The sequence below is a fragment of the Bufo bufo genome, chromosome 2 (genome assembly GCF_905171765.1).
Source record: "Bufo bufo chromosome 2, aBufBuf1.1, whole genome shotgun sequence".
Lineage (NCBI taxonomy): Eukaryota > Metazoa > Chordata > Amphibia > Anura > Bufonidae > Bufo > Bufo bufo.
In genome coordinates, this window is record NC_053390.1 from 543,412,734 (window position 1) to 543,556,912 (window position 144,179).

The following is a 144,179-nucleotide window of genomic DNA, read 5'->3' on the forward strand; positions in this document are numbered from 1 at the left end:
GGGGTTTGATATACCAGCTTCCACCAAATACTTTTTGAGGCCTACGATACACCAGATTCCACAAAATACTAATTAAGGGATTTAATATACCAGCTTCCAACAAATACTGATTGAGGCCTGCAATACACTTGCTTCCACAAAATATTAATTGAGGGGTGCAATATACCTGCTTCCACAAAATATTGATTGTGGCCTGCAATACACCTGCTTCCACAAAATACTGTTTAAGGGGTTTGATATACCTGTTTCCAACAAATATTTATTGAGGCCAGCAATATACCTGCTTCCACAAATACTGCTCCTCTCTAGGGACATGGTCATTTTGAAAATGACAGGCAGAGGAAGAGGCAGGCCGATCCGCAGGGGTGGTAGGGGTCGGGCAGGTACACCAGGCCGGAGCCTAAGTGGGAAGTTGGAGAAGGAGCGTGCAATTACTTAAAAGGACCCACCAGAGTTGGTTGAGTGGCTCACTCAGCCTTCTGTTTCTGCACCCTCCGCATCCTCTGTATCTGCACCCTCCTCTCTGCTGTGTGCACCCCCAAAGTCACCACCACCACCACCATAGCCCCTCTACTCTAATAGGAGGAATTATTTTCCCATCCATTCCCAGACCTTACATATGCACAGCCATTCTTGACATCGTATGAGGAAGAGGAGGAAGCAACGGCCGCCACCCAGCGGTCTGATGACAGTACCCAGATTAGCCCAAGGAGGGAGGTTGCCGCTGTTGCTGCCTACTCCGAGATCTCAAATGTCAGTGGTGGTGAAGGTGACGATGATGACATATCGATGGATGTCATGTGGGTGCCCACAAGAGAGGAAGAGGAGGGGAGTTCAGAGGGAGAGACAGAGCAGCAGAGAGGGAGGAGAAGGAGGAGTAGCAGGCAGAGCTCTCGGGCACAGGAGGCAAAAAGCAGACTGCAAATATATCTGGAGCGAGCCATTCACCATGCACGGTCATTTCTGGCGCTCCCAGGACGCCGGCACATGGCTCCGCACTGTGGGCTTTTTTTAACATGTCAGCTGCTGACAGAAGTGTTGCCATCTGCAGTCTGTGCTGTCGACGCATAAGTCGCGGTAAGCCCAACACTCACCTAGGGATGAGCGCCTAAAGAATGCACCTGGCCTCCTATCACCGAGCCCAGTGGGAGCAACACCGTCAGAACCCACAAAGCCACATTCCCTGCTCCATGTCCTGCCTCTTCTCCTTCTCCTCTCTCCTCCCATTTGTCCTCTACTCCACCTTCCACCATGCTGTCATCACGTTCATCTAGCAGAAGGCAGGCTTCCGTGGCCCAAATGCTTGAGCGCAAAAAGTTGATGACGCCGGATAACTCTCTTGCCAAATGGCTGACCGCTGGCTTGTCGGAACTGCTAGCACACCAACTACTGCCATATAAACTGGTAGCAAAATTGTGGCCATTGGCACACAGCAATGGAAAGTCTCCGGGAGGAAATATCTCTCCCAGAAGGGCATCCCAGAGGAATATGGCCATGTCCAGCGGCAAGTGAATATTTCTCTTGCACACAGTGTCGGTGCCAATATAAATCTGACCACAGACACGTGGTCTAGCAAACACAGGCAGGGAAGGTACATAACTTATACTGCCCACTGGGTGAACCTTCTGACAGCCATCAAGCATGTAACCAGTGGTTCCCATGTGGATTTGGTGTTACCGCCACAGATTGCATGCAGGCCTGCCTCTTCTTCTCCTCCTCCTACTCCATCCTCTGTCTCCTCCTCAGCTGATTCCTCCTTTTCCACTGCTACTGTCTCTTCCGCTGCGCCCCCAAGCTCCCCAGAACATATTCAACTTGCCAGGTGAGACGTTGCCATGCTGTTCTGCGACTGTTGTGCCTGGAAGCCAAGAGCCACACCACTCCTGCACTGTTTTCAGCTATGCGGTCACAGGCCGATCAGTGGCTAACACTGCTCAATTTGACAGTTGGTAAAGTGGTGTGCGACAGCTGTGTCAATCTGCTGAGCATGCTGAAACAGGTCAAAATGACACACATGCCATGCATGGCACACGTCCTGAACTTAGTAGTGCAGCGATTCGTTGCAAAATACCCCGGGGTCCAGGACGTCTTGCGGCAGGCCAGGAAAATCTCTGGCCATTTAAGAAGATCTTACACGGCCATGGCTTGCCTTGCTGACGTTCAGCGGCGATACCTGCTGCCCATCAGACGTCTGATTTGTGACAGTCCGACGTGCTGGAACTCCACTTTGCATATGCTTGATAGGCTGCTCCAGAAGCCACTTGCCGTTAATGACTACCTGTATGAACTCTGCAGCAGGACAGGTTCTGGGGAGCTTGGTTTCTTTTCACCGCACCAGTGGCTGCTCATACGATACGCATGCAGACTTCTGTGGCCATTTGATAAGATAACTATATCAGTGACATCGTACCTTACGCCTTCTCTCTGGAGCGTGCATTGCGTTGTGTCATTGATCAAGATGTCGAGGAGCAGGAGCTGGAAGATGAGGAAGTTGCAATGCTGAATGAATTCCCAGGGGGGCTACTCCATCTGAGACAAGTCAGCAGGAGTCTGAAGAGGAGTCAGAGGAGGATGGTGCCTGGGGGAGGAGGAGGAGCAAGAAGAGCAGGCTTTGAGGGGGACTTTTAACTTTTCGGGGATCCCTGGTGTTGTCCGTGGCTGGGGGGAGGAGACCAAGGACTACATACTCGTGGGTGATAAGCAGGAGCCAGGGCGCTCCACCGATTCCAATTTAGCGCAAATGGGGGCCTTTACGCTCCAGTGTTTAAAGAGGGACCCTAATATAAAAAGCATAAAGGGCAAGGACCAGTGCTAGGTGGCAACGTACTTAGACCCCCGTTACAAATACAAAATGGCGGACATGTTACCAGCATCACAGAGGGCTGGCAGAATGCAGCATTTCCAGGCCTTGCTGCGAGAGATGCTGCATTCTTCGTTGCGGGCGCTGGCAGAGGAATTTCCACCCACAGTGAAACAGGTGCGGGTATCAATCCTACCGCGCCTGCAAGAAAAGGGCGGTTTGAAGATGTGTTTGTCACTTCAGATATAAGATCATTCTTTTAGCCAACCCATCGACAGCCGCCCTCCATATCCAGCCTCAGGGAATGCCTAGACCAATAGGTGTCCGACTGCATTGGGCTAACAGCCAATGTGGACGCTCTGAGAATCAAGGAACCCCTGGACTACTGGGTGTGCAGGCTTGACCTGTGGCCAGAGATGGCACAATTTGCCTCGAAACTCTTGGCTTGCCCCTCGTCGAGTGTCCTGTCCGAAAGGACGTTCAGCGCAGCAGGGAGGATCGTGACTGATAAGCGCACTCGCCTTGCTCGTGACAGTGTGGACTAGCGCACATTTCTCACAAGTTCTTTTCTGTCCAGTGAATGCATAATTTTTGGGGCCTGTACTCCACTAGCCTACAGTAAAATTTTTATCCAGTGACCGCCTAATGTACCTCCAGCCACATTATCACAAGTTCTTTTCTGTGAGGTGAATGCCTAATTTTTGGGGCCTGTACTGGCCTACAGTAACATTTTTATCCAGTGACCGCCTAATGTACCTCGAGGCACATGATCACAAGTTATTTTCTGTCAGGTGAATGCCTAATATTTGGGGCCTGTACTCCCGTGGCCTAAAAAAAAAATATTCTAGGCTCCAGCAGGGCACATTTTTGAGAGTTTCCCTTTAAGACGCATAAAAATGGCCCCTGATTAAGGCCTCATGCACACAGCCGTTGTTTTGGTCCGCATCCGAGCCGCAGTTTTTGCGGCTCGGATGCAGACCCATTCACTTCAATGGGGCCGCAAAAGATGCGGACAGCACTCCGCTATTTGCGGACAAGAATAGGCAGTTATATGTAAAGGCTGTCCGTGCCATTCCGCAAATTGCGGAACACGCACGGACGCTATCCGCGATTTGCGGACCTCAATGATCTCCCTCTGGTATGTCACTGTCCAAATTGTGGGACTATTTGTGCACTTCTAGTAAGTATTTGGTGGCTGCAAATATGACCTGAAGGTTTTTCAGGTTCGCCTGCCATTAAAGTGAATGGCACCCGCCGCGAAAGCGCGGTTCGCGAACATTTGATCGCAAACGCGCATTCGCAAAATGTTCCGGCCGATGTTCGTCTATCACTAGTGGTCAATCACTGGCCTAATTTTATTATGTCTCTCATAACTGGGGTCACTTGGGGTGGGCATTCATTATTATGGCTGAAGTGTAGAAATCTTTGAATAGCTTCAAAACTAGTCCGGGGCATGGCAAAAAAGTGAAGAGGGGTGTGATAAAGAATATCTTTGTTCCAATATGAACGTATTGTTGTTTTTTTTATAATGCCCATGCTTACTCCCCAAAGCCTTTGCATTTCAGTCGTGTTAGTAGGGGTCCATTTGTGGGGCCTTGAAAGATAACTGTCTGGATGGGAGGCAATAAATTGCTCTGCATATATATTTGTTTTTTCCACCATCTAGTTAATTAGGTCATCAGTGAAGAATAATTTGAAAAAATGTATTTCACTAAAACCTGTGGTATCTACATTGATGCCTCGAGTGGCTGTAAATTCAGGCACCTGTGGCACATAGTTATCTACGGGGAACCATGAAGAGTCACTTGTACGTGGGTGCGACTGCGCACTGCCCCTAGGATGCGTACGAGGGGGTTTATCATTAGACAAATCATTTGAGGAAGATGACTCTAAAAATGTCACTTCATCTCCACTGTTGGAGTCAGTGTCCTCAAAAAGCACGGTATATGCCTCTTCGGCAGTGAAAAGCTGTTTAGTCATTTTAAACTAAAGTATATATTTTTGGGGTGTTTTTTTTTTTTTTTTTTTTTTTATTGAACAGCAAACTAAAATCCTGTATGTCCTTTAGGATAAAAACTCCCTGAGTCACTTGGCAGTAATTGACAGGTGTCACAGGTAGCACAGATGGCTGGCAATGAGCCTCAGGAGGCCGAAAATTATTTACAGGGGTCTAAGTATGGGGCACAGAGTAGTGCCAATATCCTTATTGGGGCAGAAAAGGGGTTAATTAATGTATTATTTAACAATTATAGGTGGCACAAAACCACATGGGGCATAGGAGACATTTTTTACAGAATGGTGCCACTCAAGCACAGGACACGAGTATGTACACACAGGAGGATGGCACACGTAGTGACAGGGTTCATTTAAAAAAAATGTAACTTGGGAGTGTGTGACAGGTGTCTTGATGGACGGACAGTCTAGAGTGACAGGTGTCTTATCAGACGGACTTTCTGGAATGACAGGTGTCTTAACGGACGGACAGGCTGGAGTGGCAGGTGTCTTAACAGATGGACAAGCTGGAGTGACAGGTGTCTCGATGGATGGACAGGCTGGAGGGACAAGTGTCTTTATGGACAGACAGGCTGAAGTGACAAGTGTCTTGACAGACGAACAGGCTGGAGTGACAGGTGTCTTGACGGAAAGGCTGGAGTGACAGGTGTCCTGACGGACAGACTGGAGTGACAGGTGTCTTAACAGATGGACAGGCTGAAATGACAGGTGTCTAGACGGATGGACAGGCTGGAGTGACCGGTTTCTTGACGGACGGACAGGCTGGAGTGACCGGTGTCTTGACGGACGGACAGGCTGGAGTGATAAGTGTCTTGATGGACGGACAGGCTTGATTGACAGGTGTCTTGACGGACAGGCTGGAGTGACAGGTGTCTTGATGGACGGACATGCTGGAGTGACAGGTGTCTTGACGGACAGGCTGGAGTGACAGGCACAGAAGAGTGGCAAATCGGCACTGAAGGGGTTAATTATGTGTGATACAGGGGATGAGGCACAGAACTGATGATGACAGGCTGACAGATAAGGCACAGAACTGATCAGTGTCACTGATTGGGATACAGAAGAGTAGTGTTTCGGCACTGAAGGGGTTAAAGGGCTTTAAACACTGATGTCTGAATTCTGACTATAGCTCCTTCTTTGATTGCTTCCCTGACAGGAATTGGGATGATCAGAGAAGGAGAGTACACACAGTACCTCCCTAAATAGCGCCAATGCGCTGTGATTGGTCCATCTGCGGTAATGGACCAATCACAGCGATCGCCAGCCGGGGAGCATTGCGATTCGCTCCCCGCCTGTGTGCCAGGAAAACTGAACTGTCAGCGCATCACTCTGCGCTCTGACAGTTTAACCGCATCACATACATGAACATGGGAATGCAGTAAAGCACCACATCCCCCCACGTAAATGTACGTGATAATGCCGGAAGGGGTTAAACAGGCTGTTTGTTACCATCCATTTACCCATAGCCTTATATGTTGCTGTCTGTCTGTTATTGCTAATGCTGTCTTCATGTTAGAGCTTGAAAAGTTGTGGATACAGTCCTTGGAGACTCTAAAGTGTCATATAAGACTTTTCAGAGCAATGGGACACTTTTGATTCTGATTGAATTTAGTCAGACCAAATCTAATCTGACAGCCGAATCGATTGTATCAGACCTAAAATTAATTTCAGAAAATTTGCTCATGTCTAAAAATAATATATCTATCTATATTATAAGTACTCAAGTAACTTTTGTAAAGGTCCACATACCTGGGTCTGCCGTTGGGTGACGTTCCGAGCCGGGAAAAAAAAAAGGAGGGACAACACCAGTTGTGTGGAGCACTGCAGCAATTTCTTTTTTTATACAATAAGCCACACCTCTAATTCCACCTAATCCCCATTCTTCTGACTAGATAATAAAAGTGCTCCATTAGTGTTTCCCCACACAGTAAGAATGTTCTCTAAGTGCCACCTTACAATAATAATGCCCCTTAGCGCCTCTCGAACAGTATAATATACCTTTAGTTCCACCCACAGAGTATGGTGCCTCCCTCACAGCAGGGTGATACCATGGTGCCCCCACACAGTAGTATGCTTGTTTAGTTCCACAACACAGTGTGATGGCTCCTTAGTGCCTCGCCACACAGTATAATGCACCTAAGGGCCCATCACAGTAGGATGATCTTTTAAAGGGGTTGTCCGGGATTGGGGACATTGTTGTATATGTACAATAGTCCCCTAAATATTACATTCATGCCTGTCCTACCTTTAACAGACATTTCTGATGCCCCTTTTGCAATTCACAAAATCTCAGCCGGAAGTGCCGTTCTTCTAAGAGTCAGTGACGTACCGGGTCCCTTTCTGCAGAGCGAAGCCTCTTCTTCTGCTTCGCAAGGAGCCCGGTGACGTCACCGTCAGCCAAAGTAATTATTCACAGTGCATGGATGGGCGGTACCTAGGCGGAAACAAACCGCGCTAAGCCACACCCCTCTGGTCCGGTGACGTCACCGGGCAGGACGCTTTATTATCAGTGAAGGAGGCAGAGTTTAGGTGCGTAACTAAGGGGGAGGAATATGTGCGGCAGGAGGCGGCATATGAATCAGGGGGGCGGATGCACGGAGGAGCAGACAGGCACCAGAAACCACGCGATGCTGCTCTGCGCTGGGACCCAGAAGCTAGTGCGGCAGGAAGTTACCGCACACATAAACATAGCTGTCAACAATCAGTGGGGGACTGTCGGAGCACTTCTGATGTCGAAAAATACATAAAAACATCTCGGGGGACCTTGAAAATGCTATTAATAGTGAGTAAACTGTTTTGTAAAAAATATTTTGATCCCGGACAACCCCTTTAAGTGCCCTCTATACAGAATCAGGCCCTCTTAAATGCCCTCTTAAATGCCCTCAGAACAAAAGTGATGTCCTCTGAGTGCTTCCTCACACAGTATGATGTCTGTCTAAAAGCTCCCCTCGCAGAGTGATGCCATCTTAAAGGGGTTCTCTAGGAATTAAGAAAAAAAAAATACAGAAAAAATACTTAAATATTGCTTTATTATAAATATTTTCCCAAATAAAGTTCATTAGTTTTAATGGTTGGTTTTGTCGAGGGAACAATCATCAGGAGCAATAAAATGGCCTCTGTCCTATTAGTACACACAAAACCTGTCCTAATCACACAGCAGGACAAGTTACTTCTGAACAAAGAGCTACCTCATCCTCCTTTCTGCTCTCTTTGTTAGGAATTATGATCCTGAATAGAGCTGATAGGATCTTCAGCTGAATCTCTTTAGTAATGGAGTCCATTAGTAAATATGAAGTACAGAGAGGAGGTTAAGGATGTGGTTGATGAGCAGCAGCGCTTGTATGCAGTCTCCATTACCACAGACCCACATTACCACATTCTGTCCTGTCCATCCTCTCTGTACTTCATGTCTCCTCATGAACTGCATTCCTATAGAGATTCAGCTAAAGTTATTATCAGCTGTATTCAGGATCATAAGCACTGACAATTAGATCAGAGAGGAAGAGGAGGCAACTGTTTACAAAAGTGGTGTGAAGTAACTTGTCCTTCTGTGTGATTACGACAGGTTTTGTGTATACTAATATGAGGGTGGCCATTTTATTTATCCTAATGATTGCTCCCTAGAAAAAACAAGCCATTATAACTAATGAAATGTATTTGGGAATATATTTATAATAACATAATATTTAAGTATTTATTTATTTTTATTCATAGAGAACCCCTTTAAGTTGCTTCTATCCAGTATGATATCCCCTTAAATGCCCCCAAACAGTAGGATGCTCCTTAAGTAGTCCCCCACACAGAGTAATGCCATTGGATGCCCCCCTATAAATTATACTCACGTAGATGGACTCCCACAAAATGATGTCCCCCTCATAGTTATGCCCTTTTTAGTGTCCCCCCTTATGAGCTATGCATCCTTAGATGGCCTGCACACAGCTATATTTCATTTATGCTTACTTAGAAAGCCCACACGCACTTATGCCCCCTAGATGGCCCTCTCACAGTTATACACCCTAGATAGCCCCCTCACAGTTATGCCTCCTTAGATGCTCCCCACAAAATGATGCCCCTTCATAGATTATGCCCCCTAGATGGACGCCCTCTCAGTGATGCCCCTCTCATAGATTTTTCTCCCTTAGATGGCCCCTTCATAGTTATGCCCCTTTAGTGGCTTCTTCACAGAATTATGTACTCTTAGATGGCCCCCCACACACAGTTATATTCCCTTTAGTGGCACCCTCACATTTCTGCCTCTTTAGATGCCCCCTCATAGTTATGCTTCCTTAGATGCCCTCCTCACAGTTATGCTTCCTTAGTTGTTTCCCTCACAGAGTTGTGCCTCCAGTTAGAATACTTACCTACCCCACATTCCCACATGTCTGCTCTACTCTGTGCTGTACTGTCTGTGCAGTAGGTGAGATGATGTCAATTCATCATGCCTGTTTGTGCTGAATTAGGGCAGCATGGGAATAGTGAAGCAGGGAGCTGATGGCTCCATGCTTCTGCATTGTATTAAACTGTATCTGCATCTTGAGGATGTAGATACAGTTGAGAAGCAAGACATGCAGAGGTCCAGACAGTTAGCAATCAAGGTTGGGATTTAAATCACGGTCCACCAGTTCAGTACTCCTTATCTGCATGATCACTTAAAATCTTATGTGAATCATTCTTTATATTTTTGAAATATATTGAATAATTCTTTCAATGGATTGAAAGGAATATTTTTTTATATCTGAACTTGAATTAGTTTTCCATTCATTTTATTGTAAAAATTACAAATAGAGCTTTTTCACTAATCTTGCTCTCTCCCTAAAATAGTGTGATCTTTATGCAAACTGAATTAAATAGTTTGTGACAACAAGTTTGCATAGTTGTTACATAGTTGAAATACTGTAAGCTCTCCTCGTGAATATAAGTGATGTAATGTTTTCTAAAATGTGACAAGTGCAGGCACATTCAACTTAGAATATCTGTTGACAATATTCTGTAAAATGTAATTATTTAGCACCATCTGGTGGTCCATTTTACCGTAATGCATAAATTAACAAAATTGGTCTTCTTATTTTACCCTTCTATGAAGAACTGATAAAATGAAATATAAGCAAGTAAATGCTAAACTGAATAAAATAAATTTGCTGTTTTATGGAGCAGAAATATCATTGGAACCTTGTGGAAAATGTGAGTGCATTTAATTATATCACTATACTGTATATACATATCAATAGCCATAATTTATTTTCTGAAAAAAAACATTATCACTCTTGTATAGAAACAGAATCCTCTGTCAGATATATTTACAGAAAACATTAATTTTAATATACCTTGATTTAGTTTTTGTATTGGATTTTGATACAGAGTATGGCAAGGACTGGGCTTGGTGGTTGTTGTTCACTTCACTTGTTTTCCATTAGAATTCTGATGCTTTGAGCATATCATTTTGTATTCTGAGAAACATTTATAGGTATTTTATTCATTTGTTGTCATCATTGCTTTTACTCAATGTGAAATGTGCAAGACAAACAATATAAATATATTTTTCATCTGTAAACATTTGCAGAAATGAATTTAAGCGACAAAGCGACACAACCGCATTTATTCATAGACCTGCCACAACTTAGTAATGACAATTATAGTATCAATTACAATGTAATAATATTTTGCCCACAAATACAGCAAAATGGTTTGTCCAAATTTTTAATTGCTTCAATATATTTTAAATGAAAAAATTAAGCTTTGCTCTTGTGTTTCTTCTACAGGTTCTATGCAAACCTATTAGTGATGAGCGAGCATGCTCGGCCGAATACCTGTTCGGCTCGAGCATCGCTATGCTCGGCACATGGCGGTACTTGGCCCAGTACCACATGTGCTGGAGCGCCATGCTCGAGTCTCCTCCCAGCACGTTTCACGGCTGCTAAGCAGCTAATAAACGTGCAGGTAAGTACTGTCATCACTCTAATGCCAGTAGCCATGTTTGCTGCTGGTATTACAGTGATTGGCTGGCCGGAACGCGTCATCGGGTGCTATATAGCACCCAATGACGCGGGTTCAGCTCATTGCAAGTCAGGGAGAGCTGTGCTTAGGAAGGGACAGATAGTGTAGGGAGATTGTGATCACAATATATTCCAGTGAATAACATTTCAAAGACCCAAAAGTCCTTTTAAGGACTATTGTGTGTGGTGGCAGCAATTTAATTGTGAAGTAGTACTCACATTATTTTTTTATACTTTGCGAAATAGCGATTATTTTGCTATAAAGAAGGTGTCTGCAGTGACTTGTGACATCTGTGCAATACCTTCTGTGTGTCAGGGGGAGAGATAGGAAGAATATTAGTGAAAACAAGAATTTTTTTTCCCATAATCCCCATTTTTGCTGTCAATGGTGTAATCCGTGAATTGTGTGATCTGCGCTTCAATACCTTGTGTGGTTGTCAGGCCTAGATATAGGGAAAATATTTAAAATACAGAAAACAATTTTTCCCCCATAATCTGTCCACATTTTTGCTGTCAACAGTGTAATCCGTGAATTGTGTTATTTGTGCTTCAATACCTTGTGTGGTTGTAAGGCCTAGATATAAGGAAAAAAAATAAAATACAGAAAACAATTTTTCTCCCATAATGTACCACAGATTCCAATGATCTGGGCCTAAAATAGTGTCCATATTCTGTGGTGTTCTGTGACATATACAGTACGCCATCCGAAAACTGTTTCTTGAGGGCAAATTCCAATAATCTGGGCCTAATCTAGTGTCCATATTCCGTGTGTTTCTGTGACATATACTGTCCTGCATCCGAAAACTGTTACTTTAGGGCAAATTCCAATAATCTGGGCCTAATATAGTGTCCATATTCCGTGTGTTTCTGTGACATATACTGTCCTGCATCCGAAAACTGTTACTTTAGGGCAAATTCCAATAATCTGGGCCTAATATAGTGTCCATATTCCGTGTGTTTCTGTGACATATACTGTCCTGCATCCGAAAACTGTTTCTTGAGGGCAAATTCCAATAATCTGGGCCTAATATAGTGTCCATATTCTGTGTTTCTGTGACATATACTGTCCTGCATCAGAAAACAGTGTCTTTAGCGGACTGAAAAACAATCTGCGCCACATCTAGTGACAAAACTATTAATATCAAGAAGGCGAGCACTAAGGGACGGGGAAGTGGGCGTGATGCTGATGGTGCACAAAGACCCCGTGGCCCTGGGGGCTATTAAACTGTGCCTGCTGCCAGTGCACCAGAAAAAATAATCCACCATATCTAGCTTCATGTCCAACTTAGCTGGGCGGCGCAGGACAACGCAGTCCAAGTCGGACCAGTGCGAACAGTTGGTCGGTTGGATTGCTGAAGATAATGCTTCCAGTCGGTTAAGCACCACCCTCTCTTCCACCAAGTCCAGTCTCTGTAGCCAAGAGTCTGGTCAACCGAATCCTCTCTCTGATCATCCTTCCTCCCACCATGGAGGGGCTTGCCAAACGAGTGATCCCACACTCGGATGTTCCGAGGAGCTCGTTTCAGCGCCACTACATTTGACACTCACGTACAGCACGCTTGAAGAGGGACCTGAGATATTGTGCCCTGATTCCCAACCTCTTGAGCCTTCACAGTCTCAAGAAGATGATGTGGTAAACGGCAATCATTCGTTCACAAAGTGGATGATGATGAGACACAGTTACCAATCACTGAGGTTGAGATTAGGTCAAGAGGAGGAGGTGGTTGACGATGAGGTCATTGACCCAACATGGGAAAGTGAAAAGCTGAGGGGGAGGGATCTGCAGCACTGCAACAGGCTGGAAGAGGCAGTGGGGTTGCAAAAGGGAGAAGTCGGCCCACACCAAACATGCCCGCAACCATTACACCGAGCACCCCCATGCTTAAATCTACCTTCACAAGGAGTAGGTGTTCCAAAATATGGCGCTTTTTTGAGGAAAGTGAAGTAGACAAAAGAGTGGTAGTTTGCAACCTGTGCCGTACCAAAATTAGCCAGGGCTTGAACACTAGCAACCTCACCACCACCAGCATGATCTGCCACATGGCATCCAAGCACCCTAACAAGTGGGCTGAATGCCTGGGTCCACAATCTGCAGGTCACACCACTGCCTCCTCTTCCCCTGTGTTAGGCACTGCTAACCAATCCCCTGTCGAAGGTGCAGGCCCAGATGCCCCTCCCCCTGCACCTGGACCTTCGCATGAACCATCAGCAACAACATCCACTTCCCTGTCCCAGCGCAGCATCCAAATGTCCATAACACAGTCATTTGAACACAAGCACAAATACCCAGCCACCCATCCACAGGCCATAGCACTAAATGCGCAACTTTCCAAATTACTAGCCCTTGAATTGTTGCCATTTAGGCTTCTGGGTACTGAGGCCTTCCACAACCTGATGTCGTCGGCCGTCCCTCGGTATGCAGTCCCCAGCCGCCACTATTTTTCACGGTGTGCAATGCCCTCCTTACACCAGCATGTGTCCCAGAACATCACCCGTGCCCTGACCAACGCAGTTACTGGGAAGGTCCACTTAACCACGGACACATGGACAAGTGCTGGTGGCCAGGGATGCTACATAGTACTGTACTGTATTTTAACTTTACAAAGTCTGATCAGACTTCTGCCTTTAGCAGAAGGCGCCCGGTTGCCATGGTAACCATCACTCGCTGCCAGAACAGAGCAGTGGGTGATGGGGAGGGAGGGGGGCCTCCTCCCTCTGTGATCCCGTCAAGAATCTGGGGCTGAAAAGACACAGCAGCCCCTGATGTGCTGACACTCTGCTTAATAACCGCTCGGCCATCCTGGAAATGAGAGGGGTCGTGTGGAATGAATGGCTGTTTTTTTAATAGCAGAATAGAACCACAGTATCTAAAGGGTGTATCTCACACGTACAGATGCAGGCTAGGCCTCAATTAAAGATTTTTGCCCAAAATGGGTGTTTTATTAATAGCAGAATATAACCACAGTATCTTAAGGGTGTATCTCACAATGACATATGCAGCAAAGGCTGCATAATTAAGTTTTTTGCCCAGAATGTGTGTTTTTCTAATAGCAGAATAGAACCACAGTATCTAAAGTTTGTATCTCACACGTACAGATGCAGACTAGGCCGCAAATAAAGATTTTCGCCAAAATGGGTGTTTTATTAATACCCGAATAGAACAACAGTATGGGAAGGGTGTATCTCACAATGACAGATGCAGCAAAGGCAGCAATATTGAGTTTTTTGCCCAAAAAGGGTGTTTTTTTTACTAACAGAATCTGACAGCAGTATATAACGCTTGAATGTTACATGTGCAGATGCAGCAAGGGCTGTAAAATTGTGTATTTTGCCTGAAAAGGGTGTTTTTTTAAACCTAGAAAATTATAGCTGTATTTCTAGCTTAAATTGCACACTAAGTAATGCGTCAGAGGCCCAAGATTAAGGTTATTGCCAAAAATGGGTGTTTTTCAAAGCTATACAATTATTGAAGCATTTCAAACTTGTTTTTAACAATCACAGATGCAGCAAGGGATGCAATATTAACTATTTTGCCCTAAAAGGTTTTTTTTTTTTACTAACAGAATATGACAGCTGTATATAACGCTTGAATTTCACAAGTGCAGATGCAGCAAGGGCTGTAAAATTGTGTATTTTGCGCCAAAAGGGTGTTTTTTAAAACCCAGAAAATTATAGCTGTATTTCTAGCTTAAATTGCACACTGAGTAAGGCCTAGTTCACACGAACGTTTTTTTTGCGACTGTATGGGCCGTTTTTTTTGTGTTGTGTATACGGTCCATATACGGAACCATTCATTTCAATGGTTCCGCAAAAAAAAATGAATGTGTTCCGTATGCATTCCGTTTCCGTATTTCCGTTTTTTCCGTTCCGTTGAAAGATAGAGCTTGTCCTATATTTGGCCGTAAATCACGGGTCGTGCCTCCATTCAAGTCAATGGGTCCGCAAAAAAAACGGAACACATACGGAAATGCATCCGTATGTCTTCCGTTTCCGTTCCGTTTTTTCTGAACCATCTATTGAAAATATTATGGCCAGCCCAATTTTTTCTATGTAATTACTGTATACTGTACATGGCATACGGAAAAACGGAACGGAAAAACGGAAAGGAAACGGAAACACAACGGAACTCAAAAACGGAACAACGAATCAGTAAAAAACAGACCGCAAAAAACAATAAAAGCCATACGGTCGTGTGAACTAGGCCTAATGCTGCAAAGGCACCAGATGTAGGATATTGCCAAAAAAGGGTGTGTTTTTTTTAAACCAGATTATTATTGCAGTATTTCAAGCTTGGATTTGAATGTCACAAAAGCACATATGCAGTGTTGGTGCACTGAGCTTGCATAAAATGGCCGCTGCGACCCACCTACCTAACTAACAGACGGATAAAAGTTAATTTTCTCTGTCACTGGGCTCAGGGCAGGGTAAAAAGATTGTGCACTGCACCCACACAACTAAATCTATGTAGATCGCTGAGTTCAATTGCAGTTCTGATTAAAGATTCTGTCCTATTCTCTCCCTCACAGTAGCAGCATCCTCTCCCTACACTAAGCACAGCAGAGTGACGTGCAGCGCTACGTGACTCCAGCTTATATAGAGGCTGGGTCACATGCTGCACTGGCCAATCACAACCATGCCATTAGTAGGCATGGCTGTGATGGCTTCTAAGGGCACACAGTTAAACGCTTGTTGATTGGCTGCTCTGCAGCCTTTCAAAAAGCACTAAGAAATCGCCAAACACCGAACCCGAACTTTTACAGAAATGTTCGGGTCTGGGGTCCAAAAATCCTAAAGTTCGGTACGAACCCAAACTTTACAGTTTGGGTTCGCTCAAGCCTACTTAAAACGAATGTCAAGAAGGTTGCTGTTTAATCTGTATATATATTAGGTGATATCTATGATTCTTATCTAACCTTTAATAAGAGCTCACTGCAGAAAAGTGATCTAAACCAAGAATTGGCGCCTGTTAGAAGTGGCATATTTGTGGTGTGAAAAAAACTTCTGAATTTTATGATATTCTTATAATATCAGTGGCTGACCACAGCGTGAGGGCTCTCTATGACCTCAGGCTGTGCGCGCTGGTTCACAGCACAGCCGGCAGCAGGATGAAGAGGATTGCGCTGTAGGAGTGGAGCTGCGGTGTCCGGAGCGGGGAAGGTAAGTGCTTTTTTATTTTATTGCACATGAGGCTGATGGGGCTAATATAGGGCTTCTAGTGGCTGATATAACATGACTTGGGGCTGGTGAAGGGCAAAGGGGCTGATATAACGCTTCTAGGGCCTGATGACAGGCAATGGGGGCTGATATAACGCTGCTGGGGGGCTGGTGAAAGGCAATGTCCTCCTCTAAAACCTAGGTGCGTCTTATGGGCCTGTGAGTATTATAGGGCGAAAAATATGGCAAATAAAACATCACTATAGATTTTTACATTAAAAAAATATGTTAAACATGAAAATGTGATTTACAAATTTTGTAATGACACATTCCCTGCAGTTTTCGCACTGGCTAATGCACATTACAATAAGACCTCAGGCACACAGCTGTATTCGTTTTGTGGTCCGCAAACCACGGATCCACAAAATGCGGATATAGGCTATGTGCATCATTCACTTTCTGCCGGCCCCATTCTTAAAATACCTATTCTTGTCCACAAAATGGACAAGAATTGGACATGTTCTATAATTTTCAGAATTTGTTTACAGTCCTATTAAAATAAATGGGTCTGATTGCGATCTGACATGGACTGAAAATATGGTTGTGAGCATGAAGCTTTATTCAAGACTTCCTGTTCTGTTCAGATCACTTTTCAGTTATTATCACATTATCATCTCAGGCAGGATTACCATGACAGGTATCATCAATATACAGATAGCACAAGATCCATCATTCACAATAGATGATGGTCACAGCTTTTCTATTCCAGAGTGACCTCTGTACAGATCACAGAGCATGCCATGAAAATCAGTCCTCTCCTGTCTTTTGTGTTTATGGCCCATGGTGGCTGCTATTAAGCATATCTCTATGGCAAAATCTCTAATTCCATTTTGCCATAAATAAGATTGCAAAAGTGAATTTTTGGCAAAATATCTAAGTGATAGGTTCTTTTACTTACCAGACTGCGCTATATACAGAGGATCTGCCTTTTATACAGGATCCTACCATCAGTGCACCGCACCTTTCATATTTTATATTTTTCGGGGTATTTTTAATGTTATTTTAATATTGTGTTGTCTTTATTATATGCTGTATAATTTCTGCTGCCCACACTCCATTGTTGAGCTGGCGGCCATTAAATGCTGTTGATGTGATCCATATAGTGAGTGCCAGTCACTTTTTTATCCGATTCTAATTTTTCTTAAGTGCACCAAACTTCACAGTTTATAAGGTCTAAATAGATATTATTGATTTTTGCACTAAGTATTCCTGTGACATCACACCCACTATGTTAGGTTACCCTGCAGAGTGGCCGAGCGCACGGCTTCATTGGTTGCTATTGCTAACTCGCTATGATGCCGTGCGCTTCTTGCCGCCACCACTGTACAGTAATACACTTGAATAGATCATACAAGTTTATCACAGTACAGCGGTGGTGGACTGGAAGTGCATAGCAACCAATGACGCCGTGCGCTTGTCCACTCTGCAGGACGGGTTTGTACGGTCCGTAGTTTTGAAAAAACACACCCGTGTGCATGCGGCCTTACTGTTACGGTTAGAAGATGGGATTGTATTACGACTGTATGTTGGTGGGGTCTGAGCTATCAGATATTGTCCAGCTAAGCAGAGATGTACCTGTCTAGTGAAGTGGCGGTACGGTATGGGGTGTACAGCTGGTTCGTCTCCCCAGGATGCACCCAGGTAACTGTAAATGAACCATCAAATACTGGCGGTGCATGCGGCCTAAATCTAATATTTCCACCTCAAAGCATTAAATACTTTTAGCAGTTTACTTGAGTAAATTATTTTCAATACTATTATTGATAAAAACGGGGATTATATGCTTGCATTTTTCTCTTCCAGCGGATGTTGGGTCGGGGCTACGACCGCACCCAGTCCCACGCCGAGAAACAGAGGATAGTGCGGGAGTTGGCCTATGAAATGTGGCGCCAAATGGGTCGCAAACACTGCCGTCTGGCCATTATAAAGAAATGGTCAGACATGAAGCGAAGAAAGCCCCGTTTCAAAAAAGGATCCGGGACGAAAAATGCCCAGGTACATACGTAAATAACTATTGTATGTTTTGCCAACACTCTGTAATGTATACAGTGCTAAGCAAAAGTATTCACCCCCCTTGACTTTGTTCTTTTTTTTGTTGACTCACCCCCTGGAATTAACATGGATTGTTTGAGGATTTCCATCATGAAATTTTAGAACATGCCCACAACTTAGGCTTTCTTTTATATTGGTTAATTGTAAAGCAAACAACTAATAGGACAAAATAACAGAAAAAGTCAATGTGCATAACTATTCACCCCCTAAAGTCAATACTTAGTAGAGCCACCTTTTGCGGCAATCCCAGCTCCAAGTCGCTTTAGATAAGTCTCTATGAGCTTGCCACATCTTACCACTGGGATTTTTGCCCATTCCTCCTTGCAATACTGATTCTGCTCCTTCCAATTTGATGGTTGAGCTTGTGAACAGTAATCTTTAAGTCTGACCACAGATTTTCTATTGGATTGAGATCTGGGCTTTGACTAGGCCACTCCAACACATTTACATGTTTCCCCTTAAACCACTCAAGTGTTGCTGTAGCAGTGTTTTTGGGGTCATTGTCCTGCTGGAAGGTGAACCTCCGTCTTACCCTCAAATCATGCACATAGTGGTACAGGTTTTGCTCAAGAAAATCCCTGTCCATCTTTCCCTCAGTAGAGATGTCCCAAACTATTCGCTGGCGAACAGTTCCCGGCGAACATAGCTTGTTCGCGTTCGCCGCGTTGGGCGAACATATGCGATGTTCGGTCCGCCCCCTATTCGTCATCATTGAGTAAACTTTGACCCTGTACATCACAGTCAGCAGACACATTCCAGCCAATCAGCAGCAGACCCTCCCTCCCAGACCCTCCCACCTCCTAGACAGCATCCATTTTAGATTCATTCGGAAGCTGCATTCTTAGTGAGAGGAGGGACAGTGTAGCTGCTGCTGATTTAATAGGGAAATCGATAGCTAGGCTAGTGTATTCAGTGTCCACTACAGTCCTGAAAGACTCATCTGATCTCTGCTGTAAGGACAGCACTCCAAAACACCCTTTTTAGGGCTAGAACATCAGTCTGCTTTTTTTTTGCTTTTTTTCCCCTGTGTAATCTAATTGCAGTTTCCTGCCAGCGTGTGTGTCAGGCTCACAGCGTATACTGTGCCCACTTGCCCAGTGCCACCACTCATATCTGGTGCCACAGTAGCTTGCATTTAAAAAAAATATATAACTTTTTTGACTGTAATATAATAGCAGTCAGTTGCCTGCACGCGTATGTGTGTTTCATGCCCTGCAAGTGCATAGTGTCACCAGCGCAACTCATATCTGGTGTCACAGTAGATTACATTAAAAAATTAAATAAAATTTTGACTGTGAATAAATAGCAGTCAGTTGCCTGCATGTGTATGTGTGTGTTTAAGGCCCTGCAAGTGCATAGTGTCACCAGCGCAACACATATCTGGTGTCACAGTAGCTTGCACGCATAGTACAACTAAACAAATAAAAAAATGACAGGCAGAGGCAGGCCACCCCGCAGGGGCTGTCGCGGTCGTGGTGCTGTGATTCCCTTTGCCCCTAGAATAATGCCCAGTGTTCAGAGGCGACGTACCCTGAACTCGAAAAGTTCTGAGGACATAGTTGACTGGCTAACACAGGACACCCAATCTTCTACAGCTTCCGCTCGGAACCTTGACGCACCATCCTCCTCCAGCTCAGCTTCGGGCACCTCTCAAGTTACCACTCGCCCGCCTGCCGCCACCACCAACACTAGCACCACAGCTGCTTCACTTGATCTGTCAGAGGAGTTATTTACACATCAGTTGGAAGAAATGAGTGATGCGCAACCATTATTGCCAGAGGATGTAGATAACAGGGATATGTCTCAGTCAGGCAGCATTACACACATGGACGTACGGTGTGATGATGATGATGTTGTACCCACTGCTGCTTCCATTGCTGAGTTGTCAGATACAAGTGAAGCGGTTGATGATGACAATGTGTCTGTGGATGTCACGTGGGTGCCCGCTCGAAGAGAAGAAGAACAGGGGGAAAGTTCAGATGCTGAGACAGAGAGGAGGAGGAGACGAGTTGGAAGCAAGGGGAGGTCGTCGCAAGGAGCTAGTGGCACAGTCAGACAGCATGCATCGGCACCCGGGGTCAGCCAGACAGCACGCCAATCGACGCATGCTGTTGCCACCACCAGAATGATGTCATTGCAGAGATCAGCAGTGTGGCATTTTTTGTGTGTGTCTGCCTCTGACAACAGCGATGCCATTTGCAACCTGTACCAAAAGAAACTGAGTCGTGGGAAGTCCAACACCCACCTAGGTACAACTGCTTTGCAAAGGAACATGATCTCAAATCACAAACGCATATGGGATCAACACATGAGTTCAAGCAGCACACAAACTCAAAGCCGCCATCCTCCTCCTGGTCCAGCATCTTCAGCCACGTCAACCACTGCTGTCCTCCTTGCCCCCTCTCAACCATCCGCCACTCCGTCTCTCGCCTTGAGCGGTTCCTGCTCATCTGCCCACAGTCAGGTGTCTGTCAAGGACATGTTTGAGCGTAAGAAGCCAATGTCAAAAAGTCAGCCCCTTGCCCGCCGTCTGACACCTGGCTTGTCGGAACTCTTAGCCCGCCAGCTTTTACCATACAAGCTGGTGGAGTCTGAGGCCTTCCAAAAATTTGTAGCTAATGGGACACCGCAGTGGAAGGTACCCGGCTGAAATTTCTTTGCACAAAAGGCAATCCCCAACCTGTACTCGATTGTGCAAAAGGAAGTCATGGCATGTCTGGCACACAGTTTTGGGGCAAGGGTCCATCTGACCACTGATACCTGGTCTACAAAGCACGGTCAGGGCAGGTATATCACCTACACTGCGCATTGGCTAAACCTGCTGACGGCTGCCAAGCATGGAATGCGTGGCTCTGCAGAGGAGTTGGTGACACCGCCACGACTTGCAGGCAGGCCTGCTGCCACCTCCTCTACTCCTCCTACTCCATCCTCTTCCATAACCTCCTCGGCTGAGTCCTCTTCTGCTGCTACGTCTTGCTCCACATCAATGGCACCCCCCCAGCTCCCCAGGGGCTATTCCACATCCAGGATACGACAGTGTCACGCCGTCTTGGGGTTGACTTGCCTGAAAGCAGAGAGTCACACAGGACCAGCACTCCTGTCCGCCCTGAACGCACAGGTGGATCAGTGGCTGACTCCGCACCAACTGGAGATCAGCAAAGTGGTGTGTGACAACGGAAGCAATTTGTTGGCGGCATTGAATTTGGGCAAGTTGACACATGTGCCGTGCATGGCACATGTGCTGAATCTGATCGTACAATGCTTTGTGCACAAGTTCCCAGGCTTACAGGACGTCCTCAAACAGGCCAGGAAGGTGTGTGGCCATTTCAGGCGTTGATTTACGACAGCCCGACACGTTGGAATTCAACACTCCTAATGTTCGACCGCCTGCTCCAACAAGAAAAAGCCGTCAACGAGTATTTGTATGACCGGGGTGCTAGGACAGCCTCTGCAGAGCTGGGAATTTTTTTGCCACGTTACTGGACGCTCATGCGCAATGCCTGTAGGCTCATGCGTCCTTTTGAGGAGGTGACAAAGCTAGTCAGTCGCACCGAAGGCACCATCAGCGACATCATCCCATTTGTTTTCTTCCTGGAGCGTGCCCTGCGAAGAGTGCTGGATCAGGCCGTAGATGAGCGTGAAGAGGAAGAGGAAGAGTTGTGGTCACCATCACCACCAGAAACAGCCTTATCAGCATCGCTTGCTGGACCTGCGGCAACGCTGGAAGAAGAGTGTGAGGAAGAGGAGTCAGAGAAGGAATGTGGCTTTGAGGAGGAGGAAGAAGACCAACCACAGCAGGCAGGGTGCTCGTTGTCACCTATCTGGTACCCGTGCTGTTGTACGTGGCTGGGGGGGGAAGAACAGACTTTCAGTGAGATCACTGAGGACGAGGAACGGGACATGAGTAGCTCGGCATCCAACCTTGTGCAAATGGGGTCTTTCATGCTGTCGTGCCTGTTGAGGGACCCTCGTATAAAAAGGCTGAAGGAGAACGACCTGTACTGGGTGGCCACGCTACTAGACCCCCGGTATAAGCAGAAAGTGCCTGAAATGTTACTGAATTACCGCAAGACGGAAAGGATGCAGCAGTTCCAAAATAAATTAAAAAGTATGCTTTACACAGCGTATAAGGGTGATGTCACAGCACAACGGGAATCTAACAGGGGAAGAGGTGAAAGTAATCCTCCTATCATGACCACGCCGGCAAGGACAGGACGCTTTACAGACGTGATGTTGATGGAGGACATGCAGAGATTTTTAAGTCCTACGCATCGCCACAACCCTTCGGGGTCCACCCTCAGAGAACGACTCGACCGACAGGTAGCAGAGTACCTCGCTTTAACTGCAGATATCAACACTCTGAGGAGCGATGAACCCCTTGACTACTGGGTGTGCAGGCTTGACCTGTGGCCTGAGCTATCCCAATTTGCGATAGAACTTCTGGCCTGCCCCGCTTCAAGTGTCCTGTCAGAAAGGACCTTCAGTGCAGCAGGAGGTATTGTCACTGAGAAGAGAAGTCGCCTAGGTCAAAAAAGTCTACAGGGAGTGCAGAATTATTAGGCAAATTAGTATTTTGACCACTTCATCCTCTTTATGCATGTTGTCTTACTCCAAGCTGTATAGGCTCGAAAGTCTACTACCAATTAAGCATATTAGGTGATGTGCATCTCTGTAATGAGAAGGGGTGTGGTCTAATGACATCAACACCCTATATTAGGTGTGCATAATTATTAGGCAACTTCCTTTGGCAAAATGGGTCAAAAGAAGGACTTGACAGGCTCAGAAAAGTCAAAAATAGTGAGATATCTTGCAGAGGGATGCAGCACTCTTAAAATTGCAAAGCTTCTGAAGCGTGATCATCGAACAATCAAGCGTTTCATTCAAAATAGTCAACAGGGTCGCAAGAAGCGTGTGGAAAAACTTGCGTGACTTATCTGCCACCAACTAGGGTTCAAGCCAAAATGTTTTAGTGCACTTTCTGCTGGGAAAACATCAATTTTTCTGGCCGCTGCTACAGCAGCGGCTGCAACAATACCAAATTTTTCAGGCATGTGTACATGCCTAATTTTTCTGGCCTCTGGTGCTGCACTGTGGCTGCAAAAACAAAACAAAAAAAAAGGCACATACATGTGTCAATTCCCCTTCGTGATCGTTACCTTGTTGTGGTGAAGGGGCTTGTGTATCACAATGAAGCGACCACCTCTATGAGTGTGTTGGTAATGGCAATGTTGGCACACCCCAGATGATAAGGTCGTTGCTTCATTGAGAACAGACCAAAATCGATCGGCTGGATAATTTTGCATAGAAAAAACCTTAATTTTCATCTAAGGTGATCATTAAAGCCTACTAGGCCAACAATGGGCCCACACTGCAGAATCATTGTTTTCTGGGTCCCTTAACTGTCACTGAACTACCTCAGTCAGCACAACCATAGACTTTGAAAAACCCCCATCGCCTGCAATCTCCCAAACGGGCGCACGAGCACAGTCATCACTACACCAAGATTGACACATAGAGGAATAAAATTTATGTCATGAGTGTGTCAACTATTGACAACTCTTTGCGGTTGTCTAAAATCTATTCCATACACGTCCCCTGATAGGGGACGTAACAGGGATTAAACTGATAGGAATAGTACTAATTAACACACCACTCATATCTGGTGGCACAGTACATTGCACGGCGCACGCGCAGTGCCCCAAATTGGAAGTAAGAGGACCGACCAAGCATCTTTTTCCATCTCCCAGTTCCTAAAATCTATTCCATACACCGGCCCCTGATAGGGGACAAAACAGAGCTTAAACTGTTAAAAACAGATTTTTTTTAATTTAAAAAAAAAGAAGAGGACAGCCTCTGCGGAGCTGGGTATTTTTTGGCCGCGTTAATGAACGCTCATGCACAATGGCTGTAGGCTCATGCGTCATTTTGCGGAGGTGACAAACCTGGTCAGTCAAACTCAAGGCAACATCATCGACCTCATCCCATATGCGTTTTTTTCTGGAGCGTGCCCTGCGAAGAGTGCTGGATCAGGCCGTAGATGAGCATGAAGAGGAAGAGTTGTGGTCACCATCAACACCAGAAGCAGCCTTGTCGTCGTCGATTGCTGGACCTGCGGCAACGCAGAGAGAGGAGTCTGAAGAAGAGGAGTCAGATGAGGAAGGTGGCTTTGAGGAGGTGGAAGACCAACCACAGCAGGCGTCCCAGGGGGCTTGTTGTCACCTTTCGGGGACCCTTGGTGTTGTACGTGGCTGGGTGGAGGAAGAGACCTTCAATGACGTCAGTGAGGACAAGGAACGGGACATGGCTAGCTTGGTATCCAACCTTGTGCAAATGGAGAGTTTGCGGTTGTGCAAATGGACTGTTTGCGGTGCGTTAAACGGGGAGTTTGGTCTGTCACTGTGAAGCGGGCGTAACCCTTACACTACCTGATCGATACAACATCATACCTGATGTTTTAAAGCACATTATTCCAAACAATTTAGGAATGTTAGGTGATTTATGCCCTTTATGGATTAAAACCCGACTCTGCGTAAACTACGTAATTTTCCATGGGAGTTTTGCCATGGATCCCCCTCCATGCCACAGTCCAGGTGTTAGTCCCCTTGAAACAACTTTTCCATCACTATTGTGGCCAGAAAGCGTCCCTGTGGGTTTTAAATTTCGCCTGCCTATTGAAGTCTATGGCGGTTCGCCCGGTTCCCCCGTTCGCGAAAATGTGCGAAAATTCGCGTTCGCGAACGGAAAATTTTATGTTCACAACATCTCTATCCCTCAGCTCTGACCAGTTTCCAAGTCCCGGCTTCTGAAAAACATCCACTCAGCATGATGCTGCCACCACCATGTTTCACTGTGGGGATGGTGTTCTTTGGGTGATGTGATGTGTTGGCTTTGTGCCAGACAAGTGATGGACTGAACCATCACTGTGTCTGCAGTAGAAGCCTGAGGCCTAGCCTCCTTCCTACGGGCTATGGACCCAGGACTATGGAGACCCCCACTCTGACCTATTTGGTTTAGAGGGAACTATAAACCATGAATTATTGGTTGAGTTTATAGGCCACATCTTTCGTATTCCCCATTAAAGTATCATGGTGTGAATCCATAAACGCAATAAGGGTTAACTTTGCTCTGAGACTCCAAATGAATGTGTTGGTTTATTTGTCCCTTTGTCCTATTGTGTTAGTGATGGGATTAAGAAGTAGCCGACTCTGGTGTAGAGAATTAGATCATCCTATGATACACTGAGGAGAAAATTCCATCCCATGGGTCTCCTCTCGCCCTATTGTTCCATCAAGACACTGTGGAGGGGATGTCTTTCTTCATACTGTTAATTTTTGATTGAGTTATGCGTCATAATGCTGGCAGCCACTGCAATTATATATAGATCCCTCCCTATTGGAATTTCTTTATATTAAATGTTCTTAAGATTTTGGAGTTGTTTATCTAAAATCTGAACATTCTGTGATCACAGAAGTTCCTATTCCCTCCATTCGGAGAAGGCGATCGGCGGAGGCCGTGGAGGTAGAGGCGGAAGAGGAGGAGGAGGCCGGACCCTCCCGGCCTATTGAACCACCCCCACCAGATGTGGGAGAAGTTTAGGAGGTGGAAAGTGCTGTACCCTCCAGCACCACCCCATCTCAGGACTCGGAGGAAGAGGAGGTGATCACCAGCTATTAAGATCACCAGTAATTTAACAAATAAATATTATTAAACTCAATAGAACTATAACTAATGTGGGGATTCGCTCTGGTAGGCAGGGTAAGCGGACGCAGTACAGAGGCAAAAACAAGGTTGTAAACCAAAGTTCAGTGTTTATTCTCACACAGAAAGGAAACAAGCCAAAAGTAAATGTTCATTTTTTGGTGCCTGTTCACACCACACAAAGTTCACAGTGTAAAAAGACTTCACCTGGTCAGCAGATGATTTCCACCCACAGTCCGCAGCAGGCTTTAGAGGCCTGTTTCCCCAGCCTATGGATCTCACAAATAAATGTCTCAGTGTCTCAAACCACAGACTCCTCAGCTCCTCAGCTCCTCAGCTCCTCTGCCATGGAGGATAATCCACACACAGCTGAGCTGCTGGCTGGGTTTTTAAACCCCAGCCCAAAACCTGGCCTGGACGTGGGGAACAGCCACCCACCCTGCTCTTTGGCTGCTCCCAATAAGAACCGGCCCGGATCGGCTTTTCAGCCACACTAAGAATAAACAGTGTCAGCAAGCACTAGCTGCGGCTGACACGTGATAAGGCTGGCCGCAGGTTAGCCTGGATTTGTGGGAGGGACCAGTACCTGTTTTAAGCGGTCCACTTCTCCCAGGCAGCACGTCGACATTCGGACATCGCTACTTCCGGGTGTGACGTCATCACTAAGCGTCCGCTAGTGTTGGAGCTCCTAGACGCCGGGTGGTGCTTTGCTTTCTGCTACAAGCTTTTCCAGCGTTGGTCTTTGTTCAGCAAGGTGGGGTAAGCGAAGCAGGGCAGGAGGTTGGGAGGGTAGGGGGTAGTCTGCGGCAGGATCGCTTCACTTGCGATCAGGCACGTGCGGTTTTCAGGCTTGACACCGGGGGCAGCATTGCTACACGCGCTATTGCCGGCTCTGCTCCGCTGCTCATTCAAACCATAATACACTGAGGCTGCATGTAACCAGGCCACAGCTGCCTAGGTCAGTGGCCGGGTCCCGGTGTCATTTCTGTGCATTTCCAGCAGCGATCCTGTCTGGGCACACATTGACCTCACGTACATATACCACCTACTTACCCCATACAGGTAGTCTGCACATATGACAGTGGCGTAATAATAAAATAAAAAAAATAAAAAACATGAAAATTTTTCCTTTAGGGGGCGTGGTTACAAATAAATAAAAAAAAAAAAAAAGGGGATTTCTAAAGGAAGGATTTTCATGTTGTCCTGGTGGTAATTTTTCCGCTAGCCTTTTGCATACACCACTAGCATAGATACATTCACCAACCACAATCACACTCTCGCACGACAGTCAGAGACACTTCGTTTCATCTCGTAGAATAGTGTCATACGTCATACGGTCTGTTTTCCACGACTCCTATTCTTACATACATTCACCTACCACGTCTGTAGGTTCAATAGCCCGCAGTATTCGTTTTTAATCAGTCTGCCACGCCACAGATTCAGTTAAACTCGGGCTCGCTTCATCCGTCAGTGGAAACGGCTATCATACTTCACGTGAGCCTCGTCGACCGCTCCTCATACGTTCATACTGTCGGGGGAGGGGGGTTGGCTGCTGTCAGTTGTCTGTCGGCTTACGGGCTGCAGGTCGTAGGGTTAACAGGTTGTGTTTTTTTTTTTTTTTTCCCCTCTTCTTTCTTTCCACGTTTTTTTTTTATTTTTTGTCGTTTGTTTTGTTTGGTGTTTTCTTTCTTTTGTTGTTTCTTTAGTCATCATGTCTCAGCCATCAGACATCGAGGAGTTCGTGTCTTTGCCCCCGTCTCCAAGAGGGTCCGAACACGGCAGCACTCCATCCATCAGGGCTTGGACTGTGCCTAAGTTAACGGCAGAGTTACTCAGGAGAGGGATTCCGTTCGCGGCTACTGCCAGAAAGGCGGAACTTTTCAAATTACTGTTTCCCGCTACACCACAGGCCGGCCCGGCTTCTTCTGGTGACAATACCACCATTTCCAATTCACTGGTGCAGATCCACGCGGTCTTAAACTCGCTCACTAGTTCCATTCAGGATTTGCAAGCCCGGATGGAAGTTATGGAACAGCATCGCATTCCCCCCCCAGCAGTTGGGCCGGCTGGCGGCGCGGCATCTTCGGCTGGGGTCACAGGTACCGTGCCGTCCCTACTTCCAGCACCTAACCTGTCGCAGGGCGGGAGAGCGCCTTCAGTGGCGCCGGTATATTTTGTTAGGCCCAGCATTAGAAAAGACATTTTAGAGTGCAAGGATGTCAATCTGGCATCCTTGTTGATTACATCCCACGATGTAACGGAGAATAAGTCCTTCGGTTGCAGCGAATTGTCGGTAGTACTCAATGCCAAAGACCCCAGGCTCAGCCGCAAGCTGACCCTGGCTGAATTCGTCCTGGCTTTCAGTCTTTTCAGAGACGTGTTGTGCTCTGCCAGCCCCAATAGGAGAGAGGAGCTGGACATTTACCTCTACAGGGTGGTAGACTTGGCTCATAAGTACGGGGGCACAGCATTTTATGACTACCATAGGTCCTTCTCGGCCAAAGCGGCAGCCATTTGGGCCCAGTTCCAGGTAGTCACGGACTGGAGCGACATTGACATGGAGCTATTTTGCAGGCACTTCGCCAGCCTGAAGTCCCCGGTGTGCGCAACATGTCAGTCTCCTGCTCATACTACCGCTTGGTGCCCTTTGGCCGACCTCACTGCTGCCCCCAGTACCTCCAGAGGTGGGATCACCCCGGGTCCTAGCCTGCACGCTACACAGTTTGATAAGCTGGGGAGACCCGTTCACTACTTGGGCAAAGCCCAGCTCTGTAATAATTTCAATTATGCGGTATGCAACTTCAGCCAGTGCAGGCTCCTGCATATTTGTGCTACATGCTTCAGGGCACATCCTGTCACGGTCTGCACCGTGAAGCCGGCATGACTGAGCCGGGTGAATGTCAAGGTCCTTGACCACCTGCTGCGGCTTCATCCCGTTCAGCCGTTCCGCACTTTTCTGGTGGAAGGTTTCCTACGGGGATTCCACACTGGGCTCATAGCCTTGCCTCAGCAGACACACGAATGCCCCAATCTACAGTCGGCTTCTAACCATGCTGATCTGGTGGATCTGCTGCTGGCAAGTGAGCTGGAGAAGGGCTTTATCATCGGCCCTTTCCAGTCTTCTCCTTTTGACACGTGGAGGGTGAGCCCAGTGGGGGTGGTGCAGGGTAAATACTCTAATAAATTCCGTTTGATTTATGACTTGTCTGCTCCACATTCTTCCCACGTTCCTAGTCTCAACTCTCTGATTCCGTCGGAAGAGTTTTCATTAAAGTATACTTCCGTGGATCAGGCTATCCAGGTCATTCTGCAGTCAGGCAGGGGAGCTTGGCTGTCCAAGGCAGATGTCTCTGATGCGTTCAAACTGCTGCCCATCAGCCCATCTCTTTGGCAGTGGCACGGCATCAGATGGAGAGATGCGTACTATTTCGCCACAAAGTTGACGTTTGGTTCCAAGAGCAGCCCCAGTCTGTTTGACAAGTTAGCGCAGGCTCTGGAATGGATTTTGTTGGAAATTCAGGGTTGCCAGAATGTCATTCACTACCTGGATGATTTTCTATTGATAGAGGAACCCTCACGGGCGCCTGCTGACTTGCAGGTTCTCTTGCAGGTGTTCGAGGAGTTGAACATTCCGGTGGCTGCCCACAAAACGGAAGGGCCTGCGCAGGTTGTCACATTCTTGGGGATCTCTCTGGATTCACGCGCCATGTCGGCCAGTTTACCATCAGACAAACTCGACAGAATCAAATCAGGTGTCCGTTCCTTGCTCAGGTCTCAGGTTTGCACCAAGAGAGAATTGCAGTCTCTGTTGGGCATGTTGAACTTTGCCATGAGGATCATTCCTCAGGGCAGATCGTTCATTTCTAGGTTGTTAGTCTTACTGCAACAGACCAGCGATTTGGACGCATCAGTGCATCTTGATACCAACGCCCGGGCAGATCTATTCATGTGGGACGGATTTCTTAGTGGGTGGAATGGCATTTCCATGTTTATTCTGAAGGCCACTTCTGATTCTCCACACGTATTTTCAGACGCAGCTGCCTCGATAGGTTTCGCGGCCATATTCGGCCCTCACTGGTTTGCCGGCTCATGGCCCTCGCATATACTACAGATGCCGGGGTTTTCTCAGACGTCGGCATTGTTCGAGATCTATCCTATTGTGGCAGCCGCTGTAGTCTGGGGGCGTAGGTGGTCGGGTCACACGGTGGTTTTCCACACTGACAACATGGCGACCGCAGAGATCATTAACAAGGGTAGGTCCAAATCGCTACTCATCATGTCTTTCATGCGTAGGTTGACCTGGATAGCTCTGGAACAGGGGTTTCATTTCCAGGCTCAGTTTCTGGACGGGGTCTGCAATGTGGCGGCTGATGCTTTGTCCCGTTTTGACTTTGCACGCTTTTTCTTACAGAACCCAGAAGCAGACGAGGTGGGCACCCCGGTACCGGACTGGCGGCGGCTGGTCTTGGACTAGACTCTCTGTTGGTGGTCGCCAGTTCTCTCATAACGAAGTCTTTGTCGACCAGTACTTTAAAGTCATACGGCCGAGCATGGGTAGTTTTCTTAGACTTCCAGTCAGTATACCCTAGGGGTGATGCTGGTCAGGTCAAGTACATGGTTGCTTTCATATCTTATTGTCACTCAGTACTAGCGTTATCCTACAACACCATCAGGCTATATTTGGCAGGGGTGCAACATTTTTTGGCACTTCAAGAGCCAGATAGACCCTCCATTTTTTCAGCTCACCCGATTAAGGCCATCCTCAGAGGCATCCAGAAAAGCCAGGTCACGGGCAAGCCGTGCCGTCAACCTATTACGGGGGTCACATTTCGCAGCCTGTCGGACGTTCTCTCGTTGGCACCGTTCGGGGCCCTGCCCAGCCTGGTGATCAAAGCGGCAATGTACTTGGCCTTTTATGGGTTTCTCAGACCAGGTGAGGTGACACAGGCCAGACGAGGGGCGGTGGCTCTCCGCAAGGGAGACTTAGTCAGGATCGGCAGTATCTTCCATTTGCAGTTGCCTCACAATAAAACCAGGCAGGTAGGTCTTGGCCATGTAGTCAAATTCTTCCAGACCACAAACGCCTGGTGTCCAGTGGCAGTCTTGGACAACCTCGCGCTGGCCCTCAATCTCCACGGCCCCACCGACCCGTTGCTACCATTCCCTGTTAATCCACTCACGACCAGCCAGTTCACCAAGCATATCCGTACCCTGTTGGTCAGTATTGGAGTGAATCCGGCGCAGTTCTCGGGGCATTCCTTCCGCATTGGTGCGGCATCCGCAGCGTCCAAACATGGAGTTCCTGCGCACATCATCAAGCACTTGGGGCGCTGGCGCTCAGGGTGCTTTGTCCGGTATATCCCGGAGCCTCTGGCAGAACTGGTCCAGGCATTTAGTTCGTTGGCAGAGTAGCACGGGGCCATCCTTCCCTCACTGGTGGGTTTTTGCCCCCTTTTCCAGGCATACCGACCTAGTGAGGCCAAGGCACACCTCAGGCCAGTTAGGTAGGGGGGGGGTGGTGGTTGGGCGTCCTCCATTCGCCAGGTCCTGACCACAAGTGATAAGGCTGGCCGCAGGTTAGCCTGGATTTGTGGGAGGGACCAGTACCTGTTTTAAGCGGTCCACTTCTCCCAGGCAGCACGTCGACATTCGGACATCCCCTGCCCACCCATGCCCATGTCTTCAGGCAGTCATCCAACTTTCACATCCAGGGTATGCCCCCTTTTCCAGGCATACCGACCTAGTGAGGCCAAGGCACACCTCAGGCCAGTTAGGTAGGGGGGGGGTGGTGGTTGGGCGTCCTCCATTCGCCAGGTCCTGACCACAAATTAAATAACCGGTTCTTATCTCACCGAGGCCAGGAACCTCGGTGACACGTACCTTCCGTCAATGACGGACCCTTGCGCCTTCCTACACTAACTAACTAACAAATAAAATAAAATTATACTGTACTGATATATCACTAACTAATAAACCATATAAAGATCATAAATATTACTAACTAATGTATTGAGATTTAAATCGTTAATGTGTATAAAGACTTAAAAAAAAAAAAAAAAAAAAAAAGGTAAACAATAGACAATCTGACATATTTTGTACCGCCGTGTACATATCGACCATCTCTATAAAAATATCCGATGATCTAACCCCTCCGGTGAACACTTTAAACATAAGAAAAGAAACAATTTAAAGAAAATATTATTTTATTCAACCTAACATCACTAAAAGTGCAATACCAAGCTATCAAAAAAGTCATATGCCCCCCAAAAGAGAAATAATCGGTCAGTTTATTCTGCAAAAAATGAGACCCTACCATTAGACAATATTCAAATAAAAATAATAATATGGCACTCAAATATGGAGACAGTAAAACATGAATTGTTTTTCGTTCAACAATGCTTTTATTGTCTAAAATAGAAATAACTAAAAAATAAGGAAAAGTATTCGGTCTGGCCGCATCTGCAATAACCAGCTGTCTAAAAATATCATACCAAATATCCCCTCAGGTGAACACCTTTTTAAACAAAAATTTAAAACTCTCCAAAAAGTCAATTTTTTGGACAACTTTTATCACAAAAAGGTGTAATAGCAAGCGATCATAAAGTCAGATGCACCACAAAATAAAGGTTTAAAGGTTTAATAAGAGTTGCAAATAATGTTCATATTTTTTTTTTCCAAACAGGAATGAAGACATTGAAGGCAAAATTAGCCAAAATGCAAAAGGAGCAGCGCAATGATATGCGGGCCGTTCATGAGCGCTTAATGGCCATGGAGAAGTGGCAACGCCAGGCCATGAAGGGGGTGCATGAGATGATCATGCTTTTGGAAAAGTTGCCATAATTAGGGCTCTTTCACACTTGCGTTCTTGTCTTCCGGCATAGAGTTCCGTCGTCGGGGCTCTATGCCGGAAGAATCCTGATCAGGATTATCCCCATGCATTCTGAATGGAGAGAAATCCGTTCAGGATGCATCAGGATGTCTTCAGTTCCAGAACGGAACGATTTTTGGCCAGAGAAAATACCGCAGCATGCTGCGCTTTTTGCTCCGGTCAAAAATCCTGAACACTTGCCGCAAGGCAGGATCCGGAATTAATGCCCATTGAAAGGCATTAATCCGGATCCGGCCTTAAGCTAAACGTCATTTCGGCGCATTACCAGATCCGACGTTTAGCTTTTTCTGAATGGTTACCATGGCTCCCAGGACGCTAAAGTCCTGTTTGCCATGGTAAAGTGTAGTGGGGAGCGGGGGAGCAGTATACTTACCGTCCGTGCGGCTCCCAGGGCGCTCCAGAGTGACGTCAGGGCGCTCCACGCGCATGGGTGACTGGATCACGTCATCCATGCGCATGGGGCGCTCTGACGTCATTCTGGAGCGCCCTGGGAGCCGCACGGACGGTAAGTATACTGCTCCCCCGCTCCCCACTACTACTATGACAGCCAGGACTTTAATAGCGTCCTGGGTGCCATAGTAACACTGAACGCATTTTGAAGACGTCTTCAAATGCTTTCAGTTCACTTGCGGTGTTACGGATCCGGCGGGCACTTCCGGCAAATGGAGTGCACGACGGATCCGGACAACGCAAGTGTGAAAGAGCCCTTATTATTATTTTTTCTAATAAGCTATATAAATCGTTTATACAATTATAACGTGTATTTTTTTTTTTTTATATTGCTCGGTTTTAGTGTAATAGATCAGCCTAAATCAGCCAGAACTGACACCAGTCGGTAAATAAACATTTGTATTCTGTGGCTGGTAGTACATTAGGCATTCACAGGATACTGAAGTAAGTGTCGGCCTTTACAGGCCCCAAAAATTAGCCAACAGGCGTTCACCTGACAGCAAATACATTTGTATTATGTGGCTGGTGGTACATTAGGCATTCACAGGCAGGGCCGGTGCAAGAATTTTTGCCAACACAAGCAAAACTACATTTTGGCGCCCCCCACCTCGCAGCTCACCTGGCCCTGGTTCCGTCTGCAGCAGCTTGCTGCTCCTCTGTGTGGTCCTGGTATCTTCTCTCTGCTTCAGACAATTGCTAGTTTGAGGACCGTATTTTTCGCCCTCTAAGAACCACCTAGGTTTTAGAGAAGGATAATAAGAAAAAAATATTTTCCATTACTCCTCAGGTCAGACCAGCAATAAGACCCCCAATGTTAATCAGACCTCAGATCAGACCCCCAATGCCTCAGATCAGACCCCCATGTCAGACATAAGACCCCCATGTCAGCCATTAGCCCCCCATGTCAGCCATCAGCCCCCCCATGTCAGCCATTAGCCTCCCATGTCACATTTCTCCCCCTTCATGTCAAATCACCCCCTATTTCACATCAGCCCTCCATGTCACATTTCCCCCCTCCATGTCACATTTCTCCCCCTCCTTTTTACATAATCCCTCCTGTCACATCACTCCCATGTCAGATTTCTCCCCCATGTCAGATTTCTCCCCCTCCATGTCGCAAATTGTCACATTTCACCCCCTCAATGTCACATTTTTCCCCCACCATGTAAAATCACCTATGTCACATCAGCCCTCCATGTCACATTTCTCCCCCTCCAAACCATGTCACATCACCCCCTTCGTGTCACATCATGATCACATCATTACCCCCTATTGTGTCACATTTTAGTCCCCCCCATGGCACATCATCCACCCCCTCCGGCCGGCCCTGGCCCCATCCCCATGTCACAGACTACAGACATTGTCCCACCTCCCATCATGTCATGGTCACCCCCCCCCCCCCCTCAATTTATGATTGTTGTTTGTGTAATAATTTTTTAAAAACAAATTAATGCCGTGCGCTCTGGCGCTAGTGCGCTCATCAGTGATCACCTACCCACCTGTCCTGCTGCTACAGCAATCTGTCTGTGCGCAAATCAGACTTACAGGCAGTCAGCTCCAGTCCCTGCTGCCGCTGCGACACTCGCCAGTCACATCCCCCTGGCCTGACCCCGTGACTGTGTAGCTGGGCCTGTGCCGCTCTGTGAGTGAGGGCCGGGGCCGCATGGTGCACGCAGGATAATGACGTAAGTGTCGGCCTTTACAGGCCCCAAAAATTAGCCGACAGGCGTTCTCCTGACAGCAAATACATTTGTATTCTGTGGCTGGTGGTACATTAGGCATTCACAGGATACTGAAGTAAGTGTCGCCCTTTACAGGCCCCAAAAATTAGTCGACAGGCGTTCACCTGACAGCAAATACATTTATATTCTGTGGCTGGTGGAACATTAGGCATTCACAGAATACTGAAGTAAGTGTCGGCCTTTACAGGCCCCAAGAATTGGGCATTCAACAGACATAAAAGGCCTTTTATGCCGCTGTATTTACCGAAGACAGGGACCCTAAATTGTTATGGGTGGTGGCGGATATGGGCTGTCATGAGGAATTTGAATCAAACATGGTCTACTGGTCGCATGTGTTGAATTCCTCAGAGATCCATGCCTCATTCATTTTTAGAAATGTGAGGTAGTCAACACTGTCGTGAGCTAGGCGAGTGCGCTTATCAGTCACGATCCCCCTGCTGCGCTAAACGTCCTTTCGGACAGGACACTGGACGAGGGGCAAGCCAACAGTTCCATTGAAAATTGTGCAAGCTCTGGCCAGAGGTCAAGCCTGCCCACCCAGTAGTCCAGGGGTTCATCACTTCTCAGGCGTCCAAATCGTCCGTTAACCCGATGTAGTCGGACACCTGTCGGTCTAGGCGTTCCCTGAGGCTGGATCCGGAGGACAGCTGTCGATGGGTCGGCTGAAAGAATGTTCTCATATCAGAAGTGACCAACACATCTTCAAACCGCCCTCTTCTTGCAGGCGCAGTTGGATTGGTAGCCGCAACTTTATGCAGCGTGTGAGTTTGCGGCGGGTGAACTCACACGCCGCGAATATGCTGCGTGTGAGTTCACCCTAAAGGTTTGGCCACACACTATGCACTCTGCGCAGCGGAATTTCAGGTTGAAAATCTGCACGATTTACAGTACTAACAAAATGGAGGAGATTTCAGAAATCTCATTTACATGCCCAGACAAAACGCACAGCATAAACTAACTTGTGCTGAAGGTTTTTAACCTTTAGGATGTGCCTTTATGCTGTACCGTAGGTGTCACCAATGATTTTCAACTTTTGAAATGCAAAGGTTAAAATATGCAGAAGGCCTGCTGTGATGCCAGCAGCTCTTCAAAAACTAGCCCATTTCGGGCAAGTTTGGTGAATGCAGTGTTCAATCAGCTCCACTGCAGATTTTCCCCTTCATAAAATCTGCAGCAGACCTGCTACGTGTAGCTGTACCCTAACAGTCAAGGTATCTATGCCTCTCATCCATGACTCCAACCTAACTCATAAACAAGTTTCTTTGAGTACCAAATAAGGTCCAATCAATTCACTTTCCATTCTGTGGCATACAAAAATCGAGTCTATCATCTACTATTGATCGCGCTGAGAGGCTTGAGACAGTAAATCTAATTTTAAGTTGTCTGATTCCTATGAATATATAATAACAAGACCTTACCTCTTGAATAAGGTTATCTTCAAATAGAAGCAAACACAGCTGACATCGAGGTGTTGTATGAAGAAAATAAATCATCTGGAGTTTTCTCTCACAATTTACACATACCACATTGACAGAATATTAATAAGCCAGCTTTTGTGCTTTTTACTCGAATTTGACGTATAAGAAACACATAGCTGCAATTACAATGAAATTATATCTTTGGTTTCCTTCCAGATTGTTTGACATATAAAAGTCAAAATTTTGAGTATTGTGAACTTAAGAAATTTAGAGATATAAAATTAGAATTTTGACGTTTTCTCTTTACCAGCAACAGATAAATTAATTTTCATGGGTACCACAGCTAATATGTGCTTCTTATAATACTGCTGTTTTCTTGGTATAATTGCAAACACTGCCCCCTTTATTGTTATGCCCCTCCATTACACATTCATATAAATTAACCTTTTCACTAACCAGGACACATTTGATACATTCTCTGAATGTATGAGGTAAAGTACAGCCTTACTACTAATACATGTATCTCAGGCTGTATCTGCATCTAGCCTGTATAGATACAGTCAGCATTAAGATCTGCAGTTATACTTGCAACTCTCAGTGCCAGCTTGTTTCTACAGGCTTAATCTCAGCAGCTAGATTCTGAACTTTCAAACAAGACATGGTTCATAACTCTAGCTTCTACACAGGCTGAGATAGAGCAAGTTACTGTAAAGTAAGCCCTCTCCACTTCAGCTGCTCTCACATCCAGAACTGAAGAAGAGAGGTCAGTGGAGGACATGCTGACAGAGGATGAGAGGTATAGTCATCCCTGTCTCGGGGTAATTAAACATGACCACAGATGGAAAGGGTAGCAGGCTCGGACTGGCCACAGGGTTACAGATGGATCCCCGGTGGGCCCCTGAGAAAGGTGGTCCCCTAGCCTCCAACCCCCTGCACAAATGGCACATAACACAGTACACTTACTGCACTACATACATATATTCAATGTACAGCACCTAAGGATGACTAGTACGCATGTCTCTGAGATAACCACTCAGGGATATGGTCTTCACAGTATATATTATCTATCCATAACTCACTATTATACAAAGAAAATAGAAGGGAATATAATAATTAAAAGGGGCATAACTAATCAGTACTTAAGTATGTAAAAGAGATTTACAACACATCTTAGAGATAGGCGCGGGTTCCAGAGGTGGGTAATGCACCTATCAGACATAGGAGGCATATCCTAGCGGTATGCCCCCAATGTATGAGATGGGCCAACCCTTTTTAAGAGGTTGTCTCACATTGGCAAATGACATTTATAATCTAAAGAAAGATAATACAAGGCACTTACTAATGTATTGTGATTGTCCATATTGCCTCCTTTCGTGGCTTGGTTCATTTTTCCATCGCATTATACACTGCCCTTATGCAGGAGTCCACCCTGGGAATACTACAGTACTTTTTTCTATAGTGTGCAAACATGGCAGGGTGGTCATAACCATGGAACTGAGCAGTGTATAATGTGATGAAAGAATTAATCTAGCCAACAAAGGAAGTAATATGGACATTTGTATTAACTTTGTCTACATGATAAGTGACATGCCTGAAGTGAGACAACTCCTCTAAGTTAGCATTAATCCATTGTAACCCAGGTTCTATATTTTTTAAGTTAAAAAGGCCCCAGTGCAGTGCACAATCCACAGGCAGAGAAAGGCACAGAGAAGATGACACTGACGACACAGGCGGTCCTTGCCTCCAATTAAGCGTTCCCACCATGCTGTGTTTCTGCCTCCACTTCCTCTCTGTCTCTTCTATCGCTCCTTCAAAGGTTACAGGCCCCATATGAGCCTGTGGTCAGCATTCCACCTTTAGAGCAATATACCCCTTAGGTGCTGCTATAGCAGAGGAGGGAACTTTCTCCTTAGCCCTATCATCTTGGTGTTAGAATGAAGCTAAAAGTAGCAGAGCCATGTGACTGCATGCCCATCTTGTTTAGAGATGTCCCAAACTATTCGCCGGCGAACAGTTCCCAGCAAACAAAAGCAAGGACAGCATCCATCTTAAATTCATTTGGAAGCTGCAGTGTTAGTGAGAGGAGGGACAGTGCTGCTGCTGCTGAATTAATAGGGAAAGCGTTAGCTAGGCCAGTGTTCTGTGTCCACTCCAGTCCTCAAAGACTCATCTAATCTGCTGTAAGGACAGTGTCCTGACAGCACCCCAAAAAGCCTTTTTAGGGCCAGTACATCAGTCTGCTTTTTTTTCTTTTTCTCTGTAATATAATTGCAGTTGCCTGCCAGTGTGTGTCAGGCCCACAGAGTGTACTGTGCCCACTGCCAGTGCCCACCACTCATATCTGGTGGCACAGTAGCTTGCAGATAAAAAAGGAATACAATTTTTTCTCTGTAATATAATTGCAGTTGCCTGCCAGTGTGTGTCAGGCCCACAGACTGTACTGTGCCCACTGCCCACCACTCATATCTGGTGGCACAGTAGCTTGCAGATAAAAAAGGAATACAATTTTTTCTCTGTAATATAATTGCAGTTGCCTGCCAGTGTGTGTGTCAGGCCCACAGACTGTACTGTGCCCACTGCCCACCACTCATATCTGGTGGCACAGTAGCTGGCAGATAAAAAAGGAATACAATTTTTTCTCTGTAATATAATTGCAGTTGCCTGCCAGTGTGTGTCAGGCCCACAGAGTGTACTGTGCCCACTGCCAGTGCCCACCACTCATATCTGGTGGCACAGTAGCTTGCAGATAAAAAAGGAATACAATTTTTTCTCTGTAATATAATTGCAGTTGTCTGCCAGTGTGTGTCAGGCCCACAGAGTGTACTGTTCCCACTGCCAGTGCCCACTACTCATATCTGGTGGCACAGTAGCTGGCAGATAAAAAAGGAATACCATTTTTTCTCTGTAATATAATTGCAGTTGCCTGTCAGTGTGTGTCAGGCCCAGAGACTGTACTGTGCCCACTGCCCACCACTCATATCTGGTGGCACAGTAGCTTGCAGGCAAAAAAGGAATACAATTTTTTCTCTGTAATATAATTGCAGTTGCCTGCCAGTGTGTGTCAGGCCCACAGAATGTACTGTTCCCACTGCCAGTGCCCACCACTCATATCTGGTGGCACAGTAGCTTGCAGATAAAAAAGGAATACAATTTTTTCTCTGTAATATAATTGCAGTTGCCTGCCAGTGTGTGTCAGGCCCACAGACTGTACTGTGCCCACTGCCCACCACTCATATCTGGTGGCACAGTAGCTTGCAGATAAAAAAAAGAATACAATGTTTTCTCTGTAATATAATTGCAGTTGCCTGCCAGTGTGTGTCAGGCCCACAATGTGTACTGTGTCCACTGCCAGTGCCCACCACTTATATCTGGTGGCACAGTAGCTTGCAGATAAAAAGAATAAACATTTTTCTCTTTAATATAATTGCAGTTGCCTGCCAGTGTGTGTCAGGCCCACAGACTGTACTGTGCCCACTGCCCACCACTCAGATCTGGTGGCACAGTAGCTTGCAGATAAAAAAGGAATACAATTTTTTCTCTGTAATATAATTGCAGTTGCCTGCCAGTGTGTGTCAGGCCCACAGAGTGTACTGTGCCCACTGCCAGTGCCCACCACTCATATCTGGTGGCACAGTAGCTTGCAGATAAAAAGAGAATACAATGTTTTCTCTGTAATATAATTGCAGTTGCCTGCCAGTGTGTGTCAGGCCCACAAACTGTACTGTGCCCACTGCCCACCACTCAGATCTGGTGGCACAGTAGCTTGCAGATAAAAAAGGAATACAATTTTTTCTCTGTAATATAATTGCAGTTGCCTGCAAGTGTGTGTCAGGCCCACAGAGTGTACTGTTCCCACTGCCAGTGCCCACCACTCATATCTGGTGGCACAGTAGCTTGCAGATAAAAAAGGAATACCATTTTTTCTCTGTAATATAATTGCAGTTGCCTGCCAGTGTGTGTCAGGCCCACAGACTGTACTGTGCCCACTGTCCACCACTCATATCTGGTGGCACAGTAGCTTGCAGATAAAAAAAGAATACAATGTTTTCTCTGTAATATAATTGCAGTTGCCTTCCAGTGTGTGTCAGGCCCACAATGTGTACTGTGTCCACTGCCTGTGCCCACCACTCATATCTGGTGGCACAGTAGCTTGCAGATAAAAAGGGAATACAATGTTTTCTCTGTAATATAATTGCAGTTGCCTGCCAGTGTGTGTCAGGCCCACAGAGTGTACTGTGCCCACTGCCAGTGCCCACCACTCATATCTGGTGGCACAGTAGCTGGCAGATAAAAAAGGAATACAATTTTTTCTCTGTAATATAATTGCAGTTGCCTGGCAGTGTGTGTCAGGCCCACAGACTGTACTGTGCCCACTGCCCACCACTCATATCTGGTGGCACAGTAGCTTGCAGATAATAAAGGAATACAATTTTTTCTCTGTAATATAATTGCAGTTGCCTGCCAGTGTGTGTCAGGCCCACAGACTGTACTGTGCCCACTGCCCACCACTCATATCTGGTGGCACAGTAGCTTGCAGATAAAAAAGGAATACAATTTTGTCTCTGTAATATAATTGCAGTTGCCTGCCAGTGTGTGTCAGGCCCACAGGGTGTAATGTGCCCACTGCCAGTGCCCACCACTCATATCTGGTGGCACAGTAGCTTGCAGATAAAAAAGGAATACAATTTTTTCTCTGTAATATAATTGCAGTTGCCTGCCAGTGTGTGTCAGGCCCACAGACTGTACTGTGCCCACTGCCCACCACTCATATCGGGTGGCACAGTACCTTGCACGCATAGTACCACTAATCTAAAAAAAAATGACAGGTAGAGGCAGGCCACCCGCAGGGGCCCTCGTGGTCGTGGTGCTGTGATTTCCTTTGGCCCTAGAATAATGCCCAGTGTTCAGAGGCCACGTACCCTGAACTCAAAAAGTTCTGAGGACATAGTTGACTGGCTAACCCAGGACACCCAATCTTCTACAGCTTCCGCTCAGAACCTTGACGCACCATCCTCCTTTAGCTCAGCTTCGGGCACCTCTCACGTTACCACTCGCCCGCCTTCCGCCACCACCAACACTAGCACAACAGCCGCTTCACTTGATCCGTCAGAGGATTTATTTACACATCAGTTGGAAGAAATGAGTGATGCGCAACCATTATTGCCAGAGGATGTAGATAACAGGGATATGTCTCAGTCAGGCAGCATTACACACATGGACATACGGTGTGATGATGATGATGTTGTACCCGCTGCTGCTTCCTTTGCTGAGTTGTCAGATACAAGTGAAGCGGTTGATGATGACGACGTGTCCGTGGATGTCACGTGGGTGCCCGCTCAAAGAGAAAAAGAACAGGGGGAAAGTTCAGATAGGGAGACAGAGAGGAGGAGGAGACGAGTTGGAAGCAGGGGGAGGTCGTCGCAAGGAGCTAGTGGCACAGTCAGACAGCATGTATCGGCACCCGGGGTCAGCCAGACAGCACGCCAATCAACGCATGCTGTTGCCACCACCAGAATGCCGTCATCGCAAAGCTCAGCAGTGTGGCATTTTTTTTGTGTGTCTGCCTCTGATAACAGCGATGCCATTTGCAACCTGTGCCAAAAGAAACTGAGTCGTGGGAAGTCCAACACCCACCTAGGTACAACTGCTTTGCGAAGGCACATGATCTCACATCGCAAACGCCTATGGGTTCTCACATCACAAACGCCTATACATGATGAGTACAAGCAGCACAGAAACTCAAAGCCACCATCCTCCTCTTGGTCCAGCATCTTCAGCCACGTTAACCACTGCTGTCCTCCTTGCCTCCTCTCAACCACCCGCCACTCCGCCTCTAACCTTCAGCAGTTCCTGCTCATCTGCCCACAGTCAGATGTCTGTCAAGGAAATGTTTGAGCGTAAGAAGCCAATGTCACAGAGTCACCACCTTGCCCGGCGTCTGACAGCTGGCTTTTAGCCCACCAGCTTTTACCGTACAAGCTGGTGGAGTCTGAGGCCTTCAAAAAATTTGTAGCTATTGGGACACCGCAGTGGAAGGTACCCGGCCGTAATTTTTTTTTTTTCACAAAAGGCAATCCCCAACCTTTACTCTATTGTGGAAAAGGAAGTCATGGCATGTCTGGCACACAGTGTTGGAGCAAGGGTCCATCTGACCACTGATACCTGGTCTGCAAAGCACGGTCAGGGCAGGTCTATCACGTACACTGCACATTGGGTAAACCTGCTGACGGCTGCCAAGCATGGAATGCGTGGCTCTGCAGAGGAGTTGGTGACACCGCCACGACTTGCAGGCAGGCCTGCTGCCACCTCCTCTACTCCTCCTACTCCCTCCTCTTCCATAACCTCCTCAGCTAAGTCCTCTTCTGCTGCTGCGTCTTGCTCCACATCAACTGCACCCCCCCCAGCTCCCCAGGGGCTATTCCACATTCCGGATACAACAGTGTCATGCCGTCTTGTGGTTGACTTGCCTGAAAGCAGAGAGTCACACCGGACCAGAACTCCTGTCCGCCCTGAATGCACAGGTGGATCAGTGGCTGACCCCGCACCAACTGGAGATCGGCAAAGTGGTGTGTGACAACCGAAGCAATTTGTTGGCGGCATTGATTTTGGGCAAGTTGACACATGTGCCGTGCATGGCACATGTGTTGAATCTGATCGTACAACGCTTTGTGCATAAGTACCCAGGCTTACAGGACGTCCTTAAGCAGGCCAGGAAGGTGTGTGGCCATTTCAGGCATTCCTATACGGCCATGGCGCACTTTTCCGATATTCGGCAGCGAAACAACATGCTAGTGAGGTGCTTGATTTGCGACAGCCCGACACGGAATTCAACACTCCAAATGTTCGACCGCCTGCTTCAATAAGAAAAAGCCATCAATGAGTATTTGTATGACTGGGGTGCTAGGACAGCCTCTGCGGAGCTGAGAATTTTTTTGCCACGTTACTGGACGCTCATGCGCAATGCCTGTAGGCTCATGCGTCCCTTTGAGGAGGTGACAAACCTAGTCAGTCGCACCGAAGGCACCATCAGCGACATCATACCATTTGTTTTCTTCCTGGAGCATGCCCTGCGAAGAGTGCTGGATCAGGCCGTAGATGAGCGTGAAGAGGAAGAGTTGTGGTCACCATCACCACCAGAAACAGCCTCATCAGCATCGCTGGACCTGCGGCAACGCTGAAAGAGGAGTCTGAGGAAGAGGAGTCAGAGAAGGAATGTGGCTTTGAGGAGGAGGAAGACCAACTACAGCAGGCATCCCAGGGTGCTCGCTGTAACCTATCTGTCACCTATCTGGTACCCGTGGTGTTGTACGTGGCTGGGGGGAAGAACAGACCTTCAATGAGATCAGTGAGGACGAGGAACGGGACATGAGTAGCTCGGCATCCAACCTTGTGCAAATGGGGTCTTTCATGCTGTCATGCCTGTTGAGGGACCCTCGTATAAAAAGGCTGAAGGAGAATGACCTGTACTGGGTGGCCACGCTACTAGACCCCCGGTATAAGCAGAAAGTGGCTGAAATGTTACCGAATTACCGAAATTAGGAAAGGATGCAGCAGTTCCAAAACAAGTTAAAAAGTATGCTTTACACAGCATATAAGGGTGATGTCACAGCACAACGGGAATCTAACAGGGGAAGAGCTGAAAGTAATCCTCCTTCTACCACGACCACTCCGGCAAGGACAGGATGCTTTACAGACGTGTTGTTGATGGAGGATATGCAGAGCTTTTTAAGTCCTACGCATGGCAGACTACCTCGCCTTAAAGAGGACCTTTCACTTGTAAAAACTATCTGAACTAAGTATGCTGCTATGTAGAGCGGCGCCCGGGGATCTCACTGCACTTACTATTTTCCCCGGGCGCCGCTCCGTTCTCCCGTTATGCCCTCCGGTACCTTTGCTCCTTAAGTTATAGTAGGCGGGTCTTCCCTTGTCCTGTGGGCGTCCTTCTCCTAGGCTGTAGCGCTGGCCAATCGCAGCACACAGCTCACAGCCTGGGAGAAAAAAAACTCCCAGGCTGTGAGCTGTGCGCTGCGATTGGCCAGCGCTGTAGCCTAGGAGAAGGAGACGCCCACAGGACAAGGGAAGACCCGCCTACTATAACTTAAGGAGCAAAGGTACCGGAGGGCATAACGGGAGAACGGAGCGGCGCCCGGGGATAATAGTAAGTGCAGTGAGATCCCCGGGCGCCGCTCTACATGGCAGCATACTTAGTTCACATAGTTTTTACAAGTGAAAGGTCCTCTTTAACTGCAGATATTGACACTCTGAGGAGCGATGAACCCCTTGACTACTGGGTGTGCAGGCTTGACCTGTGGCCTGAGCTATCCCAATTTGCGATAGAACTTCTGGCCTGCCCCGCTTCAAGTATCCTGTCAGAAATGACCTTCAGCGCAGCAGGAGGTATTGTCACTGAGAAGAGAAGTCGCCTAGGTCAAAAAAGTCTAGATTACCTCACCTTTATTAAGATGAATGAGGCATGGATCCCGAAGGGACTGACAGTGGGGGATGCATTTGACTAAAAAAGGCCTAATGAGATGCCTTGGGCTAAAAATGGTCCACACGCTGCTGTATTTAATCTCTGCATGCCGGATGACTTGCGTGACTTCTCCGCCACCAACTAGGGTTCAAGCCGCAATGTTTTAGTGCACTTTCTGCCTGGGAAACATCGGCAGCAACAATACCAAATTTTTCAGACATGCATACATGCCTAATTTTTCTGGCCTCTGGTGCTGCACTGTGGCTGCAAAAACAAAAAAAAAAAAAAGGCACATACATGTGTCATTTCCCCTTCGTGATCGTTACCTTGTTGTGGTGAAGGGGCTTGCGTATCACAATGAAGCGATCACCTCTATGAGTGTGTTGGCAATGGCTATGTTGGCACACCCCAGATGATAAGGTCGTTGCTTCATTGTGAACAGACCAAAAGCGATCGGCTAGATAATTTTGCATAGAAAAAACCTTAATTTTCTTTGTGATCATCTAAGGTGATCATTAAAGCCTACTAGGCCAACAATGGGCCCACACTGCAGAATCATTGTTTTCTGGGTCTTAACTTAACTGTCACTGAACTACCTCAGCACGACCATAGGCTTTGAAAAAACCCCATCGCCTGCAATCTCCCAAACGTGCGCACGAGCACAGTCATCACTACACCAAGATTGACGCATAGAGGAATAAAATTTATGTCATGAGTGTGTCAACTATTGACAACTCTTTGCGATTATCTAAAATCTATTCGATACACGTCCTCTGATAGGGGATGTAACAGGGATTAAACTGATAAGAATAGAACTACTTAACACACCACTCCTATCTGGTGGCACATTAGATTGCACGCGCAGTGCCCCAAATTTGAAGTAGGAGGACCGACCAAGCATCTTTTTCCATCTCCCGGTTCCTAAAATCTATTCCATTCACCGTCCCCTGATAGGCGACGTAACAGGGATTAAACTGAGAGGAATAGTACTACTTAACATACCACTCATATAGGGTAGCACAGTACATTGCACAGCGCACGCACAGTGCCCCAAATTGGAGGTAAGAGGACCGACCAAGCATCTTTTTCCATCTCCCGGTTCCTAAAATCTATTCCATACACCGGCTCCTGATAGGGGACAAAACAGAGATTAAACTGGTAAGAACCGATTTTTTTTTTATACAAAAAAAAGAGGACAGCCTCTGCGGAGCTGGGTATTTTTTGGCCGCGTTACTAAATGCTCATGCACAATGGTTGTAGGCTCATGCGTCCTTTTGCAGAGGTGACAAACCTGGTCAGTCAAACCCAAGGCAACATCATCGACCTCATCCCATATGCGTTTTTTCTGGAGCGTGCCCTGCGAAGAGTGCTGGATCATGCCGTAGATGAGCATGAAGAGTTGTGGTCACTATCACCACCAGAAGTAGCCTTGTCATCGTCGATTGCTGGACCTGCGGCAACGCAGAGAGAGGAGTCTGAAGAAGAGGAGTCAGAGGAGGAAGGTGGCTTTGAGGAGGTGGAAGACCAACCAGAGCAGGCGTCCCAGGGGGCTTGTTGTCACCTTTCGGGGACCCTTGGTGTTGTACGTGGCTGGGTGGAGGAAGAGACCTTCAATGATGTCAGTGAGGACAAGGAATGGGACATGGCTAGCTTGGTATCCAACCTTGTACAAATGGAGAGTTTGCGGTTGTGCAAATGGACTGTTTGCGGTTGTTTGCGGTGCGTTAAACGGGGAGTTTGGTCTGTCATAGTTTGGTCTGTCACTGTGAAGCGGGCGTAACCCTTACACTACCTGATCGATACAACATCATACCTGATGTTTTAAAGCACGTTATTCCAAACAATTTAGAAATGTTAGGTGATTTATGCCCTTTATGGATTAAAACCCGACTCTGCGTCAACTACGTAATTTTCCATGGGAGTTTTGCCATGGATCCCCCTCCGGCATGCCACAGTCCAGGTGTTAGTCCCCTTGAAACAATTTTTCCATCACTATTGTGGCCAGAAAGCTTCCCTGTGGGTTTTAAAATTTACCTGCCTATTGAAGTCTATGGCGGTTCGCCCATTCGCGAACATTTGCGGAAATTCGGAAAATTTTATGTTCGCGACATCTCTAATCTTGTTATCAGATTGTCAAAACCTGCTTTTGGACAAATAGCAGGGTTTAGAATAGAAGGAGCACAACTTGGCTTTTGAAATGCAGATTTTACTGGAATGGGTTTTATTGCAATGTCAAAGTTACAACACCCCTAAGGTACCAGTACAATGGAAACCCCAAGAAATAACCCAATTTTTTAAACCACACCCACCCAAGTAATTCAGCTCAGGGTGCAGTGACAGTTTTGATCACACAGGTATTTCATAGATTTTATTAATTTTGGATGATACAAATAACGGGGGTCATTTATGAATAGATATATGCCACTTTTTTGGCGTATATCTGGCACAGATTCTGTTGCACGCCCTGTTGTGGCAAAATCTGCGAATGCTTCACTGCTCATGCCAGGTCTAAAAATGGGGTTGTGGCATAGGCGGGGAAGGGGTAGGCGTAGAAAATGGTCTAAATATAAGACAGCAAGGAAGCTGTCTTACATTTAGAATCGGTGGTGGATATGCCGAAGTTACAGATGCAGCCGAGCTAAGCTTGATGGTTAATGCGTTAAGGAAAAAAATGGCACAAATAGGTTAACTACCTGTTTCAATGTATTTCAATAGCTTTTGTCACCAGATGGAGCACATTTATTAAGACCAGTGTTTTGTGGCAACATTTTTTCCAATAGTATGTTGTTTTAGCCCCTGTGACAACTGGAGGCTTACTTAGCTCTTTGGGATTGCCATCTTCTCAGTTGGTCTAGAGTTACACAGCGACAAAAAACACATTACTTTTCATGTAATGTATGTTTATCCGACAAGCTCTACTGTGATGCAACATTTGCAAAATATCTAGACATGCAAAATTTTGTGTCGCATTTTGCACCCAACATTGACTCGCACAACAAGCAACTGACCTGCGACATGCCTGCTACATGGCTGTGTTTTGACAGTCAAATCACAATTCTAAAATAGTTGCGCAACAGCAAGTTGCGGACAAGTCGCACATATTTTTTGTCATGCGACATGTCATGTAGCAGTTTTCAACTGTCTTGAATGTACACTAATACTTAAAGAGAACCTGTCACCTGGACTTCACCTATCTAAATAATCATTCCAAAATCTTTAGTACGTCTCCCCAATCACAAATATCTTAGTTACATTTAAATCTGCCGCCTGTATAACTATTAAATCATCTTTTATTTATTTCCCGCCACATATGTAAATGCGCCCAAAAGAGTCATATCTTACTACTAGCAGCCGCAAGGAGTCATATCTTTCTGGAGTCAAATTCCTCTACTCCGCCTCAGAAACGCCCACAGTTCAGAAATCTCGGGCATGCGCAGTAATTACAAACCTGAAAACGAGGCTGCGTTTGTTTTGGAACGCAACGCCATTTACGTTGAACCCAGCGTAACAGTTGATCGCAGTGAGGTAGGAACTCTCGCACCGGATGTACTATGGCTGAGGAACAGGATTGTTGGGAACTTTCTAGGACGTTGTGGCATGAGGGGGAGGATACAGAAAAGGAACGATATGATTGGTTACAGAAAAATTCAGGAGAGGGCATGCGCGAGACTTAGGAAGAAAAAACGAGAACTAATGCAGGTTATTTGCATAAGGGGGCGGGGAATAGGCGCTGACTTGGCTGTGAAAACGAAAGTATTATTATAATGAGGATAAAGTATTATTATAATGAGGATATTATAATGAGGATAATGAGGATAATGAGGACAGCGTTCAGGGGCGAAATATTGGGAACTAGGGGGGCTGTTACAATTATAGACTCATCAATTGAAAGAGTAAGAGAAGAAAAGTTTTAAGGTAACTTTACTTTTATATGTATAAACAGGGTGACAGGTTCCCTTTAAAGGGGTTGTCCAAGTTAAGAAAAAAATAATATAGCACTGTAAGGGTCCATTCACACATCCGTTTGTGTTTTGCGGATCCACAAAATACGGACAGCGGCAATGTGCATTCCGAATTTTGACAATTGCGGACAAGAATAGGACATGTTCTATATTTTTCAGGAACGGAATTGCAGACCCGGAAGTGAACGAAATTGCGGACGTGTGAATGGACCATAAATCTGATGGGCAGCAACAAAAAAAAAAAAAATATATATATATATATATATATACACTCACCTAAAGAATTATTAGGAACACCTGTTCTATTTCTCATTAATGCAATTATCTAGTAAACCAATCACATGGCAGTTGCTTCAATGCATTTAGGAGTGTGGTCCTGGTCAAGATAATCTCCTGAACTCCAAACTGAATGTCAGAATGGGAAAGAAAGGTGATTTAAGCAATTTTGAGCGTGGCATGGTTGTTGGTGCCAGACGGGCGGGTCTGAGTATTTCACAATCTGCTCAGTTACTGGGATATTCACGCACAACCATTTCTAGGGTTTACAAAGAATGGTGTGAAAAGGGAAAAACATCCAGTATGCGGCAGTCTGGTGGGCAAAAATGCCTTGTGGATGCTAGAGGTCAGGGGAGAATGGGCCGACTGATTCAAGCTGATAGAAGAGCAACGTTGACTGAAATAACCACTCGTTACAACCAAGGTATGCAGCAAAGCATTTGTGAAGCCACAACACGCACAACCTTGAGGCGGATGGGCTACAACAGCAGAAGACCCCACCGGGTACCACTCATCTCCACTACAAATAGGAAAAAGAGGCTACAATTTGCACGAGCTCACCAAAATTGGACTGTTGAAGACTGGAAATATGTTGCCTGGTCTGATGAGTCTCGATTTCTGCTGAGACATTCAAATGGTAGAGTCCGAATTTGGCGTAAACAGAATGAGAACATGTATCCATCCTCTGATGGCTACTTCCAGCAGGATAATGCACCATGTCACAAAGCTCGAATCATTTCAAATTGGTTTCTTGAACATGACAATGAGTTCACTTTACTAAAATGGCCCCCACAGTCACCAGATCTCAACCCAATAGAGCATCTTTGGGATGTGGTGGAACGGGAGCTTCGTGCCCTGGATGTGCATCCCTCAAATCTCCATCAACTGCAAGATGCTATCCTATCAATATGGGCCAACATTTCTAAAGAATGCTATCAGCTCAGAGGAATACAGTCTACGAAAAGAGATCCCTTCTGTCCTTTGGTTATGGTGGGCAGCTTAAAGTGTTTCCAGCACATGCAGAGAAGGCTGTAGCCAGATTAGCAGCATTACTTTCTTTGCCAAAATACACAATCCCTTTCTTTCTGCTAAACCTTTTTTTAGATTTTTTCCCTTCTGAGGGCTGGGACATAAGTTACATGCTAAGCAGCAAGCAGGCCACAGCTCTACAGCAAGCATGGGTGCCTTCTTAAACAGCTGATTGGCAGGGGTCCCAGTTGTTGGACCCCCACAGATCAGATACTAAAGACCTATCCTGAGGACAGTTTATCAGTATAAAAGTCTCAAAACAAAACATTTGACATGTAATGAATCTTATAATTGGCTTCTTAAAGGGGTTCTACAGTTTGTTTTAACTGATGATCTATCCTTTGGATAGATCATCAGCATCTGATCGGCGGGGGTCCGACACACGGGACCCCCACCTATCAGCTGTTTGAGAAGGCAGCGGTGCTCCAGCAGCGCCGTGGCATTCTAACTGTTTACTGCTGGCGCAGTGACATCACGACTAGTATCAACTGGCCTGGACCAAGTGAACAGAGCTTAGCCGCGCCCAGGCCAGTTGATAATAGTCGTGACGTCACTGGGCCTGCGGCAAACAGTGAGAAGACAGCTGCGCTGCTGGAGCACAGCTGCCTTCTCAAACAGCTGATCAGCGGGGGTCACGGGTGTCGGACCCCCACCGATCAGATGCTGATGATCTATCCAGAGGATAGATCATCAGTTAAAACAAACTGTAGAACCCCTTTAAAGGTTCCCTCAAATTCCAATCTGCCACCAGATTTGACATTATGCATGAAGAGATGGTAATGCGCAGTTGCTGATTAGTGTTGAGCGCAAATATCGGCACTTCGAGAATTTGCAAAGATCGTAGATTTTTTTTATCCTTAATATGCTATGTATCTTCCATATCTTTTTTTTATAGTCATTATTTTACCTAACATTAATACATTTTTAAAAACATTTTTGTTATTGTTTTTTAACCTATCATTAATAATTTATTTTTAGAGATGTTATATTATTAAACCATTACATATAATATACAATACACAACATACACTCACCTAAAGAATTATTAGGAACACCATACTAATAGGGTGTTGGACCCCCTTTTGCCTTCAGAACTGCCTTAATTCTACGTGGCATTGATTCCACAAGGTGCTGATAGCATTCTTTAGAAATGTTGGCCCATATTGATAGGATAGCATCTTGCAGTTGATGGAGATTTGAGGGATGCACATCCAGGGCACGAAGCTCCCGTTCCACCACATCCCAAAGATGCTCTATTGGGTTGAGATCTGGTGACTGTGGGGGCCATTTTAGTACAGTGAACTCATTGTCATGTTCAAGAAACCAATTTGAAATGATTCGAGCTTTGTGACATGGTGCATTATCCTGCTGGAAGTAGCCATCAGAGGATGGATACATGTTCTCATTCTGTTTACGCCAAATTCGGACTCTACCATTTGAATGTCTCAACAGAAATCCAGACTCATCAGACCAGGCAACATTTTTCCAGTCTTCAACAGTCCAATTTTGGTGAGCTCGTGCAAATTGTAGCCTCTTTTTCCTATTTGTAGTGGAGATGAGTGGTACCCGGTGGGGTCTTCTGCTGTTGTAGCCCATCCGCCTCAAGGTTGTGCGTGTTGTGGCTTCACAAATGCTTTGCTGCATACCTCGGTTGTAACGAGTGGTTATTTCAGTCAACGTTGCTCTTCTATCAGCTTGAATCAGTCGGCCCATTCTCCCCTGACCTCTAGCATCCACAAGGCATTTTTGTCCACAGGACTGCCGCATACTGGATGTTTTTCCCTTTTCACACTATTCTTTGTAAACCCTAGAAATGGTTGTGCGTGAAAATCCCAGTAACTGAGCAGATTGTGAAATACTCAGACCGGCCCGTCTGGCACCAACAACCATGCCACGATCAAAATTGCTTAAATCACCTTTCTTTCCCATTCTGACATTCAGTTTGGAGTTCAGGAGATTGTCTTGACCAGGACCACACTCTTAAATGCATTGAAGCAACTGCCATGTGATTGGTTGACTAGATAATTGCATTAATGAGAAATAGAACAGGTGTTCCTAATAATTCTTTAGGTGAGTGTATAACAGACAATCACACAAAGGCTGTATGCCAAAAGCCAGGTATGTGCAAGCCAACAACCTATCCTTGAGATAGGTATAGTCAGCATACCTTACAATGGCAGCCTGTCACTGCCAGTTCTGTGAGAAGGTCTGGCAGACGTTCTTCTCTACCTCTTGTATGACGTTCTTTGTTTTTGTTTCACTTTGTCATCATCTTTCCTTCTGCCAGCTGTCACTTATTTATACTAATCGTCTTCCTTTATATTTCCTCCCATACTGCCTCACTTTGCGGTTATACTACTTCCTGGATGAAGTGTTCACTGCTGGAGGCTGCTGCTGCTGTTTGCTCAGATAAGTCTTTTCCTTTATTGTGTTTCCTTGCTGGCTTGATTCTAGGTGACCCTGACTCCATCCGTATTAAGTGCAGGGAGCCGGTGATCGTGTCCCCTCACTATTATAGGGTTTTCAGGTGTCACACAGTCTTAGGTACGTGGGCATGCAATCATCTACCATTTAGACCCTTGCATGTGCATAGCAGTCAGGGAGAGCTCTTAGGGTTTTAAAGGGCTCACCTATATGCTCCTTAGTTTGGGATCAAGCCAGTCGGTTGTTTATTTATACGTTCCAGCTATCAGCAACTTCATCCGTGACATAGCCTTGTGCACTATGAGACAACTAGCAAAAATCATACCTCAGATAAACCTCATGGGCAATGATATTGCCAGGACCAGCTCTCACCTGATTTAGAGCCAGTAAGCCTCTAAGTTGCTTGATTTAAGTTGGATGGCTTGGGGGGACCTGCACACCTAGATCATTATCATTAGGTTGACAAAAATAGTAATATTTTTTTTTTTGGATGCCAGCTAACTCTTCTCTCACTGCTTAGGAGGGCTGCATAAAATTTTCAGTTTTCTAATTGTCCTAATATTATATTCAATAACCTTTCTATACTGTTATGTCATGTAAACTCATTTGCATAAACTTGAATATGGGAAAGACATGCAAATAGTGTTTCAGCTGAAAAACAAGGCAGATTCTGCTAATTTTTATGCAGCCCTCCTAAGCAGTGAGAGAAGACGTAGCTGGCATCCAAAAAATAAAAAAAATAAAAAAAAATTTCCACCCTAATGATGATGATCTAGGTGCACAGGTCCCCCCAAGCAACTTAACTTATATCAAGCAACTTTGAGGCTTACTGGCTCTCAGTCAAATGTGAGGTGGATTTGAATGTATCATAGTGTATAAGGCTGCCATTGTAAGGTATGCTGACTGTACCTGTCTTATGGATAGGTTATTGGCTTTTGGCATACAGACTTTGTGTAATTGACTGTTTATTATATGTTATAAGTAATGAATTTGCGCGTGCAATATGTGCATATTACATAACTGATTTTCGTAAATCACGAATTTGTGAACTTATGGCGTATCTGTGGCCAAAAATTTGTGAAATATCGCCTATGATGCTCATCACTATTGCTGATACAGTTACCAAGACAAGCATTCACCAGGGTCCTAGTCTAATTATGTGGACACTACTTGAGCTTATTTACCTGCTTTGAAGGCTCTGGCTCCCTGCTCCTCTCCTTGGCTGGGTAGCAGGTAAGTTTGCCACCCTTCACTCTCATTCTTGCACAACCGCTTTAAAGAGGTGTTTAGATTTTATTAAATAGTCTAAGGTTTAAAAAAGCCCTAGTACTGTGTAATATGACACACATGAGATTGCTGTTTATTGATTTGTAGTGGATAGTTTCTGCTGATTCCGTAAAAACGTCTTTTCAGATAATTCTGCACAAGATGTGAAAATCAATGCTGGTTTGCTGGTTCCCAACTTCTGTGAGGCCTTGATTATACTGCTTATATTCTGCCAACATTGATCTACTCATATTAGCTGTCTTCACGCTGATGTGGTGCAAAGCGTGTTACACAATGTCGCTTACAGTCTATCAAATCCTGTTTAATAGGTGAATATTTTAAAAAAGCAACTTTCAAACCTAGAAAAGCTCTTTATTGCAGACATTTTCTCAGTATGCAGCTTTCAATAAGAGGGCTGAAAACAGCCCCACCAGCTTTTGCAAAGAAACATGTATTCCTTGAAGTTATGATCTGTCACTATGGGGTGATGTTAACCTTGTTACAGTGGCAATACCACCAATGTTAACTGAAAAACTAATATGGGATTTGACAAATTACTGAGGAGTGTGAAGTACCCCAGAAGGACTATTGCAAAGGGTTTATTACTATTGACAAAGTTAATTCAATGAAATGCCATGTTACATGACTTATGCCACTCTGAGACATTAGGTAACCATGTATGTATATGTACTAAAATGTAGGGTTGAGCGAACCCGAACTTTAGGATTTTTGGACCCCGGACCCAAACCTGAACTTTTCAGTAAAAGTTCGGGTTCGGTGTTTGGCGAGTTAATGGCACTTTTTGAAAGGCTGCAGAGCAGCCAATCAACAAGCGTTTAACTTGTGTGCCCTTAGAAGCCATCCAGCCATGCCTACTAGTGGCATGGCTGTGAATGGCCAGTGCAGCATGTGATCCAGCCTCTATATAAGCTGGAGTCACGTAGCGCTGCACGTAACTCTGCTCTTATTAGTGTAGGGATAGAATGCTGCTGCTGTGAGGGAGAGAATAGGACAGAATTTTTATGTTAACTCAGCGATTTACCTAGATTTTATTTTGTGGGTGCAGTGCACAATTTTTCTACCCTTCCCTGAGCCCAGTGACCCAGAAAAATAACTTTTATCCGTCTGTTAGTTAGGTGGGCAGCGGCGGACATTTTATGCAAGTTGTGTGCACCAGCACAGCATATGTGCATTTGTGACAGTCAAATAGATGCTTGGAATACTACAATTATATTCTCGGTTTGAAAAAATCACCAATTTTTGGCAAGACCCTACATCTGTGGCCTTTGCAGCATTTTTCTGTGTGCAATTTAAGCTTGAAATACTATAATAATTTTCTGGGTTTTAAAAAAAACACAAATTTTTGGCAATACCCTCCATCTGGGGCCTATACCGCATTAGTCAGTGTGCAATTTAAGCTAGAAATACAGCAATCATTTTCTGGGTTTTAAAAAACACCCTTTTTGGCCAAAATACAAAATTTTACAGCCCTTGCTGCATCTGTACATGTGAAATTCAAGCGTTATATACTGCTGTCATATTCTGTAATTAAATAAAAACACCCATTTAGGGCAAAATCCTAATTTTACGGCGTTTGCTGCATCTGTCATTGTTAAATACAAGCTTCAAATACAGCAATAATTTTCTGGTTTTAAAAAACACCAATTTTTGGTTATACCCTCCATCTTGGGCCTATGCTGCATTAGTCAGTGTGCAATTAAAAGAAGAAAAACTGCTACAAGGGGACATAGTTTTAAATTGGAGGGTCAAAGGTTTAAAAGTAATATCAGGAAGTATTACTTTACTGAGAGAGTAGTGGATGCATGGAATAGCCTTCCTGCAGAAGTGGTAGCTGCAAATACAGTGAAGGAGTTTAAGCATGCATGTGATAGGCATAAGGCCATCCTTCATATAAGATAGGGCCAGGGGCTATCCATAGTATTCAGTATAATGGGCAGACTAAATGGGCCACATGGTTCTTATCTGCCGACACATTCAATGTTTCTATGTTTCTATAATTTAAGCTTAAAATACAGCAATAATTTTCTGGGTTTTATAAAACTACTAAATTTTACAGCCCTTGTTGCATCTTTCAGTGTGAAATACAAGTGTTAGATACTGCTGTCATATTCTGTTATTAAAAAACACCCTTTTTGGGCAAAATACTAAATTTTACAGCCCTGGTTGCATCTGACATTGTGAGATACACGCAATAGATACTGGTGTTCTATTCTGTTACATTTTGGGCCAAATACTTAATTTGCGGCCTTGGCTGCATCTGTCAGTGTGAGATACAAGCTTAAAATACAGCAATAATATTCTGGGTTTAAAAAAACAGAATTTTGCAGCCTTAGCTGCTTCTGTCAGTGTGAGATACATGCGTTAGATCGTGGTGTTCTATTCTGTTATTAAAAAAACACCCATTTTGGGCAAAAAACTTAATTTTGCAGCCTTTGCTGCATCTGTCAGTGTGAGATACACACGTTAGATTCTGCTGTTCTATTCTGTTATTAAAAAACACACATTTTGGGCCAAATACAAAATTTGCGGCCTTGTCTGCATCTGTCAGTGTGAGATACAAGCTTGAAATACAGCAATAATATTCTGGGTTTAAAAAAACACCCATTTTGGGGAAAGTACTTAATATTGCAGCCTTTGCTGCATCTGTCATTGTGAGATACACGTGTTAGATACTGGTGTTCTATTCTGTTATTTAAAAAACACCCATTTTGGGGAAAAAACAAATTTTGCAACCTTTGCTGCATCTGTCAGTGTGAGATACACACGTTAGATACCGCTGTTCTATTCTGTTATTAAGAAAACAGCCATTTTGGGCAAAAAACGAAATTTGCAGCCTTTGCTACATCTGTCAGTGTGAGATACATGTGTTAGATACTGCTGTTCTATTCTGTTATTTTTAAAAAACACCCATTTTGGGCAAAAAAAATTTTTTTGCAGCCTTTGCTGCATCTGTCAGTGTAAGATACAGACGTTAGATACTGCTGTTCTATTCTGTTATTTAAAAAAAATATATATATTTTGGGCAATATCCTAAATTTGAGAAATATGAGGAGAGCATCAAATAAGGGACGTGGCCCCGGTCGTGGTGTTGCTGGTGGAGCTCCTGTTGCAGGAAGAGGACGTGGTCGATCTGTGCCAGCTACACGCACAAGTAAAACCCTTTCCTCAGGTGCTAGTAGGCGACAGAACCTTCAGCGGTATTTGTTCGGGCCTAATGCGGCTCTACCAATGGTGAGGCCAGAACAAGTACAGGCGATAGTAGATTTGGTTGCTGACAGTGCCTCCAGTTCCTTCACATTGTCTCCCACCCAGTCTCCTGCTGAAAGATCAGAGTTGGCACCTACAGCCGATGTCCATCAGTCTTTCACCTCACCCCCTTGCAAATCAGCCAAGCAGTCTGAGCACCAAGTCATGCAGCAGTCTCTTCTGCTTTTTGATGACTCTGTTAGCAGGGTTTGCCACGGACATCCACATAGCCCTGCCCCAGAAGTGGAAGAGATTGAGTGCACCAATGCCCAATCACTTATGTTTTATGAGTACATGGGAGGACCATCGCAGCACATCTCGGATGAAGACGAAACACAGGTCCCAACTGCTGTGGCTTTTGAAAGTGTGCAGACTGACAAGGAGGGCAGTGGTGAAGACTGGGTGGAAGATGATGTGGAGGACGATGAGGTCCTTGACCGCACATGGAATCAAGGTCATGTGAGTGACCTGTGTAGTTCGGAGGAAGAGGCAGTGGTCGCACAGAGCCACCAGCACGGCAGATGAGGGAGCAGGGTGCAAAAGCAGAGCGGCCATCCCCTAGACAGTACGCCTGCTACTGCCCACTGCAGCAAGGGACCGAGCACACCAAAGATAGCTCCAAGGAGGTCCCTGGCATGGCAGTTCTTCAGACAATGTGCTGACGACAAGAGACGAGTGGTTTGCACGCTGTGCAATCAGAGCCTAAAGCGAGGAATAAACATTCTCAATCTGAGCACAAGCTGCATGACCAGGCATCTAAGTGCAAAGCACGAGCTGCGGGGGAGTAGACACCTAAAAAAAAGAAAGGTCTCTGGCTCCTCCTGCTTCCTCTTCTGCTGCAGTCGGCATCTTCATCCACCTCTGGAGTGACAGTGCCACCTGCCACCCCGCAAACAGTGGATCTGCCAGCAACACCACCACCTGGGTCACCAAGCATCTCCACAATGTCCCACGGAAGCGTTCAGCTCTCCATCTCCCAAACACTGGAGCGGAAGAGGAAGTACCCCCCTACTCACCCGCGATTCCTAGCCCTGAATGCCAGCAGTTCAAAATTACTGTCCTTTGAAATGCTGTCATTCCGTCTGGTGGAGACAGTGAGTTTTAAAAGCCTTATGGCGGTGATTGTCCCACAGTACATCGTGCCCAGCCGCCACTACTTTTCAAGGTGTGCCATCCCTTCCCTGCACAACCAAGTGGGGGACAAAATCAGGTGTGCACTGCACAATGCCATCTGTGGCAATGTCCACCTTACTACGGATACGTGGACCAGTAAGCAACGTCACGTATCCGTAGGATGTTATATCTCAATAACAGCACACTGGGTAAATGCAGTGGTGGCTGGGTCTGAGGCGGATAGCAGTTTGGCATATGTCCTTCCACCATCGAGGATTGCAGGGTGCTTCAATTTGCCTCCTGTTGCTTCCTCCTCCTACTCCGCTTCCTCATCCTCTACCGGCTCCTCATCAGGTCAGAGTAACACCTTCACCACCAACTTCAGCACAGCCAGGGGTAATTGACAGCAGGGACAAACCCCACACCGCGCAGGAGCTGTGAACGGGGCTTAAACAACAGACTGATGAGTGGTTGGTGCCAGTGAGTGTCAAGCCAGTCCTGGTGGTTTGCGATAATTGGCAAAATCTCGTAGCAGCTCTGGGACGGTTTGATGCATATCCCTTGCATGGCGCATGTGCTGATTTTGGTGGTACAGAGGTTCCTTAAAACTTACCCCGATATGTTAGAGCTGACGCAAAAAGTGCGCGTTCACTTTCGGCGTTCTCACCCTGCTGCTGCTCGCCTGTCAGCGCTGCAGCGTAACTTCGGCCTTCCCGCTCACCGTCTCATATGCGACATGCCCACAAGGTGGAACTCCACCTTGCACATGCTGGCCAGACTGTGAAAGCAGCAGCAGGCGATAGTGGAGTTTCAGCTGCAGCATGCACAGGTGAGTCGCTCTGCGGAACAGCACCACTTCACCACTAATGACTGGGCCTCCATGCGAGACCTATGTTCCTTGTTGCGCTGTTTCAAGTACTCCACCAACATGGCCAGTGCCGATAACTCCATTCTCAGCGTAACTATCCCACTTCTATGCCTCCTTGAAAAAATGCTGCTGGCGATGATGGAAGAATATATGGCACAGGAGGAGGAGGAAGAGGGATCATTTCATAGGGTTTCCGGCCAGTCATTCACAAGTGGCTCCAAGGGTGGGTTCCTGCACCCACAAACGCCAAGTACACAATTGTCCAGCCAGGACACAGTTCTGGAGGATAACGAGGTGGAGGATGAGGAGATGGAGGAGGAGGAACCGTGTTCACAGCAGGGTGGCACCCAAACCAGCTCATGGCCATCACTGCTGCTTGGCTGGGGGGATACAGAGGACACAAGCGATACACTTCCCACAGAGGACAGCTTTTCGTTGCCTCTGGGCAGCCTGGCACACATGAGCGATTACATGCTGCAGTGTCTCCGCAACGACCGCCGAGTTGCCCACATTCTAACTTGTGCTGATTACCGGGTGGCCACGCTGTTGGATCCCCGTTACAAGGTCAACGTGCCATCCTTAATTCCGTCACTGGAGCATGATCGTAAGATGTGCGAGTACAAGCGCACGCTGGTAGATGCACTGCTGGTGGCATTCCCACCTGACAGCGGTGTCACATTGGTAGCACAAGGTGAAGGCAGAGGAAGAGGAAGAGGTCGCCAACGCGGCTAGGGCACCACCAGCACCTAAAAAGGCAGGATTAGCATGGCCGAAATGTGGAAAACCTTTGTCAGCATGTACTGAATGACGGGTCTTCCCCCTTCAACTTTGGGTCTCCAAATTGGGCACATGGCCTGAGCTTGCCCTTTACGCCTTGGAGGTGCTGGCCTGCCCTGCAGCCAGTGTATTGTCTGAATGTTTGTTTAGCACTGCTGGAGAGGTTATCACAGGTTATATTTCCCAATGTTTTGGGGTGTACCATAATTTTAAACAAAACAAAATTAAAAATTAAAACCATTTAAAACCATACCATTTTTTGCTGTATACAAACCCTTGCTCTGCATAGGTGACAGGGACCTAATTTTTGTAAAATCTTCTGTTCAATTGGTGGGTGACATTTTACCCATTTTGCCGTGAATAAATCCCTGCTCTATATAGTTAAAGGGCCCACAATTTTCAAAAATCGTCTGTTCCATTGGTGGGTGACATTAACCCATTTTTGACAATGAAAAACCCCTGCTCTGCACAGGGCCGTTTGAAGGAATTTGGGGGCCCCAAGCAAAATAGACATGGAGGCCCCCCCCTCCACGCCCTCCCCACCTTACGCACGCAAAGCCTACAGGAACCACAGTATAGCCATACAGTTTAAGTTCACCCACACTTTATATAAATAAAAAAGGAGGTTTACAGTGCAAATACTGCTGTTGCATTTAATGTGCATGAAATTTGAACATTTTCAACAAATGTCCTACTTACTCTCCCCCTCCCTGTTTTTTTTTTTTTTTTTACACCCTACCCTACCTTAGATAAGTTCCTAAGTTAATTCAGTCCTCCGGCTCCTTCCCTGGACCCTGTAGCGTGGCCGAGCTCCTCGCTCTCTACCTCCAGTCCTGGCTGTCACTCAGTGCGGCCGGGAACCGCGTGGTACAGGTCAGGAGATTCAGTTTCCTGTTCCCGGCCGCGGCCGGACTAAAAGGAAGTGAGCACTCAGTGTACACTTCCTGTCAATCCGGCCGGGAACAGGAAACTGAATCCCCTGTTCCTGTACCGCGCGGTACCCGGCCGGACTGAGTGACAGCCAGGAGGTAGCGGAGGAGAGCTCGGCCACGCTACAGAGCAGCAGTCAGCAGAGGAGGAACTCGGGAGGTAACCAGGAGTGCTGCAGCCGCCTGAGCAGGGGCGTAGCTAGAAATGCATGGGTCCCATAGCAAAAAAAGTATGCCATCCACAGATCTCCCCCCTAAACAGTGCCATCCACAGCCCCCCTAAACAGTGCCATCCACAGATCCCCCCTAAACAGTGCCATCCACAGATCCCCCCTAAACAGTGCCATCCACAGATCTCCCCCATAAACAGTGCCATGCACAGATCCCCCCCCTAAACAGTGCCATCCACAGATCCCCTCTAAACAGTGCCATCCACAGATCCTCCCTAAACAGTGCCATCCACAGATCCCCCCTAAACAGTGCCATCCACAGATCCCCCCCATAAACAGTGCCATCCACAGATCCCCCCTCCCCTAAACAGTGCCATCCACAGATCCCCCCTCCCCTAAACAGTGCCATCCACAGATCTTCCCCCTAAACAGTGCCATCCACAGATCCCCCCATAAACAGTGCCATCCACAGATCCCCCCTCCCCTAAACAGTGCCATCCACAGATCTCCCCCCTAAACAGTGCCATCCACAGATCCCCCCTAAACAGTGCCATCCACAGATCCCCCCTAAACAGTGCCATCTACAGATCCCCCCTCCCCTAAACAGTGCCATGATGGCACTGTTTAGGGGAGGGGGGATCTGTGGATGGCACTGTTTAGGGGGGATCTGTGGATGGCACTGTTTAGGGGGGATCTGTGGATGGCACTGTTTAGGGGGGATCTGTGGATGGCACTGTTTAGGGGGGAGATCTGTGGATGGCACTGTTTAGGGGAGGGGGGATCTGTGGATGGCACTGTTTAGGGGGGATCTGTGGATGGCACTGTTTAGGGGGGATCTGTGGATGGCACTGTTTAGGGGGGATCTGTGGATGGCACTGTTTAGGGGGGAGATCTGAGGATGGCACTGTTTAGGGGAGGGGGGATCTGTGGATGGCACTGTAGGGGGATCTGTGGATGGCACTGCCATCCACAGATCCCCCTACAGTGCCATCCACAGATCCCCCTCCCCGACGCTCACAGCAGTATATTTATAAACTAATCAGTAACTACTTTAACTTTAATCATTGCTCATTGCTGAGCTCTTTACTTGGATTATTTGGATATCTTACTTTGTCTTAGCTCCGGTAATAGCAGGCAGTGCGGGGGGCGGCGCTCACTCACTGACGTCACGCGCCTGCGCCGCCTAGTGGGAGGAGCAGGCGCGTGATGTCAGTGAGTGAGCGCCGCCCCCCGCACTGCCTGCTATTACCGGAGCTAAGACAAAGTAAGATATCCAAATAATCCAAGTAAAGAGCTCAGCAATGAGCAATGATTAAAGTTAAAGTAGTTACTGATTAGTTTATAAATATATTGCTGTGAGCGGCGTGGCCCTGTATATTCTAACCCCCAGGCAAGCGTCCATGTCACCATGGGAACGCCTGGGGGTTAGAATATACCATCGGATTTGAGTTTTTACGATCTCACTGAGCTCGTAAAACTCAGATCCGATGGTATATTCTAACCCCCAGGCAAGCGTCCCCGTCACCATGGGAACGCCTGGGGGTTAGAATATACCATCGGATCTTCTGAGTTACTCAGTGGCCTGGCTGGAAGTTGGCCCCGGGCCAGCTCGGGGCCCCAAGAAATTGCTTGTTTTGCCTGTATGTTAGCGACGGGCCTGGCTCTGCATAGGTGACAGGGACTTAAATTTTCATTAATTCGTCTTTAAATGACGCGCACCCCCTCCTTTCATTCGATTCTTCCGCTTTAATAACTTCTCCCACATTTCAGCTCGATCACATTGCAGCCATTGATCTCTCTTGGATGTGGTATCCCTTTCTCACGCTCCCTCTCCAGCGTAGAACCCTAATTCGCCGCTACCTGTCATCAACATGGAAGGTGCAGAAAAGAACATCGAAAGTTGAGAAGATTTCCAATTGGATCGTGGACGTCACAGGGACGTGAGATCAGGCACAAGTTATCTAGAGTCAACAAAGTGGCAGCAGGGCCTCTCCTGTCTAACGTTTCCAAATCCAAAATACCCCATTGACATTCCCTGTAATTTTGTATTAATCATTCCAATAACAGGGCATCTTAAGAGTCCTGTATTGTTATTTATCGTCACTACCTCCCCGAGTCGGAAGTGGGTAATTGCAGTGCGCCCCCTCCTTTACTTGGAAGCTTCTGCTTCAATAATTTGTCCTACATTTCCGCTCGATCACATTTAATTTAATCCATTGACCTCCCTTGGATGTGGTATCACTTTCTCAGGCTCCCTCTCCCGCGTGGAACCCTGATTCCCCACCACCCGTGATCACCATGGTAGGCACATACAGTTGCAAGAAAAAGTATGTGAACCCTTTGGAATGATATGGATTTCTGCACAAATTGGTCATAAAATGTGATCTGATCTTCATCTAAGTCACAACAATAGACAATCACAGTCTGCTTAAACTAATAACACACAAAGAATTAAATGTTACCATGTTTTTATTGAACACACCATGTAAACAATCACAGTGCAGGTGGAAAAAGTATGTGAACCTTTGGATTTAATAACTGGTTGAACCTCCTTTGCAGCAAAAACTTCAACCAAATGTTTCCTGTAGGTGCAGATCAGACGTGCACAACGGTCAGGAGTAATTCTTGACCATTCCTCTTTACAGAACTGTTTCAGTTCAGCAATATTCTTGGGATGTCTGGTGTGAATCGCTTTCTTGAGGTTATGCCACAGCACCTCAATCGGGTTGAGGTCAGGACTCTGACTGGGCCACTCCAGAAGGCATATTTTCTTCTGTTTAAGCCATTCTGTTGTTGAGTTACTTCTATGCTTTGGGTCGTTGTCCTGTTGCAACACCCATCTTCTGTTGAGCTTTAGCTGGTGGACAGATGGCCTTAAGTTCTCCTGCAAAATGTCTTGATAAACTTGGGAATTCATTTTTCCTTTGATGATAGCAATCCGTCCAGGCCCTGACGCAGCAAAGCAGCCCCAAACCATGATGCCCCACCACCATACTTCACAGTTGGGATGAGGTTTTGATGTTGGTGTGCTGTGACTCTTTTTCTCCACACATAGTGTTGTGTGTTTCTTCCAAACAACTCAACTTTGGTTTCATCTGTCCACAGAATATTTTGCCAGTACTGCTGTGGAACATCCAGGTGCACTTTTGCAAACTGTAAACGTGCAGCAATGTTTTTTTTGGACAGCAGTGGCTTCCTCTGTGGTATCCTCCCATGAAATGCATTATTGTTTAATGTTTTTTACCTATCGTAGATTCGCTAACAGGGATGTTAGCATATGCCAGAGACTTTTGTAAGTCTTTAGCTGACACTCTATGATTCTTCTTCACCTCATTGAGCAGTCTGCGATGTGCTCTTGCAGTCATCTTTACAGGACGGCCACTCCTAGGGAGATTAGCAGCAGTGCTGAACTTTCTCCATTTATAGACAATTTGTCTTACCGTGGTCTGATGAACAGCAAGGCTTTTGGAGATACTTTTATAACCCTTTCCAGCTTTATGCAAGTCAACAATTCTTAATAGTAGGTCTTCTGAGAGCTCTTTTGTGTGAGGCATCATTCACATCAGGCAATGCTTTTTGTGAAAAGCAAACCCAGAACTGGTGTGTGTTTTTTTTATAGGGCAGGGCAGCTGTAACCAACACCTCCAATCTCATCTCATTGATTGTACTCCAGTTGGCTGACACCTCACTCCAATTAGCTCTTGGAGATGTCATTAGTCTAGGGGTTCACAAACTTTTTCCACCTGCACTGTGAATGTTTACATGGTGTGTTCAATAAAAACATGGTAACATTAAATTCTTTGTGTGTTATTAGTTTAAAGGGGTTATTCGACTTAAATAAATCTATTCTAATTGCATTTATTGTAGACCAGTGAAAAATTCTTAAAATCACTTTCATTACCTATCTATCACTGTTTGACCAGTTCAGTTCAGGGTCATGTTACACCTGACGTTAGTAAGCCTGCTCTGCTGGTGACGTTTCGTTTGCAAGCTTTTCCCTGCTTGAGGGAGTGTCCAGGCTGTGTAAACGAGACGTCAGAGCCTCTGGTGCCCTCCCCCCTCCCCCCTCCAGCTCTCCTCACACTGCCTCGGCTCTGCCCTGCTGCTGATGTTTCGTTTACAGCCGTCTCCCTGCTTGAGGGAGTGTCCAGGCTCTGTAAACGAGACGTCAGAGCCTCTGGTGCCCTTCCCCCTCTAGCTCTTGTCACTGCCTCGGCTCTGCTATGCGATCGCTCATGTACAGTACAAACCAGAGCCGAGGTGATCTCCAGCAGCACAGGGTATGTTTGTCCCTCCTGCATTCACTGGGGCTAGAGGTGGCAGTTTGTAAACGTTCCCCTCTGCATCTGGGGAACGTTATTACAGCCCTGGTCCCCCCCCCCCCCACACTAGTACACATTCAACACCCCCTGGGAAATATAAATAAATTATTGGCCATCATTATTATGATCATCATCATCATTATTCAGCTATATAAAATCCTTATCTGCCACCAATATATGGATTTATCTAAGCAATATCCATATTGAATATATATTTGAATAATATAGATATTGCTTAGATACAGATAATGCTAATGATATTTTCACACTAGCGGCAGGACGTATCCGACAGGCTGTTCACGCTGTCGGATCCACCCTGCCGCTATTTGACGGTGCCGCTGGACGGATCCGTTATTGCAATTCATTTCTAGACAGATCCGCACCTGGATCCGTCTACAAATGCTGTCACTTGTCACACTGATCGGCGGATCCAGCAGGCACGCAGCTCCGACGACGTAGCTGCCTTGCGGATCCGGCGTTGCAAAACAACTGAAGGACGGATCCGCCCTTCCGGTCTGCGCATGCGCAGAACATGAAAAATGTGAAAAAGACTGACAGAGGGATCCGTCCATCCACATGACAAGCGGATAGACGGATCCGTCCTTCCGGTCTACGCATGCACAGAACATGAAAACTGTGAAAGAGACTGAAAGAGGGATCCGTCCATCCGCATGACAAGCGGATAGACGGATCCGTTATTGCAATGCATTTCTAGATGGATCCGCACCTGGATCCGTCTAAAAATGCTGTCACTTGTCACACTGATCGGCGCATCCAGCAGGCACGCAGCTCCGACGACGGAGCTGCCTTGCGGATCCGGCGTTGCAAAACAACTGAAGGACGGATCCGCCCTTCCGGTCTGCGCATGCGCAGAACATGAAAAACTGTGAAAAAGACTGCAAGAGTGATCCGTCCATCGACATGGCAAGCGGATAGACGGATCTGTTATTGCAATGCATTTCTAGACGGATCCGCACCTGGATCCGTCTACAAATGCTGTCAGTTGTCACACTGATTGGCGGATCCGGCGGGCAGCTCCGACGATGGAACTGCCTGCCGGATCACACTAACGCTAGTGTGAAAGTACCATAAAAAGTCGAAAATCCAGGACTTTTAGTCAAGTGGACGCTCGCTGTGCACTGCCGTGCTGCGCCATAGCTCCACCACCGTCCCCTTTATAGTCAATGGGGACAGAGCGGCAGTCCAGCGGCACGGCAAAATAGCGGCTGGCCGGATCCGACAGGGTGAACAGCCTGTTGGATCGATCCTGCCTCTAGTGTGAAAGTACCCTTAGGCTCCATTCACACATCCGCAAATGGGTCCGCATTTATTCTGCAATTTTGCGGAACGGGTGCGGACCCATTCATTTTCTATGGTGACGGAATTTGGAATTAGTGCAAATACGTCCTCCTTGATATACTGTAATAACAGAAAGAACATTTTTAGACTAGAAACAAAACCAAACATGAAAAAAATGTATGTAAAATAACATAACTTACACTGTGCAGCTGCAATGTGACAGGGAGGTCTTCTGCCCTGTGTGTGTATTTATTTATTTTTATGCAAAGTGCAGAGCAGGGTGAGGGAAAGGTCAGGTTGTTCACGCCCAGAAATATTCATGAGGCAGAGCTCAGGCTTTGTTGTTATACGCCCCCTCAGCATGTACTTCAGCATGTAAACAAAGCAATGACAGAACCATGAAAAGGTGTAAATATGAGTTTTAACTTGATGAAATCAAGCTTAACCAAATTATATGTATATCCTGATGGATTTTAAGTGTTTTTTTTTTTTATTAATTCGGATAACCCCTTTAAGCAGACTGTGATTGTCTATTGTTGTGACTTAGATGAAGATCAGATCACATTTTATGACCAATTTGTGCAGAAATCCATATCATTCCAAAGGGTTCACATACTTTTTCTTGCAACTGTAAAAGAACATCGAAAGTTGATAGAGCAGATATCAAATTGGATTGTTAACATCACGGGGACGTGCGACATGGTTGAGCAGTATGTGTGCATACGCCTACACGTACTGACTGATGGGTCTGCCCCCTTCAACTTCTGGGTCTCCAAATTGGGCACATGGCCTGAGCTTGCCCTTCACGCCTTGGAGGTGCTGACCTGCCCTGCAGCCAGTGTATTGTCTGAACGTTTGTTTAGCACTGCTGGAGGGGTTATTACAGGTTATATTTCCCAATGTTTTGGGGTGTACCCTAATTTTAAACAAAACAAAATTAAAAATTAAAACCAAAAAACAGTGTTAGCTACCTCCTCCTCCTCCTCCAGTACAGCCGTTTCCACCTCCACCGCCACTTCCACCGCCTCCTCAACCTCCTACTCTATATGGACCTTCTCCTCCTAGATCAAGATTATTATTTTTTATTTTTACGTATTTTATGTTATTTGTCATTTGACTTGCCATGCTGTTATCCACATTTTGCTGCCATTTGCAGCCCTCTAGCCCTTTCCATGACTTTTTTAGAGCCATTTTAGTGCTCCAAAGTTCGTGTCCCTATTGACTTCAATAGGGTTCGGGTTCGGGGTCAAGTTCGGGTCCCAAACTCGAACTTTTTTGTGAAGTTCGGCCGAACCTGTCGAACCTGAACATCCGGGTGTCCGCTCAACTCTAGTGGTGATATGTTACCTTGATGATAGGGCTTTCTTTCAGGTTTGTAAAATAAAAAATAAAAAATTTATTTCCAAATCGATTATACTCGAACCCAAGTTGCTCCAATTGTCCTGAAAATCATTTTTATTCTGCTGAAAAACATCCCCCAACATCTCATGGTCTCTTTATCTATCTATCTATCTATCTATCTATCTATTGATATCTTGCCCAGTGCCACAATGTGACCACTCCTGTTTTGAAAACAATCCAAATAAACTCCATTCCAGCAATAAAATGTATTGTACTGACTTTAGTAACCTTTTCTAACCTGACTTCATAAAATGACACAATCCTAAAAAGCCATTCAAACAAAGAAACAGACTTACTTTTTGAAAATTACTTTTCCATTTAATCAATTTCCAGCACTTACTCTATCTTCCTGCCAACATTGACCTTTTTATTTCATTCTCTAACAGCATTTAGCATTTTTTTTTTTATCTTTTACAGATATACCATGCAAGTTCCATTTTAACCTTTATACAACATTGGGGAAATTTTGTTTACTCAAACGATTCTCAACCGGTCTGTCTTATTTCTATGTCAAGTTACATTGGGAAAGTAATGCCAGATATTTCATGTAAGATAGCGATATGGATAAAGAAATGTCAAGACATAATTCTAAGATTACCAGAAGAAAATCAAAATACTCTTCGCATTGGTGTACAAAGGTCATAACTTGAATCTCCTAGACCTAAATGGAAAACCTGTAACAGGAGCCACACTATCACATGTTATCGATAGTAATGGTCTTCTCACATGCAGGTAAACCATGGTTGCAATGTCTGTACACCTGTGGATTTATGTGCTTTTATTAATATTCACATTTTTCCCGCACATGTTAATAAACATAAGATAATTATCTGCTATACTATTTTGGGTATTCACACATGCTAAAAAAATCCATCTGTCACTAAAGGTCTTGAATAGAGTTGAGCGGACACCTGGATGTTCGGGTTCGACGGGTTCGGCCGAATTTGAAAAAAAAGTTTGGGACCCGAACCCGAGTTTGGGACCCGAACTTGACCCCGAACCCGAACCCCATTGAAGTCAATGGGGACCCGAACGTTTGAGCACTAAAATGGCTGTAAAAATGTAATGGAAAGGGCTAGAGGGCTGCAAATTGCATCAAAATGTGGTTAAGAGCATGGCAAGTGCTCTGGAAAAAAAGGTGGATAGGGAAATGACTTTAAATAACATAAAATACGTAAAAATAAAAAAATAATAATCTTGATCTAGGAGGACGAGGTCCATATGGAGTAGGAGGTTGAGGAGGCGGTGGATGTGGCGGTGTAGGTGGAAGCGGCAGTGGAGGACGAGGTAGCCTACACTGCTTCTTGGTTTTAAATTTTATTTTTAAAATTAGGGTACACCCCAAAACATTGGGAAATATAACCTGTGATAACCCCCTCCAGTCATGCTAAACACATGTTCAGACAATACACTGGCTGCAGGGCAGGCCAGCACCTCCAAGGGGTAAAGGGCAAGCTCAGGCCATGTGCCCAATTTGAAGACCCAGAGGGAGCGTGAGAAAGGGAGACCACATCCAAGGGAGGATTAATTTTTTCAAATTTAAAATTATACAGTTGAAATATGGGAGAAATTATTAAAGCATTGAATGAAAGGATGTGGTGCGCATTAATTACTGAATAATTTATTACATTTTATTCCCTGTCACCTATGCATAGCAGGTGTTTATTCACGTCTAAAATTGTATAATGTCAACCCAAGAATGTAACAGAAAAATTATTGAAATTTATTAAGCTGTCAACTAGGTAGAGGAGGGGTATGAAGGAAAAGGACCTCAGTTAGGAAAGAAGATTAATGAATCTTTTGATGCATGTGTCTTTACAGAGGAAGAGGTTCTAAGTCAGCTGTCTAAAATTAATACAAATAAGTCACAGGGGCCTGATGGGATACACCCAAAGCTATTAAAAGAGCTCAGCGGTGAACTAGCAAAACCATTAACAGATTTATTTAACCAATCACTGGCAACAGGAGTCGTCCCAGAAGATTGGAAATTAGCAAATGTTGTGCTCATTCACAAGAAAGGTAGTAGGGAGGAATCGGGCAACTATAGGCCAGTCAGCCTGACATCAATAGTGGGGAAATTAATGGAAACCATACTTAAGGAGAGGATTGTGAAACATCTAAAATACCATGGATTGAAAGATGAAAAACAGCATGGGTTTACTTCAGGGAGATCATGTCAAACTAATCTTATAGATTTTTTTGATTGGGTGACTAAAATAATAGATGGCGGAGGTGCAGTAGACATCGTTATCTAGACTTTAGTAAGGCTTTTGATACTGTCCCACATAGAAGGCTTATCAATAAATTGCAGTCTTTGGGCTTGGACTCCCATATTGTTGAATGGATTAGGCAGTGGCTGAGGGACAGACAACAGAGGGTTGTAGTCAATGGAGTATATGCAGACCATGGTCTTGTTACTAGTGGGGTACCTCAGCGATCTGTTCTGGGAACCATATTGTATAATATCTTTATCAGCGAAATTGCGGAAGGCCTCGATGTTAAGGTGTGTCTTTTTGCTGATGACACAAAGATTTGTAACAGGGTTGATGTTCCTGGAGGGATACACCAAATGGAAAAGGATTTAGGAAAACTAGAGGAATGGTCAAAAATCTGGCAACTAAAATTTAATGTTGATAAGTGCAAGATAATGCACCTGGGGCGTAAAAACCCAAGAGCAGAATATAAAATCAGTGATACAGTCCTAACCTCAGTATCTGAGGAAAGGGATTTAGGGGTCATTATTTCAGAAGACTTAAAGGTAGGCAGACAATGTCATAGAGCAGCAGGAAATGCTAGCAGAATGCTTGGGTGTATAGGGAGAGGAATTACCAGTAGAAAGAGGGAGGTGCTCATGCCGCTCTACAGAGCACTAGTGAGACCTCATTTGGAGTATTGTGCTCAGTACTGGAGACCATATCTCCAGAAGGATATTGATACTTTGGAGAGAGTTCAGAGAAGAGCTACTAAACTGGTACATGGATTGCAGGATAAAACTTAGGCTACTTTCACACTAGCGTTCGGGTGTCCGCTCGTGCGCACCGTTTGAAGGGGCTCACGAGCGGCCCCGAACGCATCCGTCTGGCCCCAATGCATTCTCAGTGGAGGCGGATCCACTGAGAATGCATCCGCCTGCCAGCACTCAGCCTCTGCTCCGCTCAGTGAGCGGACACCTGAACGCTGCTTGCAGCGTTCGGTTGTCCGCCTGGACGTGCGGAGGCGAGCGGATCCGTCCAGACTTACAATGTAAGTCAATGGGGACGGATCCGCTTGAAGATGACACAATATGGCTCAATCTTCAAGCGGATCCGTTCCCCATTGACTTTCAATGTAAAGTCTGAACGGATCCGCTCAGTCAACTTTCACACTTAGAAAATTTTCTAAGTTTTAATGCAGACGCATCCGTTCTGAACGGATGCGAACGTCTGCATTATCGGAGCGGATCCGTCTGATGAAACATCAGACGGATCCGCTCCGAACGCTAGTGTGAAAGTTTAAAGGAAAGATTAAAGGACCTTAACATGTATAGATTGGAAGAAAGACAAGACAGAGGGGATATGATAGAAACTTTTAAATACATAAAGGGAATCAACAAGGTAAAAGAGGAGAGAATATTTAAAAGAAGAAAAACTGCTACAAGAGGACATAGTTTTAAATTAGAGGGGCAAAGGTTTAAAAGTAATATCAGGAAGTATTACTTTACTGAGAGAGTAGTGGATGCATGGAATAGCCTTCCTGCAGAAGTGGTAGCTGCAAATACAGTGAAGGAGTTTAAGCATGCATGGGATAGGCATAAGGCCATCCTTCATATAAGATAGGGCCAGGGGCTATTCATAGTTTTCAGTATATTGGGCAGACTAGATGGGCCAAATGGTTCTTATCTGCCGACACATTCTATGTTTCTATGGTATATTACACCCAAAAATTTGTGAATTTCCCCCAAAAATGCAACTCACAATTTTTTTTTATCCCCTTAAGGACTTAGGGCGTACCGGTACGCCCTGTTTCCCCGAGTCCTTAAGGACTCAGGGCGTACCGGTACGTCCTAAGATTAAATCGCGATTGCGGCGGGGGTTAATCGCAACAGGATGTCCGCTGAAATCATTCATCGGGCATCCTGTCACAATGCCGGGGGTTCCCGTGACCTTCCCCGTGTTGGCGATCGCCGCAAACCGCAGGTCAATTCAGACCTGCGGTTTGCGGATTTTACCTTATCCGGCGGTTGCGGGTGGCGGTGCCATCGGGTCCCCATGCGGCTGTAGGGGGGACCCGATGGCATGGAAGGCAGCGCGATGTCTAAGGAAGACAGCGCGCTGCCTTCCGGTGACAAGCCTATGAGATCCAGCCCCCTGGATCTCACAGGCCGGAAGCTGTATGAGTAATACAGGGAGTGCAGAATTATTAGGCAAGTTGTATTTTTGAGGATTAATTTTATTATTGAACAACAACCATGTTCTCAATGAACCCAAAAAACTCATTAATATCAAAGCTGAATATTTTTGGAAGTAGTTTTTAGTTTGTTTTTAGTTTTAGCTATTTTAGGGGGATATCTGTGTGTGCAGGTGACTATTACTGTGCATAATTATTAGGCAACTTAACAAAAAACAAATATATACCCATTTCAATTATTTATTTTTACCAGTGAAACCAATATAACATCTCAACATTCACAAATATACATTTCTGACATTCAAAAACAAAACAAAAACAAATCAGTGACCAATATAGCCACCTTTCTTTGCAAGGACACTCAAAAGCCTGCCATCCATGGATTCTGTCAGTGTTTTGATCTGTTCACCATCAACATTGCGTGCAGCAGCAACCACAGCCTCCCAGACACTGTTCAGAGAGGTGTACTGTTTTCCCTCCTTGTAAATCTCACATTTGATGATGGACCACAGGTTCTCAATGGGGTTCAGATCAGGTGAACAAGGAGGCCATGTCATTAGATTTTCTTCTTTTATACCCTTTCTTGCCAGCCACGCTGTGGAGTACTTGGATGCGTGTGATGGAGCATTGTCCTGCATGAAAATCATGTTTTTCTTGAAGGATGCAGACTTCTTCCTGTACCACTGCTTGAAGAAGGTGTCTTCCAGAAACTGGCAGTAGGACTGGGAGTTGAGCTTGACTCCATCCTCAACCCGAAAAGGCTCCACAAGCTCATCTTTGATGATACCAGCCCAAACCAGTACTCCACCTCCACCTTGCTGGCGTCTGAGTCGGACTGGAGCTCTCTGCCCTTTACCAATCCAGCCACGGGCCCATCCATCTGGCCCATCAAGACTCACTCTCATTTCATCAGTCCATAAAACCTTAGAAAAATCAGTCTTGAGATATTTCTTGGCCCAGTCTTGACATTTCAGCTTGTGTGTCTTGTTCAGTGGTGGTCGTCTTTCAGCCTTTCTTACCTTGGCCATGTCTCTGAGTATTGCACACCTTGTGCTTTTGGGCACTCCAGTGATGTTGCAGCTCTGAAATATGGCCAAACTGGTGGCAAGTGGCATCTTGGCAGCTGCACGCTTGACTTTTCTCAGTTCATGGGCAGTTATTTTGCGCCTTGGTTTTTCCACACGCTTCTTGCGACCCTGTTGACTATTTTGAATGAAACGCTTGATTGTTCGATGATCACGCTTCAGAAGCTTTGCAATTTTAAGAGTGCTGCATCCCTCTGCAAGATATCTCACTATTTTTGACTTTTCTGAGCCTGTCAAGTCCTTCTTTTGACCCATTTTGCCAAAGGAAAGGAAGTTGCCTAATAATTCTGCACACCTAATATAGGGTGTTGATGTCATTAGACCACACCCCTTCTCATTACAGAGATGCACATCACCTAATATGCTTAATTGGTAGTAGGCTTTCGAGCCTATACAGCTTGGAGTAAGACAACATGCATAAAGAGGATGATGTGGTCAAAATACTCATTTGCCTAAAAATTCTGCACGCAGTGTACACACAGTATTACTCATACAGCCAATGCATTCCAATACAGAAGTATTGGAATGCATTGTAAAAGGGATTAGACCCCCAAAGGTTAAAGTATCAAAGTGGGACAAAAAATAAAGTAAAAAAAAAGTTTAAAAAAATAAAGTTTTCCCCCCAAAAATTACAAGTTTCAAGTAAAAATAAACAAAAACGTCATTTTCCCCAAATAAAGTAAAAAAAAAAAGGTAAAAAATAGGGGAAAAAAAAAAGTATACATATTAGGTATCGCCACGTCCGTATCGACTGGCGCTATAAATATATCACATGAACTAACCCCTCAGATAAACACCGTAAAAAATAAAAAATAAAAACTGTGCTAAATAAAAAAAAATTGTCACCTTACATCACAAAAAGTACAACAGCAAGCGACCAAAAAGGCGTTTGCCCACCAAAATAGTACCAATCTAACCGTCACCTCATCACGCAAAAAAAGAGCCCCTACCTGAGGCAATCGCCCAAAAAAAAAGGAAACTATGGCTCAGAATATGGAGACACTAAAACATCATTTTTTTGGTTTCAAAAATGATATTATTGTGTAAAACTTACATAAAAAAAAGTATACATATTAGGTATCTCCACGTCCGTATCGACCGGCTCTATAAAAATATCACATGACCTAACCCCTCAGATGAACACCGTAAAAAAAAAAAAAATTTAAACTGTGCTAAATAAACCATTTTTTGTCCCCTTACATCACAAAAAGTGTAATAGCAAGCGATCATAAAGTCATATGCACCCCAAAATAGTGCAAATAAAACCGTAATCTCATCCCGCAAAAATCATACCCTACCCAAAGTAATCGATCAAAAACTGAAAAAATTATGGTTCTCAGACACTAAAATATGATTTTTTTGCTTCAAAAATGAAATCATTGTGTAAAACTTACATAAATACAGTATACATATTAGGTATCGCAGCGTCCGTAATAACTTGCTCTATAAAAATATCACATGACCTAACCCTTTAGGTGAATACCGTAAAAAAATAAAAATAAAAACGGTGTAAAAAAGCAATTTTTTGTCACCTTACATCACAAAAGGTGTAATAGCAAGCAATCAAAAAGTCACACGCACCCCAAAATAGTGCCAATAAAACCGTCATCTCATCCCGCAAAAATCACACCCTACCCAAGGTAATCGCCTAAAAACTGAAAACATTATGGCTCTCAGACTATGGAAACACTAAAACATGATTTTTTTTGTTTCAAAAAAGAAATCATTGTATAAAACTTACATAAATAAAAAAAAAGTATACATATTAGGTATCGCCACATCCGTGACAACCTGGTCTTAAAAAATATCACATGAGCTAACCTGTCAGATGAATGTTGTAAATAACAAAAAATAAAAACGGTGCCAAAACAGCTATTTCTTGTTACCTTGCCTCACAAAAAGTGTAATATAGAGCAACCAAAAATCATATGTACCCTAAACTAGTACCAACAAAACTGCCACCCTATCCCGTAGTTTCTAAAATGGGGTCACTTTTTTGGAGTTTCTACTCTAGGGGTGCATCAGGGGGGCTTCAAATGGGACATGGTGTCAAAAAAAGCACCTTCCAAAAACCGTATGGCATTCCTTTCCTTCTGCGCCCTGCCGTGTGCCCGTACAGCAGTTTAAGACCACATATGGGGTGTTTCTGTAAACTACAGAATCAGGGACATAAATATTGAGTTTGGTTTGGCTGTTAACCCTTGCTTTGTTACTGGGAAAAATGGATTAAAATGTAAAATTTGCCAAAAAATTTAAATTCTGAAATTTTATCTCCATTTGCCAATAACTCTTGTGGAACACCTAAAGGGTTAACGACGTTTGTAAAATCAGTTTCTAGAATGGGGTCATTTTTGGGTGGTTTCTATTATGTAAGCCTCGCAAAGTGACTTCAGACCTGAACTGGTCTCTAAAAATTGGGTTTTGAAAATTTCTGAAAAATTTCAAGATTTGCTTCTAAACTTCTAAGCCTTGTAAAATCTCCAAAATTTTTAATATCATTCCCAAAATGATCCAAACATGAAGTAGACATATGGGGAATGTAAAGTAATAACTATTTTTGGAGGTATTACTATGTATTATAAAAGTAGAGAAATTGAAACTTGGAAATTTGCCATTTTTTTACAAATGTTTGTTAAATTTGGTATTTTTTTATAAATAAAAATGAATTTTTTTACTTCATTTTATGAGTGTCATGAAGTACAATATGTGACGAAAAAACTATCTCAGAATGGACTGGAAAAGTAAAAGCGTTTTAAAGTTATCAGCACTTAAAGTGACACTGGTCAGATTTGCAAAAAAAAGTCCTTAAGGTGAAATAGGGCTGAGTCCTTAAGGGGTTAAACCTGTCTACTAGGTATAGCAGTGGTACATCACACCAAACAATTGGTAAATTTCACCGGAAAATGTAACTGACTATTTATTTATTTCTGTTGTGCATTTTCATACGTATATTATCTAATGACATTATAATCAAAATGAATGCTCATCTCATTGCCTTTAAGAATAAGATTCAGCCTGAACCAAAGTTTTGTTATGTGGCTGAAAAAGCCGAGATGAGTTCATGGCAAGTTCAGTCTATATAAAAAAAATAAAAAATAATTGGGAACATAAATGAACATTGTATTTAAAAAGTTAGTGCTAAAGATATGAGACCATCTGGTAAGGAGTATGCCAACTCCCTAAAAACATGTCTGTCTAGAGGGGACATGGTTACTTGATAAGGACTCATGTCCTTGGAGCACACCTGCTGTATGAGCTTCAATTTATATATTCATAATTACATATATATATCTCTGCATGGTATATTTAGTTTACAACATATGTTAATCAATAATTCACATAATGTGTTATCTATGTGTAACAATGTATCGATTTATATATATGTTATACCATGTATTTACCATTTAGAAGAAACAACTACAGAAACAAGTAAGTTTAAGTTAATTGGATTTCAAAACAATAGTTATTCATGGGAGTACATAAGTGAAATCTACATGTTCCGATGCCCAGCATCAAAGCCGCTACATAAAATTTTCATCAAGTCAACCCATATTTCAAAAGATAAGAGAAGACAGTCAACTCCAACTAGTCCAGGATATAGGTAATTAAAAGTGTAAGGAAAAGACCTTCCTCAGTGATTTATGGTAGATAGGTCAAAAAGTTCATGTGAAAGTATTATTAGATATTTAATTTTAATGCTTAAAAAGTTGTTATATTCACCTACAGTTCCGCAGTGCCATCTGGAGGCAGATGGGCAACATTATATTATTTCATTATTTGTTCGATTCCATATTAGGAATTGATGTGACATCATGATGTTATTAGCATGCGAATACACCCACCCTACCTGATTGGGAATCCCTAATCTAAAGAGGATGATTCTTAGATAAGGGGGGGAATAATTACTCGTGTGCGGAGTAGCATGAGGAGGAAGAAGAGAAAAAAAAAGGAAGCTAGAGAAAAGATCCATTGATCCATCCATTCATTCAATCAAAAAAGAAAACTTTACCAGAAGAAACTTGGATTACTCTTTTTGGATTACTAGGAAAGTTCCTCAGAACTGGTCCCATCTGAACTCTGTCTACCTTTGACCCGGTAACGTATATTTTGCCTACTACTCATGATATTAATAAGATATTTCTCTCGGTATATAGTCAAGAGTTCCCATATTGTGGGAATATATAGTGTTAGGTGCCTCCATAATGCTGATTATTCTCTTAGCAAAGATGCATATTGTTAATGGAAGATCTGACATTATTTGAAAAGAGGACTAAATCCTTGGGAAGTTATTTTCCTTAGTCTGTTTGCCGAGCTGAATATTTTATCATATTAATATCATATATTTTTGATTGGTCATAGGAAAACAGAGTCAAGGGATAACAGTTATTTTCCTGTAAATCCGTGTTTTTATTGTTATAGCCTGTTTGATAACAGAAGATCCTAAGTTTCTCTTGGTATATGAGTCCGTTTGTTAAAAGTATGACACAGGTGGTCATGTATCAATAAATCATACTGTGCTGATCAGATAGGGGTGTGTGAACACTACCGTGTGGTACATTTTGGATGTTACGTTGTAACTTCATCATTTGTTTTGCAGTTGTATTGTTTTTATATTCTTTGTTTTTATAATAAACGATTATATATTTTGCATATACAATTGTTCCTTTGTTTCACTGCTTGCACAAATCAAATTAAGATACTTGATAAAAGAACTTAGAGGCGTTTTTATGTCCGCCTGAAGGATAATATATTTTTACATTTTTTTTTTATCCTCTCTTTTATATGAAAATTCTTTTCATATAACCTGTCTACTAGGTATAGGAGTGGTATATCACACCCAAAAATTTGTGAATTTCACCAGAATATATAACTGACAATTTTTTTATATTTTTTTTAACCGGCCTACTAGGTATAGCAGTGGTACTATACATCAAAAAATTGATGAATTTCACCAGAAAATGTAACTGAAAAAGTAGTGAAATAGTGAAAATAAAATACGTACAAATAAAAAAAAAATATTAGATTTATGAGGTGGAGTTCCATATGGAGTAGGAGTTTGAGGAGGTGGTGGACGTAGAGGTGTAGGTGGAAGCGGCGGTGGAGAAGGACAAGGTAGCCAACACAGGTTTTTGGTTTTAATTTTTTTTTTAAATTAGGGTACACTCTAAAAGAGTGTGAAATATCCAAAATACAAGAATGAGCAATTGCGCTGCAGTAATACAATGGCTGGTTAGTGCCGGTATACATGTCTATTCTGCACAAGGTACAGACAAGTCCTGAGGGATCCATGCCTGGTTCATTTTAATGAACGTGAGCTTGTCCACATTGGCTGTGGACAGGCGGCTGCGCTTGTCTGTGATGACGCCCCCTGCCGTGCTAAATACATGTTTAGATAATACACTGGCTGCAGGGCAGGCCAGCACCTCCAAGGCGTAAAGGGCAAGCTCAGGCCATGTGCCCAATTTCGTGACCCAGAAGTTGAAGGGGGCAGACCCGTCATTCAATACGTGTAGGCATGTGCACACATACTGCTCCACCATGTTGGTGAAATGCTGTCTCCTGCTTAGACGTTCCATATCAGCTGTTGGTGCTGGTTGTTGTGGCATGCTGACAAAGCTTTTCCACATTTCGGCCATGCTAACCCTGCCTTCTGAGGTGCTGGTGGTGCCCCAGCTGCGTTGGCGACCTCTTCCTCGCCCTCTGCCTTCACCTTGTGCTTCCACTGTGCCCCCGCTGTCAGGTGGGAATGCCACCAGCAGCGCGTCTATCAGCGTGCGCTTGTACTCACGCATCTTACGATCACGCTCCAGTGACGGAATTAGGATGGTACGTTGTCCTTGTAACGGGGATCCAGCAGCGTGGCCACCCAGTAATCAGCACAAGTTAGAATGTGGGCAACTCGGCTGTCGTTGCGGAGACATTGCAGCATGTAATCGCAACAAAAAGCTGTCCTCTGTGGTTGGTGTATCGTCTGTGTCCTCTGTATCCCCCCAGCCACGCACCAGTGATTGCCATGAGCTGGTCTGGGTGCCACCCTGCTGTGAACATGGTTCCTCCTCCATCTCCTCCTCCTCATTTTACACCTCCTCATCCTCCAGAACTATGTCCTGGCTGGACAATTGTGTACCTTGGGTTTGTGGGTGCAGGAACCCACCCTCTGAGCCACTTGGGAATGACTGGCTGGAAACCCTACGAAATGATCCCTCTTCCTCCTCCTCCTCTTGTGCACACATCCTCTTCCATCATCGCCAGGAGCGTTTTTTCAAGGAGGGATAGAAGTAGGATTGTAACGCTGAGAACTGCGTTATCGGCACTGGCCATGTTGGTGGAGTACTCGAAACAGCGCAACAAGGAACACAGGTCTCGCATGTAGGCCCAGTCATTGGTGGTGAAGTGGTGCTGTTCCACCGAGCGACTCACCCATGCGTGCTGCAGCTGAAACTCCACTATCGTCTGCTGCTGCTCGCACAGGCTGGCCAGCATGTAAAAGGTGGAGTTCCACCCTGTGGGCACGTCGCATATGAGGCGGTGATCAGGAAGGCCGAAGTTACGCTGCAGCGCCTACAGGCGAGCAGCAGCAGGGTGAGAACGCTGAAAGCGCGCACAGATGGCCCGCACTTTATGCAGCAGCTCTGACATATCGGGGTAATTTTTAAGGAATCTCTGCACCACCAAATTCAGCACATGCGCCAGGCAAGGGATGTGCGTCAAACCGGCTAGTCCCAGAGCTGCTATGAGATTTCGCCCATTATCGCACACCACCAGGCCTGGCTTGAGGCTGACTGGCACAAACAACTCATCGGTCTGTTGTTCACGGCCTGTCCACAGCTCCTGCGCGGTGTGGGGTTTGTCCCCCAAACAGATAAGTTTTAAAACTGCCTGCTGTCGTTTACCCCTGGCTGTGCTAAAGTTGGTGGTGAAGGTGTTACGCTGACCGGATAAGTTGCTGGTAGAGGATGAGGAAGCAGAGTAGTAGGAGGAAGCAACAGGAGGCAAACTGAAGTGCCCTGTAATCCTCGGTGGTGGAAGGACATGCGCCAAACTGCTATCCGCCACAGGCCCAGCTGCCACTGCATTTACCCAGTGTGCTGTTATGGAGATATAATGTCCCTCACCGTGCTTACTGGTCCACGTATCCATAGTCAGGTGCACCTTGCCACAGATGGCGTTGCGCAGTGCACACCTGATTTTGTCCCCTACTTGGTTGTGCAGGGAAGGGATGGCTCGCCTTGAAAAGTAGTGGCGGCTGGACACGACGTACTGTGGGACAGCCACCGCCATAAGGCCTTTAAAACTATCGGTCTCCACCAGACGAAATGACAGCATTTCAAAGGTCAGTAAATTAGAAATGCTGGCATTCAGGGCTACGGATCGTGGGTGGGTAGGGGGGTACTTCCTCTTTCTCTCTAGCGTTTGGGAGATGGAGAGCTGAACGCTTCCGTGGGACATTGTGGAGATGCTTAGTGACCCAGGTGTTGGTGTTGCTGGCAGATCCTCTGTTTGCGGGGTGGCAGGTGGCACTGTCACTCCAGAGGTGGATGAAGAGGCCGAGACTGCAGCAGAAGAGGAAGCAGGAGGAGCCAGAGACCTTTCTTGGTTTTTGAGTTGTCTACTCAACTGCAGCTCATGCTTTGCACTTAAATGCCTGGTCATGCAGGTTGTGCTCAGGTTGAGAACGTTGCCTCGCTTCAGGCTCTGATTTCACAGCGTGCAAAACACTCGTGTCTTGTCATCAGCACATTTTCTGAAGAACTGCCACGCCAGGGAACTCCTTGGAGCTGGCTTTGGTGTGCTCGGTCCCTTGCTGCGGTGGGAAGTAGCAGGCGTACTGTCTAGAGGACGGCCGCTCCGCTTTTGAACCCTGCTCCCTCATCTTCTGTGCTGGTGGCTCTGTGCGACCACCGCCTCTTCCTCCGAACTACATAGGTCACTCGCATGACCTTAATTCCATGTGGGGTAGAGGACCTCATCGTCCTCCACATCATCTTCCACCCAGTCTTCACCCCTGCCTCCCTTGCCGGTCTGCACATTTACGAAAGCCCCAGCAGTTGGCACCTGTGTTTCGTCATCATCCGAAACGTGCTGCGATGGTCCTCCCATGTACTCCTCTTGAATAATAAGTGGTTGGGCATCGGTGCACTCAATCTCTTTCACTTCTGGGGCAGGGCTAGGTGGATGGCCCTGGCAAACGTTGCTAACAAAGTCATCAAAAAGCAGAAGAGACTGCTGCATGACTTGGGGCTCAGACTGCTTGGCTGATTTGCAAGGGGGTGAGGTGAAAGACTGATAAACATCGGCTGCAGGTGCCAACTGTGGTCTTCCAGCAGGAGACTGGGTGGGAGACAATGTACAGGAACTGGATTCACTGTCAGCAACCCAATCTACTATCGCCTGTACTTGTTCAGGCCTCACCACTCGTAGAGCCGCATTAGGCCCGACCAAATACCACTGCAGGTTCTGTCGCCTACTCGCACCTGAGGAAGGGGTTTCACTTGTGCGTGTAGCTGGCACAGATCAACCACGTCCTCTCCCTGCAACAGGAGCTCCACCAGCAGCACCACGATCTGGGCCACGTCCCTTATTTGACGGTCTCCTCATATTTCTCGAATTTAGGATCTTGCCCTGAATGGGTGTTTAATTAATAGTAGAATAGAACGACAGTATATAAAGGGTGTATCTCACAAGGCCTGAACCAGACTAGGCCTCAATTAAAGATTTATTTGCCCAAAATGGCTGTATTTTTTTATGCCTGAATCAAACCTCTGTATGTAAACGGTGTATCTCACATGGCCTGACCCACTGTAGGCCTCAATTAAAGATTTATTTGCCCAAAATGGCTGTATTTCAAATGCCTGAATCAAACCCCTGTATGTAAAGGGTGTATCTCATACTGCCTGAACCACTGTAGGCCTGAATTAAAGATTTCTTCGCCCAAAATGGCTATATTTCAAATGCCTGAATCAAACCCCTGTATGTAAAGGGTGTATATCACACGGCCTGAACCAGTGTAGGACTGAATTAAAGTTTTCTTTGCCCAAAATGGATGAATTTCAAATGCCTGAATCAAACCCCTGTATGTAAAGGGTGTATCTCACACGGCCTGAACCAGTGTAGGCCTCAATTAAAGATTTATTTGCCCAAAATGGCTGTATTTCAAATGCCTGAATCAAACCCCTGTATGTAAAGGGTGTATCTCACACTGCCTGAACCACTGTAGGCCTGAATTAAAGATTTCTTTGCCCAAAATGGCTGTATTTCAAATGCCTGAATCAAACCCCTGTATGTAAAGGGCGTATCTAACACCGCCTGAACCAGTGTAGGCCTGAATTAAAGATTTCTTTGCCCAAAATGGCTGTATTTCAAATGCCTAAATCAAACCCCTGTATGTAAAGGGTGTCTCACATGGCCTGAACCACTGTAGGCCTGAATTAAAGATTTCTTTGCCCAAAATGGCTGTATTTCAAATGCCTGAATCAAACCCCTGTATGTAAAGGGTGTATCTCACACGGCCTGAACCACTGTAGGCCTGAATTAAATATTGGTGCGTATTTCAAATCTCTGAATCTTACCCAAATGTATTAAGAGTGCATTTCACAATGACATATGCAGCAAAGGCTGCCAAATAAACTTTTTTTGCCCAAACGGGTGTTTGTTTAATAACTCAATATGGCAGCAGTATATAACCCAGGAATTTCAAACGTGCTTATGCTGCCACGCCTGAAATATTGTGTATTTTGACCCAAAAAGGGTGTTTTATTAATGAAAGAATATTAGCCCTGTATATACAGGGTGTATCTCACACGGCCTGACCCACTGTAGGCCTGAATTAAAGATTTCTTTGCCCAAAATGGCTGTATTTTAAATGCCTGAATCAAAACCCTGTATGTAAAGGGCGTATCTCACACGGCCTGAACCAGTGTAGGACTGAATTAAAGATTTCTTTGACCAAAATGGATGAATTTCAAATGCCTGAATCAAACCCCTGTATGTAAAGGGTGTATCTCACACGGCCTGAACCAGTGTAGGCCTGAATTAAAGATTTATTTGCCCAAAATGGCTGTATTTCAAATGCCTGAATCAAACCCCTGTATGTAAAGGGTGTATCTCACACGGCCTAAACCACTGTAGGCCTGAATTAAATATTGGTGCACCAAATGGCGGTATTTCAAATCTCTGAATCTTACCCAAATGTATTAAGGGTGTATTTCACAATGACATGTGCAGCAAAGGCTGCCAAATAAACTTTTTTTGCCCAAACGGGTGTTTGTTTAATAACTCAATATGGCAGCAGTATATAACCCAGGAATTTCAAACGTGCTTATGCTGCAAGGCCTGAAATATTGTGTATTTTGACCCAAAAAGGGTGTTTTATTAATGAAAGAATATTAGCCCTGTATATACAGGGTGTATCTCACACGGCCTGACCCACTGTAGGCCTGAATTAAAGATTTCTTTGCCCAAAATGGCTGTATTTTATATGCCTGAATCAAACCCCTGTATGTAAAGGGCGTATCTCACACTGCCTGAACCAGTGTAGGACTGAATTAAAGATTTATTTGCCCAAAATGGATGAATTTCAAATGCCTGAATTAAACCCCTGTATGTAAAGCGTGTATCTCACACGGCCTGAACCAGTGTAGGCCGGAATTAAAGATTTATTTGCCCAAAATGTCTGTATTTCAAATGCCTGAATCAAACCCCTGTATGTAAAGGGTGTATCTCACACGGCCTGAACCACTGTAGGCCTGAATTAAATATTTTTCGCGTGAATATCGGCACTTTGATAATTCCCGAATATTTAGAATATATATATTTTTTTTCTCTTTAACAATTTTTATTGTTTTAGATTAGCAATATACATGCGAATGTCAATAGATTACTTTAAAGTGTACATTAGATGTATAATCTGTAGACAGGTGATCATGTGTAAGGTATTACAATTAGAACAATTAAACATTGAATTCAAGAAGGGTAAGAAAAGGAAAGGATAGAGGGAAAAAGGGAGAAAGGGGAGGGGATGTTCAGTCATGTCTACTTGAAAAGGTTATAATAAGCAAGAGGTGTCATACAAAATGCCTGTATTCTTTCCACTTTGACCAGATAGATAGGAAGGTGGTCCTGGTGTTTAACTCCCAGTGGGTGAGTTCTTCTAGTCGATAAATTTGGTCAACTTTATTGAGCCAATGTTCAACCTTTTGGGGTTTCGGTGGAACACTACTGAATAGGGATCATAAGACGCGCTGCTGATATCAAGGAGGAAAATAAGGATAGTGTGTGTGTGTCCCTGCCTCGGATACCAAATGCAAGTAACGCGATTTCAGAGGTGCATGGAAATGTAGACTTACAGACTTTGTTACTAATTTGAAAAATGGTTTTCCACCATTCAGCAATCTTGGGGCATTCCCACCAAATGTGGAGAAATGTGCCTTTCATGGCCTCGCATCTCCAACAGCTATCAGAAACATTGGGGTAGAACTTTGAGATCTTAACTGGAGTTTTGTACCATCTTGACAATACCTTGTACCCATTTTCCTGAACCCGTACGCAGCGGGAGAGTTTATGAGGAATAGAGCAGAGCTTGATAATTTCTTTTTGTGAAAAGTTTTTCTTTAAGTCTCTCTCCCATAGACCAATGAAAGCAGGCTTAGCATCCATAGGAGGGAGGTTTATTCTTTTATTCATAGTGGATATAAGCTTGGGAGGATATTTGGAAGATGTTAATAGGTTTTAAAACCAGTCTGAGGCTCTTTGAGTATCAAGTGTATTTGCCCAAAAGCGAAGGTCTTTCTTTATATAATTGATAAGTAAGCTATTGGAGGGTAGGAGGTTTAAAGACTCCATGAAAAGTGGGTCAGGTAAGATGCAGCCATCGTTATCCAGTAAATCTAATATTGGCTTGCTGGAGGATCTGATCTTAATAGGGGAAGAGTCTCTCATTTCCCTAGGTGATAGAGATATTATATCTTTTACTTGTAGTAAGGGGGAAGGTAGATTTAGGGTCTGGTAATTAGCGGAGAACCACTCCCATACCTTGATAGTAGTACATATTATCGGATTCGGAATAGAAGCTCGGGCAGGAAGTGATTTGTCCGCCAGCAACAAGGCCCTGAGGGTAGAAGGAAAGAATACGTTTTCCAAAGTTAACCATTGCTTTTGCTTATAGGGTCTAAGCCAATCCACAACTCTACATAAGTGAATAGCCTTCATATATTTCTCAGGGTCTGGGAGGCCTATTCCGCCTAGATGTTTAGGCTTGGTTAAGGTTGCAAACAAGATCCTAGGTTTCCTTCCCTGCCAGATAAATTTCCTGATAGGGTTGTTCAAGGAGCGAAAATAAGATCTAGGGATTGCTATTGGAAGAACTTGCATCAGGTAAGTAAGTCTAGGAATTACTAGGGACATAACCAGGTTCTTTCTCCCAAACCAGGACAGATATTGGTGATCCAGTGAATCCAACTGAGCAGCCATAGCGGACAGAAGAGGTGTGTAATTAAGGCAAAATAGATCAGGAAGATGAGAGGTTAGTTTGATACCTAAATAGTTTAGATGAGGAGAGGACCAGTCAAAGGGGGAATTGGTTCTGAGAGCTGAGAGCGTTTTGGGGGAGAGGCCCGTGTGGAGAATTTGTGATTTATGGGGGTTAACTTTAAAATGAGATAAATAGCCAAATTTCGCCAGGAGTGAAGTTATTAAGGGCATGGAAATTAAGGGATTGGTGGTGAGTATCAAAAGGTCGTCTGCAAAGGCAGCTAATTTATACTCTGATGTCCCAATTTTTAAGCCTATGATTCCGTTGTCCTGCCTAAAGGCCTGCATCAAGGTTTCCATTACAAGGACAAAAATAAGAGGGGAGAGGGGACATCCCTTACGGGTACCATTTTTTATGGAGAAGCGCGGTGAAATGAGATTGTTGACTGAAACTGCAGCAGAGGAGTTGTTATACATTGCAAAAATGGCATGTATGAATGGGTCGGGGATTTGGAATTTCTGCAAGGTAAGCTTGATGAAAGACCAGTCTATACGGTTGAATGCCTTTTCGGCATCAGTACCGAGAAGGACAAGTGTTTTTTTTTTATGAGAGGTAAAGTACAGGGCATCAAGAATTTTGGTGGTGTTGTCCTTTCCCTCTCGACCACGTACGAATCCTACTTGATCTGGATGTATTAAAGTTGGGAGAAGGGATTGTAATCTGGTGGCCATCATTTTTGCAAGCAATTTCAAGTCTATGTTCAAAAGGGATATGGGGCGGTAGTTCGCACAAGATGAGGGATCTTTTCCCTCTTTTGGGATTATTGTTATTAAGGCATTGGTCATCTCAGAGGACAATGAAATGTTTTGCAGAGCAAGGTTACAGATCGGGAGGTAGTGGGGAAGTAGTGAATTTTGAAATGTTAGGTAGTAGGAAGTGGTGAGACCATCAGGTCCAGGGCTTTTACCTTTGGGGAAGGTTTTTGAAGCTGAAATCAGTTCCGGAAGTGTAAACGGCTTTGAGAGGGCGTCTTTTTGGGGGGGAGAAAGTGTTGGAAGATTTAAGGAGTTTAAGAAGTGGTGTACTTCATTCTCTCTATCTGATAGAGATTGAGCATCTCCTAAGGGGCAAAGATTATAAAGAGATTCGTAGAAAGTCTTGAATTGCCCAGCTATAGCTGTTGAGGAAAAGATTGGTGGACCATGGGAGGGTTTGATAGAAGTTACGTGCCTTGCCTGTTGTCTACGTTTAATAAAATAATAAATAATACAAATTTTGTTGAGAGGACAAATAATATTTTGCTGATCTCTCATTTAATAGGTTTTTGAGATCTGCTCTTAGGGCGTTAAGTTCATCCAAATGTTGTTGTGCTAGGGATCTTTTATGTATGTATTCAAGTGCATGAATTTGGTCTAGCAGAGAGGATAAACGTTTATCAGATTGCTTCTTTATGAAGGAGCACTTGCTGATAAAGTGTCCCCTGATGAATACCTTGTGGGCATCCCAAAGGACTTGGGGGGATATATCAGGTGTACTGTTTATGGAGAAATATTCATCTAATAGTGACTTAAAATAATTTCAGTTTGCTTCACTGCTCAGTATAGATTCATTAAGCCTCCAAAGAGGGGACCTACCAGTATTGGTTGGAGAACGTATGGTGCAGAATACCGGGGCATGATCAGAGATGGATATATTTCCAATCCTCGTGTCTGTGCAGAACTGTACCTGGTCTTTAGGAACAAAGATATAATCAATAGTGCTGTAGGACTGGCCTGGAAAGGAGTAGAAAGAATAGTCAGAGCAATTTGGGTTAAGGCATCTCCAAATATCGATAAGACCTAGATTGTACAGCTTAACATTCAGTTTTTTCAGTAATCTGGCAGAGAAGGAGGACCTTTTAGAGGAAGTATCAGTAAGAGGTTACAACGCAATGTTGAGATCTCCTGCTAAGACAAGAGTACCTTCCTGAGTATTTTCTATTAAGGAAAGGATGGATAGCAGCCAGGGTATTTGGTCAGAGTTTGGTGCATATAAGTTTACAAAGGTGTACATTTTCTGAGAAATATGGCCTTTTAGAATGATATATCTCCCCCGGGATCCTGGATGTCAGAGGCATATGTGAAAGGGACTTTTTTCCTAAAACCAATGCTTACTCCCCTTGAGGCGGCGCCGTCTGCTCCGCAGTGGTACCAAGTTGGGAACCTGGAGAAGGATAGATCTGGGTATTTACCGTGCTTATAATGGGTCTCCTGGAGAAAAAGTATTGAGCACTTTTCTTTCCCCAAAAGGGAGAAAATTTGAGATCTTTTAGATGGAGATCTAAGACCTTTTACGTTGTAGGTGACTATATTTAGGTCTACCATAATGTTTTGATTAGAATTGGGATAGAGCAGACATACCAGTACCTTGCGAAGTTAGTGAGCAAGGTATCATACCGGGCGGCCCCAAGGAGAGCAAGCATCTGTCCCACGATTATAAGGTGACTTGAGGAGAGTCGTCTCAGAGTATCATGACTGGGGGGAGAGAGAGGGAAAACACAACCATAAACATAACAATGAACATAGTTATGATAAAATAATGAAATATTAAGGATTTTCATTATGACCAGTGTAAAGGGATCATTCATGTGAGGGGATAAAATCGGTAAACCCATGTATTAGGTCTTGCCAGTGAATGGGACATAAGAAGTTAAACAGTAATTACTTCAGGTATGCTATAAAGATATAGAAAGGACAAATAACATACTGCAAGAAAGTATCCTTCGGAGAGAACACGAAAGTTTAGAATTGAGAGAGATGGTGAAACATAGAGGTAGGAGAACGTAATAGGTACTGCTTGAGAACTTCTAAGAGTCCTGATTTAGGTCTCGGTGGCTCAGGTGATTCTCCTTGGAGTCAGCAATCCACTCCTGTGTCTGAATCGCTGAAGTTTGGGTGCGGGCGACTTCTCCCATGGGGTCATTTTCGGGAGATCCGGGAGTGATGTAATATCGGATACAGTATCCCAATTAATAATGTCCATTTGAGAAATGTCCATGGTGGTGAAGGCTGCTTGTAGATCCTCATAGGAAGAGATCCTGATGAATTTTCTGGCATGCGAAAAAATGTGAGACCAAACGGGAAAGTCCATCTATATGGGATTCGGTTGTTGCGAAGATACTCTGTAAGAGGTTTGAGGTTTCTTCTTTTCTGCAGGGTGACAGGAGCAAGGTCCTGGTATATTGAGACTGTGGCGTCACCAAGTATAATGGTGTTTTTCTTTGTCCAAGAAATTCAAAAAGCGACATATAATGTCCCTGGGTGGGTCAGAGTCTCTTGGTTTTTGCCTTAGGGCTCTATGAGCTCTTTCAATGATCATACCTGCAGGGTCTTCACTGCCCAAGAGGGAAGCAGCAATCCTCTTAATGCTGGAGATAAGTTCCTAAGTGGGCACAGCTTCAGGGATGCCCCTGAATCTAAGATTATTTCGCCAACTTCGATTTTCTTGGTCCTCCATTGCGGCATAGAGGGAGTTAATGTGGCGCTGACAGGAGGAAAGAGACTGAGAGACGGCTGAGCTATGCTCCAGGGTAGCCAACTGTGTGGCCTCCAGCGATTCCACTCTATGGCCTATGTGCTGGATCTCTTGTGTAAGAGTTTAAATCTCCTGCTTAAGCGGGGATAAAGCCTCTGCTAGGGCCTGCTTGATAAAGCGTCTTGAGACAGGTAAGTGACATGAGTTAACCGACTCACCTCCGTCACTTTCGTCCTCTGAAGCTCCTTCTTCTGTCTCGGCGGGAGTGCGCTCCTCCGCCTGCGCCATCTTGGATTCTCTGAGCACAGCCGTGCTGGATTGTTTATTCAGGAATTTCGCCATCCCCGCTCCCGGGTTGTGGGGTTTGGGCATCGCAGCAGTTTCAGCAGGCTTCTGCCCTCCGATTTTAACCATTTAGTTGAAGTCAGCCAACGTAAGCGGGTCCCTTGGCAAGGTAGTGTACGGAGCTCAACAAAGCATGTCCTCTCGGCTCAGATGCTGGCTCCGCCCCTATTTAGAATATATTTATTATATATTCGTTAAAATGAATATTTGTTTTAGTTTTCTTTATCATCTGAACTCATAAGCTATAGTAAATTTAATGGGTTCAGATGAAAAAAATAAAATATAACGCTATATTCTACATATTCGACAATTCTACCAAGCCAACCCAATAGGAAAGTTGCTTAACGCCCTCACACGATTCGATTAACGCGCATATTTAATTGCCGATTTTTTCGCATAAGATAAACTATATTAAATAATTTTTTAATTCAGTACTGACTAAGATATTTGAGCCTTCTCACATTGGCCCACAAGCAAAAAGCAGGCCGGTAATGGACCATTATTTGTGGGCCAATGTGAGAAGGCTAAAATATCTTAGTCAGAACTGAATTTGAATTTTCTTCATTATTTAATATAGTTTATCATATGCAAAAAATCGGCAATTAAATATGCACGTTAATCGAAATGCGTAAGAGCGTTAAGCAACTTTCCTATTGGGTTGGCTTGGTAGAATTGTCAAATATGGAGAATATAGCGCTATATTTGTAATACGAATATTCATTTTTTATATATTTTTTTAAGGTGAATAAGTTGACTTATCCCTCCCTTCTCCTAGCTTGAATAGCCAATGAGAAGGCTTTGTAACAGCTTAGCAACATCCCTAGCAACCAATTAGAAACTAGCCTACCCCTTGTCTATATAAATGAAGACACTCCCCAGCAGCCATTTTGTCGCATTTGATGTGAGAGAGAAAGGAGCTGTATTTTGATTCTGGTGCTGTGCTTAGTATAAAATAATCAGATTTCCAATATCTATAATCTTGCTAGTTAGACTTAGGTAGGGAATAGTGTAGTTATATAGTTTATAGGGTCTAGAGAATTAGAGACAGTTTATTTTAGTTAGCTGAAATATATAGTTAGTGTTAGGGCATAGTGTAGCAGATAGGCTGCAGTGCACTGCAGGGTTTAGTATTGGTCATAGATAGAGTTGAGCGAACATCTGGATGTTCGGGTTCGAGAAGTTCGGCCGAACTTCCCGAAAATGTTCGGGTTCGGGATCCGAACTCGACCCGAACTTCGCCCCGAACCCTAAAAAGGCTGTAAAATAACCCAGGAAAGGGCTAGAGGGCTGCAAAAGGCAGCAAAATGTAGGTAAATCCCCTGCAAACAAATGTGGATAGGGAATGAATTAAAATAAAAGAAAATAAATAAAAAATTAACCAATATCAATTGGAGAGAGGTCCCATAGCAGAAAATCAGGCTTCATGTCACCCACCACTGGAACAGGCCACTGTCAGATATTTTTAGGCCCCGGCACCCAGACAGAGGAGAGAGGTCCCATAGCAGAGAATCAGGCTTCATGTCACCCACCACTGGAACAGGCCACTGTCAGATATTTTTAGGCCCCGGCACCCAGACAGAGGAGAGAGGTCCCATAGCAGAGAATCAGGCTTCATGTCACCCACCACTGGAACAGGCCACTGTCAGATATTTTTAGGCCCCGGCATCCAGACAAAGGAGAGAGGTCCCATAGCAGAGAATCAGGCTTCATGTCACCCACCACTGAAACAGGCCACTGTCAGATATTTAGGCCCCGGCACCCAGACAGAGGAGAGATGTCCCATAGCAGAGAATCAGGCTTCATGTCATAGCAGAGAATCAGGCTTCATGTCACCCACCACTGGAACAGGCCACTGTCAGATATTTTTAGGCCCCGGCACCCAGACAGAGGAGAGGTTCATTCAACTTTGGGTTGCCCCGCAATATAATGGTAAAATTAAAAAAAGAGGATTGAAGTGCCCTGGAGTACAAGAATATATGGTTAAGGGGAGGTAGTTATAAATGTCTAATCTGCACAAGGGATGGACAGGTCCTGTGGGATCCATGCTTGGTTCATTTTTATGAACGTCAGCTTTTCCACTTTAGCTGTAGACAGGCGGCTGCGTTTGTCTGTAATGACGACCCCCTGCCGTGCTGAATACACGTTCAGACAAAACGCTGGCCGCCGGGCAGGCCAGCACCTGCAAGGCATAAAAGGCTAGCTCTGGCCACATGGATAATTTGGAGACACAGAAGTTGAATGTACGTGGAGGGGTGTGCACACGTACTGTTCCACCATGTTAGTGAAATGTTGCCTCCTGCTAACACGTTCCGTATCAGGTGGTGGTGCAGTTAGCTGTGGCGTGGTGACAAAACTTTTCCACATCTCTGCCATGCTAACCCTGCCCTCAGAGGAGCTGGCCGTGACACAGCTGCGTTGGCGACCTCTTGCTCCTCCTCTGCCTTCGCCTTGGGCTTCCACTTGTTCCCCTGTGACATTTGGGAATGCTCTCAGTAGCACGTCTACCAACGTGCGCTTGTACTCGCGCATCTTCCTATCACGCTCCAGTGCAGGAAGTAAGGTGGGCACATTGTCTTTGTACCGGGGATCCAGCAGGGTGGCAACCCAGTAGTCCGCACACGTTAAAATGTGGGCAACTCTGCTGTCGTTGTGCAGGCACTGCAGCATGTAGTCGCTCATGTGTGCCAGGCTGCCCAGAGGTATAGACAAGCTGTCCTCTGTGGGAGGTGTATCGTCATCGTCCTTTGTTTCACCCCAGCCACACACCAGTGATGGGCCCGAGCTGCGTTGGGTGCCACCTCGCTGTGAACATGCTTCATCCTCGTCCTCCTCGTCCTCCAGTAGTGGGCCCTATCTGGCCACATTTGTACCTGGCCTCTGCTGTTGCAAAAAAACTCCCTCTGAGTCACTTCTAAGAGACTGGCCTTAAAGTGCTAAAAATGACCCCTCTTCCTCCTCCTCCTCCTGGGCCACCTCATCTTCCATCATCGCCCTAAGTGTTTTCTCAAGGAGACATAGAAGTGGTATTGTAACGCTGATAACGGCGTCATCGCCACTGGCCATGTTGGTGGAGTACTCGAAACAGCGCAACAGGGCACACAGGTCTCGCATGGAGGCCCAGTCATTGGTGGTGAAGTGGTGCTGTTCCGCAGTGCGACTGACCCGTGCGGTCCTTGCGGAGACATCCTCCAGAACTGTGCCCTGGCTGGACAATTGTGTACCTTGGGTTTGTGGGTGCAGGAACCCACCCTCGGAGCCACTTTGGAATGACTGGCCGGAAACCCTATGAAATGATCCTCTTCCTCCTCCTCCTCCTGTGCCACATCCTCTTCCATCATTGCCAGGAGCGTTTTTTCAAGGAGGCATAGAAGTGGGATAGTAACGCTGATAGCGGCGTCATCGCCACTGGCAATGTTGGTGGAGTATTCGAAACAGCGCAACAGGGCACACAGGTCTCACATGGAGGCCCAGTCATTGGTGGTGAAGTGGTGCTGTTCCGCAGTGCGACTGACCCGTGCGTGCTGCAGCTGAAACTCCACTATGGCCTGCTGCTGCTCGCACAGTCTGTCCAGCATGTGCAAGGTGGAGTTCCACCTGGTGGGCACGTCGCATATGGGGCGGTGAGCGGGAAGGCCGAAGTTATGTTGTAGCGCAGACAGGCGAGCAGCGGCAGGATGTGAACGCCGGAAGCGTGCCCAGACGGCCCGCACTTTATGCAGCAGCTCTGACATGTTGGGGTAGTTGTGAATGAACTTCTGCACCACCAAATTCAGCACATGCGCCAGGCAAGGGATGTGCGTCAAACCGGCTAGTCCCAGAGCTGCTATGAGATTTCGCCCATTATCGCACACCATAAGGCCGGGCTTGAAGCTCACCGGCAGCAACCACTCGTTGGTCTGTTGTTCAATACCCCGCCACAACTCCTGCGCGGTGTGGGGCCTGTCCCCCAAACATATGAGTTTCAGAATGGCCTGCTGACGTTTACCCCGGGCTGTGCTGAAGTTGGTGGTGAAGGTGTGTGGCTGACTGGATGAGCAGGTGGAAGAAGAGGAGGAGGAAGCCGAGTAGGGGGAGGAGGCTACAGGAGGCAAAGAATGTTGCCCTGCGATCCTTGGCGGCGGAAGGACGTGCGCCAAAGAATTCTCCGCCTGGGGCCCAGCCGCAACTACATTTACCCAGTGTGCAGTTAGGGAGATATAGCGTCCCTGGCCGTGACTCATAGAGTTAGGTAGGTAGCTGTAATATACACTGCGTGCAGAATTATTAGGCAAATGAGTATTTTGACCACATCATCCTCTTTATGCATGTTGTCTTACTCCAAGCTGTATAGGCTCGAAAGCCTACTACCAATTAAGCATATTAGGTGATGTGCATCTCTGTAATGAGAAGGGGTGTGGTCTAATGACATCAACACCCTATATTAGGTGTGCATAATTATTAGGCAACTTCCTTTCCTTTGGCAAAATGGGTCAAAAGAAGGACTTGACAGGCTCAGAAAAGTCAAAAATAGTGAGATATCTTGCAGAGGGATGCAGCACTCTTAAAATTGCAAAGCTTCTGAAGCGTGATCATCGAACAATCAAGAGTTTTATTCAAAATAGTCAACAGGGTCGCAAGAAGCGTGTGGAAAAACCAAGGCGCAAAATAACTGCCCATGAACTGAGAAAAGTCAAGCGTGCAGCTGCCAAGATGCCACTTGCCACCAGTTTGGCCATATTTCAGAGCTGCAACATCACTGGAGTGCCCAAAAGCACAAGGTGTGCAATACTCAGAGACATGGCCAAGGTAAGAAAGGCTGAAAGACGACCACCACTGAACAAGACACACAAGCTGAAACGTCAAGTCTGATTTTTCTAAGGTTTTATGGACTGATGAAATGAGAGTGAGTCTTGATGGGCCAGATGGATGGGCCCGTGGCTGGATTGGTAAAGGGCAGAGAGCTCCAGTCCGACTCAGACGCCAGCAAGGTGGAGGTGGAGTACTGGTTTGGGCTGGTATCATCAAAGATGAGCTTGTGGGGCCTTTTCGGGTTGAGGATGGAGTCAAGCTCAACTCCCAGTCCTACTGCCAGTTTCTGGAAGACACCTTCTTCAAGCAGTGGTACAGGAAGAAGTCTGCATCCTTCAAGAAAAACATGATTTTCATGCAGGACAATGCTCCATCACACGCGTCCAAGTACTCCACAGCATGGCTGGCAAGAAAGGGTATAAAAGAAGAAAATCTAATGACATGGCCTCCTTGTTCCCCTGATCTGAACCCCATTGAGAACCTGTGGTCCATCATCAAATGTGAGATTTACAAGGAGGGAAAACAGTACACCTCTCTGAACAGTGTCTGGGAGGCTGTGGTTGCTGCTGCACGCAATGTTGATGGTGAACAGATCAAAACACTGACAGAATCTATGGATGGCAGGCTTTTGAGTGTCCTTGCAAAGAAAGGTGGCTATATTGGTCACTGATTTGTTTTTGTTTTGTTTTTGAATGTCAGAAATGTATATTTGTGAATGTTGAGATGTTATATTGGTTTCACTGGTAAAAATAAATAATTGAAATGGGTATATATTTGTTTTTTGTTAAGTTGCCTAATAATTATGCACAGTAATAGTCACCTGCACACACAGATATCCCCCTAAAATAGCTAAAACTAAAAACAAACTAAAAACTACTTCCAAAAATATTCAGCTTTGATATTAATGAGTTTTTTGGGTTCATTGAGAACATGGTTGTTGTTCAATAATAAAATTAATCCTCAAAAATACAACTTGCCTAATAATTCTGCACTCCCTGTATAATATAGATACAGTACAGACCAAAAGTTTGGACACACTTTCTCATTCAAAGAGTTTTCTTTATTTTCATGACTATGAAAATTGTAGATTCACACTGAAGGCATCAAAACTATGAATTAACACATGTGGAATTATATACATAACAAACAAGTGTGAAACAACTGAAAATATGTCATATTCTAGGTTCTTCAAAGTAGCCACCTTTTGCTTTGATTACTGCTTTGCACACTCTTGGCATTCTCTTGATGAGCTTCAAGAGGTAGTCCCCTGAAATGGTTTTTACTTCACAGGTGTGCCCTGTCAGGTTTAATAAGTGGGATTTCTTGCCTTATAAATGGGGTTGGGACCATCAGTTGCTTCGAAGAGAAGTCAGGTGGATACACAGCTGATAGTCCTACTGAATAGACTGTTAGAATTTGTATTATACCAAGAAAAAATCAGCTAAGTAAAGAAAAACGAGTGGCCATCATTACTTTAAGAAATGAAGGTCAGTCAGTCAGCCAAAAAATTGGGAAAACTTTGAAAGTAAGGGCTATTTGACCATGAAGGAGAGTGATGGGGTGCTGCGCCAGATGACCTGGCCTCCACAGTCACCGGACCTGAACCCAATCGAGATGGTTTGGGGTGGGTTGGACCGCAGAGTGAAGGCATAAAGGGCCAACAAGTGCTAAGCATATCTGCGAGCTCCTTCAAGACTGTTGGAAGACCATTTCAGGGGACTACCTCTTGAAGCTCATCAAGAGAATGCCAAGAGTGTGCAAAGCAGTAATCAAAGCAAAAGGTGGCTACTTTGAAGAACCTAGAATATGACATATTTTCAGTTGTTTCACACTTGTTTGTTATGTATAAAATTCCACATGTGTTAATTCATAGTTTTGATGCCTTCATAGTCATGAAAATAAAGAAAACACTTTGAATGAGAAGGTGTGTCCAAACTTTTGGTCTGTACTGTAGATAGTGCTCGATATTTTAGGTTAGGGATTAGGGCTAGTTGTTAGGGAATAGTAAAGCTTATATTTTTCAGGGCAGGGGGTAGTTTAGGTTAGTTAGGGATATAGGATAGTGTAGGGTATAGCTGTCTGTTTTGTCTGTCTGTTAAAAAAAAAGGCTCTTAGTCTTAGTTAGTTTTTTGTTAATTTAAAAAAGTCTTTTAGTCTTTGTGTTTTAGTTAGTGTCTAAAAGAACAAAAAAAACTATAAAAAGTCCTTTAGTCACTGTGTTTTAGTTATTGTCTGCGTCTGTTCTAAAAAAAAACAAAAAAAAACTGTTTATAGTCTTAGGTTTTCTGTGTTTAGTGTAGTTTTTGCGTCCTCTGTGAAAAAAAAAAAAAAAAAAAAAAAGGGTTCGGCCGAACTTCACAAAAAGGTTCAAATTCGGGACCCGAACTTGACCCCGAACCCCATTGAAGTCAATAATGACCCAAACTTTTGAGCACTAAAATGGCTGTAAAAATGTCATGGAAAGGGCTAGGGGGCTGCAAATGGCAGCAAAATGTGGTTAAGAGCATGGCAAGTGCTCTGCAAACAAATGTGGATAGGGAAATTACTTTAAATAACATATAATACGTAAAAATAAAAAATAATAATCTTGATCTAGGAGGACGAGGTCCATATGGAGTAGGAGGTTGAGGAGGCGGTGGATGTGGCAGTTTAGGTGGAAGCGGCGGTGGAGGAGGAGGAGGTAGCCTACACTGCTTTTTTGGTTTTAAATTTATTTAGATTTTTTTAAATTAGGGTACACCCCAAAACATTGGGAAATATAACCTGTGATAACCCCCTCCAGTCATGCTAAACACAAGTTCAGACAATACACTGGCTGCAGGGCAGGCCAGCACCTCCAAGGTGTAAAGGGCAAGCTCAGGCCATGTGCCCAATTTGGAGACCCAGAAGATGCAGGGGGCAGAACCATAAGTCAGTTGTAGGCGTGTGCAAACATATTGCCCCACCATGTCGCATGTCCCCGTGATGTTCACGATCCAATTTGATATCTGCTCTATCAACTTTCGATGTTCTTTTCTGCGCCTACCATGTTAATCACGGTTAGTGGTGAATCAGGGTTCCACGCCGGAGAGGGAGCGTGAGAAAGGGATACTACATCCAAGGGAGGTCTATGGATGAAATTAAATGTGATCTAGCGGAAATGTGGGACAAAAAATTGAAGCCAAAGCTTCTAAGTTAAGGAGGCGCGCAGAAATTAGCCACTCCCAACTTGGGGAGGTAGTGACGATAAATAACAATACAGGACTCTTAAGATGCCCTGTTATTGGAATGATTACTAAAAAATTATAGGGAATGTCACTGGGGTATTTTGGATTTGGAAACGTTAGCCAGGAGAGGCCCTGCTGCCGCTTTGTTCTGCCTGATCGCATGTCCCTGTGACGTCCACGATCCAATTGGATATCTTCTCTATCAACTTTCAATGTTCTTTTCTGAGCCTACCATGTTGATCGCGGTTATCAGCGAATCAGGGTTCCACGCTGGAGAGGGAGCGTGAGAAAGGGAGACCTCGTCCAAGGGTGGTCAATGGCTGCAATTAAGATGAAGTGGAAATTTGGGACAAGTTATTAAAGCAGAAGGATTGAATGAAAGGGCCAATTAAAGACAAATTTTAGAAGTCCTTGTCACCTATGCAGAGCAGGGGGTTTTCATCGCCAGAAATGGGTTAATGTTCACCAATGGAACCCACCAATGGAACAGATTATTTTTAAAAAATTCGGTCCCTGTCACCTATGTAGAGCAGGGGTTTATTCACGGCAAAAATTGTAAAATGTCAACCCAGGAATGTAACAGACAAATTAGTGAAATTTATTAACCTGTCTACTAGGTAGAGCAGGGGTCTATCACATCCAAAAATTGTTGAATGTCACCCGAAAATGTAACAGAAAAATTTGCGAAATTTATTAAGCTGTCAACTAGGTAGAGCAGGGCTATATTACAGCAATAAATTGGTGAATTTCACCCGAAAATGTAACAGACAAATTATAAATTATTTTTTTAACCTGTCTACTAGGTATAGCAGTGGTATATCACACCCAAAAATTGGTGAATTTCACCCAAAAATATAACAGACAAATTAGTGAATTTTTTTAACCTGTCTACTAGGTAGAGCAGTGGTATATCACACCAAAAAATTGGTGAATTTCACCCAAAAATGTAACAGACAAATTAGTGAATTTTTTTAACCTGTCTACTAGGTAGAGCAGTGGTATATCACACCCAAAAATTGGTGAATTTCACCAGAAAATGTAACAAATTAGTGAAATGACGACAAATAAAATAAAATAAAATACGTACAAATTAAAAAAAATAAACTTGATTTATGAGGTGGAAGTCCATATGGAGTAGGAATTTGAGGAGGAGGTGGACATAGCGGTGTAGGTGGAAGCAGCGGTGGAGGAGGACGAGGTAGCCAACACTGGTTTTTGGTTTTAATTATTAGATATTTTTTTAATTAGGGTACACTCTAAAAGAGTGTGAAATATCCAAAATACAAGAATGAGCAATTGCGCTGTAGTATAACAATGGCTGGTTAAGGCCGGTATACATGTCTATTCTGCACAAGGTACGGTCAAGTCCTGTGGGATCCATGCCTGGTTCATTTTAATGAACGTGAGGTTGTCCACATTTGCAGTGGACAGGCGGCTGCGCTTGTCTGTGATAACGCCCCCTGCCGTGCTAAACACACGATCAGATGATACACTGGCTGCAGGGCAGGCCAGCACCTCCAAGCGTAAAGGGCAAGCTCAGGCCATGTGCCCAATTTGGAGACCCAGAAGTTGAAGGGGGCAGAACTGTCATTCAGTATGTGTAGGCGTGTGCAAACAGACTGCTCCACCATGTTGGTGAAATGCTGCCTCCTGCTAACACGTTCCATATCAGCTGGTGGTACTGGTTGTTGTGGCGTGCTGACAAAGCTTTTCCACATTTCAGCCATGCTAACCCTGCCTTCTGAGGTGCTGGCAGTGCCCCAGCTGCATTTGCGACCTCTTCCTCATCCTCTGCCTTCGCCTTGTGCTTCCACTGTGCCCCCGCTGTCAGGTGGGAATGCCACCAGCAGCACGTCTACCAGCGTGCGCTTGTACTCGCGCATCTTACGATCACGCTCCAGTGAGGGAATTAAGGACGGTACGTTTTTCCTTGTAACGGGGATCCAGCAGCGTGGCCACCCAGTAATCAGCACAAGTTAGAATGTGGGCAACTCGGCGGTCGTTGTGGAGACATCCTCCAGAATTGTGCCCTGGCTGGACAATTGTGTACCTTGGGTTTGCGGGTGCAGGAACCCACCCTCGGAGCCACTTGGGAATGACTGGCAACCCTATGAAATGATCCCTCTTCCTCCTCCTCCTCCTGTGCCACATCCTCTTTCATCATCGCCAGGAGCGTTTTTTCAAGGAGGCATAGAAGTGGGATAGTAACGCTGAGAACGGCGTTATCGGCACTGAACATGTTGGTGGAGTACTCAAAACAGCGCAACAAGGATCACAGGTCTCGCATGGAGGCCCAGTCATTGGTGGTGAAGTGGTGCTGTTCCGCCGAACGACTCACCCGTGCATGCTGCAGCTGAAACTCCACTATCGCCTGCTGCTGCTCGCACAGTCTGGCCAGCATGTGCAAGGTGGAGTTCCACCTTGTGGGCACGTCGCATATGAGGCGGTGAGCGGGAAGGCCGAAGTTACGCTGCAGCGCTGACAGGCGAGCAGCAGCAGGGTGAGAACGCCGAAAGCACGCACAGTGTTTTTTTGTCAAGAAAGGGTGTTTTTCAAACCCCAGAAAATTATGGGTGTATTTCTAGCTTAAATTGCACACGGACTAATCAAAAAGTTGTAGATTGCCAAAAAAGTGTTTTTTGGTAACAGTATATGAAAGCTGTATATTTTAAACTTGAATTTAACACTTGCAGATCAGGAAAATACTGTTTTTTTTTTTAAAAAGTGTGTTTTTCAAAAGCCCAGAAAATGATGGGTGTATTTCTAGCTTAAATTGCACACTGACTAATTAAGATGTTGTAGTTTGCCCAAAAAAATGTGATTTGCAATGTCCCAAAAGCTCAAAAGCAGTGTTGGTGCACTGAACTTGCATAAAATAGCCGCCACCGCCCACCTAACTAACAGAATTATAATTTTTTTTATTTTTTTTGTCAATGGGCTTAGGGCAGGGTAAAACAATTGTGCCTTGCACCCACACAACTATTTCTAGGTAGATCGTTGAGTTAGATTCTCTCCTATTCTCTCCCTGAAATCACAAGTCCAGCAGCATCCTCTCCCTACACTTGTAACAGCAGAGTGACGTGCAGCGCTACGTGACTCCAGCCTATATAGAGGCTGGGTCACATGCTGCTCTGGCCAATCACAGCCATGCCATTAGTAGGCATGGCTGTGGTGGCTTCTAAGGTCAGACAGTTAACCACTTGTTGATTGGCTGCTCTGCAGCCTTTCAAAAAACGCCAAGAAAGCGCCGAACACCGAACCCAAACTTTTACTGAAATGTTTGGGTCCAGGGTCCAAAAATCCTAAAGTTCGGTACGAACCCGAACTTTACAGTTCGGGTTCGCTCAACCCTGGTTAGAATGTATATTATAAGTATATTACACCCCTCAGTATGTCACACCTATCAATAGCACAACTATACAAGTCCTTAAAAGGCGGCCAGATCAGGTTTATTTATAAAGTAGGGGGTATGTCCATGTGCTGAAACGTCTCATTTGGCTGTCCTGTACCACATGATGAATGTGTCATGGATCAAAGTTCTTCACAATGTAAAAGAATATGGTGGGCGCGAATATCGTCATATGTTCGCATGTTCGGCGAATCACAAACACCCAAAAGTTCACCACGAAACGACCGCCGGGCAAACCGCATGGCCATCTCTACTGGTCTACAGTAAAATTGTTATTCAGTGACCGCCTAAGGCATAGAAGTGGGATAGTAATGCTGATAACGGCGTCATCAGCACTGGCCATGTTGGTGGAGTACTCAAAACAGCGCAACAAGGAACACAGGTCTCGCATGGAGGCCCAGTCATTGTTGGTGAAGTGGTGATATTCCGCAGAGCGACTCACCCGTGCATGCTGCAGCTGAAACTCTACTATCACCTGCTGCTGCTCGCACAGTCTGGCCAGCATGTGCAAGGTGGAGTTCCACCTTGTGGGTACATCGCATATGAGACGGTAAGCGGGAAGGCCGAAGTTACGCTGCAGCGCTGACAGGCAAGCAGCAGCAGGGTGAGAACGCCGAAAGCGCACACAGATGGCCCGCACTTTATGCAGCTGCTCTGACATATCGGGGTAATTTTTAAGGAACCTCTGCACCACCAAATTCAGCGCATGCGCCAGGCAAGGGATGTGCATCAAACTGGATAGTCCCAGAGCTGCTACGAGATTTTGCCCATTATCGCACACCACCAGGCCAGGCTTGAGGCTCAATGGCACCAACCACTCATCGGTCTGTTGCTCTAGGCCCGTCCATAGCTACTGCGGGGTGTGGGGCTTGTCCCCTAAACAGATGAGTTTTAAAACTGCCTGCTGTCGTTTACCCCTGGCTGTGCTGAAGTTGGTGGTGGTGAAGGTGTTACGCTGACCGTATGAGGAGCTGGTAGAGGATGAGGAAGCAGAGTAGGAGGAGGAAGCAACAGGAGGCAAACTAAAGCGCCCTGCAATCCTCGGTGGTGGAAGGACATGCGCCAAACTGTTATCCGCCCCACGCCCAGCCGCCACTGCATTTAACCAGTGTGCTGTTAGGGAGATATAACGTCCCTAACCGTGCTTAATGGTCCATGTATCCGTAGTTAGGTTAATCTTGCCACAGATGGCGTTGCGCACACTTGATTTTGTCCCCTACTTGGTAGGGCAGGGAAGGGATGGCTCACCTGGAAAAGTAGTGACGGCTGGGCACGACCTACTGTGGGACAGCCACCGCCTTAAGGCTTTTAAAGCTCTCTGTCTCCACCAGATGGAATGCCAGCATTTCAAAGGCCAGTAAATTTGAAAATGCTGGCATTCAGGGCCAGGGATCGCGGGTGGGTAGGGGGGTACTTCCTTTTCCGCTCCAGTGTTTGGAAGATGGAGAGCTGAACGCTTCCATGGCACATTGTGGAGATGCTTGGTGACCCAGGTGGTGATGTTGCTGGCAGATCCACTGTTTGCGGGTTGGTAGGTTGCACTGTCACTCCAGAGGTGGATGAAGAGGCCAATACTGCAGCAGAAGAGGAAGCAGGAGGAGCCAGAGACCTTTCTTGGTTTTTGAGGTGTCTACTCCACTGCAGCTCGTGCTTTGCACTTAGATGCCTGGTCATGCAGGTTGTGCTTAGGTTTAGAACGTTTATGCCTCGCTTCAGGCTCTGATTGCACAGCGTGCAAACCACTCGTGTCTTGTCGTCGGCACATTGTCTGAAGAACTGCCATGCCAGGGAACTCCTTGGAGCTGGCTTTGGTGTGCTCTGTCCCTTGCTGCGGTGGGCAGTAGCAGGCGTTCTGTCTAGGGGATGGCCGCTCCGCTTTTGCACCCTGCTTCCTCTTCTGCTGTGCTGGTGGCTCTGTGCGATCACCGCCTCTTCCTCCGAACTACACAGGTCACTTGCATGACCTTGATTCCATGTGGGGTCGAAGACCTCATCGTCCTCCACATCATCTTCCACCCAGTCTTCACCTCTACCCTCCTTGTCTGTCTGCACACTTTCGAAAGCCAAAGCAGTTGGCACCTGTGTTTTGTCATCATCCGAGACGTGCTGCGGTGTTCCTCCCATGTACTCATCTTGAAAGATAAGTGGTTGGGCATCGTGCACTCAATCTCTTCCACTTCTGGGGTAGCACTAGGTGGATGGCCCTGGGAAAACCTGCTAACAGAGTCATCAAAAAGCAGAAGAGACTGCTGCATGACTTGGGGCTCATACTGCTTGGCTGATTTTCAAGGGGGTGAGGTGAAAGACTGATGGACATTGGCTGCAGGTGCCAACTCTGATCTTTCAGCAGGAGACTGGGTGGGAGACAATGTACAGGAACTGGAGGCACTGTCAGCAACCCAATCTACTATCGCCTGTACTTTTTCTGGCCTCACCATTCGTAGAGCCGCATTAGGCCCGACCAAATAACGCTGTTTATTATATCGCCTTTTTTCACCTGAGGAAGGTGTTTCACTTGTGCATGTAGCTGGCACAGATCGACCACATCCTCTTCCTGCAACAGGAGCTCCACCAGCAGCACCACGACCGGGTCCACGTCCCTTATTTGACACTCTCCTCATATTTCTCAAATTTAAGATCTTGCCCAAAATGGGTGTTTTTTTTAATAACAGAATATAACAGCAGTATCTAACGTGTGTATCTCACACTGACAGATGCAGCAAAGGCTGCAAATTTAGTATTTGGCCCAAAATAGGTGTTTTTTTTTAAATAACAGAATAGAACAGCAGTATCTAATGCTTGTATCTCACACTGACAGATGCAGGAAAGGCTGCAAATTTATTTTTGTGACCAGAATGGGTGTTTTTTTTAAACCCAGAATATTATTGCAGTATTTCAAACTTGTATCTCACACTGACAGATGCAGCAAAGGCCGCAAATTTAGTATTTGGCCAATATTTGGCGTTTTTGTAATAACAGAATAGAACACCAGTATCTAACGCGTGTATCACACTGACAGATGCAGAAAAGGCTGCAAATTTAGTTTTTTGCCCAAAATGGGTGTTTTTTTAAACCCAGAATATTATTGCAGTATTTCAAGCTTGTATCACACACTGACAGATGCAGCCAAGGCCGCAAATTTAGTATTTGGCCCAAAATAGGTGTTAATTTAATAACAGAATATCACAGCAGTATCTTAAGCATGAATCTCACACTGACAGATGCAGCAAAGGCTGCAAATTTAGTTTTTTGCCCAAAATGGGTGATTTTTAAACCCAGAATATTATTGCAGTATTGCAAGCTTGTATTTCACACTGACAAATACTGCAAAGGCACCAGATATAGGATATTACCAAAAATTTGTGTTTTTTTAAACCCAGATTATTAATGCAGTATTTCAAACTTGTTTTTCACACTAAAAAATGCAGCCTAGGCCCCAGATGTAGGGTATTGCCAAAAATTAGTGATTTTTTTAAACCCAGAAAATTATTGAAGTATTGCAAGCTTGTATTTCACACTGACAAATGCTGCAGAGGCACCAGATGTAGGATATTTCCGAAAATGGGTGTTTTTTTTTAAACTCATATTATTATTGCAGTATTTCAAGCTTGGATATGAATGTCACAAATGCACATATGCTGTGCTGGTGCACTGAGCTTGCATAAAATGGTCGCCACCGCCCACCTAACTAACAGACGGATAAAAGTTTTTTTTCTGTGTCACTGGGCTCAGGGCAGGGTAAAAAGATTGTGCACTGCACCCACAAAACCAAATCTATGTAGATTGCTGAGTTAACAAGCACTTCTGATTAAAGATTCAGTCCTATTCTCTCCCTGAAATCACCAGCAGCATCCTCTCCCTACACTAAGCACAGCAGAGTGACGTGCAGCGCTACGTGACTCAAGCTTATATAGAGACTGGGTCACATGCTGCACTGGCCAATCACAGCCATGCCATTAGTAGGCATGGCTGTGATGGCTTCTAAGGGCACACGAGTTAAACGCTTGTGGATTGGCTGCTCTGCAGCATTTCAAAAAGCACCATTAACTCGCCGAACACCGAACCCGAACTTTTACTGAAAAGTGAGACAAAACATTTTTTGAGCATTTAATTTAATGAAAACAACGAATAAACTGAATCAGGCTGTTTTTCAGCTGATCAAAAGTTTAGGACCACACCTCAAAAAAAAAAACTAAACCCCCCCAAAACAGAAATCCAAGGATGGGCCAAAAGAGTGATGTTATTCTCCTGGAAGAAGTCCCTTGTCCTGCGGGCATTGTGTACTGTAGCCTTGTCCTGTTGAAAAACCCAGTCGTTACCACACAGACGAGGGCCCTCAGTCATGAGGAATGCTCTCTGCAACATTTGGACATAGCCAGCGGCCATTTGACGCCCCTGCACTTCCTGAAGCTCCATTGTTCCACTGAAGGAAAAAGCACCCCAGACCATTATGGCGCCCCCTCCACTGTGGCGCGTAGAAAACATTTCAGGTGGGAACTGCTTGTCTGGAAACCACCAGGACCATCAAGGTTACATTTTTTCTCATCAGAGAATAAAACTTTCTTCCAGCTTTGAATGTCCCATGTTTGGTGCTCTCTTGCAAAGTCCAAACGAGCAGTTCTGTGGCGTTCAAGGAGACAAGGTCTTTGAAGACGTTTTTTGTTTTTGAAGCCCTTCAGTCTCAGATGCCATCTGATGGTTATGGGGCTGCAGTCAGGACTAGTAAGGGCCTTAATTTGGGTCGAGGATCGTCCAGTGTCTTGACGGACAGCCAATTCGATCCTCCCGCTCAGTGCTGATGACATTTTTTGGGGTCTTCCACTTGACTTTTTGGTTCCATAACCCTCAGGATCATTTAAGAAATTCCAAATGACTGTCTTACTGCGTCCCACCTCAGCAGCGATGGCGCGCTGTGAGAGACCCTTCTTATGCAGTTCAACAACCCGACCACGTTCAAAAAGGGAATGTTTTTTTGCCTTTGCCATCACAACGTGTGACTACCTGACAGAAAATGACAATGAATCCACATCTTTGCACAGATTTGGCCTTATAAACGCATGTGGTCCTAAAATGTGGATCAGCTGAAAAACAGCCTGTTTTAGTTTAATCGTTCTTTTTAATTAATTGAATGCTCAAAAAAGGATTTGTCTCACTCTCATTTCTTCTTGTTGCATGTTGAAGCTCTACTTGGAACCTTGTTAAGATCCAACAATGTAAAATATGATTTTTTGCCATTTTCCAAGTGGTCTTAAACTTTTGATCAGGATTGTATAACCTTTTTTAACTATGCTAATTAAATTCATGTTGGAGATTGTAAAAAGCAAGAGCCTCAATGTTTTACTAACCCCTTAAAAACAAGGCCAATTTTTATTTTTGTTATGTTGGAAAATAGTGAAAAAATTATTTTGGGGATGAAATAAAAATAATATAATGCTATTTTGTTTAAAACACACTGTTCACTGTGCACTAAAAATAAGCAGATGACCTTAGTTGTGGAGTGGTACGATAATGGCAATACCCAATTTATATAGTTTTTATTATGTTTTACTACTAGGAATGAGCGAACCCATGGAAGTTTGAGTTCGCTGGGTTGAGTCGTACTTCAGGTCAAAGTTCAGGTTCGGGATCCGAACTCAAACCTGAACCCGAACCCCTTTGAAGTCAATGGGGACCCGAACTTCACTTTATTATTTTCCGTTATAACATCGTTATATCGGAAAAAACATAATGCTTAAAGGGTTTCTGTCACCAGATTATCCCTATTAAACTGGCTGACGTTATCTGCTAGTCTTGTGTTTATTCATGCCCCCATTACTGCACAATTCTAACTTGTATAATATGCAAATTAGCTGCTAGGAGCAGGGGGGCATTGCTCCTGCTCCTAGAATCTCCGTTCTCCCACCTCATTCCATGCCCTCACTCCATTCAATGCACCCTCTAGGACAGGCATGCCCAACCTGCAGCCCTCCAGCTGTTGTAAAACTACAACTCCCACAATGCCCTGCTGTGGGATTATAGCTGTAGGCTGTCTGGGTATGCTGGGAGTTGTAGTTTTGCAACAGCTGGAGGGCCGCAGATTACGCATCCCTGCTCTAGGAGCAAGAGCATCACCCCCCCCTCCCCCGCTCCTTGAGGCTAATTTGCGTGTTATAAAAGTTAGAATTGTGCACTAATGGGGGCATGAATAAAAGCAAGGATAGAATAGTTAGCTTCTGCTGACATTAGCAAATCGATAATGTCAGCCAGTTTAATAGGGATAATTCTGCTGACAGAAACCCTTTAAGATGGAATGCAAAAGGTGCATCTTTAGAGGCATTCAATTTTGCATTCCATCATAATAGAAGTCTATGGGAGCATAAGTGATCCGTTATGCTGCCCATAGACTTCTATTATGACAGAATGCAAAACGGAATGCCTCTTAAAAGCTTCCATTTTGCATTCCGTAATAATCTAAGTCTATGTGCAGCATAACGGATCCGTCCTGGTTTCCATCATGCAAGACAGGCTAGGATGGATCCGTTATGCTGCACATAGACTTTGATTATGACTTAATGTAAAATTGAATAGTACTTTGCAGTTTGGGTTCACTCATCCCTATTTATTACTTAGAAAATTGTATTCATGTAAAAAAAAATATTGCATAACCTTTTTCTAACTCCCATAACCGTTTAATATTTCTGTTTAAAGAGCTGTTTGAGGGCTTGCTATCGTAGCTTTTATTGGTACAATTTTGGGGTGCACATGACTTTTTTATGATTTATTTTTTCAATTTTTTTGGGAGGTAAGGTGATTAAAAACAGCAATTCAAAAAATGTTATAGCATTCAACGCACATAAAAAATATTGTTCTGTTTTAATATTTCAGACATTTTCAGACATGGTGTTACCAATTATGTTCATTTTTAATTGTATACTTTTATATGTAAATTTGATCGGGGTTTTTAATATTTTGCAGTTTTTATTATATTTATTAAAGCTTTTTTTTTTACATTAATTTTTTGTTCCCTTAGGGCCTCTTGTTAAGTCTTGCTCCAGGCAGGCCTTAACAAACATTTTACTATTCAGACCTGGGAGGCCATTCAGCCTTTGTAATTAGAGAAGAGCGAATCGAAGCTGACGAAGTGGAATTCGATCCGAATTTCCGGAAAAATTTGATTCACACCAAATCCGAATTTCCTCACGCTTCGTGGTAACAAGTTGCATTTTTTCCTAAAATGGCTGCTGCACGTGTGAGGACATGGAGCAAAGAACTCTGGGAAGGCGGGATCACCCACAATGCCATGCATGCAGCCAATCAGCAGCCAGCCAGTCCTGTGATGTCACAGCCCTATAAATAGCCTCAGCCATCTTGGATTCTGCCATTTTCCAGTGTACTTAGTGCTGGTAGAGACGTCAACAGGCGTTAGGGACAGTGCTATGTACAAGTACAGGGAAAGATTTTTCAAGGTGTAGGGAAAAGATAGGGATGAATCATTCCACAGCATTTATGTTGAACAGGGTTCAGTTGCGGTCTGCAATGCACGGGCACCGACCGTGGGCCAGCCGCATGCGGAATGCGGTCCGCGATCCGTTCTTTCCGCAAAAAGATAGAGAAAGTTCTATCTTTTTGTGGTGCGGAGGCATGGAACAGAACCCCACAGAAGCACTCCGTAGTGGGGTTTCATTCCGTGCTTCCGTTCCGCACCACATCTCTGGATTTGCGGACCCATTCCAGTGAATGGGTCCGCATCCGTGATGCGGAATGCACACGGCTGGTTCCCCATGTATTGCGGACCCACTGTATGCGGGCTGCAATAAGGTAATGGAGGAACAACGGCCGTGTGAATGAGCCCTAATAGGAACAATCTTATTACACCTTGCTGCACCGACTGGGCACCCAAATTGCCATTATACAGCTCTGTAATTCCAGCAAACCGTTCTTGTTATTGAGGTGTAACAGCCATTAACAGGGTTTATTACAAGAAAATATTTCTAGATCTTATTTGCCCTTGTGCGGTGCAGTTATAAAACATTTTGTGGCTTGTATTAGTGGGAAAAAAGGGCTGATTAGCCGTTGTGTGGTGAAGTGCTAAAATTAAAGCACTTTTTGTCGTGTATTAGTGGCAAAAGAAAAATATATTTGCTGTTCAGCGTGCAGTTAAATGTTCTAAAGCCTTTTGTGGCGTGTATTAGTGGCAAAATAAAAATATATTTAACGTTCATCGGTGCAGTTATATGTTCTAAAGCATTTTGTGGCGTGTATTAGTGGCAAAATAAAAATATATTTTACGTTCATCGGTGCAGTTATATGTTCTAAAGCATTTTGTGGCGTGTATTAGTGGCAAAATAAAAATATATTTTACGTTCATCGGTGCAGTTATATGTTCTAAAGCATTTTGTGGCGTGTATTAGTGGCAAACGAAAAATATATTTGCCGTTTAGAGGTGCAGTTATGTGCTCTCTGTTGGGGGGTTCTACTTGTATAAGCGTTTAATAGAACAGGTTCTGTGGACATCTATGTGGAATCAGCTGACGACGGTGTAAAAGGAGCGCTCTTCTTCTTGACGCTAACATCGACCTGTAAGGGCTCATGCACACGACAGTATGGCTTTTAAGTGTTTTGCGTTCTGTTTTTTACAGATCCGTTGTTCCGTTTTTTGTTTCCGTTTCCTTTCCATTTTTCTGTTCCGTTTTTCCATATGCCATATACAGTATACAGTAATTTCATAGAAAAAATTGAGCTGGGCATAACATTTTCAATAGATGGTTCAGCAAAAACGGAACGGATACGGAAGACATACGGATGCATTTCCATATGTGTTTCATTTTTTTTGTGGACCCATTGACCTGAATGGAGCCAAGCACCGTGATTTGCGGACAAGAATAGGAAATGGTCTATCTTTTCACGGTACGGAAATACGAAAATACTGAAACGGAATGCACACGGAGACACTTCATTTTTTTTTTGCTGAACCATTAAAAAGAATGGTTCAGTATATGTACCGCATACTGAACTCTAAAAACGGCCAGTATACTGAACGCAAAATACTGTCGTGTGCATGAGCCGTTAGGCTGAGTTCATACTGAGTTATTTGGTCAGTTTTGGCCCAGTGACTGCCCAAACAAGTGAAGTGTGCAGTGATTCTAAGAGCGACGCCTGTCATCTGCATGTCATACTGACTCACAGTATTATTTCACTACCACAGCAGACTCCCTATGTGTGTTACTGCAAGGCACAGTGTTCTGCACCACTATACAGGCTCTCTGCAGCCATGAAATAGGCGTTTTTTAATGCAATTTGCCGCAAATAAATTCGTATCGAACCAACTTTTTTAAGAAAATTCGGCGAACTGGCCGAATCGAATTTTTTAAAAATTCGCTCATCTCTAATTGTAATTGATCAGAACTCCACAATTTTGTCACAAGAGCTTTGATTAGAGGACAGATGGAGCTCCCTCTGTCAAACCCTTCAAATTCCAGGGTAGCTATTGACTGCGGCATCTGCGGGATTAAATGATCGGAATCAGAGTTATGTCAGATCCCAGTCATTGCTGGCAGATGACATCAACTGTATATGGAGTACAGTTACATAATTTTGCTTTAAGTGGTTTAAACATTATCATTGCCAGTAAGTATGGTTGCATGTAAACACCATGTTTTTCCTCATATGCCATTACCTTGGGATCATATTTAAACATTTATTGTAGATCACAATGCAAGTCAGGTAACTGTTACTAGAGATGAGGAAAGTATTGGAAAGTATAGGCTGCTTTGCCGAATTTTACAAAAGAAGTTGCTTCGGACCCAACGGTTTTACCATACAGTAATGGATGAGCTAGGACCATCTGTTATTTTCCTATTTTGCAAAGTGGAGAAGTACCCTGCTTAGTATTGCATGGATTTCGTTTGATACAGTCACTCCCATATGGATGTGATATGGTAAGATCCACTGAGGATTATTTTGGCCACTTTTTATATAAACTGGACTAGAAGAAATGTTAAGTTTTAGCTACAATTATTCACCCCTCTTGTTGATAGCCTTTGGTGTAAATTAAAGTAGAAATCTACAGTAGTCTACAGGCTAAGCATTATATTATAATTACAATATTAAATGTTATTCTTGCCCTGCATAAACAATCCCTGTGGAAAAAGACATGTGGTGTAAACTTTAAATCTACAGCATATCAATTTATGGTGAGTTACCACTCAAAATTTCATCCTTTGCAAAATATCACCCTGTGATAAAAATCTACCTGTAATTAATGTGTATTTTTCTTTGAATTAGTCAAAAATATATATTTTTTTGTCCTATGTGGATGTACCCTTAAAGGGACATTCCAGTTACATTGTTATCCCCTATTCACAGCATACCAGAATGCATTCCGTTCTGCTTGGTCACATTCCCATGCCCTGGAAGCAGCATTTTTGAGTGTGTCATGGCATGCAGAGCAAAAGAGATCCGACATGAAACACCATGTAACTCAATGGTGCCCGATCTGTTTTCTTGGAAACGAAAAAAAAACTTGCTATTTTAGAGATAATACAACCGGATACATTCATAATGAATGTAGCTGGTTATATTATCCTAACAAAAGCGTTTTTGCTGATCCATGATGGATCATTGGATTTAATAAGGCATGATAAACATTTCCCCAGTGGAAAGGGTCATAGATTTCTCATGTTACATTAATCGTTATGAAACCCTTTTATGGAATATTAAACCTAGAAGTGAATGCTAACAGTAAATAAAAAATATAATTACACCACTTTTGGCAATCTGTTGTATTTTATGTATGCACCTGACCCAAACAACCTTGAAGAAATTCTGCAGAGAGTGAAGGGGTGAAGGGGTGACCTCTTGCATCTTCAGCTGGTGACCCACTTGGAAAAGAGTTAGGGGTTAAGGCACAGGGGTTAAGGGGTTAAGGCACAGCATTAGGATCCTGAACCAGCCAGATTCTTACAACCAGACACATGACATTAAGGAGGGGACATGACTGAGCCCCTGTGGTATTGAGAGAATATTTTATTATCTCTATTTCAGTTTTAATTATAATATGAGACAAAACAGCACCAAAGGAATGAAGGAAAAAAAGGAGGTTGTACTTTTTTTTGTGTTTCTTTAATTTTCATCATATAGGTCAGATCAATGACACAGCGATGGCATGTCCATAGGATATTCCATTAATGTAAGAAATATATATATATATATATATATATATAGAAAAAAGGAGACAATGAATGAGGACAAAATTCACAACATCCATAAGTTCAAAACACAAAATTAAAGGCATATTTAATTAGCTAGTGAATGGTAGTAGGTATAACACTGGTTATGTGTATGTAGAATGTATATTAACATAAATTAATCTTTAATATTGTATATATTTGTGTATTCACCTTATGGAAATTGAGTAATAAAAACTAAAACCACACAAAAATGCCCATTTAAAAAAAATATAAATCAGAAAGTCATAAGACGGTGCCATTTTTTATAGCCGTAATATTCTTCTGTGATTTAGAAGAAAATCATAAATCACATAGACTTTAGACATACTGGTTGAGATTATAAAAAGTCAATGATAAATTGCTGAATGGGTCTGGCACTGGAAAACTCCCTGTGGCATTATAACACATTTAAAATGTCCTTATCTTGTTCTCAAAAATGTTTTCCAATATCAACCATCAAATATATACTAAGCAGTAAATACTACCTGAGAAGCCTTTATTCACACTGTGCCTTTATGATGTTTATGACCTATATTTTTCAACCAAAATTAGAATTGCATAAATCACTGCGAAAGGTGCACCACAATGAAGTGCAACCGACAACACTGGCTAATCCCTCAAGCTGATGTTAAGAACTGAGACTTTAGCCAATGTATTCCTATCAGGAACACATCAGAGCCCTTTTCTCACCACCGTCAAGGTATCTCAGTGTGGCACGGGTTCCTACCACTAGACTACCTACGGTGTGTGAACACGGTCTGACAGGTGCTAAGATACAACTTACAGCCAAGCTCCCACATACCTCCATAGTGAAATCACTCATGTATTGGGTGAGATGATAAGGCTGTAAGCCCCACCTATAACAGGCCATGTGACACAGGCTACCTGGTGCAACAGAATGCAACCAGCAGTACGCAATGGCACATTCTAAACATATCAAGAAAAATAACTGAAATAAAGTGGCCTAAATGGGAGGAAATGCTGAAAAAAAAAAAAACACTGTGGCTTGTTTAAAACCGGGGGAGCAATTCCTCCGCATGTGATCCGTTGCTAAGAGCAATCCCCAGCAAAAATGCATATAATGGAGGATGTCAGCAGTGGACCACATGCACCACAAAATTAGAAGTGATTGATTTTTGTGTGGGTGGAACAGAAAAATAACAGGAACTAAATTTTTTTGGGTGTTTTGCTTTTTGACTTTTGTTTTTACAGCATTTACTGTGCAGTATTACTGACATATTAACTTTACACTCGGGGTCAGAATGATTGCAGCCATACCAAATCTATATAGATTTATTACACTTTACTTCTTTTGCACTATAAAATCCCTTTTAAAAAATAAAATAAAATTTGTGTCAGAACTTTCTTATTTTTGTGTCAATGGAGTTCTGTGAGGACTTACTTTTTGTAGGATGTGTTGACATTTATATTGGTAACATGTTGGGAGTCGGGACACATACAGTACATATTTGAGATCACTCTGTGGGAGGTGACTGAACAAAAAAATTAGTTGTGGCATTGTTTTTCATTTTTTATGGGATTTGCCAAAAGAGTTAAATAAAGTAATAGTTTTCGGTCAATATTGATGTGATGATAGTAATTATGTGTAATTTAGTATTTTTATTTTTTCCATAAAGAATTTTTTTATGGTGAAAATGTGATGTTTTGTTTTTTTCCTCTAGTTTTCAACTTATTCACAACCAGCACAGTACATGTACATGGCAGCGGGAAGTGAGTTCCCGACCATTATTGTACATGTTAATTGGACGGGCACAGGAGCTGCAGGGGCCCTTCTACCAGTTATTGATGCCATCTGTGAAAATAAATGTATGTTTCTTAGAAAACGGTTGCGTTACTAGCCCAAAGGCTGTTTAATAACAACATGGTGCCTGTAAACCAATCAAAATCTGCATCCTACATTTGAACCTTGCAACATACTCAAAGGGCAGTTTATGTCAGCATTTATGGCATTTCAGTACCCAATAGAATCCACCTAGCAATTAAAGGGTGTCATGGCACGAACTCATTAATTTCTGCAAAACATCTATGGTGTCAAAATGCTCACTCGACCCCGTGATAATAACTTGAGGGGTATAGTTTCCAAATTGAGGTCACACAATATTTCCACTCTATAAATATGATATAGAGACTGAAAACCATTCACCGCAAAATCAGTGGACCAGAATCTAAATGGAGCTCCTTCCTTTCTAAGCACTGTCATTTGCCCATACAGCAGTTAATGTCTACATTTATGGCATTTCAGTACCCAGTAGTACCCACCTATCAATTCAAGTAGTGTGGTGTGAGGCTCTGATGGCACCAGCTGTGCACAACATATTGAACACTGAAATGACATACTGTGGATATAAAAAGTCTACACACCCCTGTTAAAATGTCAGGTTCCTGTGATGTAAAAAAAATAAGACAAAGATAAATCATTTCAGAACTTTTTCCACCTTTAATGTGACCTATAAACTGTACAACTCAATTGAAAAACAAATTTAAATCTTTTAGGTAGCATAAGTGTGCACACCCTTAAACTAATACTTTGTTGAAGCACCTTTTGATTTTATTACAGCACTCAGTCTTTTTGGGTATGAGTCTATCAGCATAGCACATTTTGACTTGGCAAGATTTGCCCACTCTTCTTTGCAAAACACTCCAAATCTGTCAGAATGCGAGGGCATCTCCTGTGCACAGCCCTCTTCAGATCACCCCACAGATTTTCAATCGGATTCAGGTCTGGGCTCTGGCTAGGCCATTCAAAAACATTAATCTTCTTCTTGTTAAGCCATTCCTTTGCTGATTTGGATGTATGCTTTGGGTCGTTGTCATGCTGAAAGATGAAGTTCCTCTTCATGTTCAGCTTTCTAGCAGATGCCTGAAGGCTTTGTGCCAATATTGACTGGTATTTGGAACTGTTCATAATTCCCTCTAGTTTAACTAAGGCCCCAGTTCCAGCTGAAGAAAAACAGCCCAAAGCATGATGCTGCCACCACCATGCTTCACTGCGGGTATGGTGTTCTTTTGGTGATGTGCAGTGTTGTTTTTGCACCAAACATATCTTTTGGAATTATGGCCAAAAAGTTCAACCTTGGTTTCATCAGACCATAACACCTTTTCCAACATGCTTTTGGGAGACTTCAGATGTCTTTTAGCAAAATGTAGCCTGGCTTGGATGTTTTTCTTCGTAAGAAAAGGCTTTCATCTTGCTACTCTACCCCATAGCCCAGACATATGAAGAATACAGGAGATTGTTGTCACATGTACCACACAGCCAGTACTTGCCAGATATTCCTGCAGCTCCTTTAGGCCTCTTAGTAGCCTCCCAGACCAGTTTTCTTCTCGTCTTTTCATCAATATTGGAGGGACGTCCAGTTCTTGGTAATGTCACTGTTGTGCCATATTTTCTCCACTTGATGATGACTGTCTTCACTGTGTTCCATGGTATATCTAATGCCTTGGAAATTATTTTGTACCCTTCTCCTGACTGAAAAGATTTCAGTTTGTTTTTCAATTGAATGGTACAGTTTATAGGTCACATTAAAGGTGGAAAAAGTTTTGAAATGATTTATCTTAGGCTACTTTCACACTAGCGTTCGGGTGTCCGCTCGTGAGCTCTGTTTGAAGGGGCTCATGAGCGGCCCCGAACGCATCCGTCTGGCCCTAATGCATTCTCAGTGGAGGCGGATCCACTGAGAATGCATCCGCCTGCCAGCGTTCAGCCTCCGCTCCGCTCAGTGAGCGGACACCTGAACGCTGCTTGCAGCGTTCGGGTGTCCGCCTGGCCGTGCGAAGGCGAGCGGATCCGTCCAGACTTACAATGGAAGTCAATGGGGACGGATCCGCTTGAAGATGACACCATATGGCTCAATCTTCAAGCGGATCCGTCCCCCATTGACTTTCAATGTAAAGTCTGAATGGATCCGCTCAGGCTACTTTTAGACTTAGAAATGTTTCTAAGTTATAATGCAGACGGATCCGTTCTGAACGGATGCAAACGTCTGCATTATAGGAGCGGATCCGTCTGATGAAACATCAGACGGATCCGCTCCGAACGCTAGTGTGAAAGTAGCCTCTGTCTCATTTTTTTACATCACAGAAACCTGACATTTTATCAGGGGTGTGTAGACATTTTATATCCACTGTATATGTAGAAAACATATATATGAAAAATGTTCCATTTTCACCGTCGTCTGCACATAAATTTCTGAAAAATACCTGTGGCATCAAGATGTTCAGTCCACCCCTTAATGCCTTCTAAAATGGAGTGACTTCTTGTGGAAATTACCACATTAGATCTCAAGTGTGCAAAGTACTCCTTTAGTCCTAAACTCTGCTGTATGTCCAAGCAAAAGATTAGGACCACATGTACGGTGTTTCTAAAACCAAGAAGCACAGCATAATAATAAGAGGGTTTACTTTTCACACTGGCACACGATGGGCACAGCATATTGGGCACTGAAATGGCATATTGTGTAAAAATTTAAATTTTCACTTTGTACCATCTGCTGTGAATTATTTTTTGCAAAACACATGTGAAGTCAAAATGCTCACTATATTCCTCTGTGAGGGGTGTGGTTTCCAAAATGGGGTAATTTCTTGGGAGTTTCCACTGTAAGGTACCTCAGGGTCCTGTCAAATTCTACATGGCACCCTAAAATTATTTGAGCATAATCTGCTACCATAAGTGCTTTGGGTCTGAAACCACTGTGGAACGTTATGCCACCTGTGTCTTGAGCATAAAGGTGAATTAAGGTTTAGGGCATATCGAGACCTTCACTGGCCAGTAGAGTTTAAGGTCAATGGGCAGCGAGAATGTAGCTTCTTTTGGGGAAGGTTGTCAGCCTATGAGGGTGAAAATTATGAAGAACTCTGCAGATGACTGGTTTAACCTCAGTATCAGTCCTAACCTCAGTATCTGAGGAAAGGGATTTAGGGGTCATTATTTCAGAAGACTTAAAGGTAGGCAGACAATGTCATAGAGCAGCAGGAAATGCTAGCAGAATGCTTGGGTGTATAGGGAGAGGAATTACCAGTAGAAAGAGGGAGGCGCTCATGCCGCTCTACAAAGCACTAGTGAGACCTCATTTGGAGTATTGTGCTCAGTACTGGAGACCATATCTCCAGAAGGATATTGATACTTTGGAGAGAGTTCAGAGAAGAGCTACTAAACTGGTACATGGATTGCAGGATAAAACTTACCAGGAAATATTAAAGGACCTTAACATGTATAGCTTGGAAGAAAGACGAGACAGAGGGGATATAATAGAAACTTTTAAATACATAAAGGGAATCAACAAGGTAAAAGAGGAGAGAATATTTAAAAGAAAAACTGCTACAAGAGGACATAGTTTTAAATTAGAGGGGCAAAGGTTTAAAAGTAATATAAGGAAGTACAGTATTACTTTACTGAGAGAGTAGTGGATGCATGGAATAGCCTTCCTGCAGAAGTGGTAGCTGCAAATACAGTGAAGGAGTTTAAGCATGCATGGGATAGGCATAAGGCCATCCTTCATATAAGATAGGGCCAGGGGCTATCCATAGTACTCAGTATATTGGGCAGACTAGATGGGACAAATGGTTCTTATCTGCCGACACATTCTATGTTTCTATGTTTAACCGTGTTAAGGTTGTGTTCTTGTGTCACGGTCCACATATAAAAATTGGGTCACTGGCCCTTTAAGAAGCGCTTGAGAGTTAGATCTTCGCAGGAAAATCCGAAAAATTGTAGGTGACCTATGTTGAAGGTCCAGAGTTGTGAGGTTGTGTGGGGGACAAGGGAGAATGAAGATCTGGTCTTGTAAAGTCCAAGGGATGTAAAATGGACAGGTTTGACCAAAGTTGCTCTGAAAATATGACGTCCTGCAGAGTTACATATATGCCAGATATACATGCGAGTCAGGACTTTTTGAGCAATTTCATTCAGATTTCCTTTGTTGGGGAGCACTTAGGGAGTATATATGGAAGCGTGCTTTGCTCCGACCACTGCCGTGTCGCGTCTATTAATGTACACGGTCTGTGTTGCGACCCAACTACAGGTAAAGTGCGTGTTTTAACAGTCTGGTAAAGGCCAGGAAATAATCCGGACTGTCAGAGGGTACTTAGTCCTTAGGTGAGGTGGCCGAGGGTAACCGATCCTGCCCTGAAGCTATTAAGAATAGCCTGTGGTAAGCTGTTGGTACAGAGAATTGTTAATAGAGTCCGGGATGACTGAGAGGGTAGTCCAGTGTTTGGGCCAGTGGGGCAGAAAAGGGCAAGCCCGTCGTTATTGCTTCAACGGTTACCTCTGTTTCGTAGTGCACTTCGTTGCAGCTGGTCTCTTAGGAGAAGTCTCAGTGTGATGCGCCGGGCAGACTCGGTCTGAAATTGAGCACGAGGATCGTCACGCGGTCTATGCCGCAGATGTAAATCACGGCTGTCGGGCCCGGAGAAGTCCCAAAAAGGGGTCAAAATGTTTCTGGTAGCAATGTTAATCCAAGGGGGCAGGTTAGGGAATCCTGCAGCCCTCGCTAGTGTCAAGATGTCTTGAGATAGACTTTAGGTCGCAGGAGCTCAGGCTAGACGCTTCCTCCCTGTTCGGCTGTTGGCCACGCCCCTCCTTTTATCGAGTATTTTAATTTGATTTGTGCAAGCAGTGAAACAAAGGGACAATTGTCTATGCAAAAATATATATGTAGTTTATTATACACAATACAAAACAAAAAATATAAAATCAATACGATTGCAAAGACAAACAATGAATCTGTAAAACAATACCCAAAATATGCCACACGGTGGTGCTAACACACCCCTGTCTCACCAGCACAGTACAACTTAGTTACTTATGACAACACCAATGATATACTTTTAAGAAGCAGACCAATGATTTATATACTAGGAGAAACTTAGGATCTTCTGTTTACCAAACAGGCTATAACAATAAAACACGGATTAACCCCTTAACGACCCAGCACGAGAATGCTCGTCCTAAATCGCCGGCACTTAGCGCTAGAGGACGAGCGTTCTTGTCCTGCAGTCGTTCCTCCCCCCCGCGTGCGGTGCCACGATAAGCGGCAGAGATCCGGCTGTTACTGACAGTCGGATCCCTGCTGCATCCACCAGCATCGGTGATAACGCCAATACCGGTGGATTAACCCCTCATATGCCGTGGTCAGCGCTGACCGTGGCATATGGGAGGTTTACGCTCCCTCCCTCATCCATCGGTCCCCGCGCTGCTGTGGCGGGGACTCGATAGTTGTCATGGCAGCCCCGAGCCAAGCATGTACGGAAGCCTAAGAGGCCCAGCCCCCAGGCTGGGTCTCCTAGGCAACCGTTAGCGTCTTACAGTGTAAGACACTAAAGTCTCATGCACACGACCGTATTTTTTCACGGTCCGCAAAACGGGGTTCCGTTGGTCCGTGATCCGTGACCGTTTTTTCGTTTGTGGGTCTTCCTTGATTTTTGGAGGATCGCTTGGTGTCCGCCAAGCTTGGTGTCCGCTTGGCCGTCCGGAGCCAAACGGATCCGTCCTGAATTACAATGCAAGTCAATGGGGACGGATCCGTTTGACGTTGACACAATATGGTGCAATTTCAAACGGATCCGTCCCCCATTGACTTTCAATGTAAAGTCAGGAGTCCCTATTATACCATCGGATCGGAGTTTTCTCCAATCCGATGGTATATTTTAACTTGAAGCGTCCCCATCACCATGGGAACGCCTCTATGTTAGAATATACTGTCGGATATGAGTTAGATCGTGAAACTCATATTCGACAGTATATTCTAACACAGAGACGTTCCCATAGTGATGGGGACGCTTCTAGTTAGAATATACTGCTAACTGTGTACATGACTGCCCCCTGCTGCCTGGCAGCACCCGATCTCTTACAGGGGGCTGTGAACCGCACAATTAACCCCTCAGGTGCTGCAGCTGAGGGGTTAATTGTGCATATCATAGCCCCCTATAAGAGATCAGGGGCTGCCAGGCAGCAGGGGGCAGACCCCCCTCCCTCCCCAGTTTTAATTTCATTGGTGGCCAGTGCGGCCCCCCAGCTCCCCTCCCTCTATTGTAATATCATTGGTGGCCAGTGTGCGGCCTCCCCCGGCCCCCCTCCCTCCCTTTATTGTATTATCATTGTTGGCCAGTGTGCGGCCCCCCCGCCCCCCCCCTCCCTCCCTCTATTGTATTATCATTGGTGGCCAGTGTGCGCCCCCCCCCCGGACCCCCCTCTATTGGATTAATATCATTGGTGGCCAGTGTGCGGCCTCCCCCCCCCCCCCCCCGATCATTGGTGGCAGCGGAGATTCCGATCGGAGTCCCAGTTTAATCGCTCTGGGGCTCCGATCGGTAACCATGGCAACCAGGACGCTACTGCAGCAATATTACAATATTAGAAGCATCATACTTACCTGCTGCGCTGTCTGTGACCGGCCGGGAGCTCCTCCTACTGGTAAGTGACAGGTCTGTGCGGCGCATTGCTTAATGATCTGTCACTTACCAGTAGGAGGAGCTCCCTGCAGTAGCGTCCTGGTTGCCATGGTTACCGATCGGAGCCCCAGAACGATTAAACTGGGACTCCGATCGGAATCTCCGCTGCCACCAATGATCGGGGGGGGGAGGGGGGAGGCCGCACACTGGTCACCAATGATATTAATACAATAGAGGGGAGGCCGGGGGGGCACTCACTGGCCACCAATGATATTACAATAGAGGGAGGGGGGCCGGGGGGGCGCACACTGGCCACCAATGATAATACAATAGAGGGAGGGGGGGCGGAGGGGCCGCACACTGGCCACCAATGATAATACAATAAAGGGAGGGAGGGGGGGCCGGGGGAGGCCGCACTGGCCACCAATGAAATTAAAACTGGGGAGGGAGGGGAGTCTGCCCCCTGCTGCCTGGCAGCCCCTGATCTCTTATAGGGGGCTATAATATGCACAATTAACCCCTCAGGTGCAGCACCGGAGGGGTTAATTGTGCGGATCACAGCCCCCTGTAAGAGATCGGGTGCTGCCAGGCAGCAGAGGGCAGTCATATACACAGTTCGTAGTATATTCTAACTAGAAGCGTCCCCATCACTATGGGAACGCCTCTGCGTTAGAATATACTGTCGGATATGAGTTTTCACAAAGTGAAAACTCATCTCTGAAAAAGCTTTTATGCAGACGGATCTTCGGATCCGTCTGTATGAAAGTAACCTACGGCCACGGATCACGGCCACGGATGCCAATCTTGTGTGCATCCGTGTTCTTTCACGGACCCATTGACTTGAATGGGTCCGTGAACCGTTGTCCGTCAAAAAAATAGGACAGGTCTTATTTTTTTGACGGACAGGAAACACGGATTACGGATGCGGCTGCAAAACGGTGAATTTTACGATTTTTCCACGGACCCATTGAAAGTCAATGGGTCCGCAAAAAAAAACGGAAAACGGCACAACGGCCACGGATGCACACAACGGTCGTGTGCATGAGGCCTAACAGTTCAATACAGCACAATACAGATGAATCGTGCTGCATTGAAACAGGGATCAGACCCTGTAATGTTGAAGTCCCAGAATGGGACAAATAATAAAGTGAAAAAAAAGAAGTTAATAAAGTTTCAAGTAAAAAAAAAAAAAAAAAAGCGTCCTTTTCCAAAAATAAAGTAAAAAATAATTGTAAAAAATAGGGAAAAGACATATAGACATATTAGGTATTGTCGCGTCCGTATCGACCAGCTATATAAACATATCACATGACCTAACCCCTCAGATGAACACCGTAAAAACTAAAAACTGTGCTAAATAAACAATTTTTTTTGTCACCTTACATCACAAAAAGTACAACAGCAAGTGATCAAAAAGGCGTACGCCACCAAAATAGTACCAATCCCGCAAAAAATGAGCTCCTACCTGAGACAATCGCCCAAAAAACTAAAAAACTATGGCTCAGAATATGGAGACACTAAAACATCATTTTTTTTGTTTTAAAAAAGCTGTTATTGTGTACAACTTACAGTTGTGTGATTTCGTAGTAAAGAGATCAGAGAGGCACGGAGCATTATCAGTCATGTTAATGCTCCGTGCCTCTGCAGTCTGCATCGGGTCTTGGCACTCTTTCACGGAGCGGATGCCACGCACGGCATCCGCTCGTGTGAAACAGCCCTAAAACATGATTTTTTTTTTGTTTCAAAAATGATATTATTGTGTAAAACTTACATACATAAAAAAAGTGTACATATTAGGTATCGCCTCGTCCGTATCGACCGTCTATATAAAAAAATTACATGACCTAACCCCTCAGATGAACACCGTAAAAAATAAAAACAGTGCTAAATAAACAATTTTTTGTCACCTTACATCACAAAAAGTGTAATAGCAAGCGATCAAAAAGTCATATGCACCCCAAAATAGTTCCAATCAAATCGTCATCTCATCCCGCAAAAATCATATCCTACCCAAGATAATCGCCTAAAAACTTAAAAAACTATGGCTCTTAGACTATGGAAATTAAGTATGAAGTATACATATTAGGTATCGCCGCGTCTATGACAACCTGCTCTAAAAAAATACCACATGATCTAACCTGTCAGATGAATGTTGTAAATAACAAAAAAAAAACTGTGCCAAAACAGCTATTTCTTGTTACCTTGCCTCACAAAAAGTGTTATATAGAGCAACCAAAAATCATATGTACCCTAAACTAGTACCAACAAAACTTCCACCCTATCCCATAGTTTCTAAAATGGGGTCACTTTTTGGGAGTTTCTACTCTAGGGGTGCATCTAGGGCTTCAAATGGGACATGTTGTAAAAAAAAACAGTCTAGCAAAATTTGCCTTCTGCGCCCTGCCGTGTGCCCGTACAGCAGTTTACGACCACATATGGGGTGTTTCTGTAAACTGCAGAATCAGGGTCATAAATATTGAGTTTTTTTTGGCTGTTAACCCTTGCTTTGTAACTGTAAAAAAAATATTAAAATGGAAAATCTGCCAAAAAAGTGAAATTTTGAAATTGTATCTCTATTTTCCATTAATTCTGTGGAACACCTAAAGGGTTAACAATGTATGTAAAATCAGTTTTGAATACCTTGAGGGGTGTAGTTTCTTAGATGGGGTCACTTTTATGGAGTTTTTACTCTAGGGGTGCATCAGGGGGGCTTCAAATGGGACATGGTGTAAAAAAAAACTGTCTAGCAAATTCTGCCTTCCAAAAACCGTATGGCATTCCTTTCCTTCTGCACCCTGCCGTGTGCCAGTACAGCAGTTTACGACCACATATGGGGTGTTTCTGTAAACTACAGAATCAGAGTCATAAATATTGAGTTTTGTTTGGCTGTTAACCCTTGCTTTGTAACTGGAAAAAAAAAATTTAAATGGAAAACCTGCCAAAAAAGTGAAATGTTGAAATTGTATCTCTATTTTCCATTAATTCTTGTGGAACACCTAAAGGGTTAACAACATTTGTAAAATCAGTTTTGAATACCTTGAGGTGTGTAGTTTCTAGAATGGGGTCATTTTTGGGTGATTTCTATTATGTAAGCTTCACAAAGTGACTTCAGATGTTGGTTTTTGAAAATTTCTGAGAAATTTCAAGATTTACTTCTAAACTTCTAAGCCTTGTAACGTCCCCCAAAAATAAAATGTTATTACCAAAATGATCCTAACATGAAGTAGACATATGAGAAATGTAAAGTAATAATTTTTGTAGGTATTAATATGTATTATAGAAGTAGAGAAATTGAAACTTGGAAATTTGCTAATTTTTCCAATTTTTTGGCAAATTTGGTATTTTTTTGCTTTATAAATAAAAATGCATTTTTTTGACTCCATTTTACCAGTGTCATGAAGTACAATATGTGACGAAAAAAAGCGTTTTGAAGTTTTCACCATATAAAGTGACACTGGTCAGATTTGCAAAAAATGGCCTGGTCCTGAAGGTGAAAATGAGCCCGGTCCTTAACCCCTTAGTGACCAAGCCTGTTTGGGCCTTAATGACCAAGCCAAATTTTGGAAATCTGACATGTGTCATTTTAGCTTAGAATTAGAGTTGAGCGAACACCTGGATGTTCGGGTTCGACGAGTTCGACCGAACTTTCGAAAAATGTTCGGGTTCGGGATCCGAACTCGACCCGAACTTCATCCCGAACCCGAACCCCATAGAAGTCAATGGGGACCCGAACTTTTGGGCACTAAAAAGGCTGTAAAACACACCCGGAAAGGGCTAGAGGGCTGCAAAAGGCAGCAAAATGTAGTTAAATCCCCTGCAAACAAATGTAGATAGGGAAATGATGAGTTAACATAAAATAAATAAAAATTAAACAATATTAATTGGAGTGAGGTCCCATAGCACAGAATCAGGCTTCAAGTCACCCACCAATGGAGAAGGTCACTTACTATTATTTTGACCACAGCACCCAGACAAAGGAGAGAGGTCCCACAGCAGAGAACCAGGCATCATATCACCCACCACAGGAGTAGGCCACCATTTAGTTACTTTGACCCCTACACCCAGACGGAGGAGAGAGGTTACACAGCAGAGAATCAGGCATTTAGATCACCCACCACAGGAGTAGGCCACCATTGAATCAGACCCCGGCAACCATGTCAGATGGCACAAGCATAAGCTTTATATCAATCAGCACAGGAGAAGGCGACTTTGACAGACTTTGACCCCTACACCCGGACGGAGGAGAGAGGTTTCAAAGCAGAGAATCAGGCATTTAGATCACCCACCACAGGAGTAGGCCCCAATTTAATGGGACCCCGGCAACCATGTCAGATGGCACAACCATCAGCTTCATATCAATCAGCACAGGAGAAGGCGACTTTGAAAGACTTTGACCCCTACACCCAGACGGAGGAGAGAGGTTTCACAGCAGAGAATCAGGCATTTAGATCACCCACCACAGGAGTAGGCCCCCATTGAATCAGACCCTGGCAACCATGTCAGATGGCACAACCATCAGCTTTATATCAATCAGCACAGGAGAAGGCGACTTTGAAAGACTTTGACCCCTACACCCAGATGGAGGAGAGAGGTTTCACAGCAGAGAATCAGGCATCATATCAACCACCACAGGAGAAGCCACCATTTAGTTACTTTGACCCCTGCACCCAGGAAGAGGAGAGAGGCACCACAGCACATATTCTGGCATCATATCAGCCACCACAGGAGAAGCCACCATTGAGTTACTTTGACCCCCGCACCCAGGAAGAGGAGAGAGGCATCACAGCACATATTCTGGCATCCTATCAGCCACCACAGGAGAAGCCACCATTGAGTTACTTTGACCCCCGCACCCAGGAAGAGGAGAGAGGCACCACAGCACATATTCTGGCATCATATCAGCCACCACAGGAGAAGCCACCATTTAGTTACTTTGACCCCTTCACCCAAACAGAGGAGAGAGGTTCCACATCAGAGAATCAGGCATCATATCAACCACCACAGGAGTAGGCCACAATTTAGTTTATTTGACCCCTGCACCCAGGAAGAGGAGAGAGGCCCCACAGCACATATTCTGGCATCATATCACACACCACAGGAGAAGGCCTCTTTCAGTGATTTAGGCCTTTGGACCCAGACAGAGGAGAGAGGTCAGAGATTAGCTTCATATCCCCCAGCACAGCAGAAGACCGCTTTATTTGACTTAGGCCTCAGCACCCAGACAGAAGACAGAGGTAGCATGGCAGAGGTTATGGCTTCATGTCACCCGTTAGTTTAACCGGCCACTTTCATCTGGTTAGGCCCCGGCGCCCAGACAGAGAAGAGTTTCATTCAACTGTGGGTTTCATAAAATTTGTATCAAATAAAGAAGTGGCCCGTAGCACAACAAGACATGTTTTAGGCAGTTAATAAGGACTACTCTGCACAAGGGAGGGACAGGTCCTGTGGGATCCATGCCTGGTTCATCTTTATGAAGGTCAGCTTGTCCACGTTGGCTGTGGACAGGCGGCTGCGCTTGTCAGTAATGACGCCCCCTGCCGTGCTGAATACGCGTTCAGATAAAACGCTGGCCGCCGGGCAGGAAAGCACCTCCAAGGCATAACATGCTAACTCTGGCCACGTGGACAATTTCGAAACCCAGTAGTTGAATGGGGCCGAACCATCCGTCAGGATGTGGAGGGGTGTGCAGACATACTGTTCAACCATGTTAGTGAAATGCTGCCTCCTGCTAACACGTTCCGTATCAGGTGTCGGTGCAGATAGCTGTGGCGTGGAGACAAAACTTTTCCAAATTTCTGCCATGCTAACCCTGCCCTCAGATGAGCTGGCCGTGACACAGCTGCGTTGGCGACCTCTTGCCACTCCTCTGCCTTCACCTTCCACCTGTTCCCCTGTGACATGTGGGAATGCTCTCAAGAGCGCCTCTATCAGCGTGCGCTTGTACTCGCGCATCTTACGGTCGCGCTCCAGTTCAGGAATTAAAGTGGGCACATTGTCTTTATACCGGGGATCCAGCAGGGTGGCCACCCAGTAGTCTGCACACGTTAAAACGTGGGCAACTCTGCTGTCGTTGCGCAGGCATTGGAGCATATATTCGCTCATGTGGGCCAGGCTACCCATGGGTAAGGACAAGCTGTCCTCTGTGGGAGGCGTATCGTCATCGTCCACCGTATCCCCCCAGCCACGCACCAGTGATGGGCCTGGGCTGCCACCCCGCTGTGAACTTGCGTCATCCTCGTCCCCCTCCACCTCCTCCTCCTCCTCGTCCTCCAGTACAGTGCCTTGGCTGGCGACTTGTGAACCTGTCCTCTGCTGCTTAAACAAACCTCCCTCTGAGCCACTTCGAACAGACTGGCCCGAAAGTGTTAGAAACGAGCCCTCATCCTCCTCCTCCTCCTCCACCTGGGCCACCTCCTCTAACATCATTGCCCTAAGTGTTTTCTCAAGGAGAAGTGGTATTGTAACGCTGATAACAGTGTCATCGCCACTGGCCATGTTGGTGGAGTACTCGAAACAGCGCAGCAGGGCACACAGGTCTCGCATGGAGGCCCAATCATTGGTGGTGAAGTGGTGCTGTTCGGCAGTACGACTGACGCGAGCGTGCTGCAGCTGAAACTCCACTATGGCCTGCTGCTGCTCGCACAGTCTCTCCAGCATGTGCAAGGTGGAGTTCCACCGGGTGGGCACGTCGCATATGAGGCGGTGAGCGGGAAGGCCGAAGTTCCGCTGTAGCGCAGACAGGCGAGCAGCGGCAGGATGTGAACGGCGGAAGCGCGCACAGACGGCCCGCACTTTATGCAGCAGCTCTGACATGTTGGGGTAGTGGTGAATGAACCTCTGCACCACCAAGTTCAGCACATGCGCCAGGCAAGGGATGTGCGTCAAACCGGCTAGTCCCAGAGCTGCCACGAGATTTCGCCCATTATCGCATACCACCAGGCCTGGCTTGAGGCCCACCGGCAGAAACCACTCGTCGGTCTGTTGTTCAATACCCCGCTACAACTCCTGTGCGGTGTGGGGCCTGTCCCCCAAACATATGAGTTTCAGAATGGCCTGCTGACGTTTACCCCGGGCTGTGCTGAAGTTGGTGGTGAAGGTGTGTGGCTGACCGGATGAGCTGGTGGAAGCAGTGGAGGAGGAAGCCGAGTAGGAGGAGGAGGCTACAGGAGGCAGAGAATGATGCCCTGCGATCCTAGGGGGCGGAAGGACGTGCGCCAAGGAACTGTCCGCCGGGGGCCCAGCCGCCACTACATTCATCCAGTGTGCAGTTAGTGAGATATAGCGTCCCTGGCCGTGCTTACTGGTCCACGTATCTGTGGTTAGGTGGACCTTGCCACAAATGGCGTTGCGCAGTGCACACTTGATTTTATCGGACACTTGCATGTGCAGGGAAGGCACGGCTGTCTTGGAGAAGTAGTGGCGGCTGGGAACCACATACTGCGGGACAGCCATGGCCATCAGCTGTTTGAAGCTGTCTGTGTCCACCAGCCGGAATGACAGCATTTCAAAGGCCAGCAGTTTAGAAATGCTGGCGTTCAGGCCAAGGGCTCGAGGGTGACTCGGGGGGAATTTGCGCTTCCTCTCTAAGGTTTGAGATATTGAGAGCTGAACGCTGCTGTGTGATATAGTGGAGACGCTAGTTGACGGTGGCGGTGGTGGTGGTGTCGGTGGCACATCCTCTGTTTGCTGCTCGGCAGGTGGCAACATTCCTCTCGAGGCGGAAGCCGAGGCAGCAGCGGTAGAGGGAGCAGGGGGAGCCTCAGCGAGTGCCTGGTTTTTAAGGTGTGTACCCCACTGCAGTTCATGCTTTGCATGTAGATGCCTGGTCATGCAGGTTGTGCTGAGGTTCAGAACGTTAATGCCTCGCCTCAGGCTCTGATGGCAGAGCGTGCAAGTCACTCGGGTCTTGTCGGTAGGACATTGTTTAAAGAAGTGCCATGCCAGGGAACTCTTTGAAGCTGCCTTTGTGGGGCTGGGTCCCTGTTGGCGATGTCCAGTAGCAGGCGAACTCTGGGGGCGGCGGCTCGTCTGCTTTGGCCCCCTGCTCCCTCTTTGGCTTCGCTGTTGTCTCGGTCTCACCACTACCTCTTCCTCTGAACTGTGAAAGTCATCGCCACGACCTTCAGTCCATGTGGGGTCTAAGACCTCATCGTCCTCTGCATCGTCTTCCACCCAGTCTCCCTCCCTGACCTCCTCCTGTTCAGTCTGCACACTGCAAAAAGACGCGGCAGTGGGCACCTGTGTTTCGTCATCATCAGAGAGTCGGTGACTCTGCTGTGGTGGTATTCCTATGTCCTCTTCATCTGGAGACATAAGTGGTTGTGCGTCAGTGCATGGTATGTCTTCCTCCACTGGGGAAGGGCTAGGTGGAGGCTCCACGGACACCACCACGACCGCGTCCTCGTCCCTTAATAGTATTTTTCTTCATTGTTGCGATTCAACTCGCACCACAATGAAATATATTATTTTTTATAAGCAAAATCCCCTCACTGGAATACTTTCAGTCTTTTGACTGTATGGATTACAGATGGAATGACTGTTATATGTGAGTACCGCTTTCTTTGACAGATTCTAGTATGGGTACATATATGTTTTCCCAACCCCAGCACATTAGTTTGCTAATTCCAGATGTATGAAACGCAGGCCTAACTGTATCTAGTATATTGAACGCCAGATAAACTAACTTGGCCTTTTTTAAATAAAAAAAATTCCCTCACTGGAATACTTTCAGTCTTTTGACTGTATGGATTACAGATGGAATGACTGTTATATGTGAGTACCGCTTTCTTTGACAGATTCTAGTATGGGTACATATATGTTTTCCCAACCCCAGCACATTAGTTTGCTAATTCCAGATGTATGAAACGCAGGCCTAACTGTATCTAGTATATTGAACGCCAGATAAACTAACTTGGCCTTTTTTAAATAAAAAAAATTCCCTCACTGGAATACTTTCAGTCTTTTGACTGTATGGATTACAGATGGAATGACTGTTATATGTGAGTACCGCTTTCTTTGACAGATTCTAGTATGGGTACATATATGTTTTCCCAACCCCAGCACATTAGTTTGCTAATTCCAGATGTATGAAACGCAGGCCTAACTGTATCTAGTATATTGAACGCCAGATAAACTAACTTGGCCTTTTTTAAATAAAAAAAAATTCCCTCACTGGAATACTTTCAGTCTTTTGACTGTATGGATTACAGATGGAATGACTGTTATATGTGAGTACCGCTTTCTTTGACAGATTCTAGTATGGGTACATATATGTTTTCCCAACCCCAGCACATTAGTTTGCTAATTCCAGATGTATGAAACGCAGGCCTAACTGTATCTAGTATATTGAACGCCAGATAAACTAACTTGGCCTTTTTTAAATAAAAAAAATTCCCTCACTGGAATACTTTCAGTCTTTTGACTGTATGGATTACAGATGGAATGACTGTTATATGTGAGTACCGCTTTCTTTGACAGATTCTAGTATGGGTACATATATGTTTTCCCAACCCCAGCACATTAGTTTGCTAATTCCAGATGTATGAAACGCAGGCCTAACTGTATCTAGTATATTGAACGCCAGATAAACTAACTTGGCCTTTTTTAAATAAAAAAAAAATTCCCTCACTGGAATACTTTATGGCTTTTCACTGTATGGATTACAGGTGGACTGGTATTAGTAGGGGTGACACAAGCACACCCAAGTCCCTGATGTAGGATTTCTATGGCACAGACCACTATTACAAGTGATTAATGGACGTTGGGAGAGATTGTGCTGCAGCACTAGTCCCAAGATGGCCGCCGCCTATCAGCCCAGTAACATGTGCCACAAAATGGTCTGCACAACCTTTAAAAAAAATAGCCTTGGACTGTGCTGCTAAATCGCTATTGGTCTGAATCCCAGGTGTAGATGTCTGACTTGTTTGGAGCTTTGGAATGCACACTGTGGCAGCTTCTGCTGCAGCACTACAAGTCGCAAAATGGCGGCCGGCGGTCAGCCCAGGTACATGTGGATGGAAAAATCACTCTGGCCACTCTAAAAATAGCCAATCCCTATCAAAAAAGCAGCTCAGCTGCAGTTGTTCAGATGAATCACAGGTGGAGGAGAGAAATTTGCTTCCAGTTATTCAATTATCCCTGCCTATTCTCGCCCTAGCATCAGCTGCGTCTATCCCTGTTCTATTCACATCGGGAGTGAGCACGTCCCGACGTGCGCACAAGCTTATAAAGAGGCTGAGTCACATGCTGCACTTGGCCAATCACAGCCTTGCCAATAGTAGGCATGGCTGCGATGGCATCTTAGGGCAAGTAGTATGATGCATGTTGATTGGCTGCTTTGCAGCCTTTCAAAATGCGCCAAAATACATGCCGAACGACGAACCCGAACCCGAACTTTTACGAAAAAGTTCGGGTTCGGGTCCGTGTCACGAACACCCCAAAATTCGGTACGGACCCGAACTATGCTCGAACTGTTCGCTCAACACTACTTAGAATAACTTTGTAACGGTTTTGCACATCAAAGTAATTCTGACATTGTTTTCTCGTCACATATTGTACTTTACTTAGGTGGTAAAATTCTACCAATAAAATATGTGTATCTTTATAAAAAAAGTGAAAATTTATGGAAATTTGTAAAAATTGCCACATTTTCCTATTTTCAACTGCAATATTTCATATACATACATAAATACTATTCAATATTTTTTTATCAGAAATATATTTCCACATCTTTACTTTATTTTGGCTGCACTCACAAATTTTTTTTACTTTTTATTTTTTTATTTAGGAGACTTTACATTTTAACAAAAATTTTAAAATTTTTGAAGTACATATTGTTTCCTGCAACAAGCCAAGTTTGCAGAGAAAGTGTCAGAATAATAGAACCCCCCCTCAAAAGTGAACCCATTTTAAAAACTAGGCCCCTTAAAGTATTTATCTATGAGTGTAATGAGTTTTTTAACCCACTAGTTTTTTAAAGAAATTAATGCTAAGAAGGTGAAAAAAAATGTAATTTTCATTTTTTACACAAAAGTGTCAATTTAAAGACAAATTTTTTTCTACAGAGCACATGAAAATGAAGATATACACTCCAAAATGTATCACCCCGTTTCTCCTGTCTTCAGAAATACCCCCATTGTGGCCCTAATCTTATGTTTTGACAAACGGCAGGGCCCAAACATAAAGGAACACCCAGTTGTTTTCAGAACACAAAATTTGCTTGAAAATGGTTCAGGCCCCATTGCACACTTGTAATGGCGTTGAGCTGCCAAAACAATAGAAAACCCCCATAATGGACCCCATTTTGAAAACTAGACCCCCTAAGGTATTCATCTAGGGGTGTAGTGAGCATTTAGACCCATTAGTTTTTTGTAGAAATTAATGCAAAGCAGGCGGAAAAAAATATTTTTTCATTTTTTACACAAAAGTGTCAATTTAAAGACAGATTTTTTTCTACAGAGCACATGAAAATGAGGATGTACACTCCAAAATGTATCACCCCGTTTCTCCTGTCTTCAGAAATACCCCCATTGTGGCCCTAATCTTATGTCTTGACAAACGGCAGGGCCCAAACATAAAGGAACACCCAGTTGTTTTCAGAACACAAAATTTGCTTGAAAATGGTTCAGGCCCCATTGCACACTTGTAATGGCGTTGAGCTACGAAAACAATAGAAAACCCCCATAATGGACCCCATTTTTAAAACTAGACCCCCTAAGGTATTCATCTAGGGGTGTAGTGAGCATTTAGACCCCCTAGTTTTTTGTAGAAATTAATGCTAAGAAGGTGAAAAAAAATTTAATTTTCATTTTTTACACAAAAGTGTCAATTTAAAGAACGATTTTTTTCTACAGAGCACATGAAAATGAAGATGTACACTCCAAAATGTAAGGAAACAAATCAGAAAAGGTAAAATTAATTCCAATGTCTGGAAAAAAAATTGGGCTCCACGACCCATCCCAAAGGGATCCATCCCTCCCTGGAAAGCCCACAAACTAAACAGAAAATGAGAATAAATTGAATTCCTGAACCCCCTTCCCCCGTTCTTTTTGGTATTAAATAAAATTTATAATTTGCAACCGTATGGTACGTTTCAAAGCAGGGGTAATTACAGAGGCCTGGTTGTGATGGGCAACTGGAGCAGTAAATCCGGGTGTCTCTCCTCCTTCCATGTTTGCTACACACCCGGCATCTTTTCTGTGGATAAGTTTTGCTGGTAGTGGCAGGGACGGGGTGAGGGAAATGGCGTTCTGAAAGCCTTTGAACGTCCTCCGATTCGAAGGCTTGCCTAGGTGCGGGGGACTCAAACAGGAGACTCTCAATCACCTTCTCCTAGTACTCAAGCAAGTTGAGGTTTCCCTGGGACTTTTTAAATAAAATAAAATTATTGTAGGTAGCAATCTGGATGAGGTAGATTGCTACCTTTTTATACCAGGCCCTGTTTTTTTGCTTCACCAGGTAGGGGTGAAGCGCCTGGTCCGAGAGGTCTACACCTCCCATAAATTTATTGTAGTCTGTCACACAGACTGGTTTGTGCTTGTCCGCCGTAGCCCCCCTCTCCCTAACTGCCACTGTGGTGTTTGCATGCAAGGTGGTCAGCATGTAGACATCCTTCCAGCACAGGCCGGACTTAAGGCTGCAAGACTGGGGGTAGGCCTGGCATGACAGGCATTTGGAGGGAGTGAGTTGGGAGGCTTAGGGTTAAGGGGTATTGCAAGGATGGGGGGTGGGGGGACGTTAGGGGAGGAGTGTAGGGTTTAAAAAGGGCAGCGGGAGGCAGGATCAGGGTCCTCTCGTGTGGGACAACAGTCTTTCAGCAGCCCCTGTCCTGCTGCTGCGTTACCTCTTTAGTGACTGACCTTTTTTCACAAAGATGTCTTCTGTTGATGCTTTGCTGGCGCAGCTCCGGGCAGCAGCTGAGAGCAAGGGACCCGAATGGCTCCAGGCGACGGTTCAAGGCTTGCTTCCGGGGTCAGGGGATTCGGCTTCCACAGCCCTCCCTATTCGTCGGCCGCGGAGGACCAGGCCTCCGGCGCGCCTAAGTCTGGAGGAGACCCCGAGGGTCCAGCGTGGGGTACGGAACCCCACCAGGGACAATCCGGCACGCGCCGCAGGTAAGAGCAGTAGAGCCGGGCGGTCGCGTGCCGGGAGGAATCCGGTCTTACGGCGGGGCCCTGGGCAGGAGAGACCTGACATCTCCACCCCTGAATCAGGCGACGTGGGAGCGGGAGCGGGACCAGGATCGGCAGGTGGGCCAGGGCGGGCTCACCTGGCATGCCGTGGGAGTGAAGTCCGGGATCCATCTGGGGGACGGCGTGGTCAAGATGGCGGCCGGGAGCAGGATTCTCTGATCGGGCAGCGCGGAGCTGGCTCAGCATCGACGTCTTCTGGGGAAATGGTGGCCTCCAGTGGTCGAGCTGCAGTATTGCAGGCTCCAGTGTCAGTTTCAGCCGGGGAAATGGCGGCCTCTAGTGGGCGAGCTGCAGAACTGCAGGCTCTGGGATCTCAAGCAGCAAGAGTGGGCACTGGTAGTGCTGAAGATTGGAGATTGTCCAGAGGGGAGATCAGCGCCGGTCAAGATCCACGACCTCACGTTCCGGCTGGTGGAAACACAGCGTCCACAGAGCCAGGTGAGATTCAAGGGGAATCAGCATTAGCGGTGGCTTGTATTGGGGGGGGTCCTGGGGTCGGGGGGGGGGGCCACAGGGGTTTGGTGCGGGGGGGTTAGAGGCATTGTTAGGGAGGGATGAGGGATTTAGTGAAGGGGTTGCTAAATGTGGGGCCAGGGACAGGGTCACCGGTGGTGACCTGGGGCATACAAGGGGCAGGGTCCGGGGGTCAGGGGCAGACGGCTGGGTCTGTTGGGCCGGGGGATGGCGGGATCGAGGGCGCAGGCAGTGGTGGGTCATTGGGGGTTCCAGTGGCAGGTCCGGCGGACAAGGCCGGTGGTAGAGATAAGGAAGCGAATACGGAAAAGGATGGGGTGGAACCACGGTTGGACGATGGGGCGAGAGGGGAGGTGTACGTTTGTTTTGAAGGGCCGCTGGGGGCTCACCTTAAGTCAGAGTTGAAGGAAAAAATATGGAAAGGGGATTATGTGGACATATTCTCATTGCTCCCGCTAGAACGGTTTAATTTGGATAGAGATAGGAGGGAGGATAAGAAGAAGGAGGACGAGGACAAGCGGCGATGCCGTTTGATTCCGCGGACTTTCTCAAACTGGATGCAGGCGTTCGTGATCCTGGCCAGTGTCATTGGGGAAAAGGCGCAGGAAAATTGTTCCTCGCTTTTCTGTTACCTGGATGCAATAGGAGAGGCTTATCGGACATATGGGGGGATGGGATGGTTGCGGTACGATGAGCAATTTAGACAACGAAAAGCGGCTCGGTCCACCATCCGGTTGGACCATAAGGACATCGGATTGTGGATGAGGGTGGTGGCTCCGGTCAGGGGGGGGAGGTCCTTTCCAGGGGGAGCCGGGGGTTCTGGGCAAGCGGAGCGCTCGGCGGCCTCGCAAAAGGGTTTATGCTTCCTGTTCAATGAAGGGGGATGTAAGTATGGGGACAAGTTCAAGCACGAATGTTCCTCATGTGGAGGGAGTCATGGAGCACAGCGGTGCTTCAGGGGTTGAAAAGGGAAGGGTTGGAGCGATTCGGCTGGAAAAGGGGCAGACGCCCATCCAGGTAACCGAGATGGCGCCCTTCCTAAATAGGTATCCGAATGTGGCATCGGCGGTTTTTTTTGTTGTCGGGTTTCGAAGAAGGTTTTCATATCCCGTTCGTGGAGGGGGAAATTTTGCAAGAGTCTGAGAACTTGAGGTCGGCGAGGGAGCTTCCAGGGGTGGTGACGAAAAAAAAAAAAAAAGAGGTGGCATTGGGTCGCATGGCAGGCCCCTTCAAGGATCTGCCGATGCCGGATTTGCGGGTATCGCCGTTGGGGGTTGTACCGAAGAGGGTACCTTATAAGTTTCGCCTGATACATCACCTATCATTTCCGAAGGGAGGTTCGGTTAATGACGGTATCGTGCCGGAGTTGTGTTCGGTGGTGTATACGTCGTTTGATGAGGCGGTTCGTTGGGTTCGGTTTTATGGGCAAGGGGCTTTGCTGGCGAAAGTAGATATTGAGGCGGCGTTCCGTCTTCTACCGGTTCATCCGGATTGTCAGCACTTGTTGGGTTGTTTTTGGGACGTTTTTTTTTTTCGCTGTTTGCCCATGGGTTGTTCGGTTTCATGTTCCTATTTTTATTTTGAGAAGTTTAGTACATTTTTGGAATGGGTGGCGAGGGAATGGTCGGGTTGGGGTTCTATTATCCATTATTTGGACGATTTTTTGTTTATTGGGCCGCCGGGGTCGAAGGGGTGCTCTGTAATGCTGCATTCGTTCGAAGTTATGGCACGACTGTTTGGGGTTCCTTTGGCATCAGAAAAGACGGAGGGTCCTGCGACTGCTCTGAGTTTTCTGGGGATAGTCATTGATACGGTGGCTATGGAATGTCGGTTGCCGGACGACAAGGTTGAGGATCTGCGAGGGGTGCTCGCGGCGGCCTGTGGGCGGAAGAAGCTGCGTCTGCGGGAATTGCAGTCCTTGCTGGGAAAACTCAACTTTGCCTGTCGGATTATGCCCATGGGGCGGATTTTTGTAGAAGGTTGGCACAGACGACAGCAGGAGTTCAGGCCCCTCATCACTTTGTACGGCTTACCCGCGAACTCCGGGGGGACGTGTGGGTATGGGCTTCCTTTTTGAAAGGTTATAACGGCCGGTCTTTGTGGATGGCGGAGGGGGTGTTGGCAGCGGACCTTGACCTTTTTACGGATGCGGCTGGGGGGTGCGGGTTTGGGGCGTACTTACAAGGTCATTGGTGTGTAGGGGAGTGGCCTATGCAATGGCAGGAGGAGGGCTGGGTGAAAAATCTGGTGTTGCTGGAACTCTTTCCCATTGTGGTAGCGGTGTCCATTTGGGGGGAACATTTCAGGAACAGGAAGGTGCGATTTCACTGTGATAATTTGGGGTTGTGGAGGCCATTAACCGTGTTTCGGCCTCGTCACCACCGGTTGTCTGTTTGTTTCAACATTTGGTTTTGAGTTGCTTGTCGTTGAATGCTTGGATTGTAGTGTCCCATGTACCAGGGGTGAGTAACTCAATTGCGGATGCTTTGTCTCGTTTTCAGTGGAAGCGTTTCCGGGTGCTGGCACCAGAAGCGGACGTATAAGGAACGAGTTTCCCGCAGGAACTGTGGAAGCTGCCATTTGGTCGGCTGGCAACTTGGTGAGGGGATCCCTGTTGGGGGGGAGTTGGGCGGCGTACGACAGGGCTTGGGGATTATGGGAGGAATGGAGGGAGCGTTTTCAGGGGTGTGGGTTGGAGGAAGGGGCTATGATGTTGCTTTTTGTGGGGCACTGCAGAGAAGAGGGATGGTCAGTGTCCAGAATGAGTAAGTTTATGTCAGGGGTGGCTTTTGGTTGTAAGGGTCAGGATATAGTGGATGTGACTAAATCATTCTGGGTATTGCAGGCTTTGAAGGGTTGGAGGAGGCGGGCACCGGCTGGGGATCGGCGCAGGCCGGTTTCCTTCGAGTTGTTAGGGGAGATGTTGGAGCAGTTGGAAAAGGTCTGTGTATCAGTGAGTGAAGTTAGTCTTTTTATGCTGGCTTTTTCGTTGGCTTTCTTTGGTGCGTTGCGCATTGGAGAATTGGTTAGCCTGATTAAGTGCAGAGCAGGGGGACTGCAGGGTGAGGACGTGGTTTTATTTCAGGACACGGTGGAGTTTGTTATTCGGCGGTCGAAAATGGATCAGTTGGGCCGGGGTTGTCGGGTGGTTTTATATCAGGTGGCGGGGTCGGATGCGTGCCCAGTTCAGTGTCTTAGTAATTTTGGGGGGCAGGAGGTTGGGGGGAGCGGACCGTTGTTGGTGCATGATGACGGGTCCTTCCTTTCTAGATTCCAGTTGATAGCGGTATTTCGAGCATGTTTAAAAGGGCTGGGCAGGGACACAGCGTTGTTTGGGGGGCATTCATTCCGGATCGGTGCTGCCCCCGAGGCGGCTAGGAGAGGATTGAGTGAAGAGGCCATTCGCCGCATTGGGCGATGGGAGTCGCTGCGGTTCTGGTCCTATGTTAGGCCGGCGTTGTTATAATGGGGGGGGGGGAGGGGGTTAGTGTTGTTGGGCTGAGGGAACGGGTGGGGAGCTGTTCTTTGCTGCCCGATTGACGTATTTTATTTTGTGCTTCTTACAGGTGGTGTGGCGTGCCTGTTGTGGATTATGGGGCACTCGTACGTGTTTTGGGGAGCGTTGCAAGCAGCAGTCAGGCCAGATGGAAAGCAGTTGGGCTTTTCTAGGGAGGTGGCGGTGGTTTGTTGGTTGGGGATTAGAGGTATGTTGTGGAGCTGGGTTCTTCCAGAATTTTACAATTTTACCAGGTTAGACTCGTATCCGGGGGTTTTGGTGTTACACGTAGGGGGTAACGATTTGGGGGGGCGCCCTTTTCGTGAGCTTACAAGGGACATAAAGTTCGATTTGCTGCGTTTGTGGGCTCAGTGTCCTGGTATGGTTACGGTCTGGTCGGATATGCTGCCGCGTAAGCAGTGGAGAGACGCTAGGTCGGTAGAGAGGTTGAACAAAGCCCGGATAAAGGTTAATAGGGCAGTGGGCCGGTTTGTGGTGAGGAATGGCGGTGTTGCAGTCCGGCATAGGGAGCTGGAGGCGGGAGAGGGGGCTTTTTGGAGGGCAGATGGGGTTCATTTAAACGCGGTGGGTATCGACCTGTGGTGTTCAGGATTACAGGATGGAATTGAGGTGGCTCTGCGGGTGACGCGGGACGCAAGGAGGTGAGGCGTCACCCCCTTGGGTCGTGGCGGGGGTGGGTCCTTGGAGTTGGTGGTTATGGTGGCTCTGGCGTGGTGGGGAGGGAGCCAAAGGGGCTCTGGACTCCCCAGGTATTGGATGTTTGGGTGTGATATGGCGGGTATCTGCCCCACGGTTGTTGCCCATGGTTACCGGTTCTGCCTCCGAGCTGGCATTTATCGGCTGGAGGTAATTTAATTGAGGGCTCGGGCTGTTATCCATCAGGTTTTACGGTGCTCTAAGGACCCTCTCCGTGCTGGGCATGTTTCTCTGTGGTCTGGAAGTTTTTTCTTTGGCGGGGGGCCTTCAGGTGGGAAGGCCTTGGATTGGTTATGTTATATGTTATTTATGCTTAAATTATTATTATTAATAAATAAATGGCTGCTGTGGCCAATAAAATCCACCAGTGGAGTTGTGTCTTTATTTGGGGAAGGAGGGGAGAGTGGGAGGTAAAACGACTTGACAATACGCTGGTCAAGCACAGGCCGGACTTAAGGCTGCAAGACTGGGGGTAGGCCTGGCATGACAGGCATTTGGAGTGAGTGAGTTGGGAGGCTTAGGGTTAAGGGGTATTGCAAGGATGGGGGGTGGGGGGACGTTAGGGGAGGAGTGTAGGGTTTAAAAAGGGCAGCGGGAGGCGGGATCAGGGTCATCTCGTGTGGGACAACAGTCTTTCAGCAGCCCACTCCCACCCACCCTTTGGCTGCTGGTTGGGTAGGGAAGCTATCGGCGGTCATGGTTGATGTGGTTTATGGGTGGATTTTGGTCCAGCAGGGACGGCATTGTCATAGCGGCCATGGTGGGGGTGGGTCCTTGGAGTTGGTGGTTATGGTGGCTCTGGCGTGGTGGGGAGGGAGCCAAAGGGGCTCTGGACTCCCCAGGTATTGGATGTTTGGGTGTGATATGGCGGGTATCTGCCCCACGGTTGTTGCCCGTGGTTACCGGTTCTGCCTCCGAGCTGGCGTTTATCGGCTGGAGGTAATTTAATTAAGGGCTCGGGCTGTTATCCGTCAGGTTTTACGGGGCTCCAAGGACCCTCTCCGTGCTGGGCATGTTTCTCTGTGGTCTGGAAGTTTTTTCTTGGGCGGGGGGCCTTCAGGTGGGAAGGCCTTGGATTGGTTATGTTATATGTTAATTATGCTTAAATTATTATTATTATTAATAAATAAATGGCTGCTGTGGCCAATAAAATCCACCAGTGGAGTTGTGTCTTTATATGGGGAAGGAGGGGAGAGTGGGAGGTAAAACGACTTGACAATACGCTGGTCATGTCCTTCCACTTCACAGCAAGCAGCTGGTCACTTGCGAGGGCGAAGGATGTTCCTTTCTCCAAAGGTTTGGAGACCAGCGGTTGTGGGTATCCAGCTCTATTTTTGCGGACTGTCCCACAAGCCCTGTGTTTGCAGCATGGAGGGATTTATAAAGGGGTATACTGGTATAAAAATTATCTGTGTACACATGGTACCCTTTGTGCAGGAATGGCGCCACTAAATCCCACACAATTTTTCCCGATGTCCCAATATTTTTGAGGCAGCCTGGGGGGTTAAGTTGGGAGTCTCTGCCCTCATAAATAGACAGACCACAGGTGTAGCCGGTTGTGCTCTCGCACACCTTATACAATTTTACCCCATATCTGGCACGCTTAGAGGGAATATATTGACGGAAGGAAAGGCGGCCTTTAAAACTAAAAAGGGACTCATCAACGGATAATTTTTTCTCAGGGGTATATAATTTCAAGAATAAATCTGTAAGGAGGGAAATAAGGGGTCTCAATTTATTTAGGCGGTCGAAGGCTGGGTCAGTTCTGGGGGGACTTGGGAATTGTCAGAAAAATGCATGAACTGCATTAGGACTTCATAGCGGTTACGGGACATAACTGCTGCAAACACAGGGGTTGAGTGGACAGTACTCGCAGCCCAATAGGATCGGACAGAGTTTTTTTTTTTACAATGACCATGTCCAGGGTAAGCCCCAAATTTTTTTTTATTTCAGGGACACTTGTGGGGGTCCACCGTAATACATAAATAGACGTGGGCTTTTGTACAGCAAACTGTGTGGCGTACAAATTAGTTTGCTGCACAATTATAACTCAAGGATGTTATCATCCACAAATAAATGAAAAAAATCATAAGGGGTAAAATTGCCGACATCCACATTAATTTGGGGAGTGGATAAAAATTGGGGTACTTGGGGGGGAAAATGAAGTAGCAGGAACCCACGTAGCAGAAGGGACGGGACCGCTGGGTGGAGAATGAGAGGAGGTGGCGACTTCTACCACCATAGGGCTATGGGGTCTGGGGATGGAATCAGAGTCCCCACTATCTAAAAATATTTCCGCCTCTGAAGCGGTGCCAGATTCAGAGTGGTCAGAGCAGAGAAATTCGTATGCCTGCTCCGCACTTAACAATCTCCGAGCCATTTTTTTTTTCTGTACAGCTCAGAAAGAAATTAAAATAACTGACCATCCCTAAAAATGACTGACACCCACCGACTGACTGACACCCACTGACCACCAGTAACAGACGGACACAGGGTCCCTAATAAAGATAATTGACCGTAACTAATAGACGTCTAATGACGGACGCCCACTGACCACCAGTTACTGACGGACAGTTTATAATTCGATTTTTTTTCTTTTTTTTTCACACTATGGTTTTCACAGAGCCAGGACAGAAGTTTGATCTCTCTCTCCTCACAGAACAACTGCGCTGAGGGGAGAGAGAAGCACAGCCCCTGTCCTGGCTCTGTTTTGTAAATATAATGGATGTGATCTCCATGATAGGAGAGAGACCTTACAGTGAGCGGCGGCGGCCGGCTTTAAGTCTGCGCATGCGCCGGGCCGCCGCCGCCATCTTCCTTGAGGGTAAGGGGGGGTGGGGGGTGAGGATCGGGACCCAGCTTAGGACCTGAAGCGCTGGGGGACCCGATCCTAGCACCGGAGACTTTCTCCCTCCTCTCTTACATGAGAGGAGGGAGAAAGTTTAGTGCAGGCATCTCCGCTGCCGGCATTTTCGGTGATCGCCGTGATAAAGTGTATCACGGCGATCACGTGATCAGAGACCGCTTGTCACAGTCTCTGATCACTGCCCCGAGCCCTCAGCTACCTCCGGTAGTTGCGGGCACGGAGCTACAGAGATTGATTTTATCGCTAACTTGGGCTGAAGTGCCGCCCTAAAAAGGCGGCGCTCCAGCCCAAGGCCCCTTAGTGACCGCCGTAAAAACACTTATGGGTGGTCACTAAGGGGTTAAGGGGTTAATATAGGAAAAATATATGTTATCCCTTGACTCTGTTTCCCTTTGACCAATCAAAAATATATGATATTAATATAATAATATGTCAAGCTTGGCAATCAGACTACGGAATATAACTTTCCAAGGTTTAGTCCTCTTTTCAAATAATGTCAGATCTTCCATTAGCAATATGCATCTTTGCTAAGAGAATAATCAGCATTATGGAGGCGGCTAACACTATATATTCCCAGAAAATTATTAATTAATTATTAATATCACGAGCAGTAAGCACAGTATATGTTACCGGGTCAGAGGTAGACAGAGTTTCAGATGGGACCAGTTCTCAAGAGCTTTCCTAGTAGAATCCAAGTTTCTTTTGGTATATTTCTTGTGGTCCGTTTCCTTTGTGAGCTTTTCTTTCGGTTTGTGAGAGTCAGTTTGTTTGAGTGAGCTGATGCTCTGCACACAAGTAATTATTCCCCCCCTTATCTAAGAATTATCCCCTTCTGGATTAGGGATTTCCAATCAGGTAATGACATAAAGTCCTTTCCAGGAAGGTAAGAACTTTCTCTCCTTTACTTGATCCCGAGCGAAATTATAGAGATAAACCTGATTGGAAATTTGATACTCCTTCTGTGTAGTCTTCAGATTGTAGTACGTTTTAGCACTTATTGTGGCTGTCTCTATATTCTTCTTGCCTGGGCAAACGCAAAAGCATGCTGAAAGTGTTTACGTAGATTTTCCACATACTGATAAGATGTTGTAGCATTTATTAAATTGTGGTCTGTCGTCCGGTAGAGCAAAATGCTGGGGTAACACCATCTTCCTGCCTGTGATAATTTTGAAGGCAGAAAGTTTGGTTGCTGCGCTTGGGGTGGCTCTGATGGCCATAAGAACCAAAGGCAATTTAACATCCCAAGCCTTACCGGATTCATTGACAAACTTTTTTTAAATGTTCACAAAGGATTGGTTGTAGTGTTCCACTCCACCACTAGAGGCTGGCCGATAAGCTATATGCAGCTTCCTTTTTACCCCCAGTATCTCCCACATCTTTGTCATCACCTCACTAGTGAAATGACTTCCACGATCGGACTCAATGCGTTGGGGAACACCAAACCTGTAAAATATGTGGTTAATGAGAAGAGATGCACATACGCTTCTCCACCATTACAGAAGAAAAACTCTCCACTCTACTCTCCAGATCTCATCTGACCACCTGTGCACTTGACCCAATCCCATCCCACCTCATCCCTAACATCACCACAGTGTTTATCCCAGCCCTAACTCATCTCTTCAACCTATCACTAACCTCTGGTGTCTTCCTCTCTGCTTTTAAACATGCTACCATTACACCCATCCTCAAAAAGCCTTCACTTGACCCATCTGCTTTGTCCAGTTATTGCCCCATATAACTTCTTCCGTATGCCTCAAAGCTACTTGAACAACATGTCCATTCAGAACTGTCCTCTCACCTCTCCTCCTGCTCCTTCTTTGACCATCTACAATCTGGCTTCCGATCCCACCATTCGACTGAGACTGCCCTTACCAAAGTCACCAATGACCTACTAACAGCCAAAACCAAGAAACAATACTCCGTCCTCCTTCTACTTGACCTGTCCTCTGCCTTCGACACTGTTGACCACTCCCTTCTGTTGCAAAATCTCTCATCTCTTGGCATCACTGACCTGGCCCTCTCCTGGATCACATCATACCACACAGAACGGACATTTTGTGTTTCTCACTCCCGCACCACCTCTTTGTCTCATTCCCTCTCTGTTTGTGTCCCAAAAGGCTCTGTCCTAGGACCCCTGCTCTTCTCTATCTACACTTTTGGCCTGGGACAGCTCATAGAGTCCCATGGCTTTCAGTATCACTCTTATGCTGACGACACACAAATCTACCTCTCTGGTCCAGACATCACCACCTTACTATCAAGAATCCCACAATGTCTATCTTCTAGATCATCCTTCTTCGCCTTTCGCTTTCTAAAACTTTACATGGATAAAACAGAATTCATCATCTTTCCCCCATCTTGCTCAACCCCCCCAACAGACCTATCTATCATGATCAATGGTTGCACACTATCCACAGTCAACCAAGTCCGCTGCCTTGGAGTGACCTTGGATTCTGCCCTTTCCTTCCGACCGCACATCCAAGCCCTTTCCAGCACCTGACGCCTCCAACTCAAAAACATCTCCCGCATACGCGCTTTCCTTAACTTTGAATCTGCGAAAATGCTTGTACATGCCCTCATCATCTCCCGCCTAGACTACTGCAACACTCTCCTCTGTGGCCTTCCATCTAGCACTCTCGCACCCCTCCAATCTATCCTCAACTCTGCTGCCCGACTAATTCACCTCTCACCATATTAATCCTCTGCCTCTCCCCTTTGCCAATCCCTTCACTGGCTCCCCTTTGCCTAGCGAATTCATTTCAAAGTACTAA